This window comes from Polyodon spathula, chromosome 19 (assembly GCF_017654505.1).
Source record: "Polyodon spathula isolate WHYD16114869_AA chromosome 19, ASM1765450v1, whole genome shotgun sequence".
NCBI lineage: Eukaryota > Metazoa > Chordata > Actinopteri > Acipenseriformes > Polyodontidae > Polyodon > Polyodon spathula.
Window position 1 is genome coordinate 23,505,520 of NC_054552.1, and position 144,179 is coordinate 23,649,698.

The following is a 144,179-nucleotide window of genomic DNA, read 5'->3' on the forward strand; positions in this document are numbered from 1 at the left end:
TTAAACACTCTCAACAAAGTACATGTTTGACCACAAAGTAGACTCAGCAATAATTTTATAAATTACACAACACGATTTTTTTAAATCCGCTAATAACTAGTAACTTTGTTAGATTGCTAGGTTGCTGCATTTAAATGTCAGGGTCATGTATTAAGAAAGGAGTATCACTTATTTGCCAAGTTTAAAAGATTAGTCTGTGCCTTGCCTTTTGGCAGCCATTTCTGGGATTCTTTGTAACCAACAGAAGATCAGCTTATTCCATAGCTAGCCATTCAAAAGTGATAGGGGTGGGACATAAACACTTTTTAAAACGTTTGTGAGCTGGTGCTAGACTTCTGTAATTCAATTTTCAGAAACTTGAGTGGCTCTCTAGAAATATACCCAGAGTGTTTATCTAGCAACAGCACCAACACAGGAAAAATTAATAAATAAAACTATATCCGGCAGGCAAAGTATAACAGCAAATCTTGTTGTCCCGGGAGTCGGACGATATGCATTGCTGTTGGGAGTACCCATTGTCTTACGTTTATAGCTAAAACACTACGAATGTTGTTTTCTTAATATAAATGTAGAGTACTTCAGACATTAGCCGGCCATTGTCAACAATTCCCAGTGAATCTCGGGCAATGGTGTGTGTAACTAGGCCAATTTGTAGCACATGCCTCATAACTTGGAACAATAAGCGTTCCACCTGCTGTTTTATTTTTAGCAGCAGTAAGCCTGGCCAGGCAAAACTATTTTTTTCAGTATCAGCGACCCCTGTAGTCTGGCCGGGCACCTGCGGGCTTGCCTGTAAGCTGCCCAGAGGTGCGCTGTCCACCGACACTGTAGCTCTGAGGTGGCTGCATGGTGGGTCTGCAGTGTGAAAAGAAGCGGTCGGCTGACAGCACACGCTTCGGAGGACAGCATGTGTTAGACGTTGCCGCTCCCAAGTCAACGTGGGGTGGTAGCGGTGAGCTGAGCCTAAAAATAATTGGCTATTCTAAACTGGGAAAAAATTATTAAAAAAAAAACAAAAAACAATTGCCGACTATAAATAAAATGGTGTCTGAATTGTTGTTAATTTATCTTATCTGTATAATTGGTTCCCTTAAATACTGAATACATGTTGTTGAATAAAGCAATGCAGTATTCTAAAATATACAGGGATTGCTTTTTTTTTTTATTTTTTTTTTTTACCTCCAGTATATTTTAGTAGTTGTATTTACGATTGTTTCAACATTAACCACCTACTACTGCGCAATGTCGTCATTGCCTGGCTAATGTTGTTACAACTATATTGACCGAGAAAATCGCCCAATGCCGTCATTGGCCATTGCTGTTGGGCTCTGACAACAGTGCCCGGTCACGGTCGTCACTGGCCGACTTCAGTCTTTGGCAGTAACACACCACACACTTAATTACAGTAGATACACAGTGTGTATGAACATGTTTATGGCTGGCTGCATTACTGAACACAAACTTGAATTCAGCGAGATTTATGACAGAAAAATCTGGGACAGAAATATAGAGGCCTAATATCTGGAAAATCATAATAATTGGATATGCTTATTTACAATTTAAAACACATTCAAAACAGAAATTCAGGAAACTTCCAATCATTAACTTGAATTTTTTTAGGGAAAGCAATGACTGCTTGAAGAATTTGCTGTTGCACAATTTGTTGTAGTGTTGTACAGTTGCATGTTACCAGCTCTAAGTGTTGCTACAGGACCTAAAAAATAAAAATGTAACAACTTGTATGCATACTGCAATTAATAAATGGGAACTTGCAAATCGCAAACAAAACTTTCTTGGAAGCTCTAAAAAGACCAACAGTCAGCAACTGGAGAAATGAAACTCCCACTAAATCTACTCTGAACCGATCAGACTAATTACAGGAATTATCCAACCAGTAAGAAGTGTCACTTGTGTCTGCAGGTCTTTAAGTGATTATCTTTTGAAAAAGGCAGGCAACTATGGAACACTTTTCCTTGCAGAGCACATTTAGCAGGAGCCCGTTTGCTGGCACTTGATCTTTATCTCACGAGTTGATTTCACCACCTTTTAAACAGTGGCGTTCCAGACACTATTTAAAGGAGTTGTTCAGCTCCTACCAGGGTTGGCTGATTTAAACAAAGTCGATTTAAAGCATGATATGAATCACTTGGCTGTTTATAAAAACAAACAAACAAACAAACAAAAAAAAAACATTGATTTAAATCATTTTTTTTTCATTTCCTACCTATTTTATATAGTTTCTCATGGAAAATACACAAAAAGTATGTTTTAAAAACAAAAACATCTTAAATTGTCTCTTACTGTCTATAAACTAAAACTCTTAGGGCTGAATTCTGATCACAGCGCAAATGCACGTGCAAGCGCGAATGGTGCTTGCCTCCAATTCTGTGGCACATAAATGGAGTGAAGACATATAAAAAATACTGTACTGAAATAGTATTCTGTAGATGTCTTGCTCCATTATACAGCACCTGCCCCATCGTTAACATATTTGCCGAAGAGATTCCGATAATAGACAAATGAGCACTGTGTTAAGACCTGCTGAAACCAGGTTTACTTAGTGGTGCAATCAGGAACTTTATCAGTTGAACACACTATAAAAAGCAATGTAGTCCTAAGTAACAACTGCGTGTGTTTGGACTGACACAGAAAGAGGAAATCAAAGAAAGAAAAGCAAAAGAAAAGAATGACGTGAGGGGTATTCATCGTTGGCGTACTCCATCGCTAAATTCTTGTAGTTTACATATTGTAGTTCACATTTAGAGGAGGCCACAATGATAAATAAATTGCTTTATTTATGTATTCATTTAAGATTGAGTAATTTAATTTGGTATGTAACTATTCACAAATCATGCTGTTAAATATTAATGCATTTGTGATACTTGTGTGCGAGACAAGGGCAATTGCTAGATATAAAAAGCTTAAGGAGATACAACGAAAGAGTGTTCATGGTTGACTTCAATGGACTGAAAGTCCTAAGAAGCGAGTACCTCTCCCACTAGACAGTGCCTTGAGGAACCACCTCGAGTATCACCGTTTTCAAAATATATGTGGTCCAATATCATCATCGTTGTGGTTTCTTCCTGATTAAATGTGGGTTACAGCAGTCAGGCGACAATATGCATTTCATATTGGATAGAAACATTAACATTGATGTTACTGAATTGCTTTCTAATAGCAGGCCTATATAATGCTGCTGTGGTTCCTATTCAAAATTTAAAAATAAAATACAATATCATGGTAACTTTTCAAATCTCGGTTGCCTAAGTCTCAGTGTAAAGTACATGTTCACTAATGGGTGCAGCATATCTCTGATTTCCAACTGCAGATGCGTGTAGGATTCAATTTCAGACATGAAACATGCACCGATTTCCTGATCTTGTTAATAATGCATTAAGGAAACCATACTTTGAATCCCTACAGTCCAATTAAGTTCAGAGAAAGAGACTCTCACATGGATTTTCACAAAATACGTCAATCACAGCACAGTTCTCGTATGGTGCAGGAACATACAATTGCCCTGACAGTCCAAGTCGTACCTGGGTGGCGGGCCAGAGATGACCCAAACTTCCCAATGCCTGGAAACTAAGCCAAATTTATATCATTTTTATGTCTACAGCCCATTGCCAGCTAAGGCTGGAGTGCTAATATTAATATTATTAACAAATAATAACAAATAAATAAAAAAAAGCATTCTTCATATCCCCCATACTGTTACTGTTAAACTAACCCAAAACAGTATACAGTATTCATTGGGCCAGACTACAGCCTTTAGACAGCACCTCTAGCACTGGTGTTATCTGCGCTACATTCTTAGTACAGTACTCTCCAGCTAAGAACACCCCTCGGGAAGCAAGCAAAGTGTTCTCTTAGCTGAAGTGTTCTTTAAGACAGAGTTGATTACCAGTCACAATCTGTATTACTTGTCATGATGCACATGGATCAACATATGAAATGAACAGAATAAATGAGAGAAAAGCTATAAGCAAGTGTACGTTAATAAACTATAATAATAAAGTAACAGACTAATAAATTAACTGTCAAACTAAATTAACACAGTACCCTTACACATGTTACTAAAATGCAACAGCAGCTCTAGATTAATTATAAATACCTGTTTAAGACATGCACAACATTATTTAACAGAATGGTGAAGCTACTCACCAGAACAAAAAACACCAAATTGCTCGGTGACTGGTGTCTGATTCAGGTTTTTTTTTTTTTTTTTTTTTTTTCAGCTCAAACAATTTCCAACTTTTTGTAGCCAGAGAAAAAGCGGCGCAAGGTTCCTATACACAGAGACTACTGTAATAGTACATTTTAATGCAAAGTCTGCACTGTGCACAGAGTTCAGACCTTTTCATTTTTGTTCTACTAATCACTTGTTCAGAATGTAATACTAACATTTATCCAGACCAAGTTTTGTACATAAAAAAATATATTTGTAATATTAATATTTTATATATTTTTAACGTCCTGTATCCCTATTTCAAAAGACAGGATTAGATAACACACGTTAATGTTTGCATTTTATTTACATGCCAGTTAAATGTAGAACATTCCACCATATTATAGTGCACAGTTTCACACAAGTTTGTGTGCCTTTTAATTAAATAAAGGAACACAAATGAAACTGTGAATAATCGTAAAACATTTGATTCTAACAGACATGTTGTGAATACACAGTTTATTAATCACTATTGTACATGTCATTAACAGGGTCCCCTGGACTTTGAAAAATACACACGGAAAATATAACATTAATTGGTCCGCGGTGTTGTATTAATGTACATGAAAGATGTATTTGGTACATATCTCTTCGAACTAGTATCATAATGATGAATACAAATGTTTCCAATGCATATATATTTATATATATATATATATATCACTTCTTTCTTAATGGTGGTCATGTACATGTTGTGAACGCTTCAAAACACAATTCAACGCTATTAAAAACCTTTTTTGCTTTTATGTGCTCTTATTTCAACAAAGCAACATGCACAACATTGATAAATACACCGTGCATCAAAGATGCCATACTGGCACACCTGCTTGCTGGACAGCGCATCAGTGTAACAATTAAAACACTGCTGCTAGAGACAATAACGATTATGTAGTCATCACAGCTCATGGAACAATGTGGTATGAACTGAAGCCGTACAGAGAAGCTTAAATCACTTAGCAAACTATTAACTATTTAATGCATTTGCCAATGCCTATTTAAGTAAGCGGAGAAATAGCTCTCGTGAAGTCAAACTGGTACAATCCATGTACTGCTGGCTGTTTTTCAGTCGTGTTCATACAAAGCGTCTCATGGGAACAGCCCAAGTATTAACATTTACAGTAAGCTGCATTATACTACTAATCCTATTATATCGAGTACGTCCATTTTCTATTATATAGCGCATATGTTTAAAACTGCAGTCATTCGTTTCCAGCAGTAGTACTAAGCATCACAAATCACACAATGCAAAAATATCGAACGAAACCAGCATTATCTGGGCCCTAGCATTTACAGTACAAGTGTCATACATCACACTAATAATAATATATAACTTGTTTTTTAACTGAATACATGTAGATTGCAACAAAGTAATCTCTAAGTTATTCAGAAATATCTGAATAAGAAGCTTGATCGAACAATGACAGGCTAAAATTATGGGTGTCAATATGAATATACTGTAATCTAGTAGGTTATAGTAAATTGGTAAAATTTAGAAACACCTAGTCTTGTTCAGCAACGAGTTATCTGTACTGCATGGACGGCAAACAACAGAAAAATAATATTGCCACAGTTATTGAAAATTAACATGCAGTACTATCGGTAAGTTGTTATATTCAATATGTGGCAGTTGGCTGCATTCACCAAGACCTGCAACTCCCTTATTCCAAAAAAACACAGTTTTACACGCTACGAAAACCAGTATTGCTCTCCTATTCCGCAGCCAAATCTGGTCGACCCCCTTCAGTGGTATGTCCCTTTAATGTACGTGTACGATTAATTACGCCAGCCCGAGGATGCAAGGCCTACTCCCGGCACCGTTACGAAGCACACACCCAAAGCAGAGCCAGCTTACCGTCAACTATCAACGGCCTCTTCCCCCTCTACACACATCCATCTGTACTTAAAATTCAAAATGCAACTGCATATGACCAACAACAGCGCGCTGTGCTCACCCTTTATTTATTTATTTATTTTTATCTCCGACGGGGTATTTTCTTCTGTAGTAAAAATCCTGTCAATATCAACGAATCCCCATGCTCTCCTCTTCGCCGCTTCGTTAAGCAGCTAACTTTCACCGCAATGAAATCTACACCACAGCCACTGTCAGCCTGAAGCCTGGGGACGTCGTCCTGACGTATTCTGCTTACTGTGTGTTAGACTTGCCAAGTATTGCACCTCACGTGAACCCCCGAGAGATTCAGGGTTTGAACAATACTTAGATAAACCACGTACAGTTTGTAATCAGTCGCTTCATTATCCGCCCTTTACCACACTAGCCACTCACCCTCGATTACAGCAATTGGTTAACTCAATCTCCTGCACGATAGGCTATGCGCTGGAAAATAATACAAGTCTTTTGCATTGGTCAGAAAAATTAATAAACAAAACTACGGTCATGGTGCTGTTATTGGCAATGGTTATGGCCGTGCATAAAATGTGTACAGTAATTTTGCAGTTCCACAGGCTAATATGCAGATGTGTTGTGCTTTTGCATCCTTAAACTTTTTTTTTGTTAGATTAAAATTTATCTGTAATTTAGCATGCTGCCAGTATACTTCTTACTTACATATCATTATTCACAAGTAGTCAACACCCTGATCAGCTGATAACAACATAATCCTCTACAGCGTTTCACAGGAAAAACTCATCTACCACTAGCCTGCAGTTAAACTAAAATCAATAAATTAACCTCACATGTCCTCAAATTATACACTGTACTGCTGTCTACATAACACAATAATTTTGTCAACTTCAAGTTCTCCTTCAGAACATATGGTTAAAGTTATGGAGAACTTTATTTGGAGACTAGCAGTCTTTGTTGGCATACATTATTAACCTGCTGGAAGTCCTCAGTTTTGATGACTGATTTAGGATAACTTGAATATCTTCTCAGTTGCCACATCACGTAAAAGGTAGCTTGGCAGTCAGGCATATATCCTTTCTGAGAATGGAATAGTTCTGCTTTATAAACAGTATAAAGACTGTCAGTAGACAGTCCACCCTATAAGGCTTTTCAATGTAGTTTGGCTAACATTAGTAAATGGACTTCCGACTGTATTGGAAAAATACCCTCATTCTAAACCAGAGGCCTTATTAGGGAAACAAAGTTTCAAATTGACAAATACATTTACTGGGGTTTAAACCGTTGTCAGGAAACACAAGAACAATGATTTGCATTATGGTCACAGTTACAATCGCGAATGGAGGACTATTGATATTATTGGTGTGAATAAAAGGTAAGAACATTGATTTTAAAAGCTACTCCTTTAGTATAACTTGAATGAATCTTTGGTGTCCATTTGGTGTTTGAGCCTTTAAGTAATATAATTCCCTCCACAGCTCTACAAGTGCACCCCAATCCCGACCTGAACCCCCTTCCATTCTGTCCTGGGCCTCTCTCAATCATTGCCAATGCTACCCAACCTCAGAAATAAACAGCAAGGAAGGCTAGTGAATTTGCCTTCTGAGTCACCTAGCTCCCAAACCTACATTCTCGCTGGCCACACTGGTCCAGTGATTGCCCTCTGTAAGCAGGTTTATTCAGGTCTCTGTGAGAATGGTTAGTTATTATTATTATTATTATTATTATTATTATTATTATTATTATTATTATTATTATTATTAAGTTTAACCCTTCAGCATCACAGGTTTCATTAAAAAGTTTTATATGAAAATAAACTCTGGAAAATGAAATGTTATGCTAACGAGGCAATTATTTGTTTTTATGAAAGCCTTGGCAATTATACCTTTAAGTCAGCAAATGAGGGTCATACAAAGCATCGTCCAACATTTCTTCTGTAAAACTTGATTTCATAAAAATGGTTTTAATTTTCCAGTTTTCCAATTGCATGTGATTTTAATGTGATTCGAAAATCCATAGGCAGCTAAGAGTTTGGTGCAAATCAAGGCAGTTGTAATGTTAACCATGTAGTGTGACAGACAGACAGATGGACACAGCCCATTCTTAGAATGAGGACTCTAAAAAGCTGGTTGTGTTTATTGCAGTCCGGCTTTTAGTCATTGTGTATATGCTGCCATCTGTAGGATGATAACAGTATTGATTTATAGATAACGTATGCAGAAGCTTATTAGAAGCTTAATTGGTCCAATTAACTAACTTAATGTACAGTTAGAACAAAAACCAGGAGGGACACCGGCCCTCCAGGACCAGGGCTGGATACCCCTGCTTTAAAGCATTGTATCTTGCCTGTAGGGACAGAGGGGAGACGGCAGTTAGGTTGCCAAACTTCCTGAAATAAATTTGACACGACTACAATACATAATAAACAGTGTATACTGTCTTATAATTCTAATACCGGTGGTCTTAAAAAGTGAATAACGTTTTCACTGTGGTGCTATTCTATCAACTGCTGCCCTTGTGGAGCATTGTGATGCATTTTTTAATGCTCACAGTACAGGAACACTTTAAACTGATTTTATTAACTAACAAAATTATTATTGTGTTTTTCTTTTCTTTTAAATATCGACTCCACTATTACATGTGTTGGCTTGTTCTATTTTCAGTAGTAAAGATTCCCCTTCAGTTTCTCAACAGTGCTGACTGAATAATCTTTGAAATGAGACATTTCCAAAGTCATAGACAATGCCATGCTTAACCTTGCCAGCCTGAACTGTGAAACTACGCTAACAGTTCTGTCACAGTTCTTGAACTTCTGTTTACTTTAGTATTATTTGGTTTGCATTTACCAACTCATGAACAAACAGTATGATGTACAAACTTGACTTCTTGAAATAATTTGATCACACCCAATATCTCCACACAACCAACTTGTAAATAAAACCCTAACTCCGACCTTACCTAATTTATTAAGTGATCATGCATTTGCATTCACATCCACCAGAGGGCAGTACTGCATTAGGAGCGTCCTGCTCCATGCACAATTTGTCAAGGCACATTTCTAAATGCAAGCACACCTTTGGCAGTGTTGAGGGAAGTTAGCAGAGCGCAGAACAGGGGACCAGGGAACAATGTCCAAACGAGCAGTCAGCTAGACACACTTCTTCAACACAGAATACAGAGCTCCTGGCCACTGTAAATGATAAGACATTTTACCGGTTAAACCTAGCACTCCTGGCTTATTATTAAAGATTAAAGATGTGGCCCTTTTAATAATACAATACACATACACTAAGGCACTGGAAATAAGTTACAGTGACATAGATGTGCTTGAACTGAGGGTCTTCTGTAGTTATATGACAATGATATTTGTGGTTTTGAAGTTGTTTATATTGATTCTTCGTTATAGATTAAATGTACATGGTAAATGTTATGGAGACTTTAATTACCTGAACAAGGTGGATTTACGTGCATATTAATCCAGCTGGTGTTTCCTTCAGTGGTTTACTGACCCACTTATTAACATTACACCGTAAATAAAAATAGAAAGTCAGGTAAGGTCTGCCACTGTTTAAATCATTACAATAGATCTCTGATTCTTTTTAAAGGTTAAAATCTGTCAAGCCACGCCAGCATTGCGTCACTGACAAGGAACCTTTCCTCTCACCTTCCAACAATACTCCCCTGATAATAGTTTGTATGTAGCCCTATATACACAAACACAATCAAGCTCTTGACTTTGTAGTGTTTTTATAGCTGAAAAGCGCAGATGGAGAAGTTAAGCAGCTTTTTAATAAATCAAAATTACAAATCCCAGCAAAATGTTATAAGCATGGCATGAAAAAACAAAGTAAACTGCACAATACTGTATAATGATGTATTCTGATCTCCTGTAAAAATAATGTTTTATATGTTTTTATAAACTCTTGATAACTACCATGCTGCTGTTTAACTGGAGGTTTGAGTTTGTCACGTGTGACCTAATCCAATTCATTTCACACCATTAAAAGACATGTCCAGGCCCTAATAATATGTGGTTTCCAATGACCTAGCCCCACAGTTCTGACTTCACACATCAAAGAATAAACTGCGGCACAAGAGGCTAATATTACTTGGACAGACTGGGTATCTAATATTAACCTCTCTATATTTTAAAATGATGACAGGCTACTGGCATGAGCAAAGTGAGGCACATAGAGACATGTTCACTCACCAGTCTGGCAGCTTTACATTGTTGCTTACGGCTCATATTTTCACATTCTTCATAATGCAAAAGGAATCTTACAATGTAATTGACAGCTATAATAAGATAACTTGAGGGGGGAGGGAGGGAAGTTCATCTCCTCTTCTGTAATAAAATTAAATGCTACAGTACAAGGATAAATATAAATACATCCACTCCCCGTTGTGTTCATACTGTACATTTTCAGCTGTTTGGTGTTTGAGTAGGATGTATTGTCAGAATCATTGCTGTCACAGCATCATATCATTTATAAAAAAAAGTACCTTGTTTAGCTTACCAGCAATGTGCTATTTACTGACTAACAACAGAAATGCTTTCATCACATGTCCGTGATTGTTTTGGGGTAAAAAACCCTTTTTTTTTGTTTTGAAAAACCCTGCCATGTTTCGAGCAAAATAACCCCAGTAGAGCGCAGGACTTGAGCGGAAGATATTTATTTTCCCTTAGTTTCCCTTGAGAAGCAATATACTGTAAATGTGCACACTAATTTTGTAGTTTTCACATTCCTATGTCTATGCTATTAATTTACCAACAGTTGTGGTATGGTGGACTGTGGTTTGGATGGTTGACATCACCACTGGACATGCTCTGACAGAAAACCCTGGACTCAGCTGCTACCTGACAAGATGTTTTGTGGTGGATACAATGCCCTCCACCCCCCATATCCTGTTCTAAAAGTTAAAGATCAGTTTGGTATGGGTTTGAAACATCACAGTTATGTTAACTTATGTATTTGTTTTTAATCATTTTACTTAGTTTCCAGTGTCAGTCACCACACCCTGGTGCTTTTTTAAAACTCAGAAGACAAAAGCACACCTCTCTTTAAACATGGCTCTTTACTATTTTGTTTAGCATAAGAACAGCTAAGAGGTAGGAAGACTGTGTTTGTGCATGGTGTTCTTACACACTGCAGTGATGATCTTGCGATTGTAACTGCTGATCATTGAGCCAAGTAGCGTCTAGAACCTACGTGTGAAGCCCATCCAAGTGTTCTCCCGTCATTCTCATGTCTTGTGATTCATTGCATTCTTCCCAATCTGTATTCCTGATATGTTCATCTTTTAAAGACTGTGATTCAGCCCATTGGAGTGGAAACAAGATTAGTCTTGTACAACTGTTGTACAACCTTACAACAGAAGACGAGTGAATGGGTGAAACAGAGCCCGGTTTTTCACTCATTGAAAACCAGGCTAGATTTGCTTAGAACAACAAAGTATCCGATTTTACCATCAACTAAACCTGGGATTAGATTTTAATTATGGGACAGCTACCATATAACTAAAGAAACAGCTCAGAATCAGAAAACTGGTGTTTTTTTTGTTTGTTTTTTTTCTTTGCAGAGTTAGCATTCAATAAATGCATCATTGTTTTTGATTTTTGGAATATATAACCCTATGGTAAGTTGTTTCTTGCTAGTACTATATTGTTAAAAAATATTTTATTTTTTTAAAAATAGTGTTTTGATGTTAAAAAAAAAAAAACAGAAACAAATAAATACTAATTTCAAAATGTCAGAATAAATGCCCTGCTATACGTATTTTTTTATAAAATATTTCTGGCCCCCAGCATATACAAATATATTTACAGTATTTCTATTAAGCACTTTTGGGGTAGTGACTTTTTCTTAGCTTGCTGTTTGGAATCCTCCTCCCTCCATTATCATCAGGGAGGATGTCATCAATTATGTGGAATTTCCATAACATCCCTGGTAAATTTGGTATGCAATACCCGATCTGTGTTCTATTGACTTACATGCAATTGTAGTCTAAATCCTAAAATACAAATACATACAAATAACTAGAATTAGCAAGTGGCAAAAGGAGGTGTCCCACAAAGTAAACACCTGGTTTAGGCTTAACCCATTTTTTAAGAGAACACCAGAAGATTAAATGTGCAAAAGGGGAAGTTTAACATGAGACTGAAATGCCAGGGTTTGTGTTAGCAAGAGTCTACTAAATATATCCTTACAAAGGTTTACAATAATACAAGTACATCAAAGTGTATTAAAGCATAGTGAAAGCATGGTAAGACTAAGGTAAGCATAGTCTCTCCAAAGTATGGTAAAGCATATTAAAAAAACATGTCAAACCATGGTAAATTATAGCAAATGCAGAGTAAAACCATGGGAAAAGCGTAGACAAACTGACAATGCATTCTTCACAAGATGGGGGCAGCCCCCCAGTGCTTAGTTTGCTGTGTCACTAAAAATCCTTCACTACAAAAGGGGACACAATTAAAATTATGTAACCAGGCAACATAGAGGGGGTGTTTTTCATTTTACGGAAATAAAGAAACTGAGACTGCACACTTAAAAAGATGAGGGGGAGGGCACTTATTCCAAAATGTGAAATAAAAAGAAACTAAAACATAGATTTATTAAATGGCAGGAAAGCAGAGATTTACAGAGATTGTAATGACCTTACATGACATTTAATAACTTTGATTTACTAATATATGTTATGAACTAACATTAGCAAAAATCCCCCCACCCCCCAACAGAAGACCCAGTTATAGCACACTGCTACAAAAGTAAACCATAAATGATCCTCTTCTGTATTTCAGTCATGCTTCTTAAGCAGAGAGTGGGTTTTGCATGTTCTGCTAAGCCACTGAGCAGTACATATCAAAACCATAAATATTTTTTGAAAGTCAACCTTGCAAGGCAATTGCTTTCAGTATAAACTGTTCTTAAACCGAATGGCTTTTCTTATAGACACTAAATTTAATCTAGTCCATGATTGGTACCAGCAGTCCATTTTCACATGTCCAGGTTCTGCAGCGCAACGGTTTTGAACTGTGGGCCTCTCAGGATCACCGATCAGACTTGCATCTTCAATCCTGTGAAGACAGAATCAAGACGTGGTGCTTCTCCTCCTGGGTCTCATGGCTCTTCTTCTGAAGGCTTCCTCCTCGGGATCGCTCTCACAGTCCCTCTGGAAGGAGCAGAATTTTACAGGAAGAAGTTAGCAGTTACTTTTCCCTATACTCTTGTCTACATATTTCTACAGACCACACTCTCTGTGCACTCAGTATATAACTCCTTGTACTCACTTTGACCAAATTTACTTGCAGGGCCAAATATGTTACTGACCCTAAAACCCCCAATGGGGAATTTTCAACATATCTAAAGAGTGATGCCATTTGCCGGAAGTTTAAACAGAATTAAATCAGAATCTCACTCTGTATTAGACCTGTTAAGCTTGTCCTTTTTGAATGATGTCAGTGGTGAATCTGGACACCCACTGAATGTAACTAAATAAAACAAACAATTGCCCTTATTATTTAGGATCAGCATATGGCGCCAGATTCATGAAGACAGCTGTGGACAGTTTGTGATAGTTCAAGGTTCAGCACACATTGCAATGCACTGTGGTACTTGTAGTTCCGCTTCTCTTAAAGAGAAAGGTAAAAGCTACTGTACCTGAATGTATTATGATGTGAACCTGAAGCCATGTATCTATTCTGTGAAGTTTAAACTATGTATATTCCCATGAAAACCCACAAATATATAAATAATGCATGTAAATTGTACTTACCATATCATCTTGTTTTTTAATGTAGTCTTTTTTCATCATACGTGTCAAATGATTACAGAATGAGACGATACTGATGGACAGCTATAAAACAAAAGGATTTGTTTTAGAGGTTGATAACACTTGAGGGAATCAATGGTTTGTGATTGTGTTACCTTCCATCTCCTCCTTGCATATTGTCTCTTAAAGTTCTCCAGGTTAATGACAGATTGTCTTCTGACCATTGCTTGTTTTTGGTTTAATGGCTGAAAGAAAACAAACAGTAATCAGATGTAAGACACAGAATTGATAAAGTACCAAATGTATGAACACTCATAAAAGTACTTTGATTTCTTACCTGTTTGCAGCACCACATAAAACATTTCTATATATAACCAGTTGACAACACTGCTCTAACAATTCAGTGGGATGGAAAATGGATACAAATATCAGAGCCAATAGCAGATAACAGCTTTACCAGCAATGGCACTACCTACAGTGGTCCTGGTATGGCAGAACACTGGTACTGATATTGTATCATAGCCCCATTGACACACCATTGGTTTGTCAAAATACTGTATGACAATATTACAGCTGTGCTAGTACACTACCGATGACTCCAGCTATTGCAGCTGACCTTGTGCTACTCCTTAGTACAGAGCCCCTGCATTGCCATTTCTCCTGCCCTGTATTGACACTGCAGATTGAATTAGATGTAGTTCAGTATCTGATCAGTAAAAAGAGTAAAAAGTGATTCATGAAGATGCACCAAGATGCATCTAGAAACATTTAGAATGACCTGTACTGTATACATGTACATAAGGTGAACAACAGGTCAGAACATCTGTTCTTGCACTCTGTACTTAGCCCTTAATTCTGCTACCAGACCCTCCAGAACTCTGACCTGTTCAGATCTTAGAAACAACACAATGAAAGTAGTTACGTAATATCAATTATAAAAGTATATAAAAGCAAAAATACAGAAAATATTTCTGTAAATACACATGCAAGTCTCATATTTTATAACAATACTTTGAACAGATTGTTTTCATATGAGCATTAAAGAGCAATCTAATAATTATAAACCACTGTGCATTTTAAAGATTTAGGAACTGGTGTAAGTAAACAGTTTTATTTATTTATTTCACCGCTGTACCATGTGAAGTTTCCTATCTATGTAAAAGTATCTATTTTATAACGCATACATGTTTTTTCAAGGTTTGCCAGGGAAACTTCTTGAACTTCACAGAATTCACACAGTTTTAAAATCAAAAAAAACATGAGCAAAGGGGAAATAATTCTTCTTCTTCTTGTTTTTGTAGTGATGTCAAAGGTATATGTCACTTCAGTCAGTTATTGCTGTCATGGTAACCAATGTGTCAACGCAGACTGACCTTTGTAAAAGAAGAGTGGAGACCCACACAAACCCTCTTATTACTGCATCAGACACAACATTCACTGTGGATTCATAGCACAATGATAACCTGCTATGAATCTTTAATAGAAAATAGCAAATTGGAGCATTAGTGACCATTATAAAATTAGGGCTTCTGATTTTCGCTTTTAACCGATAAAAAACGATAAAACACCCCTGAAGCCCTTTCCCAGTGAGGAAAAAAAAAACCAGTAACCTACAAAAAAATAACAATGGCAGTCTTTCCTTCCTGACTTGTAGCTCTCATTTATTTGTTCTGAACCCATTCCTCGCATGCAAGATTTAATTACCAGAGCTGAGCATTGTTCTTTAACATGAGATTCAAAGCTATTATAGTTCCATAGGGAGTTATTTACATGCTCGTGAAACTTTTAAACACAATTGCAAATTATGGAGAAATGTAAAAAAAAGTCTAAACACACAGAAACCCCAAAAGAATGTGCCCGTGACCATACAGATTTCATTGTGGAAGACAGCAAAGGAAAGAAGGTACAATTGAAGTGTGCAAGTACTGTCGAGTTACTATACTTACTGTGACAGAAAAAAAACACTCAAGAATTTTGGAAAGTAACTGAAAACAAGAATTTCATACAGTATATAAAAAGTGAAAGCCCCCCCCCCCCCCCCCCCCCCCCAAAAAAAAAACCAAAACCAAAACAAAAACAACAACAAAAAAAATGATTTACATAAAACTGGAAAATAGCTAAAATATGCACCAAAAAATGAAATTAATAAAAACTGAAAAACAGAGAAGCCCTAATTACAACACACAACCAAATACAATTTATATATAAATAAAAAAGAAAAACTATACAATAGATGTGTTAATATTAATTACTTTTAGACACTACAAAACGTGCAAAATACACTACACTTATATTAACACAACCAAAGAAAGACTAAGGCCTCAGATTGAATCACTGACTTTACTCTGTAAGGTCTAAATTCATGCCTGAAAGCAGCTCTCCACTACAAGAGCTGTTTAACAGCTCCTTCAAAGCCTCATTCACATCTTTATTAAAAACAGAAGCAAAATCTCCGTTCGAGAAGCTTCCATTGCCATGGTCCATCTGAAAGGAGCTCATTACGTCTTGCACCCACTTCACTTCGGACAAGAGCTCCTGCCCCAAGGCTTCAAAGTGCGATTTCCGCTCCATGTATTTGCCAGTGATGTCTGTGATGCTGGAGTCCACGGTTTTAACGTCGTCTTGCAGGTGCTTCTTCATGGATTCCACTTTGCGGTACTCATACCAGAGCTGGGACAGCTCATGCCTCACACTCTCGCTTTCTTCCTTGTACCAGGTCTCCTTTTCGTTATAGATGGAAATCAAAGCGTCAATGTCCTCCTGGAGGGAGTCTTGGGCCACCGCTATGCCGCTGACGCTGGTCTCCATTACGGAGACATCTTCCACCACGAGGGCAAATCGCTCGAAGTTGATGTAGGTGTTGTTGGGCGGCATGCTTGAATGGGACTTGATGGTGTATTCCTTCAGCCGCTTCGTCTTCAGCTGCCGCCGTTCTGGCTTGTTAGTTTCGAGGACTTTGGTTTCCTCCTTGCTCTCGTGGGTCTTCGGACAGAAGAATGCAGCATTATTGAATTGAAAATACAAAACAAATGGAATGGCGTGCACATTACATGGTGCTGTTAGTCCAAACTTCAGACACCAGATGCAAAACTGCTTTCCGCATTTCTTGTTATCTTCAGTCCATGCAAATAAAACAATGTGCTATGATATCCAAGCCAAAAAATAAATAAAAGAAAAAAGAAAAGAAAAAAACATTCTAAAACAATTGTTATAAAACTGGGTGGTGCGTCATGCGGATCCATTGGGTTAGCGTACAACATTAGTGTTTAACAGTATTAAATAAAACCTTACTTTCTTCACAAAGAAAAATTATTAGACATGCCACTGTCTTGAATGTGACTATTGATCTAAATGGGTTATAAAATCTCCTTACCTGTAACAGATATCTCTTTGAAACTGTACAGCTGTGGCTTAGTGCCTTACACACTTGAAATTGTATTCCAGTATGCCAACATGTTAAAACACACACTATCGTGCATCACTTGTTGCAACAATGCTATTAAACAAACAAGATAAAAAATCATGGTGAGATGAAAAAAAAAATCCAACAACGATTTTGGCTTTACCTTAATCCATGGATGATTAAGAGCTTCTTGGATTGTCAGTCTTTTTCTGTAAATTAAAAAAGTGCATGTTTAAGCATGGCAACCAGCTGTGTATCCAAGTAGCCAACACTGCTAATGCAAATAAGGGTTAAGATAATGGATTTCAAAGCCTTGGTTATCACACACACACACACACTCACCTAGTGTCTTTCACTAGTAACTGCCGGATGAAATTCTTTGCCAGTTCACTGGTCCGGCTGAAGAATTCCTCGTCAAATTCATAATCCATTGCTGAAATGTTTCCAAGGGTCTCCTGCTTTGTCTCGCCTAGGAAGGGGGATGCCCCACTTAATCTGAAAGATAATACAACAGAAGTTAAAAAAACATGAACACATAAAACCTTTTATTAGGATACTATGAATACCTATAACATGAAATACTTACAATATATAGGTGATGACCCCAATACTCCTAAAAAAATCAAACAGAAACAGATGCATTAATCATATTTTAAATAAAACATTAATATAAACACATTTTAATGGTTAGAAAAGGCTAACCACATGTCGGCAGGCAGTCCCAGCGGTTCATAGTTGACGATTTCCGGAGCTAAAAAAAAGAAAAGAATATCGTCATCATTATACCACCTGTTTTCAATCTGTATTTGCACGCAGGGTTTAATCTATCGTCTTCCTATTATTACTTCAATTTCTCTAAAAAGCATCTTGTCTTGTGATCTTGACGGCTGTCTGAAAAAATTAGGATTACAAATAAAAAGCAGGAATGTGAAAAGCCAAAGATGCCTCCACCTGCATGTGTGCTTTCTTTCTTTTTAACATAAAAGCTAAGTTGAAAGCCCTGCCACTTGGAGTGCAGGGTGAGTTAGTTTGCCTTCAAATGAGTCTGCTAAAGTTGTGCATCGCCTGGAAGTATAGGATTGATATATATATATATATATATATATATATATATATATATATATATATATATATATATATTTTGCTCAAAGAGTCAACTTCCCAACGTTTCAGTATGTTTAACATACCTTTGTCAAGAGAAAGTGTTTGAAAACAAACATTGGAGTTATTTATAGGCTTTTGATGCCATGGAACATAATTTAGATCTTTAACATCATGTAATCAAAGAAACTACAAAATGAAATCGCAAAAGTCTACCGGAAGCCAAAATAGTAGCACAACATTTCATGTTAGCTTTCGAAATGTCACATTTTTTAAATTTGTCAGTTTTTTGTTAAGTATATGGAAAACTTGTTTTTTTTTGATGTTATCACCATACATTAGTAGTTATACTTGAAACATTTTAATTCAATGTTCTAAAGTAAGTAACAATAACATGGCTTCTGTCACCAGAAGGACACCAGTTGGCTATTTCGGTAGCACTGGATAAAGCATCGTGACTCGTGAAGTATTTCGCTTACTGTATAAAGCTGAATTTTCATAAACTAAAATGCATTTGTTGAACTACATTATCTGATAGACATAAAAATTTTTTTGACGATGTATACTATATATATATATATATATATATATATATATATATATATATATATATATATATATATATATATATGATTTTGTGAAGCAAAATTAGTTAATTCTGAAGGGTGAAGAGTTCAGTAGCTTGGTTTGTTGGGTGGAAGAGGCTATTGGCTTGATATCAGGAATTGAGCTTGTCCACTGATCTTCAGACAACATATATACATATACAGACACACACACACACACACAAATTGCTGTTAAAAAGTATTTGCCCCTTGCCTGATTTTCTGCATTTTTGCACATTTTTCATATTGAACTTGGTCAGATCTTTCTGTGGGCTAGTAGTATATAGAGGGAGTCATAAAAAAAATGACACCAAAGTTTGGTGCTTCTTTCATTTGTTTTGTGTGCAAGGTAATGAAACATGCAATCTTCAGCTGTGAAAAAGTTGTTGCACCCTAGTTAACTCAACCCATTAACTCAACCCATTTAAAGGGATATTTAGGGTCAGCTGTTTGAATACTTTGGTTAACAATCATGCCTGATTTGGGCCAGCCCTGCCCAATATAAATCTGACTAACTTTGGACCTTACCATCAGAGTGAAGTTGTCAGCAAACAGGTTCTAGAGGCACATCATGCCACGATTAAAAGAAATTCCCGAAGACCTCCGGAAAAAAAGTTGTTGATGCCTATAAGTCTAGAAAGGGTTACAAAGACATTTCTAAGGCTCTGGGGCTCCACCAAACCACAGTCAGAGCCATATTGTCCAACTGGAGAAAGTTTGGGACAGTAGTGAATCTTCCCAGGAGAGGCCATCCTGCCAAAATATCTCCAAGAGCAAGACGTAAAATCGTCCAGGAAGTCACAAAGAACCCTAGAACAACATCCAGGGAACTGCAGGCCTCTCTCGCCAGGGAGAGTGTTCATGACACGTCAGTGTTCATGACTCCACCATCAGAAAGACACTGGGCAAAAATGGGATTGATGGCAGAGTAGCAAGGCGGAAACCACTGCTCATTAAGAAGAACATGAATGCTTATCTCAAGTTTGCCAAAAAGCACCTGGATGATCCTCAAGAGTTCTGGAACAATGTTCTAAGGACAAATGAGTCAAAAGTGGAACCTCATACCAACGGTCAAGCATGGTGGTGGTAGTGTCATGATTTTGGGATGCTTTTCTGCATCAGGACCTGGACGACTTGCCATCATTGAAGGAACCATGAATACTGCTCACTGTGTATCAGAGAATGCTACAGGAGAATGTCAGGCCATCCGTCTGTGAGCTGAAGCTGAAGTGCAGCTGGGTCATGCAGCCAGACAATGATCCGAAACACACAAGCAAGTTTACATCAGAATGGTTGAAGAACAAGAAATTTAAGGTTTTGGAATGACCTAGTCAATGTCTAGACCTAAACCCTATAGAGATTGAGGTTGAATCAGCTCTGCATGAAGGAGTGGGCCAAAATTCCTCCATGGTGATGTAAGAGACTGATCAATAACTACAGGAAGCATTTGCTTGCAATTGTTGCTGCTAAAGGTGGCGTAACCAGTTATTGAGCCTAAGAGGGTGATTACATCTTCACACAGGGACAATGGGTGTTGCACAACTTTCTTTAATAAATAAATGAAATAAGTATCAACATTTTGGGTTATTTGTTCACTCAGGGTCCTTTTTATATAACCTTAGATTTTGGCTGAAGATCTGATAACATTCAGTGTCAGAAATATGCAAAAATGCAGAAAATCAGACAAGGGCAAATACTTTTTCACGGCACTGTATATATTAAAAAAAAATCAAAACAAAGAAAATACAAGATTATATTCCAAAACCATGAGAAATTGATCTGGTATCTCAACTTTTTTCAAAATTATTTAACAAATGTTTTATCTTTCTATAACTGACTAGAAGTTCTAAGTTATTTTGGGCACTTGCCGACAAATTCTGGAGTTCCAAAAATGTTTTTGAACTCAACTCCATCTTCGATTTTGTGAGCCAGGCCGAAGTCAATCAGTTTGATACGTGGCAGAGGAACGTTCTTATCCAGCAGCATTATGTTTTCTGGCTAGAAAAAGAACAAAAGAAAGGGTTGCTATTATAGTATATACAACAAGAAGATCAGTCACAGAACTGAACCCAGTGCTCTTTAATAATACCTTTCACATCAGAATCTTTATCTTTATCTAGCACAGGCTCCTGCATAGTACAGCTGCAAAGTCAAGCCTTATTTCTTTTGTTTTACTGAAAAACCCACAGAATTGGTGAACAATCATTTAAATACAAGATGAAACTGCAATTGAAAGCCAATGTTTCCCCATCTGCTTCATCAGAGCTAGCATTTTAACTCGGCTCATGTGGGGAGTTCCCTAATTACTATCACAATTCTAGGTTTGTAATACCAGAACTCTCCATGAATGGTCCTTAAAGATGAATGGTAAACTTTCTCTGGCGTTGTTTCTTCAACTTTAAAGAGAAAATGCCAAACCCTCATTGAACAACAAACCTTCAAACCAAACAAATAATTCAAATGATTGCATGATGTTACTCATTATAAAATGAGGGGTTACTATGTGTGACTATACATCCCACTATAGTTTACCACTGTATAATATACCATAATATTAAAAAACAATGATTTCTCTTTCAGTCCATTTCAAGCAGGTCCTTAATTACTTCAATGAACAAGTATGTTAACCCATTAGAGACTGCCGAATTCAATAATTAAAGACATGTTTGGAAACAGGAACGGATTGAAAGTGCCACAAGTGAGATCCACTGTACTGTAGTAAACTACAGTTTTGTTAAATTAAGAATAGTGTAGCATATTTTTGTATGGAACTTTAAATCCAGCAAAGCAGTAAAAATGCAACTACAGTTACTGGCCAAACTGACAATTATTAACTGACACAACTATCATTTCCACTGCTAAAGACTATCAAATATCCAAAAAAGCTATGAACTTCTTTGTTTTGAATGTATGTTAAATATCTATTTTGCACAAATGAATGCAAACTGATGCATCTCAGTGGCGATAAAGCTCCATATATATTTTATTCTACGTGGAAGTGTGACTCAAACAAACATGGGTGTCAAAAACCCTCTTGAAGAGTTTATTAAAATTGCTGCTTCCTGTTCCTGTTATCTTACAACTGGTGAATGTGTGTGTGTGTTTAACGGATCATTATACAAAAGCATGTTGTTGTTCTTCTTCTAAAAAGACACCACAAAATATATTTTCCATAGCATCAAACAGAAAGAAGTCACTAACCAAGTTCAGGAAATGTACTTGACGTCTTTTAGAGATGAATATCTATCTAACCTAAGTAACCTCCTAATGCCTCGTGGTCGTATACCCTGATGTTCTGGTTCACAGAGAACTGCTCACTGACAGACGATGTGAGTCCACTTAACATCCCTCCTAAAAGTATACTGTGTATAGCACTGTAGTAAAACCCAATGAAAGCGTGATTAAGCACAGGTATGTAAATGAAACATTAGTATGGTAAAGCATTGTTAAGCATAGAAAATACACAGTATACAAATGGTAAACTGAAAAAAGGCCAGTGAACATTTAATGTGGTAAACTAAGATATTTTTCATTCATATAAACAAGGAAAAAATTAAATTATAAACAATATCTTTAAAAATGGCAGCTAGTGTTAATTTATCTCAGTTAAATATTTTCACATGTATGGGGCATTTATGAAAAAAAAAAATCAACCAGTTTAAGTAAATCTGCAATGTCAGCTGGATACTGGACTGCAGGCAAACGGAACCACGTCCCAAAGCCCAGCCACGAGACCACACTGCTGTCTTCCCAGAATCCTAAATTGGTATCGTTCCAGAATCTGAAGCCTTTCCTTCTCATTAACAATCCCTCTCAACTATGCAGACCATGTTGCCAAGGACAATCACTAAGAATGGCTGGCATTGTGGGATCTGATTATTTAATGGAAGTCTTCAAGTTCTGCATCAACACGCTCTTCACTGAATCATTCCCTTTAAATATCACTCATTACTGCTACAAATGTCCTCACAAGTCAATTGAAGAAGTAATTCTGGTTTCTGGCAGAACTTAATGTCTGCTGGTACACTGCTGGATACAGAAGGCTAATCAACTTAGTTTGCTTGGCACTCACTTGGAGGCTACTGACCCAAATGGGGTTTGTTTTGCCTTAATAAGGCTGAAAGCTGCAGAAAATCATCTGACATATTCTCATGTGTGTGTGTGTCATTTTAACCCTGTATCCCCGTGGGCTCATGTCTTTTCTTAGAAAGCTGTCCCCCTTTGGTGTGATAACAATTCTTTGCCTGTTGAGACTCACTACAAATCATATATGAGAATACAGGGAGGTGCCAGTAGGTGTTCCGATATCCAAATGATTAAATAGTCACACTGCCCACTGACTTATGAAAGATAAGCACATAAAAAAACCCATAATATTAAATACTAGTAACAGGCAATTTAATTGTAGAAGCAGGTTGGTAGCTTTGCTTCCACAGAACTCTACAGAAGTCTCTGGAATCCAGTTGACAGCACAGAAACACAGACATGTTCGAAACACTAAAGCACAGCTAAAACACGAATGCACAAAAAGTTGGCAGGGTGTAAACATTAAAATGACACAAAACATGAGTAAAGCGAACTAGATTTGCAATATTTAACAGATTTAAATTGGGCGTTTAGACCTTTTTAAACCTTCCCCAGTGTGTCTGTAGGAATGTCCACTAATTTGTATTGTCTGCTGTCTGTTATTGTATTCACAAGGGAGCCTCAACCCCAGCGTTTTATTTCCTTCGGATAGGTAACTCCTTGAAAACAAAACTCCAAAAGAGCCTGGCCCTTGAACTGTGAGCCTGCCATTGCATACTGCTCCCGACTGCAGAGTGCATGTGAAAGAGACTTCTCATAAACCATTCAACACCCTCCAACTGGCTTGCTCCTGCACCAAGCAATCCAACAACAGCAACTGGCTGTGATCTTGTTGTCAGCACTGGATAGAGATAATTACAAACAGGTGTTCTACATGGACAAAATGTTTTTTTTTTTTTTTTAAATAACTGCGTGTCTATCCTTTTAGATTTATTATGATTATGTCTTACATCACTTCTCACAGTCAGAAAGGTGGCATTTCAAGAGGTGCAGAAGACACATTTCTGGCATTTTAAAACATGCAGTGGAGTGTCAGCCAAGGCTTGACCTTTGATTGTATATAGTCTGGTATTTATTCACCTTTATAGGGTCAATAACCCTATAAAAAGTGTTTCAATGATCTTACCATTTCCCATAAGTCATTTAGCTATTGATCTTTTCTGTTTTCTAGACGGAATATTTCAACTTCAACTCAGGTGAGGCCCATTTATCCTGCCACAATGCTGTAATGTTGAGTATAAACAAGAAATGGGGCCAGTAATAATTAGAATTACAAGTACAAATACAGTAGCATTGTTTGCTGAAATCACTGTTCCAGAATGTTTTTTTTTCCAATACTTGTCTTAGGGTCATATGTTCAAGCACAGATGTGTCAATCTGAGCTCTAAAACAACACCCTTTTTATGACGCCTCTGACAAGAATTAACTTCATTATTCACTTGCAGTGCTGTTAAGTACTTGCGCAAACAACATCCCGACGAACCAACCTTGAGATCAAAATGTGCGATTTTCCTGGAGTGCAGATAGTTGACCCCATCAAGGATTTGTTTCATGAACTGGGTCGCTTCTTCTTCGCTCAAAGACTCTTTCTGTGCCAGGAAATCAAACAGTTCCCCTCCAGACACTCTGAAACCAAGCAAACAAGACGTGAAGAACCACTGTCAATTGACCGTATCTAGACCCAGTCAAATCACAAATATTCTGGCTGATATTTATTCTTATAACTTAATATTTCCCACAAGTCATTTAGCTGTTGACAATTTTGTTATATATATTTCAGCTTGAACTCAGGAGAAGCCCATTTTTCCTGCCACAATGCTGTAAGTTAAGAGTATAAACACCTCCTACAAAGCTTAAAATTATGTAGGGTCAGGTGAGGTCCCAATACCTGCAGCGGACCATAGTTTTGTTTAGAAAAGACCCATAGCAACATGATAATAACTTGTGATTGTTGTTATTCTATTGAGACACAACAACGTTATACAAGGCCCCCACCATTAATGTATTAATATGATGCACGTTCTTTTTATATCTGCATCAAACAACCAGTTCTTTTCTGGCCATTTGTACATTAGGAAACAACGATGGATTAGTGATGCTGCACAGACCTGCATTAGTAAAATACACCTTTTGCTAAATGCACAGGATCAAATGACAACGGAGCCACCATGTCTTCCTCTGTACAAAGAACTACCAGAATAACAAGTCAGTGAGGCCCACTGGCAAATCAGTGACACACCTTGCATGTGTTTTTGAGTGCCGCTTCTGGACAGTAATTGGGTTACATTAAATTCCTCTTCTTGCAATACACTGCTGTTGACTGATGAAAAAAAAAATAGAAGCCACATAACAAACAACTTTATGTTTGGTGAACATACTCATACTCAAGGAGGCAGTGTGGTCCAGTGGTTAAAGTCCAGGGCTTGTAACCACAAGATCACTGGTTCAAAAAGCTCTGCCACTGACTGACTCACTATGTGACCCTGATCAAGTCATTTAACCTCCTTGCGTTCCATCCTGTGGATGAGATGTTAAATCAATGTCCTATTGTAAGTGACTCTGCATATGACAGCCTACCTCTGTAAAGCACTTTATTATATATTTAAATAACAGTTAAAATGATTGGCTGAGTGACTGAATCAAGAGCGAGTACATCAACATGCCCTGCTCTACCTCTTCTCTAGACTGGAAGGTGTCTCATTACTAAACTTCTGTTGCATTTAGTTGTGCAGCTTTCTAACACCACATAAGTAGCTCAATAAATTAAACAAGTACATTGTCTTTACTTGTTTTACAACTGGTAAAAACTAGTATTTATGAATATAACAACCTTATTACAAATGGGGTTGGGGGTTGCATTAACCTTTCTGTAATGCTGACACTAAAGTACAGACACACCTTAATGAAAACTGATGATTTTGTAATGCTTTTCAAATCACACTATTGAAAGGTTTCTACTGCTCTTGTGTTATGTGTTCAACTGGCTTTCAAAGGCTACTGTCTTTTTGGGCAGAGGAGAAAATAGATTTTTAAAATTAAAGTTCTGCTAAAGGATGTTCTAGCCAATCTATTGACAACTTAATAAGCAATTCTCTACATACAAGTGAAACTGTGACATGCTGTAAAGAGTGGCATCCCATCACTATATCCCTGTTGCCTGGGATATGCTTCCACAGGGGATAGAAATATGTATATCCTGGTTAAAACAAACAAACAGAGAAAAAAAATCTCTATACCATTCATATCACACTCACAGACCACTGGACACATCTTACAATCATGTCATTTCTAGAGCCATATATTCCAAACTGTGTTGGTACTGAAACCCAGGGTTATGAGACAGAACTTGAACCTCACAGGAAAGCAATCAGAGTTTAATATGCAATGTACAGAGGAATAATGATTGTGTGAAGCCACTGTCAGTTCAGTCCTATGGGCCAGTTGGGGCTGCTAGTCTTTTGAATTGTACACATTCTCTTCAGAATGCCACACTGCTGCACTCTGCCCTGTCAGTCTGCCCAGAACGCACACGCCACCCTTTCAGAGTCTAAACACTAGGGCATTAATCATCTCTAAACTTTATTGGTAAGGTTACATCATATCTCACAGCATTTGGCTTGTTTCCATTTCTTTGTTTCCTGCTTTTTGTGCATTTTATTCTAGGGATTTAACTATTTGAAATCAACTGTCACCGAATGTATTTATTTATTTTTTATTTTACAACGATGTTTGATTTTCTGCCAGTAAAATTTTACACAGATTTTCATTGTGGCACATTTCAAGTTCAGATTTTTGTACTAGTTGAAACTGTACAGGGGGTGTGAATGTATAGAGCTACAGTATTGTGGAAACCACATGTACTTGTAAGCATCTTATACTTGGGTGCTCAATTAAAACAACAGCTAAAGCTGCAAGTCCATGCTTTTCGTTTAGTCCACTGCCCTGCCCACAATGCACACTCTAATAATCACTTAAGCAGCCAAATACTGGATCAGTCATTTAGCAAGCACACACCTCCTTTACTTTCACACCATGAACTCAATGCATAATGTATTGCAGCTGATTACAGGTTGCTTGATTGTTTTGACAGTTGTGGAGATGTAATGCCCACTACACTGATCCCCTATGGTAACTGTAATGTAAGACTGTAGACATACTTCCCTCCCACCTACTGTACCCAGCAATAATATATACCCATACAAGCTTGCACTTTCAAACAGAAACTCAAAGAAGCATGGGATAAACCTATAAACAAGGTTGCTGTTTTAACCTTTTACATACCAGGGTTAATATATCAAACCCTGGTGTCAGATTACTGTACAACAGGCTCAAAATCACATTTTGCTTGAGAAGTCAGAAATCAATACATACATTTATACTGAGGCATACAATAACACTTTTTCTCGGTGTGACTGTTTATATGCTTACATGAACTTGTGTTTTAACCTGTAAATTCACCATGTACTTCAAAAGTAACATTGACACCACTTTTTCTGATATGAGAAAAACAACAATTAACGTTACCAACTTGAAATAAACAATTAGGGAATTTAAGTCAGAAGCTTCTTAAGTTCTTAAGTATTCCTAAGTTGTTTATTTTATTATCACTTTTGAGTAAAACGCTTTGTGAATTTTCCCCTTTGTGTTTTGGGGTGCAATATATTATTGGTATACTGGTGGTTTATTTTTGATAATTCAGGACGGGATGATCCTTTCTTTTGTGGTACAGCACATCTCAGGACCTTCCTGGAAAGGAGACCTGTAGTCTCAGGTAGTAATAACCATTGAAGTAAATAAACACTTAGCACACAGACAATCAGGGTTAAAGCAAAATTCTTTATAACTAGGGAGTTTGCACTGCTTTAGCATTACGCTGCCAGATCAGGTGCAGCCAAATGAAGACAACAGGGTGTAGCATACAGTACATCGTGTCTTTTAGATGACACATAGGAAGCTAATGTGAAAAGAGTGACCTGAATTTTAAAAAATTGCAATAATTTAGACATTTGACAAGCAAGGAGTTCCGTTTTCAAGAAGGCGGTGTTCTGTGAAACAAATGTATTCTTTCCTGTTCTCGCTTTCCTTATCCCCTGAAGAAAAGAAGGAAATCCTCTCCTGACTTACAGCTCCAGAATGAGCACCGTGTCGGTCCTGTTCTCATACACGTCATGCAGGGTGATGATGTTGGGATGCTGGATCTGCTGGAGGATGTTGACCTCGCGCTCGATTTCCTCCCGCCTCACCCCTCGCCGGCTGGCACGGCTCTGACGCTTCTTGATGAACTTGGCAGCGTACTCCAGCCCGCTGCTCTTCTCCTTGCAATGCTTCACGATAGCAAACTGCCCGCTACAGAGACACAAGAAAATCCATTAGCGTTGTGTTGACAAGCAAAGCTTCCCCGTGTTTTTTAATTTCAGAATACTGTGCCTGGCTATACAATATTTAAAAAAGTCGGTTCAATACAAAAGGATATCAAAAAATAAAACTAAGATTAAGAATTTTCTAAACGTTAGAAAGATGCAAATAACATAATTTTCCACTTCATGTTTATATTATTTTATTTTAACCTAGAATGCATTCACTCTGATGTTTGATGTTGAATGTCCCACAGCAATATAAGACAAACGGTCAATTGCTAGTTAAATGATGACCACTTGACGCATGAAGTGGCAAGTGACACTATCCTGAAGCTATGCTTCATGCTTGTTTATCCAAACAGTACTGTATCGTGGTATCCCAGCGTAACAGGATATGGAATTCCAATAAAAAGCGAGCTTCCACTTGTCAGGATAACAATAATGCAACTCAATCAGGGGGAAATCAAAAGAATAAAACTGTGTACTCTGTGAAGTTTACCTCTCAAAGTGCTTGATCTCACACCTGGAAACCAAAACAGGCCGAGGTCACAGTAAAAAGCCTATTTTCACAAGTCTATTTTGAAGTCTAAAACTGTGATGGATCTAAACACCACTGCACTTGAACCCAATATTATTCCTGCTGGGATTTTTCACTAGAAGTGATTTACTGACTCACTTACTATTAGCATCACGAAAAACAACAAAACAAAATGGAATGAGGTCTGCAAAACAGCAGGTTTGTAAGAAAGCAGCTGCATCAAAATCTGCCTCTGTTATTAATAATACATTATTATTACAGAACCCATATCGTCACTTACTTACATACCTGGAGAGGTCATTTAGTCTATGGAGTGAAACAGATATTTTCCTATCAAGAATATCTTCTGCTAAGTGGTGTAGTTTTAACTACAACCACCAGACACAGTGAGCCAGTTCTATGTACAGTAGCTTGGGATTTACAGTACCACGCAAGGTCCAGTCCTGCTATTGTCCTCCCTCAAGGGAAAAATGAGGGATGGCGATTCAAAAGGTCAGTCACAGCATGTTTTCTCCTCCACAGGAAACTAAGAGCAGTACACACAGTCACTGCAGAGTCACACCATGGGGGGCTGCTGTGTGGGGGTGAGAAGGGCCCACTCTGACCTACAAATCAGTTTTAAAGTCTTAGGGTGTATGCTCTTAAAAATGAACTAATGAACTAACACATTGGCAGGAAGACATTGTTGTACGAGCAGGAAAACAGGGATCAAACACTTACCTAACTTACAAATACATTGCTTTAAAGGTATTCACAGCCCAATAATAATAATAATAATAATAATAATAATAATAATAATAATAATAATAATAATAATAATAATAAACATAGGTTAATACACCACCCAGAATAAACCACATCATGGGTTGCATTAGCTACTTCTTATTAGGGGTAATCCTGTGATAACCACAAATAGTTGATCCAATCCAAAGTTATACTCTTTTACTGTAAAATGCTCAAAACAACTCCAGCTGATGGGTTATACTGACACAATGTACTGTAGGGTGATCAAGTCAACTCCTCAGTACAAATGTAGACATACGTTTCAAGTGTTTTTAAAAAATACTTCCACAAAAAATACTATATATTTATTGGAAGTTTTTCAAGCTTTGCTCCAGTAAAATGAAGAATAAAGTCAGTCTAAGATGACCTTTTGCCCACATGCACTAGTAAGGAGAAAAAAAAAACAAACAAACACCAGAAAGGATTTTTATCTCAAGGACATATTTAGAAAAGCATGATGTGCAGCAATTAACTCTCTCTTGTCGTTGACTAAATTGAATAGTGCTGAGTTATATTGACATGTCTGTTTGCTTCACTATTTTAGCAGAGCAGACATGGAACTATAGTACCTCACAACCAGGAGAAGTGAGATCCTCAGTCAACTATATTACTTTATGTTAAGGATGCTGACTTCTCCTTAAATGTCTTGGTTCCCTAGTTATTACGGACAGCACTAACTATTGTGGTTTCCATTCTAAGTCAAAGACACACTCATATGGTAGACCCTCATAATCCCACTTAGAAATATATGTTTGTATAAAATCAGTGGGCCGGAGTGAACTATGTATTTTAATAGTTTATTATAGTAAACAGCGTTTTTCAATTCTTGAATTCAGCGGTAGGCTATTGCTTTTGCATTGTTCTAATTATTTGGCAGATGTTTTTTGCTGTGCAGGAAGCAGCTGCCTAAATAGTTCGGCAACCTGGGACTGTCAACAGAGGTTCAGTCAGAAAACATTTCACTTTCATATTCAACGCGTCATTGAAAACAGTTATACTACGAAACAACTTTGGGTAACACTTTATCTGAAGCTGATCTTGTTTTAGAAAAAAACAACCACGTATAATGAGAATGACGTAAGTAATTGTAATGGCATTACAGGGAACGCCTTGTAATCCCTTCCATGCTTTACTCGGTCAGTAAATGGGTTGGAAACTCATGTGTCAGTCTTGGTTCTGCGTAGAAGAGATATAGTAGGTTTAAAAGACACCCACTGTATTGTGACTAAAGGCAATAGCATATCGCTGACAAGAACATTGAGATCTAAAATTCGGTAAGAATCACCATAGCTACCCTGACAAGGTCAGTCAGAAAGAGAATGAAAAAGCTTGGTGGAGAGATGCTGCTTCCCATCAGTTTTTTCTGCCACTGTATGCGAGCGAGTAAACTTAGACACCACTTCCTCATGCAGAGGAGTTCCTGATTAGATACCCATTACCCTAAAGATAGAAGCTGTCTTCAAACCGCTATGTTTGGAATGCTCACCAGTTGCTGTTGGAAAAGTGCAAAAAATACTAGGCCACAGACATGCATTGGGGCACAGCTTGGCAGCAAGTTCATTAAAGTGGCAACTGTCTCACAAGATAAATTAATGTTAAATTAACACGGGTATGCATGGGTCCCTTATCTCCAGTAGTCTGAAATGCTGGATAACAAATTATTCTCTCATGACATGTCAATGCAGAGAGTAAATCTATTTTTTGGTTTATTGTATTTGCTGAATAAAAAAGAAAGACGTGTCACTTAACACTAAATGCAATCCTGATGTCAAATGTTATTCTATACAGACTTCAGTATCTTAATTTGAAGACTGTTGAAAACCACCATCTTGTTTCTCTCATTGTAACCAAACTCACTTCCTGCACATACAATTAAGTAACTGGAAGGTACAGTGATTTCAAATAGGCAGCTTAGATTTTATTCCGCACCCTGCTGTATGCCCCAGACCCCCCAAGCCAGCTAACTGAAGCCACAAGTCTTCTTTCAGCACCCTGAGTCTGCTCTACCAATAGAAGAGTAGACAAGCCGATGCATTTCATTGCAAACGCACCAGAGAGAACCACTCAAACACTCACATTTACTACACTACGCTCTGCTTGTAACCACATGGAAAGTACCGTAGGTTCATGAAATATTTGCGCAAATGTACTGTGTAATTATTCACCACAAATGTTACTGGCTCAATACCATAAGAACTGACATGAAAGTCTCTAAACAAATTAATTTAATAGCAACATTTCAAATAATAGCAATGTTGTGCCTTTAAACATTTCCAATACTGAGGTTCAATTTTGCAGTATAACTACCTTATATCTACTTAGATCCACCACTGTTTAGACCATTATAATAGACCACAATAGCAGATATTTGCAACAAGGCAGAGGTGGAAATAAGACGCCTGTTGCATAGCAGTTTCACCCATTCCAGGTTTTACTACGGGACTGAATGGATCAAACTGCTATGCAGTGGGAGTCTTACTTCCATCCCAGAATAAGGATTTATTTTTCATGTCCTTAAAGTTTCAAATTAATTTAATACCCATGTGGCAGAATTTCAAATCCACATGTATAAAAACTGTATATTTTCTACATAAGACTATACACCTTTAAGAAATCTAACCATTCCAAATGTTCAATATGTAATGTATTTGGTTTGTCTCGATCTTGCAGCCACCCCCAGTAAACAATTATACACACTTCGCAGCTGTGTGTGTGTCGAAAGGACACGAGGAAGCCAAGACACAGTTAAGTTGCAGCGTTTAACAGAAGTGCTAACCCATGAACACACTCAAAAGAGTTTCTTCACCACCGACACAACCTCCAATGTCAAACAGAGAAGTGTCACGGCAGGTGCCATTTGCGTGCAGCTTAACAAGACAAACTATGAAAGCATTCATAACAAAAAGAACCAAAAACAAAAGGGCATTTTACATGAATACCAGATAAACAGGAGCCTTCAAGGGATTCATGAAAACTATGAGCCGGCCCTTGCAATCAGCATCTCTGTGTTAATAATAGCTACAGTCTGCCCGGCCAGGCACACCGGTTGTCTCTCTCCAACCTTTTATTGATGGCCGGTGAATTTGCTCAACATACCAACGCTAACCCACCCTCTTCCCAAGCGACTGTATTTAGTGTCCCGTATCCTTGCCATTTGTTCATACCATACTGTGTGGGTTTAGAAAACACTTTCAGTTTATCCCAGAACAGGTTTCATATTCTCATGTTGGTTTGGAACGGCTTCCTGCAAATTCCACTCATGCCTGGGTAGAGTACCTCTCACACAATTCATTGCAATCCACTTGGCTGATCTAGCAGGTGTTACATATAGTGTGTCTATGGCTATCAACTAGAACTAAAGAACTGAACCTTGAATATACTGTACGTGTGTGGAGTGGCCGACAGTCTGTGGCTGTAGTTTCTAGATAAGGATGTATCATAATCATTGGCATGTAAACCCTTTGGGAAGCTCTGTCTCCACTTAAAAGAGGCATCCTGGAATCTCTATTATTCCATACCAAGCATGTTTAACAACTGGGTAGGAATACAGCTCACAATCTCTATGGGGTTTCTAATCCCAACAGCTGCAGAATCAAAACAGCAATTGGCCCGTGGCATGCTCTCTTCTGTAACTGGCGGCACCTTCCCACCATTCAGAGACATTTAACAATAGCAATCTTCATAAGAACACTGGCAAGTCATTCCGGTAATAAAGCTGCTCAAACAACTCCTCTCATTGTCTCTGCTACTTAACCTTTGAAGAAACATCTTCAGTAGAAACACGATGTAATTCAGGCATTAATAGAAATGCTCAATAAATCGTCTAATTCCTTTCTATAGCTAGAGACATTTTTTGTAATTCCATTATACTTGTATATGCTTCACTATACTTTGCTGTGCTTCCACTGTGGTATACTACACCTTGCAGACACATCAGGTAAGTGCTGCCATTTTTATTTTTTTTTGTTGTCCAACCCCTGTACAAAACAAATAAGGGAACATGTCTGTACTTACAAAAAAACAAACAAAAAAACTGTTGTTCTTATTTGCCTCCGCACGATAGCCTTGATGCTGGTCAACATTAAATTGTATGCACGCGAATGCAAAGAAACCCAAGTTCAAAACAGATTAAAAGAACTGTTTGATCAGTGGGTAACTGTAGTGCCTGCAGCTAAATCCACTTGAGGTACAGACATGTAAACCAACTGGTAAGCCAACAATGTCTGGTTTCTATTGAAGCAGAGCACACAGAAGGCTGGACTATGACGCAATGCTGTAAATAGTCACCCAGTATACAAATTGTAGTGTAAACCTACTTTTCAGCACATGTAAAACTTGTGAACTTGAAAACACTGTGAACATTTAATTTGAAATGTGGAATGTTACAATAAATCTTATTTCTAGCTGCCTGCCACAGACATAGTCAACACAGGTTAGATCAGCCAAAGAGCCAGAGGCATCTACAAGTTTCCTTTTGTATTGTGGCAATACACAGTTGTGACCTACATAGAGCATGTGCTTACTGATATAAAAGACACTTTGCTTGATCTAGCCTATGTTACATATGTCTATGGCAGGCACATAGTACTAAAGAGCAGCACCATTCAACTCTGAGAATGTAATGTGAAGCTGCTTACTTGTTAAGTATTTTTACGAACTCATTAAAACATCTCATTCCCTGGTTTTAAAAATCGACTGCCCTACAGACCTAAAGTATCCGTGAGCCAGGATGTGAGGACTCCAGTTAGTGTTACAGTGATATACTGAGCTTCACATGTCGTCGAGCCCTGGTATACACACCGTGCTTCCTGTTAAGACCCTGTAATTGGTTGTGTTGTAACAAGCGATAGCAGGCCTGCCTCAGATTCTTAACTTGTCACAAACCATCCATTTCTTTTACACCTGCTGTGCAAACATGTCAGTTGAGATCTGTTTTCAGGAGAACAGTCTCTGGGGAAAGTGGTTAAACAACTAATACCCTATGGTCCATTTTTAATAGCTGTATCTTAATTTTGCGTATAAAACGATAAGTCAATTTACCAGTACGTAATAAAACACTCACATTTTTTATCCCTTGTTGTTTGTCTTCAGAAACAGAAGTCTTAAGGACAGAATAACAATGTGTGATTGATGTGGTATTTTCTCCTTCCAAAAAAATGTGATTTAAATGGGTTTTAGTTTTTTTTTTTTTTTTTTTTTTTAAATCTTTCAGCATTTCCAGTTATTTCCCCAAGAAAGACAAGGTGGGGGAGGCAATTTAGGTCAGTAGCTACAGCAGAGAACTACTGGACCAGCTAGATTCCAATCCTAGCATGGCCTCTGACACACTGCAGCACATCGGACAGAACACCTGGGAATAATGATCCCACTCTGGAGATCAGTTACTGCACTGCATCCCAGCTGGACACACAATGGTGACGAGCAGTGGGGTGGTTCTTGGACGTTATTCCAGGAATGGCAGAGGAGGCCTACATAATTACAAACAGTGTGTGAAGTTAAATGGGGTGATCTTTTGTCAACATATTTTTACACAAGCAAGAACAACTTTTCATTGAAATGAATATGCCAGGTGTGGGCTGTCTTTTATTGTACAACAATAAAACAATAGCGATGAGGAGAAACAGTCATGCTGGTTTTGTCTCTCGAACCCACGGGTGCACTATAGCCAATGCGATGCTCCCTCTGGAATCCCCAGTGAAGACTGTCGACTTAGCACAACCAGAACACAAGCCTGCACTCCCCTGGCTGTATGACTCACCCTGCACACCACGCAACCGTGCTTTTACCAGGTGAACCACTCGGGGACCCCAAATGTCCCTTAAACTTACAGTAACAATGTTCTGGAGTTATGAGGCCACCACGTAACAGACACCACTACAGTCAATTCCCAGCACTGAAGTCTTGCTTACATGAATCATACACGTGTATATTGTGACTCACTCAAGCTGCCTTAAGTAAATATTCCCATGGGTGAGGCATTTCTGGTCTTCTTTGTACCCGCTATGTATTCAAATACACCGAACAAATGGTGCTGTCCTGCAATAAGTCATTTTTAATTTAAATGGGGTTTAAAATTAAACTCCATGCCTTTCACGTGACTCAGGTCACTCATGCTTGAAAACAAATAACAGAAGCTCAAACAGGTGGTTGTTGGGATCCCTTTAGTAAATGCCAACAACAGTCTTACCCTAGAATTACATTGTTTTTTGTTATAATACAAGTACATTAGGCTTTAGCATATTATATCATAGGTTATACCCATTTTCATATACTGATATTGTGCTTTGTATTATACAGTATACAGTAATTTAATTACGGACCTATTACACACAGTATAGTAATATATGAAATCAGTGCCAAATAAGTTCCTGCTTTCAGTGACTCACTCTTCTGGTTGGAAATTCACTATAGGAAGTAAGTACAATAGTTACGTCTGCACAGACAAACCACCCCGTTTAATAACATGTTGTGTTCCCATTATTAAGTATTTAGATTATTTACATAATACAAACTCATACCTGTTTTAACTAATATTTTTTCAAAATAGTTTTGCAGGTAGAGTAAGTGTTAAGCAAAGCTCCACTGTGCTAACTTTCTCTGGACCAACACAACAACACACACACACACACACACACACACTATTCAAACAACTCGAACAGAGGAGTGTTAGCAATGGGTTGTGTTCATTACTTTCCATTTGGAAGAAATCTTGTCACACATCAATAAATCCCAGATGAGTGCACAGTGGGGTTCTCCTTATGCTATAGAGTGTAACCACAAAACCAGAGTCTTAAGTTTGGGTTTCATTTTTGAAAGCGAGCGAACAAAGAAAACTGCAGGTAGGCTGTACAAAGGGGGGCCGACATAAAATACAATACAACTAGATATTAATATCTATGTAAAAAGCAAGTGCAGGGAAGCTGTGCAGGGCCATTCCAGCTCATGAGGACTAGATTCTGGGGGAGGTGTTGATGATTAAGAAAAGGGTCCCGGCTAGGTATTGTGTGAATACTAAAGAAGAGCCGTGGGACTCTGAAGGCGTCTGAAGGTGGTAAAAATGACAATGTTTCTCCATGTGGGGGTCATATAGACAGGTAATGTTTGCATCACTTGTTTCAACTCAGTGACTTAAGGGGCCAAGCAACCTACCTGAGCTAGAATAACTCTACAGCTAACGTGATCTTTATTTCATTCTGAATAGCTTTCCCCTGGAAAATATATTAAAATGCCTTTACTTCAGCCGAATAAGACATCTTCTGACTGACATGGCTAAACAAAATAACAATATTAAACAAATCTTATGGATATTCTCGTACCATTGAATAAATAATAACTAAAATGTATCCACTATATAAATAACTGTACAATATTTAGGGCTTTTCTTTATTGATGAACAATTAATTCCGTCATGCAATTTCTGTTATTAATATCCGACAGAAATTCTGAAGGTACAGGATTGTGACTCACCTTGTAGTCAGGTGCGAACCATGTTGTACAGTATGGTGAAATTAGGGTGGATTCTCTTAACATTAAATCGAAATACAATATCATTACGCCTTTTATTTTCTCTGGTCATTTCATTATTATCCTGACCTTCAGTCAGGATAAAACTAAAACGCAATAGATGTATTTTCTCAGTTTTAAAAAGCAGGCTAGGTCAAGCACTTCACGTGTACAGACAGTATGAATTGTAAGTTGATGCTGCTTGTTTTACAACTTCCTTGATTTGAAATTATATATCAGTTACTACATGAATGTGGCTGGGCTTCAGCTTCTGGAAATGAGCTAATCAGCTTCAAACACATGCCTGTATGATGAAACTGTATGAGGAGTTAGGCTACATCCTACATAACTGACATATCTTGTTTTGTTGTTTTCTTTGTTGTATCCTGTTTGCTGATCACACTGTTTGGTTTTTTTAAAGAGACAAAAGTTGACAGGCTGCTTAGGGGGGAATCAGAGTGCAGCTCTGTGTGAAGTTCACTGTTTTTATTTTTGTATGCTGTTAAGGTTCATAGAACTGAATCACAATGCCGCGTTTTAACCTGTAGTACTTGCTTACCTCCCCAGCTCTTCTCTAATCTCATAAAACTCTTCCACATTCTGTTGCTTGAACACAGCCATGCCAGAAATCCTCATTGATCTTTTCCTTCTCAAACTCAAAAGATTAGCAGTGTCTCTTCCAGTTTCTTCCCATCATATACAAGTCCTCTCCTGCAGAAACAATGTTAACATCTGTTAAGATCCTCACAGGGATCAAACCTTTTTTTACAAGTTTCTACAAGTTACTGTAAAACAGAAGTGCACGATTCGGCAACGATATCCATATATAGAACTGAGCACAAGCTGGAATAGTATATACATAGCGACTGTGTGTAAGTGAAAGAATTTGATTAAAATTCCAACAACTGGTTTCAGAAACCTGACTTACACCAATCTTGGAATACCTCTGAAAAAAATAAATAAAAAAAAAGAACAGTGTTTTCATACCATGTAGATCCATTCACATTTATAATGTGTGTGTGTATGTGTTTTTTTCTTTTTTTTTTCTTTTTTTAAATGTGCAAGGCCTTCTATGATTCCCAGCCATGCCAACTTTACATAAGCACAAGCCACAGTGGACCTTGAAACATTCAATATGAAACCTTTGTAAATAAACGACTTCCAACACGCACACACATTGAACTATTCAAAACACAAATAGAAGGATATCGATAGCGTTATATTGTAAATGTACATGCTTGTGTCAATGCTCTGCTAAATACTGCATACACACATTTTCTAGTACAAAAAATCTTAACTGAATCAAATTTACAAAAGAAATACTACACTGACATATATGTGGGTGTATGGGTGTTGCTCAGTGTATTATCTGATATATACTCCCTATTGAATTCTATCCAAAGCACTGGACATATGACTTGTATCTGTGGAGCACTGGCTAACTCATCAGACAAAGGAATTCCTGATCGAAGAGCAATCCCCTTTTGAAAAGCTACGGCTGCCTCTTCACAATCTGTTACAAAGTCTGTGGATAACATGGATCATTTTAACAAATAAATCAATTTACATATTATGCTGTTAATGGAAAACAGCTGTTTGCAAATATGAACAATTTATACATTTTGTAATCCACATTTTCTGTGTTGTTGTTGGTGACAGTTTATTCAAATTGTCAACTAATTGAAGCAATAGTTTATTTTAAAAGTATGTCTCTTTATTTATGCTTCTCTCAATAACAATAGAGTGGCTAGAGCCTGCCTTTTTGGGGTTTCCTATTACCAGTACAAATGATACTGTTACTTCCACTGAGAAACCCCATAGCTGACGGCTGTAGCAGAAATATTCTAATTGCATTGGTCTTAAGTTTAGAGACAAGGTAGGTAAAAAAATAAAAAATAATAATAATAATTCTGTAAATCTTCTACAGCAGCAAATCTGCAGGTAAAAAGCCTATTGGTATTAATATCTGTTATAACAATAATCATCCCAAGCCATAAGCATAAATGGCACTTTTTCATGAGCAGGGTATTGCCTTATAATAAGCATCTTGCCAAAGATATAGCATATTTTACCTAAAGTATAAGGTTATGTTCTATAAACGTGCAAACATTATTGCACAAACATTCCCACAGCCTAAAAAAAACTGTCTAGAAAACAAAGCCCCTGGTAAACAAATGCACGCTAATTGCCTCTGTTTTGCATAGGAAACAGAACAGTAAGATAACAGCATTGTATGTTAATATTAACAGCCAGGGCTGTTAAAAACATCAGTGGACATGAACATGAATATGACCTCATTTGCAACACCCCCCCCCCAAACAACGTTCTGATAATCCAGAAAAAGTGCATGGTCACACTGAGGCTCGCTGACCAGAGAGTAACTAACTGGACCGCCCCACAAAGAAAGGAATCCTATATAATTGATATATTGCCAGGACATTTAACATAACTATGCTAAGTATTAACTGTGGTGCCCACTTCTGTATCACATGTGATACAATGCTTAGCCACCCCTCTGTGTTATTATTCTGTTTTAAATCCAGCCTCACAGCCACAAGTTTTCATATGCAGTACATTGTGTTCTGCCTGACAGAAAAAAAGTGCTTTGTACAAGAATGTAGTAGTTACATGAATAAAGTAGCTTTTCTCATTTTAATGCTTGGACATTACAAGGTATAGAAATAGTTATTTTACAATAAATTCAATCCATGCTGCAGAAACACAGTAATGGTGAATTGTGAGTGATGAAGTCTGTCTCTCATTAGGAAGAGACAACCTGGAGCAAAAAAAAAAAAAAAAAAACAACGTACAGTAGTACCATTTTTGTGCATTTTTAATTTTTTGTAAATAACAGCAATACTCAATAAAGTAATTTTTAAACAAAGGCACACAAAATAACAAAATAATTACGTTATGCCATTTCTCATATGAGACTGATATTACTTGATATGCCAAACAACGTAAGCTTTATTTATCTGAACTTCCTTTTTTACAAAGTCTAAAATGTTTTGTCATTAAAAGTAGTAATGTCATCTTCTAAAGTCAGGAGCTGAAAGTTACAGCACGCGCTGCAATGTGTAAGTAAACAGTAGAGTCCTGGATACGGCATCCAATTGTACACCAATTGCACGTGAAGAGAAAACTATTCGGGCCATAGCAGATGCATGACCTAACATGTCACTGTAAGTACATTTGTTATAGGGAAACGCTTCTTTTAGACTACAGACTCCAAACGTCATAAAAACGTACAACATTCTGTCTTCACACGTCTCTTAATGTGTTCATTCATGCAAATGTTTGGAATTGGAAGTTGAATTTGCCATAAGGTAAAGAAATCTATTTGTGCATTTTTTTACGTGTTCAAAATCATATACGCTATGCTTCTACCGTTACCAGTTTGTTAAATGCAATACTAAGCAATTGTCACTAGACGTGGAATATGCTGCAAGTATAGATTCTTGAAGGTAGAGCGAAATTATTTTCACAGCTAGAGTTCAAAACCATAACATCATCTTTAAAACTTTTTTTTTTTAATTATTATTATTACACTTATGTTATATACAGATTTGAAAGTGCAGGATATGTACGTTGTTAAATATACTATATGTTGTACTTACCAGTAGAAACTTTTGACAAGGCATGCGGGACCTCTTCTAACCCTGCCCGGTCTGTGCGAAGTGTCAGGAGGCTGCCAAATTCAACTGAGCTTGTGTCAGACTGTGCGCGCGTTCACGTGTTACAGTCGCTTGGTCTTTTGTTCACAAGCGACCTCTGTTGTTTGCAAGAGGGTTACGGACAGTTGTGAATCTTCAACTTTTCAATGTGTCATGCTCCTAAAATAGGATTCACCCTTCTCATTCAAAACTGCGGGCTAAGCTTACTTGCATTTTATTGGGGGGTACACTTCTGTAAAGCAAGCTTAATAAATAACCAGGCAAACCACCTGTCTTCATTAAAATTAAATTCTAGTGTAACTTACATCCTTTATTTAAGTCAATTGCCAACATAAGGAGTAGAGTAAATAAATAAACATTTTAAAATATTTTACATTACAGCAAGCTTTCTATTTTCATATTATTCTATTAACATTATTTTATCACCCATATTTTTCCCACTCAGACACCTTGCTCACTAAATGTCTTGGTATCCCGTTTCCTCGTTAAATATGAACACAATTTTCATGAAAATCTGTCCCACAGGCACAGTGGTACCCTAAACATTATCAATTTACTACCAATGTAGGCTGACAGTGCGGGACACGTTGTTGTTCAGTTTACCCTCAGAACATGTTTCTGCAATGGTGACTGCCCAGAAAGAGAGCACATTGAATTGTGCACACCAAATAAAGCAGACTTCATTATTAAGTATGTTTAGATCAGCCCATTAATCTTTCTTTAATGTACCTCTGGGATTTGGCATGATTGAGTTATCCTGGCCAGAGGTTCTCAAATCTTTTTTGTTTGGCAGGAGTTTAATTTTAAAAATCATTTATTTCATGAAAAATAACACGTTTACTACACATGTTTATTTTTCTTTCTGCAGCGCTGAAGTAGGGCTTTTTTCTGAAATGTCCTGAAATATTTATTACTCATTTAAACCTTTTGTTTACATGGAAAAGAAACAGCCTGTGTCTCACCACGACACTAAATATGTTTTACAACAGAGGAGTTTACAGACTATATTGAGGACCTCCTGTGGAGAATAAGCAGACCCCAGTTTGAGAACAGCTCATCTAGGCCACACGTGAAATGAGAGTGGTGGTCTCAGACTCCCATTGCATATCACTCCACAGAGGCTTGGGACTAAATGGGAGGAGGTGTTTAGGTCAGGAGACTGATGCGTGCTGCCATGAAAAGCTGGGTAGCCAGCACAGCCTGTAGCCAGTGCCATTGCACAAGAAATACAATTCAAATACAAGCATTTAAACCAACAGAAATCTGCTGTCTGTGCACTTTAATGCAAGTGAAAAAACAATAAACTGGAATCTTTTGCTTACTGAGAAAAGAAACCTACCTAAAGGGACCACCTGTTTTCATTTAAATGAAATCCTAGTGTAACTTGCATCCTTTATTTGAGAAAATTGTTGAGTCAAGTAAATAGACATTGTAAAACATTTTACATTGCATCAAGCTTTCTATTTTTAATTAATTTATAATTTATGTTTGCGACTGTGAAACGTTCTACTATTCTATTAATACCTGTCCTGCTATTCACACAGTCAGTTGTCTGTTTTTAGTAGAGGGAAATGCCTTTCGTTAGTGAGTCAGCCTGCTCTTTAAGGTTTGGGCCGGTCAACAGCAACACATTGCTGTTTGGTATCTCATAAAGCTCTTTGGTAGAGAGTGCTTGTCCCTGAATGGTCTCATCCTTCCCTGGCTCATCTCAATAGTACCATCGAATGGCAGGTCTGACATGTATGTGTCATATGATTGATTATAAAAACATTTGCAGATCTTCTAGGCTGCATCTCAAAAGAAATGAATCCACATAAAACAATGATAAAAACAAATTGCAGCAGATTGAAACTTGTGTGTACAGTGCATGTGAAATAGTGAGTTTGTCTTTTGCATTGCAAATCTATTATTTTCCTTGAAGAATAACAGATATTCGAGAGAAATAAAGAGGCTGTTCGGATCCTGTTAGAACAGCATTTGTCCCTTAGCATAATGGTTTTTTCTTTCAAACTTTCCACATGTTGTGGCTGCTCCAGCTTCACCTGGTAAACGATTAACATGAATTGTTAATCCGATCTCTCTACCTTACATTATGAACCCACTTATACTGGTCTTGTGTTTGTGCCTCTCACCCTAGCAATACTGTCATTGGCCCCCTTTCAGTGCTTTCCTTGTGTTTTATCTATGCAGATATTTCCAAATACAAAGCTATAGATGGAAAGTTGCTGCTGCTCCATGATAATCCCTTCAGCTGTTGTAGTTCAGAATCATGTCAATGCTCCAGCCACAATCTGCTTATTGTAGCCTAAGGCAACGGTGCCAGGATGCTGCAGTTTATCAACAGCGTTTTATTGGAGATATTTACAAAGCCCAAATTAACATTGAACACGTCAAAAATCAAAAGAATCAAAAAAGAGGGATGAGTAATAATGTTAACAATGCTAATAAGAGGTAAGAAAATGTATTTAAAGCATTGTTTACCTTATGAGGATTAGCTGAATAATATCCCCTTACTTTTGCCTCAGGTGGGGTTCATTGTGTGTCAAACCCTCAGGGAAGCTGTCTGAATGGAATGTATGCACAAGACTCAACGTGACTAATAAAAAAAGTAAACTTCTTTTAGCTTCTTTAAATATTTCACAGCACATGAAAGGTGAGGGACTGCCATCATTAGAGGTTCTGTTTTGAGGAGCTCATTGATGGGAGTCAACTTATAGGAGACTGTCCCACAGTCATGTTTAGTGTCACTAGAATTCATTGGTTTCTTTTCACTGTGGTATTTCTTAACTTTTATGTACCTCCATTGGTCCAATTGTTTGTCAACCAGTTCTCTCATTGTTCTTTTCTTTTTTAATTGCTATTGAAGTCTGATGATGAACATAGACCAGAGCATTCATTGTAGCTCCACGTTGTTTAAAGTCTCAGAGTGTTGTCATTTGTGCACTGGAAAGTAATGCACCTTTAAAACAAAATGTTGCTCCTGGTTGAAACAAATGTTCAAATGTTTCTTGTGTTAATAAAAGATACGGTAAGGAGTGGATTTGTAAGATTGATAGGGTGGCTCTTTCTGGGATAGGTATTTATATATATTAAGAACTGGTTGACAAACAATTGGACCAATGGAGGTACATAATATATATATATATATATATATATATATATATATATATATATATATATATATATATATATATATATATATAATTTAGCATGCCTCAAGGACAAAGGCTAGCTCTGCAGATGAGAGGGTCTTTGCATCTCTACCCTGCAGGACTGCTTGTGCCAATGTGGCACTCCCTGTGGAACCTGCATTTGTCATTTGCATTTGTTTTGTTACATATGTCACAATGCATTATGGCGCCTGCATCTCTTAAACAAAGAAGCAGGGGAAAAGTACCTAAACTTTCCAAAACTAACATGTGATACTGGAGCTATGGTCACTCTATGCCTGGGTTTCTGCACCTTTAAGTGGTGTACATATACAAAATAAATCAGTTTATTTCCAAGTTATAGGATCAGGTAACTCGACCCGAGTAAATATATCAGTGACTCATTTCTTCAGCTAACACTGCCATCTAATGGAAAAATCAATGCCAACATGCATATTTTAATTTAAAAACTTAGCTGACTGCACACTTTGCAAATCAATATATAATGTAATTAGAGAACTTAAAACACACACAACTAATGAGGAAGACATCAAATAAACAAGTTGGACATGTCAGAAGGGTTTACTGTCACACAGCTCTACGGATCAGAGATGGTCCACTCACCACAGTGAAGTTTAAATGATTAATTTGTTTAAAAAGGTCAAAGCTGCAGTGTCCCACAATCATGTCAAATTGAGCAATACAACTTAAATCCTTGTCACGAGCACATTCTTCTGGGGTTTTTGTGTGTAGATATTTTTTTATATTTCGCCACAATTTGCAATTTTCTTTTAAATCCTTAGTATCTTAACTGCAATACAGCTTGAAATCCTGTGAATAAGCCTCCCTTCATTGTCATCTCGTTTTAAATCTTGCAAGCAAAGTTTCTAATAGAAATGTAGGAATATGCTGCCACTAAGTAGTTGGGGTGGGTTTAAAGTATTCAGAGTGAATTAGTGATAGATACAAGCCAGGAAAGAGGTGGTCAACGTGAATTGATAACCGTTTCCAGTGTTTTTTCCAGCATTTATTGGTTATAAACCCATACATTTTTTTTTGTATCAGGTGTGTTTTATCAAATTGTTTTAGTTAAAACTGAAAGTCAGAAGCCCTACGTATATATAAGTTAATATCTAAGGCTTTATCAGGAGCATGTTTCCATAGCGACTACATTAAATGTGTTTTTCCGCCCCAGACGTCACAAACAAGCATTTAAATACTTCATGCTTCATTCAGACTGACTTCAGGATTAGAAAATCCCCAGGAACTGAACTAAATCACTTCAACTAAAAAAAAAGGGTTATGTTTCTTTGAAAAGAAGTAATTTTATAAGATAGATTATCTTTAAACATAAACTTGTGTGGCAAAATGAGCACTATAAGGCAAATAATGTAATAAAGGTATACAATAAGCATATGCATTTGACCCCTTTTGTTGGATCACCGCTCTGCTTAATATGGAGCAATTCTAAAGCTTGGATTCCCATGAAGTAACAGAGACGACTATTCAAAATAAAATAAAGAATCCTGTTTTTGTTTTTTTCCTATTGTTTAACCTAATCTCATATCCTAGCATGAACCAGTGCGCCCACAAGTGAGCATACAGACCACCATAGTGGCCACAGCAAGGGGCTTTCCTTATAATCGGAAAACTCAAAGAAAACGTGTGGCTGGTTAAAGGGGAAGTCTCACTGGGGCTTTGAAAGATCAATTATTAAATGCACAACTTAACCATTTGCAAATATCTTGTTTTGTCACAGCTAGCCACATGCCGTGACTCTGTGCTGCAGGTTCCTGACAAAATGATGTTCCACTACGTGGGGATCAATGCTTTACCATGGGGCATCATACCCTATGAGGCGAGCCACTACTTTTATGTCTCATAAAAACAGGGACTCTGAAATGGAAGTCAAACAGATTCTTCTGATTTAACATCCCTCTCTACATCCCTCTCTCAATTTCATCTGGTGGTCTGTTCCAGTTTGATGTACGGGATGTATTATCCACATTTAGAGGTCTCACCAGCGCACAAAGTTGCCATTTTTCCTTGGATTCCTGAAAGGAGTAGCAAGTGACTCTTAATCACAGCAACTAGTAAGCACTCATAAGGATCTGTACTTCATACACAAAGTGCCTAGTTAACTAAGAGAGCAGGATTCAGGCAAGAGAAATACAATTTATATGAGATTTCCCCTTTAAACCGCCCAAATAAAATTCATGAGAACGGGCAGAACAATTTATTTGTGAAGATATTTAAGCAAAAACCAGTAAGGTTCAAAATTTAAAAGCAAACTGTGGGTATTCTCCAGGCCACCTCCAGGAAGCTCTCTGTCCACACATCAACAGGCAGCTCTAACAGAAACAAGCTGTCCGGAGAAAAGAGCAGCCCTAGTTTATACTCAGACAGTAATCTAGCAGCTTACTCCCAGACTTGGCAATGAAAGGACAGGGAACTATCAATCCTCAGCCGTGGGACTGCCCATTAGAAGGGTGTTACCTGATCTTGTCCACCTGCAGATCCAGAGTGTCCAAGCAGAGTCTGGTGTCTTCAGATCTAAGCTGGTTGGGTCAGAAGGTTTACCATATGGGCTTCCTTACAGTTTTACAGTTCCTTCAGTCTTGAACAAAGAAGACTATGCGGCGACCTAATTCAAGCATTCAAAATTCTAAAAGGTATTGACAATGTCGACCCAAGGGACTTTTTTGACCTGAAAAAAGAAACAAGTGAAGATTAGACAAAGGGGCATTCAGAACAGAAAATAGGAGGCACTTTTTTACACAGAGAATCGTGAGGGTCTGGAATCAACTCCCCAGTAATGTTGTTGAAGCTGACACCCTGGGATCATTCAAGAAGCTGCTTGATGAGATTCTGGGATCAATAAGCTACTAACAACCAAACGAGCAAGATGGGCCGAATGGCCTCCTCTCGTTTGTAAATTTTCTTCTTACATGTTCTCACTCCCTGGGAGCCTGTACTAAACACAAAAGCCCATGCAAATCAATATGTATTTATTTCAACCCAGGTCCAAAAGCATTCCTTCATGCTTTTTTTAAACAAAGAATCTTGTAATGGGGTCTATTCAAGTGAGCTAAGCAATGCCCACTGCAATTTAACTCAATTAAAAAACTACTCCTTGATATCTACAGCTAGAAATACACAAAATCGACTCATTTGCAGTGATCATGATGGCAGCAGGTCACACTAGCATGTTATGTTGTGAGAAACTGGCTTGAGGAATACAAAAACAGATGCAGTTTTTCAGGTGGGTGTATTTATACAAGGTATACAACCGACTGCAGCCAGATGCTATCGACAAGCATGCCTAGGGGAAGCACTGGATTAAAATAGCCTTTACACAGATAAACTACAGCTGGATTTTATTTTTTTTGGAGGGTGTGGGTCACTGGGGAATGACCCAGGATTGTATCAACCACCTATCCATGGTCATAGAAAACCCCTAAAAATAGGTAGTTGATGCATTCCAGGGGGATTACAAATGAATCCTCAGGGTTGCAGAACAAAACAGTTTTATTGCATATAGAATATTATAAATGCATACCCCTAGATGTACCTGTATTACTTTAGTTTAAGGATCTGTTATAAAAGTATATAACTGTATTGCAAAAGCAAAGCCGCCCCATACAATTTCATATTCTAGAATTGTTATAACATTATTAATAACACGCTTATAGGTGCATTTATAATCAGTTATAATGGATCCGTAAACCAAAGTGCACCTCTTTAGGTTATATTTCTGTTCAGACGTGTATGAATATTAGATGCGATCTCCGAAACCTGCGTGTCATTATGTGAGCCAAAATATTTGTGCTCCTGTTACTACTTGCACCAGTGTGGATAAACATAAACAAAACAAAACAAAAAAAAACTGAACAGTTATAGCATAAACTGTATTTGTTTCCTTTTTTTCATGCTTGACGGGTACGTTTGAGGGTTACTTCCTCTTTTCATGGGAATAATATTTGGAAGAGGAACTATTTGCTACCTCCTATCCTTTATTGAGTGTGTACAGTATTGTTTGCATTATCAGAAGCCATCTCAGTTTACCCAAACCTTGTTATCTAAATAGGGTAAGCACAGAATGGAAGTTTCATGTAAGTGGTAAACCTACTTGAGCAGTAGTTATTGCATGGCACCTCGTCACAGCAGTCTGTTCTAATGATCTAAACCATGGCAGATCTGTAAACCTCTGCCGTTGTTTGTAAACCTGATTTATCACGAACCTCATTACGCTGTATTTTTATTGTATGTAGTGTGCTCATAAACCACAGCAGGAGTGATATAGTGTTAAAGAGCTGCAGTATCTCACTCCACCACTGTTTAGATCATTAAAATAGACCCCTTTAACTCTTACTACTGGACAAGTGGAATCTCTGCCATTCACTCTCACTGAGATTCTAAATGCTCTTACCCTGCAATAACACGACACGGTGCAGCTTGGATGAGCAAACCACTGACAGCATTGAGTTCAGTGACTGATTCGGTTGAAGTGAGAGACTAAGCAAAGGAACACAGCCTTTATACTAAAAATTAGGACCTTAAAAAAGCAAAGACCAAAAACACTTGTCCTGTAATACATTATTTATCTACAGCATGCATCACAGTAGTATAAAGTCCTTGGATTATATCCACTTATAAGACCTTTACCGCCTTGTTGTTTCCAAAAAGTGGGACTAAAAGTTCTTGCACTGGTTCACAGCTGAGGTCTGTGTTGGAATACAAACACAAAAGGCAAATATCCACATTCACAGAATGAAATAAATAGACACCAGTGACAGAGACAGCAAATAAGTTATGTGTGCTGTTGAATAATTTCATGCAGTATATAGAAAGTGAAAGCCCCAGAATAAAAACTGAAAAACAGAAGCCCTATATATGTCATTGTCAATGAGAAAAATAAATGTGCGGATTGCCATCTTTTGCCACAGTGACCCCTACTGGTCAGTCTGGGCAAGACAGAGACTAGCCAATCTGAATCGAGTCCTCCAGGGTTCAGGAGCTTGGCAACATCTACTGGGTGATGAAAGGCAAAAGGAATGGAGGACGCTGATCGATCTTCAGTTCTCTTGGGCCAGTGCATGGGTTACAACAGTGAGGTGACATTCAAATTGGAGAGAGACAAGTATAAATAGCGAATTGGGCAACACACTCATACAAAGAAGTGTTTATTTACAATCTTGCTGCTGATACAAAAACATAAATTGTGGATGTTTTGATACTGGTATAACAATTACAATTTGATAATTCAACAGGGTTCATGTGCAATGAAAAACACCAAAACACAAACAAAATTCTACTGCAAATATTATACAGATTCAGAAACCAAAGAAAGATGCCTGCCAGTAACACTGAATAGATATAGCATTGTGCTGTATTATATTATAATATAGTACAAGGCTTCTGGGCATGTCAGCTAGCTTATTCAACTATTTCAAAATACAACTTGAAAATGATCCAATATATGCTTTGAGTGGCACTTATTAGAATTGCCAAAATGTACTATATATAGACACACACACACCTCTGAAAAAAATTAAGAGACCACTGCAAAATTATCAGTTTCTCTGGTTTTACTATTTATAGGTATGTGTTTGGGTAAAATGAACATTTTGGTTTTATTCTATAAACTACTGACAACATTTCTCCCACATTCCAAATAAAAATATTGTCATTTAGAGCATTTATTTGCAGAAAATGACAATTGGTCAAAATAACAAAAAAGATGCAGTTTTGTCAGACCTCGAATAATACAAAGAAAATAAGTTCATATTCATTTTTAAACAAAATGAATATGAAGGAGAGGCCTACAAGCCATAGTGTCTCGCACCCACTGTGAAATGTGGTGGAGGATCGGTGATGATCTGGGGGTGCTTCAGCAAGGCGGGAATCGGGCAGCTTTGGCAAGAATCAAGCCAAGTACAAGGTTGTCCTGGAAGAAAACTTGCTTCCTTCTGCTCTGACAATGTTCCCCAACTTTGAGGATTGTTTTTTTGCTATTTTGACCAGTTGTCATTTTCTGCAAATAAATGCTCTAAATGACAATATTTTTATTTGGAATGTGGGAGAAATGTTGTCAGTAGTTTATAGAATAAAACCAAAATGTTCATTTTACCCAAACACATACCTATAAATAGTAAAACCAGAGAAACTGATAATTTTGCAGTGGTCTCTTAATTTTTTCCAGAGCTGTGTGTGTGTGTGTGTGTGTATGTATATATATATATATATATATATATATATATATATATATATATATATATATATATATATATATATATATATATATATCCCCAACTATGATAAATATAGGGGTTGATACTGAAAGTATAGGCCAACTATGACTTTCCATAATTAATAGCAATGCACTTTTTGCAGTTTTACATTTACTTTTCAAATTCTGAAACTGGATTACTAAAGGAAACTGCAGTATAAGAACTTTATAATGCAGTACAACACAAGTAGTATTGGTCAAGGGGAATGATGACATTTGATAAGTACTATATTTCATTAGTATGAATGTTAACCTGAAAAGATTAGGCATAGGGTTAACTGAAGGCACCCCAGAAGTGGGAACAGTATACACAGTGAATATTACACATGAAGCAAAATCAAGTCTTGCTGAAAGATTTGTACAGTAAAATATTAGACAAAGTGTTATACAGCTGCTAGACCCAACCATGAAGGAATGGAAAAAAAAAAAATGGATTGAAGCACTGACATTGCAAAAGTATGATCACTGGAGAGGCCAGCTCTCAATGAAGCAAAATGAAACAGCCCCATTCTCAGATGGAGCAGAGCAATCTTCACCACTCTTATATACCAAGCAAATGACGAACGCAAAGGTTAACCCTATTGGCCTTTGGGATGACCAATCAATGGTCTTTATACAAAAGGGAATTTTACAAAATTTTAAATCTTACATTTGAAATCTAACTTTTTAATGTTACAAAACTGAAATACACGCGTATCCTTAAGTAACCTTCCGGTTTTACTTCTGAATGTGCCTTTGAACTGAATATTAACCTGACAAAGCCTCCCCCATGTAATTACAAGCAATACACAAACAATATATCATTAAAATGGAAGAGGAATGTATGTAAAATATGTTTTGATTGGGGATGCAAGCTGAGTATATACTGTTTGAGCATCTCAAACTGGACACTGCAGTGAGCACCAGGATTGCTGTGTAGAAGCAGGACTTGCAAAACTCGCATGCTATGAAAACAGCTTCACTTTTATTGTGCTTGAGTAATGTTTGATAGTAAATATTATGCAGATACTGAAATTGGATAATTAAGAACCACAGTTGTCCAAGTACTGTACATTTTGATCTGGTATTACTATTATATATGTAGTTTTACCATTGTTTTTCTACCTAATTTGAAAGGCCTATTCCCATTAACAAGCCAAACCAAAGCAACAAACTGTTGCCAAGCTAATAAACCTTGGAGATGAGGCCCAGCAAAAAAAAGTATCCAGTAGGGTTCGCTAAAATGTGATAACGTGAACTAACACCAGACAGTTTCCCTGCGGGACACACTGTGGGCCCCTATCAAGGACTGTCAATTCAGCACAAACAGCCACGCTCGCACGACTCACCCAGGAGAGCTTTTACTACTATATCTTCATCTAATTCTACGCATACTGCAGTCCAAGTGTCTCACCTTGAAGATTAATTGATTAAGTGCAAGAAAATATTGGAATGAATCAGTGCCTTTTTTTTTTTAAACGCATGTTCAAAAGGGGGGGCTTAGGTCAGCCATGGTGTCCTGTAGACTGTAAGCCTGCTGGTCTGCTTGTGAGCTGCCCAGAGCTACGTTGTCTTCCGACACTATAGCTCTGGGTTGGCTGCATGGCGGGCCTGCAGAGTGAAAAGAAGCCATGGGCTGACGCACACGCTTCGGAGGACAGCACGTGTTTGTCGTCACCGTTCACAAATCAGTACAAGGGTGGTAGTAGTTGGCTGAGCCTAAATACAGTTGGGCATTTCAAATTGGGAGAAAAACAGGTGACTACTACATTTAAAAAAAATAAATAAATAAATTGCATCAAGCTCTATTCTAAACGAAAGCCTGTATACATAGGAGGCTTGTGTATTCATTATTGCACCGTTTGCATTAACACGTTTAATAACCAGCCTCAGATAGCTGGAGGATTGCAAAGTGCTATTGTTCAACAATCACTGATTGATACAAATACTGGTAGAGAGAGCGCAGTTTGGTCATGGAATTTCACAGAAGTAGAATTCATATTGCCTTTTCACACCTGATCCAAGCCAAGCCGGAACCAAGCCGACCCCACCCAGCGCGGCTCGGGTGTGTTCGCACTATTGCTCAAAGTAGAAGCTGCATTGTGGAATGTGACGTCAAATTCAGTGGACACAGGCGCACAGAAGAGTGGTGCGGATTTGGTCGTACTCTCCGAAACGATAAAGTCTACCAAAAGATTTCACAGGAATTGAGAAATATGGGACTAAACCACAGCGCCAGTGCTTGATTTGTAAATGAAGTGGTGCAGAGGCGCAAGCAATGACAATAACACCGCCCTAAGAACCTATATTCAAAATCATAACACTTTTACTTGAAAGAGTATTGTACGTATTAAAGTTATATGTTTACAATCACATATTCTACATTATATACAAAGTAGTAGTACAAGCAGAAAAAATTATTAAAAGGCAAAGGCAGGACAAATAATAAATTTAAAAATAAGCCTTTATACATATTGTTATGGTTTTGCATTTAAATGGTTTTAAAAAAAAAAAAATGAAAAGACAGTCAGGGGACGTACAGTAGGACGACATGGATTAAGAAAAAAAAATACGCACCCCAACATAAACATTGGTTTCCACAGTCTGCACTATTATCAGCAATGTGTGTGCAGCAGAAGCTGCTGGTAGATTACAAAAATGATTAATTATACCTAGGCTAGTATTTTAGTATTTTATCAGATTTTTAACTACAGGTACCAGGAATATGACTCTTCACACCCAGAGGTTCTGGGGGTGCGCCCAGGCACAAATTAAGCACTGCACAGAGCAAAACAGTATTGTGAAAAAATAAAATAAAAGCTTCTTGTTTGTATTTCACGTTTCTGAATGCAAATACAAACCAAATAATTTTGTACTATTAAAGTTATATTAACTGCTCCTACTACTAACTTTAAAACGGTAGATAGTATTTAAAAAATGTCAGTAAACACTTCAGAAAAATAGATTTAAAGTAGGCCTATTAAAAACAAAATCTAAACAGAACATACTTTGATTTAAACATGTTTTTATATATGCAATGCTTATATATGGTAATTTTTAAAAATGACCATATCTGTATTTGCAGGTCTACTGACCAAGAACTGCGTCCATTAAATCATAATAATTTTTTTTTTGCGGTCTGACCCTGTTTCATGCTGTGGTTTAGTCCCGTATTTCTCAATTCCTGTGATATCTTTTGGTAGACTCTATTGTTTCAGACAGTACGAGTTAACCCCGCCCGTAGCCTTTCTCAGCACCGAGCTAGTACCAGATATCTTGCGAGGCCAGAGTTTCACAGTTCCCTCTTTGCTCAGCTCGATAAAATGACAAGTGTGAAACTAGCCGCACTGTGAGGGCTCGGCTCGGTTCAGGTGTGCAAGTGAGAAAAGGCTAACGCATAATAAAATAGAAGGTATATCATTCCAGCACAAAGTGATGAGTAATAAAAATGAAATACGGCCAGCATATTTTTTAAAACAATACAGACACAGGAATGTTGAATTCTTGTTTTTTGTTTTCTTTCATGTAATGGCTCCGTGTGGTCTGATTTGTGGCAGTGTCTAGTCATTGTCCTCTTCGTCGTCGCTGATAAGCCCCCTCCCCTCCGTGCTGGTGTCGCGCTGCCGCAGGAAGTTCTGCCGGATGGCTTCCAGCTCTGTTAGCTCCAGACGCACCTTCTCCAGATGGAAGGTCCTGCGGTTCTGAATCTGACGCAGAGGAAATGGATTCATGCCCCCAAACGCAATGGACATCAGCTTTCTGACGAAGGAAAAGGTTTTGATTAAAGAGCCTGCAGCTTCACATTTCATTCTCTTAGTTAAGCCAAGGATAGATCTAACCTAGGCTAGATCAGGTGAAGTGTTGTGACGTAAGTGAGAGCCGTTTAGTGATCTTCCACTTTGGAAACAAATTCAGCTTTGCTGGCAATAAACTGCAATGCACTTCACGGTTCTGGCACTTAATATAAAAGACAGATTAGCTCATTTAGCCTACAGTATCCAGATCAGGACCCCTGCAACAAGGCTGTTTTTCTGTTCCCTCAATACACCACTCATTTCAATCAGAGCACCAGCACGATTACAAGAGGGAGCAAGGTCTGCATACACTACGGTTCTCATTCTCTCTTCCCGAACGCTCCAGAGAAAAAGCTGAGCTATGACACGTAAAAAGAAATAAGGATTAATGTAAAAATAAATAAATAAATAAATATAACCACCACAAGAGATACAGCAAAGGCAACATATTTCTTGTCTACAAGCTATTGTTTAGAAAGAAGCAAATGCATTTAAAATGTGACTCAGGGCACTATAATTGAGGCATTAACACTAATAGTATAATGGAAACATTTCGATATTAGTGTATGCAGGTAACAACCTTTGGATACTAAATAGAAACTTTTCAAACCCACGCTACGTTGCATCAGCATGTGGGCGTACCTTGCGTCCAGGATAGTGTGTGTGAAGTACCGCAGGTACTTGAAGATAGCCATGGAGTCTTGCAGCTTTAACATCTCCTCCTCTTTGTACTTGAACAGTGCCAATGCAAAACGAAATATGATCTGTGTGCAAAAATGCACCACAAAATATTTAGTGCATTTCAGACAAGGAAGTGGAAGACCGTCTTCTTGCTTTCGGCAAACACAGCTTAAAGCTCATTGCTAAGCAGAGCTTGATCGAAGGAAAGTAATTCTCCGAATTCAGCTCTTTAATTTAGTTTGAAACGTTCTTCTCCATACATTGTACTTGTTATCTAAACAGAATACTCCATGAATGTTCACAGAGTGCTGTGGTTATTGCACTCATGTGGCTGGCCGTAGACAACACACACATTGGGGGCTTGTGGATTTTTCAACCGTAGTACTCCATACACGTATGGTGTATCCTCTAGATCATACAGAGGAGAGAATACACAACACAAATACATCACATTTACTTTAAAAGAGCCGTGCACACATTACACATTTGACTTAAATTTACTGTAAAAAAAAAAAAATGTATTAAAACTCACGCTGTTTGAGTTTGTAAGATCTTTTTTTGTGCACAGGATGGCACGAATGGGTAATTTTCAGGTGTTTTCCAGTCATATGGCATGTCTTACCTTTGGTCCCTCGTATAGAAAGGAGTCCCATATCTTAAAGAGGATGTCACTGACCACACTGTCCACAAACACCACCAGGAACCAGTTAAAGGTGATGAGAGAGAAATCCACCTTGTACTGCTCAAAGTGGGCATGCAGACGGGGGAGCTTCTCACTCATCAGATCCTTGAACACTCGCTGGTCAACCTAAAGGAAAGGGAATGGCAGGAAAGAGTTAGGGCCCACTGAGAAGCACAGTCAAAATTCAAGATGAATGTAACCATACAAAACTAGCAAGAAAGAGCATGATTGTAGGAAAGAGCAGTTATATTGTGGTTCTGAGTGCTAGGTTTATGAAGTTAAAATAATTGTATTCCTCTCTAGCATTTTACTGGCATCCAAAAATGAAGTTTGTCCTTCAGTTTAGTCAAAGTTGGCTAGTTTGTTTTATTATTATTATTTTTTTTTATGTTTTATTGTTTTATATATTTGTCTTTGTAACTGTTAGGCGCCTGGTCTATAAAAGTAGTTTTAGTATTTATTTAATAATATTATTATTAATAACAATGTCACACAGAAAAGAAAGAAAAACACTGACACAGATCATTTCTTGTTTGTTTCAGTTTAAGGTATGTATTTGGGACAAAGGTCAGAGCTTGGGAATTATGCTGTTCCAGTCTTTAAGCCAATCTTTTACCCTGAATGTTCATTCTGCTCGGCTCACTTGCAACAGTGTTCAACCAGTTAACTGCAGCACTAGCGTTTGATGCATGTATTCAACATGTGCCAGATATGGCAGCTTTTACAAAGCACTGAATTAAAAAAAAAAAAAAAAAAAAAAAAAAAAAAAAAAGATAACTGTGCAACTATTTATTGCCAAGACTGCATAAAATGGCATTTTCTTTTTTTTTTCATTTTGCGTTTGTTTTGTTACTTAGCACTTTTTTAAAGTTAAACATTATTACAATAGAATCTTAGGTTAGTATGAACACATTTTTAAATAAATGAAGAGTGATTCAATGCAAAAGTACCAACAATAGGGTGAGAAATTACTTCAGTAGCATTCTCCGATTTGGACACAGAAAAGAAATCTAAACAATCGCACTGATGTTTAAAATAGAATCCTGCACCGATAGCACACAGAGGCAGAATGATATAAAAGTGAGAGTGAATCTTCACCTATAATTTCACATAACCATTCTTGACTTACTTCTTGCTAGTTTTAATTAATGAACGCTGTTACTCTTCTTGCAATAAAAAAATAGGGAAAACAAAACCATAGCCATTCTCCACAAGTTAACACTGTCCATCAAAATCCCACATTGTTCTTTTTAAACACGCAAACCAAAGTGCCACAAGAAGACGTTAAGTTCATTTCCTCAAGGGTTTTACTTGGGGAGCCGAAGGCCAAAGTGAAAGCCAATGGCATTTACCTGCGATCCTAGCAGTGTCTTGGTGTAATAGTCTCGTGGCATAAAAACCTCCACAATGGCAACCAGGCACCAGAACGCATCCTCCTGATCTAAATAGAGAAGTGCTACAGCTGCCAACCTGAAAAAACACAAAATGCAAAGAAACAACTGGTTCCATGTTACTCGCATTCTGTTATAGATTTTACAACTGAAGTGTTACTTTATACTACTCGAATACCTAACACATTTCCCATGTACACGCAGCCCATCAGGATCATCACATGTTTTATATCATGACCTGCACATCATAGCATTAGCGTATCGTTACACTCCTCTGTACATACAGACAGGTTCAATGTAGTGGGCACATACCGATTAAGACCTTGGCAATATCCAATATCGGGGTTTCTCCAGGAAAACGCCAGAAGGATATTGCGGAGTTTCTGGATGCCCTCCGAGGTGGGTGAAGCGTAGTGCTTATTGTTGGGTAAAGTCCGCAGGAGGTCCAGCTCGATCTGCTTGGACGCCGGGTTCTGTTTTTCAAATACTTCCTGCAGCAGTTTGTTAAAATAGTCTGGGGGGATGGTGTCCCGAAACTTCTTGACGTGGAAGCAGACGCACCACTTCCACACTTTGGAGCGGTGCTCGTGAGGAATGCCGCTGCGAATCAGGCCCTTGAGCTCAGGGGTGCGCACCATCTCCCTGTTCATGGTGCTGGCTAAGTAGTTCTCCCACTTGACCCCCACAGAGACCTCCTGGTCAGTGAAGGAGAGAGACTTGAGGTCCAGGGCTCTCACCTTGGCTACCAGCTGCTCTTCCTCGTCATCCTCCGGCATAGTCTTGAAGCCAAAGACGTCAAACTCACTGTGGGAAGCGAATAAAGAGTGACTGTTTACAGTCACTATTCCAAGGGTCGATTTTGGAACAGAGGAAAATTGGGAGTTTTATTAGGTATATTTGTTTAGATTTCTATCAAATCTACTTTATTTGAAACCAGTTAATTTTCAATTCGTTCTTGCTATTAAATCTAAACTTTTCGCTCAGCTTTTGAATGCAAGTACATCCTGGTTTCTGTGGCATAGGAAGGGAGTTGAAGCCCAAGCTGGCTCTTTTCAACCCCTATCTTTATATGTAGCCCAGCAGTGCTGGATTCCATCAAGCAGACTGTACCTGACAGCGTGTGGTTTGAGTATAGTGTGTTCTGGGTGTTCAGGAGTTTCCACCTCCAGCGCGTCCTCCAGTAACCTGGAGATGACCTCGCGGGCTGGGCCCTGCTCCCCGGAGCACACTGGGTTCTTCACTTCCTGAAGCAGGACCAGGTACTTACTCTCGATCTGACAGAGCTTAGCTTCCAGACCTGTGCACTGTGAGTGACGAGCGAAAACATTAGAAAATAATCCAGTTTAGAACAGGCCCTGAAGTATTTCGGTGCAAATCTGCTCTAGGTTTTTAATCTTTTATATCTGCTTCAAATCTTCACCAATTCCCACCCTTTCTGAGTTCAATTTAATTCTGAGGGTGTCTGTCCTTGTTTGCGTCATGTGACACTTTCCTCTATTTTTTTTTTTTTTTTACACAACTGCTCCGTGCCAGTGAACACTGAGAGCCTTTTGGAGTGGAGAGAACATCTTAAACTACAATATACTTTAATAAATGAACACACTTCCAATACCAGTGTGTTCGGCAATTAGTTTTGTTTCGTATCTCTTACAATAAAATCACATACTGAAAGAGAAGCCACCTCCATATACCCTGACTGGTACTAAAGACGGTTCTTACAAGTTTTGTGACTAGTGGATAAGCAGTTCTCTTAATATATAGAAAACTCTAAAATGTGATGTTAATGTCACTACTGTACTCTGCTGCAGTGACATGTAATTTTATTAACGCTTAACACTGTATATACATTTACTAAACTATCCTTGCAACAACGTACAGAATGCGTGAAAGGCTTGTGAATTATTTCACCACAGTGTTACCTTCGCCTCTAAGGCTTTTTCTTTTGCTACAGCATTCCTCCTCAGGATAGTTAGCTCCAAAATCTCTTTGTTCAGAAACTTGTTCTGTGTTGTGTAGCCTTGAAGACTGTCCTGCAATTATAACCATTATAACCAAAGTTATTACGCATGGTCAGGAAACAAAAAGTATTTTCCAAATGATGTTTTTGCAACACAGATTAAAGAAACAGCTGTCAATGACATGAGCTTACAAGGCAACATCCTTCTTAACTATTTAAATACAATATTATTTTACAAATGTTTGTTGTACACGAAGGGAAACAAGCCAGATTAATTGTTTTAAATTTTCTGGCTGTTCAGAACACAATAGTACGTAGTACTTCCCGTTTGTTGCATGAGGTTTACTGCAGGTATTTAAGACAGTGGTCTAGGTGGGTGTCAAGAACTTTCCAAAGAACTTGTGTACATGTTACTTCCCTAAAATAGCAACGGTTTAAAACAGCTGTCACAGTGCAACAATAAACAGCTTTCACATGGTATACATTCTCTTTTATTTTGATTACCTGTACATTTGTATCCATAAACATTTAATGAACAAACACATCTAAAGTCAATCTAGATTTACTTATAGCCCATATATGCAATTAAATTGAAACCTGCAGGAAAAGGAACAAAAAAAAAAGAAATACCAACCATATGCAGCACACACTTGTGTAAATGGGATATTTCATGTGACCGATTCATTTATTGTATATGAAAGCTGCATCTTCCTACTGCAAGACAGCAGACCTGACAGACTTCGATAGAGATTATAGTAGATGATCGATTGGCAGCTGCTTCCGTATCCAAGACGGCACAAAACACTGTTGTTTCATGAGGATCTATCGCTAAAGTGCTACTCTGGATAGCAGATTTTGTTGCATGCTCAAACCCCCAGTTTCCTCAAATGAATTCAAGAATTCAAGATGGATATATATATATATATATATATATATATATATATATATATATATATACATATATACACACACACACACACACACACACACACACACACACACACACACACAACACATAAGGGATTGGTCGATTAAAAATGGAAAATAGAATGTAAACTAACTGGAGGGTAAACAAAGTAATTACATCTTGCTTGGATGAGCCCATACATGGCGGCATTAGGACCCAGTAGAGGTTACTGTAGTCAGGAACCAATGCCAGGTTTAGTCAATGGAGTAATTAGTGGATTAACTGGTTAGGTTTAAAAGGATGCAAGTGTGTGTGTGTTTGGTGTGGGTGATGGTAAGAGTTTAGTTGGACAGTTGGAGAGAAAGAGAGCTGGTTGTTATTGTGAAACTGGAAAACAACCTATTGGAAAGGTATTTGGATTACAATTTGGTTTTGGTGATGAGGTAACAGGCTTAGCCTGCCTCTATTAGGTAGGAAAATCATTTGTTTAGCTAGGGCCCTAGATTCTTTTTATTGTAAATAATAAACACATGCTACAGCATCTCTTGGTATCCTATGTCTAAAAATGTTTATTTGAAGAAGGAAAACGTGTGACCAGAGGGCAATCCGTCACATATATATATATATATATATATATATATATATATATAGATAGATAGATAGATAGATAGATAGATAGACAGACAGACAGACAGACAGATAGCTGGGGCTATCGGAACAGAAAGGTCATTGTCTCATGATTGGGATTGAATAAGAACAGCTGTTCAGTCCCAGCACTTTCTTCTCACAAGCGCAAAGCAGCAAGAACCTCAATACTGGAACAACATAACCCAGAACTAGTGAGAATGATTGCTAACATCATAAAATGTAAAATAAAACAATTAAAATGACATTTGAAGCTACTTGCTTTTAAACTGAACCAATTACACTTCTAAGCTCTAAATCAGTTAATGTTATTATTATTAATAATAATAACAACAAATACTACACTACTACTGACTACTACTAATAATAATAAAAATAATATATTCTTTAAAACTAAACCTGAATGGCCCTCCAGGACTGAAAATGGGCACCCCTGGTACAGACACTCACAGGAAGTGTTTACCATAAGTGGCTGGGGCCTGAATTAAAGCAAAGCTTAAGACACCATCATAGCAAGCTCCTGGTGTTCCCTCCTACCTTCAGCCTGTCCAGCTCCTGCTGGTCCCTGCTGGGTACAGAAGACTCCTCTGTGTGCGATAAGCTGTTCTTGATGATCACCTCATCTTTGGCCTGGATGGTCTCCATCAGCATGCCCAGCTGCTCGTTGAGCTCCCCCACCTTGTTCTTCAGGGACACCACCTCCTGGTGCAGGCTCTCCTTCTCCAGCCCCAGCTTCTCTATGTGTGTGCTCAGAGCCTGGATTTGCTGGTCCTTCTCCCTCACCAGCTCCATGCCGTCCGGGGCGCCGCCCGGCTGAGTGCTGCTGGACTGCTTGTCATACTGGGAACCCCTCAAGGTCTGCTGAAGCAGCCGGACGAGTTCCTGTGACCCGAAACAGAAAGACAGAGAAAGGGAGAGCATTGGGTTTCATTGACCCTCATTTTGTTGTAGTTTCATACACTTTTCAGCCATCTTAATTCATGGAGCCTACATATTGCCTGCTTTTTTATGATATGCCCGAATAGATATTCATTCTAAAGCACCCCCAAGTACTTCAAATTTGTCTTAAATTTAAAAGTGATACAGGAATGTATATGTAATGGAGATCCCAACTGGACTAAGGAAAATAAATATAGAGCAATAGTTATCAAGGACTTTATGCAGACAAATAATGCAAAGGACATGCAAGGATTTGTCAACATTTCTGTACGTCTATCCCGTGTACAGAGGTCATCCCGTGCACAGGAAACAATTACGTGTCTGAAATAAATGACTGACAATAAGTTAATAGATTGTGAGTAAGATGCCTCTCAGTGGTCATTTTGAGCAGCCCAGACTGCACAAGACAACATTATACAAAAACAGACAGACATCACAGGAATACGATAGCCAGTATGGGATGAAAACTCTCTGTATATCATTTTGTCTTTTCCCATAAAAGGCCATTGTTAATTTACACCAGATCCATTCCAACTTTCAAATGAAGGACACAACTACTTTGCATTACTTATCTGTGTGTGGGCCCGTTTGCTAGTACAACGCAAGTTAGTTTATGCTCAGCACAGCTGATGCATCTGGTAACAGAACATTAATAATTGACAAGAAAGGCCAATCCAAAAGGATACAGACAAAATCTTTGCAGGAAAAAAAAAAAAAAAAAAAAAAAAAATACATTTTCTACTCTGTAACTCCTGTTGCAATCATTCTGAGTTATAAAAAATATATAAAAGGGGGCCAGTTAAAACCTAATTTTGCTGAAGGGCTTGTTTTGCTTCCATTAGTGAAAGAATGGCAGGTATTCACACTTTACGCCCCCATACATTGTTTTTGAAGTTGTTGAAATAAAGACATTTTTGAAGAAGATTCTCTCTTATAATGTGTTAATTTGTTAACATTTTTACTAGGTCTCTTTTCTCAGCCGAGTTGCAGAAAGAGTTGGTGGTTGTGAACATGTGGTTTGCAATGTTGTTTTAGCCTGTGCAATGAGGTATGAAGTGTGCTGGTTAGCAACTAGGCAGTGCGTCTGTCTGAATGAAAGCTCAGTTGAGGGTGTGCATATACAGAAATGAAAACTCAGCTTCAGTTCAAAGCAAAGTGAGCCCCACCTTACAAAAACACCACATACAACTTAAATGACGCACCACTGCCATTGACCCTGCTCATGTTGTACTAGATACTCGCTTTCTTCCCAGCATTAAATATACAGTTGTATTGGCCAAATATAATTGTACCAGTGTATTAACTGCTTTAGGTTCTGGTAAAACAAATAATCTGACATTGTGAAAATTTGTCAGAGGACATCCTGTAAACCCAGAAAACAGAGGACATTGGGGAAACACAGCCGCGTGTGTTTTTCTGATAACAAACAAGCTGAAACTCGGAGCAGCTGATTCAAATTCAGCGCCGTTTTGAGACACGGGCGAGGGGAGGAGCCGACAGCACAGCAGAACAACGCAGTTAAACGAGGCAGTCTTCCCAGCGACAGCGAGTGGAAGCGACAGCAAGTGGGAGAAGTACAGCGTGGAAAAGTACAGAGCAGTTTCGAAGCAGAAAGGAGAAATTGCATCTTGAATTGCTTTAATCAGAAAACAGAGGACATTGGGGAAACACAGCCGCGTGTGTTTTTCTGATAACAAACAAGCTGAAACTCGGAGCAGCTGATTCAAATTCAGCGCCGTTTTGAGACACGGGCGAGGGGAGGAGCCGACAGCACAGCAGAACAACGCAGTTAAACGAGGCAGTCTTCCCAGCGACAGCGAGTGGAAGCGACAGCAAGTGGGAGAAGTACAGCGTGGAAAAGTACAGAGCAGTTTCGAAGCAGAAAGGAGAAATTGCATCTTGAATTGCTTTAATCAGAAAACAGAGGACATTGGGGAAACAACACAGCCGCGTGTGTTTTTCTGATAACAAACAAGCTGAAACTCGGAGCAGCTGATTCAAATTCAGCGCCGTTTTGAGACACGGGCGAGGGGAGGAGCCGACAGCACAGCAGAACAACGCAGTTAAACGAGGCAGTCTTCCCAGCGACAGCGAGTGGAAGCGACAGCAAGTGGGAGAAGTACAGCGTGGAAAAGTACAGAGCAGTTTCGAAGCAGAAAGGAGAAATTGCATCTTGAATTGCTTTAATCAGAAAACAGAGGACATTGGGGAAACACAGCCGCGTGTGTTTTTCTGATAACAAACAAGCTGAAACTCGGAGCAGCTGATTCAAATTCAGCGCCGTTTTGAGACACGGGCGAGGGGAGGAGCCGACAGCACAGCAGAACAACGCAGTTAAACGAGGCAGTCTTCCCAGCGACAGCGAGTGGAAGCGACAGCAAGTGGGAGAAGTACAGCGTGGAAAAGTACAGAGCAGTTTCGAAGCAGAAAGGAGAAATTGCATCTTGAATTGCTTTAATCAGAAAACAGAGGACATTGGGGAAACACAGCCGCGTGTGTTTTTCTGATAACAAACAAGCTGAAACTCGGAGCAGCTGATTCAAATTCAGCGCCGTTTTGAGACACGGGCGAGGGGAGGAGCCGACAGCACAGCAGAACAACGCAGTTAAACGAGGCAGTCTTCCCAGCGACAGCGAGTGGAAGCGACAGCAAGTGGGAGAAGTACAGCGTGGAAAAGTACAGAGCAGTTTCGAAGCAGAAAGGAGAAATTGCATCTTGAATTGCTTTAATCAGAAAACAGAGGACATTGGGGAAACACAGCCGCGTGTGTTTTTCTGATAACAAACAAGCTGAAACTCGGAGCAGCTGATTCAAATTCAGCGCCGTTTTGAGACACGGGCGAGGGGAGGAGCCGACAGCACAGCAGAACAACGCAGTTAAACGAGGCAGTCTTCCCAGCGACAGCGAGTGGAAGCGACAGCGAGTGGGAGAAGTACAGGCGTGGAAAAGTACAGAGCAGTTTCGAAGCAGAAAGGAGAAATTGCATCTTGAATTGCTTTAATCAGAAAACAGAGGACATTGGGGAAACACAGCCGCGTGTGTTTTTCTGATAACAAACAAGCTGAAACTCGGAGCAGCTGATTCAAATTCAGCGCCGTTTTGAGACACGGGCGAGGGGAGGAGCCGACAGCACAGCAGAACAACGCAGTTAAACGAGGCAGTCTTCCCAGCGACAGCGAGTGGAAGCGACAGCAAGTGGGAGAAGTACAGCGTGGAAAAGTACAGAGCAGTTTCGAAGCAGAAAGGAGAAATTGCATCTTGAATTGCTTTAATCAGAAAACAGAGGACATTGGGAAACACACACAGCCGCGTGTGTTTTTCTGATAACAAACAAGCTGAAACTCGGAGCAGCTGATTCAAATTCAGCGCCGTTTTGAGACACGGGCGAGGGGAGGAGCCGACAGCACAGCAGAACAACGCAGTTAAACGAGGCAGTCTTCCCAGCGACAGCGAGTGGAAGCGACAGCAAGTGGGAGAAGTACAGGCGTGGAAAAGTACAGAGCAGTTTCGAAGCAGAAAGGAGAAATTGCATCTTGAATTGCTTTAATCAGAAAACAGAGGACATTGGGAAACAACACAGCCGCGTGTGTTTTTCTGATAACAAACAAGCTGAAACTCGGAGCAGCTGATTCAAATTCAGCGCCGTTTTGAGACACGGGCGAGGGGAGGAGCCGACAGCACAGCAGAACAACGCAGTTAAACGAGGCAGTCTTCCCAGCGACAGCGAGTGGAAGCGACAGCAAGTGGGAGAAGTACAGGCGTGGAAAAGTACAGAGCAGTTTCGAAGCAGAAAGGAGAAATTGCATCTTGAATTGCTTTAATCAGAAAACAGAGGACATTGGGGAAACACAGCCGCGTGTGTTTTTCTGATAACAAACAAGCTGAAACTCGGAGCAGCTGATTCAAATTCAGCGCCGTTTTGAGACACGGGCGAGGGGAGGAGCCGACAGCACAGCAGAACAACGCAGTTAAACGAGGCAGTCTTCCCAGCGACAGCGAGTGGAAGCGACAGCAAGTGGGAGAAGTACAGCGTGGAAAAGTACAGAGCAGTTTCGAAGCAGAAAGGAGAAATTGCATCTTGAATTGCTTTAATCAGAAAACAGAGGACATTGGGGAAACACAGCCAGCCGCGTGTGTTTTTCTGATAACAAACAAGCTGAAACTCGGAGCAGCTGATTCAAATTCAGCGCCGTTTTGAGACACGGGCGAGGGGAGGAGCCGACAGCACAGCAGAACAACGCAGTTAAACGAGGCAGTCTTCCCAGCGACAGCGAGTGGAAGCGACAGCAAGTGGGAGAAGTACAGCGTGGAAAAGTACAGAGCAGTTTCGAAGCAGAAAGGAGAAATTGCATCTTGAATTGCTTTAATCAGAAAACAGAGGACATTGGGGAAAAACACAGCCGCGTGTGTTTTTCTGATAACAAACAAGCTGAAACTCGGAGCAGCTGATTCAAATTCAGCGCCGTTTTGAGACACGGGCGAGGGGAGGAGCCAACAGCACAGCAGAACAACGCAGTTAAACGAGGCAGTCTTCCCAGCGACAGCGAGTGGAAGCGACAGCGAGTGGGAGAAGTACAGGCGTGGAAAAGTACAGAGCAGTTTCGAAGCAGAAAGGAGAAATTGCATCTTGAATTGCTTTAATCAGAAAACAGAGGACATTGGGGAAACACAGCCGCGTGTGTTTTTCTGATAACAAACAAGCTGAAACTCGGAGCAGCTGATTCAAATTCAGCGCCGTTTTGAGACACGGGCGAGGGGAGGAGCCGACAGCACAGCAGAACAACGCAGTTAAACGAGGCAGTCTTCCCAGCGACAGCGAGTGGAAGCGACAGCAAGTGGGAGAAGTACAGCGTGGAAAAGTACAGAGCAGTTTCGAAGCAGAAAGGAGAAATTGCATCTTGAATTGCTTTAATCAGAAAACAGAGGACATTGGGGAAAAACACAGCCGCGTGTGTTTTTCTGATAACAAACAAGCTGAAACTCGGAGCAGCTGATTCAAATTCAGCGCCGTTTTGAGACACGGGCGAGGGGAGGAGCCGACAGCACAGCAGAACAACGCAGTTAAACGAGGCAGTCTTCCCAGCGACAGCGAGTGGAAGCGACAGCAAGTGGGAGAAGTACAGCGTGGAAAAGTACAGAGCAGTTTCGAAGCAGAAAGGAGAAATTGCATCTTGAATTGCTTTAATCAGAAAACAGAGGACATTGGGGAAACACAGCCGCGTGTGTTTTTCTGATAACAAACAAGCTGAAACTCGGAGCAGCTGATTCAAATTCAGCGCCGTTTTGAGACACGGGCGAGGGGAGGAGCCGACAGCACAGCAGAACAACGCAGTTAAACGAGGCAGTCTTCCCAGCGACAGCGAGTGGAAGCGACAGCAAGTGGGAGAAGTACAGGCGTGGAAAAGTACAGAGCAGTTTAGAAGCAGAAAGGAGAAATTGCATCTTGAATTGCTTTAATCAGAAAACAGAGGACATTGGGGAAACACAGCCGCGTGTGTTTTTCTGATAACAAACAAGCTGAAACTCGGAGCAGCTGATTCAAATTCAGCGCCGTTTTGAGACACGGGCGAGGGGAGGAGCCGACAGCACAGCAGAACAACGCAGTTAAACGAGGCAGTCTTCCCAGCGACAGCGAGTGGAAGCGACAGCGAGTGGGAGAAGTACAGGCGTGGAAAAGTACAGAGCAGTTTCGAAGCAGAAAGGAGAAATTGCATCTTGAATTGCTTTAATCAGAAAACAGAGGACATTGGGGAAACACAGCCGCGTGTGTTTTTCTGATAACAAACAAGCTGAAACTCGGAGCAGCTGATTCAAATTCAGCGCCGTTTTGAGACACGGGCGAGGGGAGGAGCCGACAGCACAGCAGAACAACGCAGTTAAACGAGGCAGTCTTCCCAGCGACAGCGAGTGGAAGCGACAGCAAGTGGGAGAAGTACAGCGTGGAAAAGTACAGAGCAGTTTCGAAGCAGAAAGGAGAAATTGCATCTTGAATTGCTTTAATCAGAAAACAGAGGACATTGGGGAAACACAGCCGCGTGTGTTTTTCTGATAACAAACAAGCTGAAACTCGGAGCAGCTGATTCAAATTCAGCGCCGTTTTGAGACACGGGCGAGGGGAGGAGCCGACAGCACAGCAGAACAACGCAGTTAAACGAGGCAGTCTTCCCAGCGACAGCGAGTGGAAGCGACAGCGAGTGGGAGAAGTACAGGCGTGGAAAAGTACAGAGCAGTTTCGAAGCAGTTTGAAAGCAGGTTGACGGCTGCAGAAGAAACTAAACTTCAAAAAAAAAAAAAAACCCTCAACATGGTCTTCAAGCCAGTAATCTGTGACACCTGCTTGATGTGGGAAATCCGAGAAAACCCAGCGGAGCTAAACCAAGTGTGCGTAAAGTGCCGCGCGATCCAGGATTTGCATAAACTAGTAAGTATGCTAGAAATGGAGCTGGAAGAAGTGAGACAGCAACAAGATCTTGAGGAACTGGCACACCCACAATTCATGGAAGTCTGCATCACCCCTAACAGACTGAAAGCCACCAGGGAGATAGAAGGTCAGAACAGCTGGGTTCAGGTAGGCAGAAGCAGGGAAAAAAAGAAACTTCGTCAAACACAACCACCAGAAATCAAAACAACCAACAGATTTGAGTCACTTCAGAATTGTGATGAGCAGAACCAACAACAAGAGAATGAAAGGAACAACATCCAGGACCCTATTGACAGTGGTGACCAGACAGCAAAAAGAAGGGAGGTCATGATTGTTGGGGACTCCATATTGAGAAACACAGCAAGTTCAATTCGCAGTTTGGACCCCCTTACTACAACAGTGTGCTGCCTTCCGGGAGCCTCGGTCAAGCACATCACTGAAAACGTGGACAGGCTCCTAGAACGAACAGGAGACGACCCGGTAGTAGTCGTCCACATCGGTACAAACAACATTGGAAGAGACAGACCAAAATCCCTGCAAAACAAATTCAGAGAGCTAGGAAGGAAATTAAAAGAGAAAACCAAAACTGTGGTATTTTCTGGTATACTACCCGCACCTTGCAAAGGACCATATGGACAGCTGGAAATAATAAATCAAAACCAATGGTTGAAGACGTGGTGCACACGGGAAGGCTTCACCTATCTTGATCATTGGACCACTTTCTACAACGAGGACTATCTGTATAGACGGGATGGACTGCATTTAAATAACAAGGGAACTAGTCTACTTGGAGAAAAGATCCTCGAGCAGGTTCGGAAGCATTTAAACTAGAAAGGAAGGGGGGAGAAATCAACAAAAAAACAGAAGGGAGACCGCATCAAAACAAGAACAACAACTCAGGTAAGACAACCATTAAATGTGTTTATCTAAATGCTAGAAGTATCAGAAACAAAATTCTAGAACTTGAAGCTACTGCACTAACAGGTAACTATGATGTGATAGGTGTTACAGAAACGTGGTTGTCTGAGAGTGATGGGGACGAATATAATATTTGTGGGTATACACTGTATAGGAAAGACAGGCAGGACAGAAGAGGAGGAGGGGTAGCGCTATACATAAGAAACAGTCTTGAAGCCCAGGTGTTAAACCTGGACAAAGAAAATAAAACCGAATCAATATGGGTCAGAATAACAGACAAAAATTCAAAAGGCATAATAATAGGAGCATGCTATAGACCGCCAGATTCAGACGGTGAGCACAATAATCTGTTATACAATGACATTAGAAATGTGTGTAGCAAAGGAGAAGCCATACTAATGGGGGATTTCAACTTCCCCCAAATAAAATGGGAAAACCCGGTGGGTAGCGCGAAGGACGAAATAGAAATGGTGGAAATGACAAATGACTGCTTCCTAACACAATTTGTGAAGGCACCCACTAGAGGGGAGGCATGCCTTGATTTAGTCTTTTCAAATAACGAAGATAGAATAACTAAAACAGAGGTCAGAGAACCACTGGCAAACTCAGACCACAACATGGTCTCATTTGAAGTGTTTTTTAAATCCTCAAAAGTAAAGACTAAAGCTAAGGTTTACAATTTTAGAAAAGCAAACTATGAAGGTATGAAACAGAGACTAACAGAAGTAGATTGGAGTAAAATAGAGAAAACACCCACAGAAGAAGGATGGTTGTTCTTCAAAAATGTAGTACTAGAGGCGCAAAACAATTATATCCCTAAAGTAGACAAATCTAAATGTAAAACTAAATTGCCAAAATGGTTTAATAGATCAATTAAAAAAAATATTCAGCGAAAAAAGGCACTTTACAGAGCATTAAAAAAGGACCAAAAAGAAAGTACACAGAAAGAGTACACAGAACTGCAAATGCAAGTCAAAAAGGAAGTTAGAAAGGCCAAGAGAGAAATAGAAATGAACATTGCTAAGGGAGCTAAAACCAATTCCAAAATGTTTTTCCAATATTACAACAGCAAGAGAACATTCAAAGAGGAGATTAAATGTTTAAGAGATACAAATGGCAAAATCGTAGAGGAAGAAAAAAAATAGCAAATATGTTAAATGATTACTTTTCACAAGTTTTTACAAAGGAAGATACTGACAACATGCCCCACATGTCATCCAGTTCCTATCCAGTTTTAAATAACTTTAGCATAACTGAGGCAGAAGTGTTAAAGGGACTAGGAGCTCTTAAAATAAACAAATCCCCTGGGCCGGATGAGATCCTCCCAGTAGTACTCAAAGAAATGAAAGAAGTAATTTACAAACCGCTAACCAAGATCATGCAGCAGTCTCTTGACACAGGGGTGGTACCGACAGACTGGAAAATTGCAAACGTAATACCGATCCACAAAAAGGGAAACAAAACTGAACCAGGTAACTACAGACCAGTAAGCCTGACTTCTATTATATGCAAACTTATGGAAACTATAATAAGATCCAAAATGGAAAATTACCTATATGGTAACAGAGTACTGGGAGACAGTCAACATGGTTTTAGGAAAGGGAGATCGTGCCTAACTAACTTGCTTGATTTTTTTGAGGATGCAACATCGATAATGGATAATTGCAAAGCATATGACATGGTTTATTTAGATTTCCAGAAAGCTTTTGACAAAGTCCCGCACAAAAGATTAATTCTCAAACTGAACGCAGTTGGGATTCAAGGAAACACATGTACATGGATTAGGGAGTGGTTAACATGTAGAAAACAGAAAGTACTGATTAGAGGAAAAACCTCAGAATGGAGTGTGGTAACCAGCGGTGTACCACAGGGATCAGTATTAGGTCCTCTGCTATTCCTAATCTACATTAATGATTTAGATTCTGGTATAGTAAGCAAACTTGTTAAATTTGCAGACGACACAAAAGTAGGAGGAGTGGCAAACACTGTTGCAGCAGCAAAGGTCATTCAAAATGATCTAGACAAGATTCAGAACTGGGCAGATACATGGCAAATGACATTTAATAGAGAAAAGTGTAAGGTACTGCACGCAGGAAATAAAAATGTACATTATAAATATCATATGGGAGATATTGAAATTGGAGAAGGAATCTATGAAAAAGACCTAGGAGTTTTTGTTGACTCAGAAATGTCTTCATCTAGACAATGTGGGGAAGCTATAAAAAAGGCTAACAAGATACTCGGATACATTGTGAAAAGTGTTGAATTTAAATCAAGGGAAGTAATGTTAAAACTGTACAATGCACTTGTAAGACCTCATCTTGAATATTGTGTGCAGTTCTGGTCACCTCGCTATAAAAAAGATATTGCTGCTCTAGAAAGAGTGCAAAGAAGAGCGACCAGAATTATTCCGGGCTTAAAAGGCATGTCATATGCAGACAGGCTAAAAGAATTGAATCTGTTCAGTCTTGAACAAAGAAGACTACGTGGCGACCTAATTCAAGCATTCAAAATTCTAAAAGGTATTGACAGTGTCGACGCAAGGGACTTTTTCAGCCTGAAAAAAGAAACAAGGACCAGGGGTCACAAATGGAGTTTAGAAAAAGGGGCATTCAGAACAGAAAATAGGAGACACTTTTTTACACAGAGAATTGTGAGGGTCTGGAATCAACTCCCCAGTAATGTTGTTGAAGCTGACACCCTGGGATCCTTCAAGAAGCTGCTTGATGAGATTTTGGGATCAATAAGCTACTAACAACCAAACGAGCAAGATGGGCCGAATGGCCTCCTCTCGTTTGTAAACTTTCTTATGTTCTTATGTTCTTAAAAGCTGATGCTAGCACTGGCCTGTTATAGCTGCTGAACTATTACTGTTTTTTCAACTGACTATAAGAAAATAAAATAAGGAAAAATACATTATTTGAATCAGATGTAAAAAAAAAAGACATTTTTTTTTAAACTCCAGATTTGTTGATTTTGGGATATACCGAAACCATAAGACAACCTAATAATTCCATTTACATCTGGGCACGGTAACGTGGAACATTTTATTATACCACTGAGTCACAAAACAGCTTAACAAAATCACTTGTTTTTCAGGAGTTGTACATATAAACTGCAACTTCCTGTTGCAAGTCAAATTCAGTCACAATAGACTTTGATAGAGGACTAATGGCAAGCATTCAATTGGCAGGTGACTCTGTAACCCAAACTATACGGTATGTAATGATGTTTCAAAATTGACGAGTACCATACTAAACACAGTGACCCACTAAATCCTATTTACATTGTTATGTAAGTGGTTCAGAATTTTGCAATTCAAAACCCATATATAAACTACATTACTTACTTTTTTGCAATGTTTTTTTTTTTTTTTTTTTTTGTAAAAAAAACACAGAACCGGATTTTGCACAAAGAAACTGAATGAAATCACAAACAAGCTGAGAAAGCTGAAAAATGTGTGCTGGTGGATTTAAAACATCTGTTTTTGCTTTTTGAACTCAATGCTACTTGCTCAAAACCATCTTTAGCACAAACACAGCAGTTACAGTTGTAAAGCGAATAATGAACAACTAAGCCCCAAGTTGTCTTTATTTCAATGTTGGTATGTTTACTGGGTGCATTGGTAATGATGATTTGGAGTAAACAGCTTTGAGAATCTAGCCCAAAGTTCCTTTTAGCATGTCTAAAATGATTTCCAGTAGAACTAACAGGATCTCTGGAATCTGCCCGCTGTGCCCTGGCTTCTCCTACCCTGAACATTTCCACACCTCGATTAACAGATCCCACTTGCTTCTTACCCTCTGGGTTCTCAACTCCACCTATCCCCATCTTACCTTTTGGCTAGTGTGCTCTTCCTTCAGTCTGGTCAGCTCCTCTTGCAGGCTCTGGATTTTCAGCTGGCTCTCAGAGGCTTTGTTGCCGTTGCTCACGATCCACTCCACCGGGGAGGCTTCGTTGCTGCTCCGGTTTTTGCTCGGTCCGATCATGTCTCTTAGAAATGGCCGCTTCGGTCTCGAAGAATTGCGGCTAAAATCAAACGGGAAAGCAGAGCCAACGGAAACTACAAAAGAAAAGTTGGTGTACGTTTTTAATATGAAAACCATGCGATCACGTTATTATATATATATATATATATATATATATATATATATATATATATATATATATATTATATATATATATATATATATATCAGTAGAACCTGTCATTAATAAAGCAACCAACGTCAATAAAGCAATGTAGAATAACAACTCCCTCTGAGATAGGATATTTTTAAATATCCAATGGACTCCTACAACCAATTAAATTGGATATGACAGCCTCTACTGTACACAAATCCACTGTCGTCTATTTTGTTTGAATGTATTAAGTTGTTCTAACAGTGACTCTATGCTTGGCGATATGATACAGCTTTTACTAACGAAGCACCTCTGTTTGTCTCCAGTTGGGATTTCCTTGTGTATTCCTGTGTCGCCAGATCCTGAAAGTCTTTCGAAGTGGGGTCAATCATCTCCCACTCCTCACTGCTTGTGTAAAAAACACTTCTCCTGTTCTCACTGCTCCCCTTGCCTGATCTCAGATAGGACATTGAATTCCTTCAAAGGGAAAAGAAAAAGAACAACAAATGAAACATTAAAAGTACAGCCTTTTCCCCAGACCAGGCACTACAAAACAAAAAGTACCTTACAGTTTCATGCAAGATAAAAGTTTGTATCATTTTCCATTACTGATTTCACCTCAGCAATGACTTCAGGATTAATGCATGTCACTGGCTGCAAAGCATGCTGGTCATTATCCAGGAGAAAAGGTACTGTGGGGTTAAGCAAGGGTTTGCTAAAGTGAAATGACCAAGTAAGACTACATTACAGAGGAGCATACATTACAAATAGCATTTCAGTGTGTAAAAACTGAAAAGTTTAGACACTACAAATTTTGATTTTTGATAAAAAAAAAGCAATGCTCATTGTCTACGATACCAGCTACGATTTGTAACTGAAGTACATGGTTGATATAACTATTTAAAAAATGGCACATCCGAGTCATACAGTCCCATCACCAAGAGATGTGAACTTCAAGTGAGATATATAGAATTGCCTCATTAGCTGCAATCTTGAAGAAACGCTAGAAATCCGTACAGGTAACTGACAGGTAAGGGGGTGTAAGGGATGGTCAGGTACCTCACCTTAACTCGGTGCCCCATTGCTTAAAGGAGAAGTTGATGGTGGAGAGCTGGGCAGCAGGGTTTCTTGCTGCATTGACTCCCACAAGCCCTTCTGGGGCAATTTCCATGGCAAACTCATTGCGGACACTCTCTGTGGAGTCACTAGGCTTTTCATACGAGAAGGCATCTAAAAAACAAGCAGGCTCTCATTAAAATACACTTTGTTTAAGGTTATTGATCATATGTTACATTTATAAGTCAGCTGACATACATAAGTTAGCACAACTCCAAGACACTGAACAGCTATAGAAGAAAGAAGTTTGGCATTTCCAACTTCACTAAAGCAGGTGTCTATTTGTTTGATTAAACTACCCACTAAAACCCTATTTAGGGTTGAGTCCAATTTATTATTTGTCAAGAAAATTATCCAAAAATGTAATATGCATGGTTATTTTTCCTTTATGTGTTTTTTGCTGCTTCCCATAACCTTAGCCAGCTACGAAATCACTTTGACACAATGATGACGAATGGGAAATAACAGACATTCTTATTGTGTTAAGAAAGTTGGCTTACTGGGTACATTTCTCTGGAATCTCCCCAGGGTATCACAGTACTGTGGATTAATAAAAGTACAGCATCTTTTTCATCACATGAATGCTAACATTCCAGAAGGTCTCAGGAAACAAAATGCAAATATCTATTGTTTTCAGATCCCTAAACGTCTGCAACTCTTCAAAAACCGCCTTAGGCTTGCAATAAATACAGTTTAAAAAGGGCACCAAGAGTTTAATGTGAAACTGTACAATTATAGTAGACTATCTGAACTAGTTGGGACTGAACCCTGTTCAGCTCAGTGATCTGTTCTGTCAGCTGATTGGGACCTGTAAGACACAAAAACAAATCCTTGTCTAGTCTTTGTTTATTGTTTTTTTTTATACTTTTACGCAAGTCAAAGACACAGATATATGTAACCATCACAGAAATGTGTAGTACTGAACTTTGGGTTTTATTCAAGCTTAGATACTATATGACTGTAACAACCTGACTGAAAAGTTGAGTGATGGTACTGTAAAACAATTATTTATTATTATTTATTTATTTGGCGGACAACTTTATCCAAGGTGACTTACAGGTGTTACAGGGTAGTACAGGGTTACAATGCAAGATTAATATTTAAATACAGCACAGGTTGCAGTAAGCGCAAATAATACTATTAAAAGTACAATATGAACTAGGATGCAACAAGTAAGGATTACAGCAAATTATTACAAAGACATATTAGCAGTGCAACAGTGCAAGGATGGTGCAATAGCTGAGGATCCAGTAACATGGTGCTCAGGGAAGTCTAGTGCATAGTATGGGGGTAGATCAAGAGATCTACACAGTAAATACGAAATCTTTACAGTGACCTTAAAGAGAGGTCTACAGAGGTGGTGTTAGCACAAAATAAATCCATTGGACAGAAGTATATTTTGTCTTGAGTTCACCGGATGCGCAGAATGGAAAGGGTCGCAGACATGCATATTCATGGTAACCTATTACACTGCAGCAATGACTGTAAAATACTTGCTTGTTTACAAAAAAAAAAAAAACACTGTTCTGCAATGTAACAGCATTGATATAGGTGAACGCCAGTCCTGTAGGCGACAGCATTAAGCCTCATATTTGGCTTTGCCAGCAATATTAAGGATATTTACTTTTAGGCCCTGTCCACACTACATAACCAATCTCGCAAACCGTACTCAAAAACGTTTTAATGAATCCAGCTTAAACCTGTAGCATCCAAACTGAAGTACTGTTTCGTGTTTAGTCGGGCGTAATGTGTCCACACACTAACACTATTAGAATACTTTGGTTGCAGTTCCTAGCAGCGCAATGAACAATGGAAATGAATACGATAGTATCCCACCATGCATTATATTTTATTTTAAAATAATCTGTTATGCCACATATTAACAGAGGCCCATATTGCTAAGAAATAAAAACCAAGTATTTAGGAAAAAGTAACTGCAAACACACACACACACACACACACACACACACACACACACACACACACACACACGCACGCACGCACGCACGCACACGCACGCACGTGCACACGCGCACACACACGCACGCACACACGCACACGCCCACAAACACACACACACACACACACGCACGCACACGCGCGCACACACGCACACACACACGTAGGGCTTGAAGTTTTGGGGTTTTATTTTTAATCAGACGACAAATTTAGCTGATTCTGTTTTATAATTAAAACTCCAAAAAAGCTGTTAATTGCACAACAATCTTTGCTTTTACCTTCATATCTTGCCTGAGCCTAATTCTGGTCCCTTTAATTTTATTTCAAACAGAGGTGACAAATTACATGAATTGCTCATCCCCGGTGCTACTTTTAACTCTCATTTCATTTTTGCAGTCGCCTAATTTAACGTTGTGCTTTTGTTATTTTCCACACTAGTTTAACCCTCCTATTATGTTCAGACTTTAGGTACATGTGTTAAGTTTTGGGTCACACTGACCCGACGCAATTTCAAACTAGTTTAAACAGCCTTAAATTGATTAAATGTTTTTATTTGCAAAGGTTTTCCTCTTTTATGCTCTTTTAGTCCAGGAGCTGTGATAAAACTTCTTTGACTGCCAACCTGGGAGCTCCTCATTTTGGAATGTCTTTACCAGTGAGATGCTGTTGCAATACTGACAGAGAAAATTAGGCTCTGCTTAGTAGATAAAAATTGTTTGTTTACTTGTTTATAAATATCTCCAGACAGGTGATAGAAATAATAATACAAATATAATAATAATAAAGTAACAAATTAAAGAAGTTTGTTTTATTCCTGCACACAAATCTACACAGATAAATGCCACGGGTCACGGTGACCCGAAACATCTTATTTGTATACATGACCTGTTCTAAAAAAAGTAAACATCTCAAAGGTTCTGTTTTCTGTGTTTAATTTCATGACCCCAACTTAGGAAAAGTCATAAAATACTATACAGAAAATGAAAAGAAAAATAGCATTTAAGCCAATTGGAAACTAGAATCGGGTCAAACAGACCCGAAACTTACAAGGAAGGGTTAACAGGGTTGCCCTTGCAGATTTTTTTAAGCATAAAAATGAATTCCTAGTGCAGAGTGTGACAACTGACTTGCTGTCAGTGTAATCGCAAGTATTTTTGCTAAGCAGTCAGCATTAAGGGGATTCTCATGAAGAAGATCACCCATCTGCATCTCAGCCATCTACTTCTGACTATGAGTACTACAGTGACCGAAGCAGTTGCAAGCAGCAGTAATGCACAAAAACGAAACCCACGTTCTAATAATTTTGAAGTATCCGTGGCTTGTTTATCGAGACGACAAGATGTACTGTGTGTGACAGAGCTGCTGGGCAAAAAACAAACAACATATGGATGTACTGTTTTTCAAGAATCTTCTCTTTAGACATGCTGTTGCTGTTGTTGGAATGCAGAAAAATATTAAAACACACGTAATTGAAGGCAACAAACAGTGCTTAGAATTCCATCTTATTGTCATGCGAAGGGTCTACTGTTAGAACATGTAACAAAGAAAAAAGTGTGTCTTTGTTTATATGAATCTATACATAGACAGATTTTTTTAAACTCTACATGCCATAGAGTTTAAAGGTACATAAAAAATGTACCAAGATGCACATCCTTGGAGTTTCTTAGCCTTTATGTTAAAATATATAGTTGATGGATGGGACGCAAACTTTTGGGCATGAGCGTTTCAGGAACGCATGAACAGAAAAGGTAGTGCGACCTCTGGTCTAGTCATTGTACTGTCTCACCTAATGAGCAAAGTACAACTGGTCTTGTCAATAGGGACAAACAAACAGGCTGTCTTTTTTAAAATACACTACCTCCATTGTACCTGGCCAAGTTTTTAATTTGCTGGGAAGTTGAAATCTGGGGTCTTGTAGCCAATCAGATTTAACGGAGACGGGTTAAAAATGTACATGCAAATGCAATGGCGATGATCTACTTAAAGAGTAAGTAGCAGAATTCCAAAAAATATCATGTTACACGTCCCCACGTTGCTACAACTGTTTAAATACCGTACCTGTCATCTGTGTGGCAGTCAAACGGTTAAGGAAAGAACAGTTCCGGTCCAATAAAGAGGTCAGCTCTTAACAGACTGGACTAATCACAGGCATGAAGTAATACACAAGACTCAATTCAAAAGTGTGGGAAAAACACATTCATTCTCATAGGCCACAAATATTTCTCCAACCACGGGCCAAGGTAATTAGCTCTTCTGCAAATGCCACTTAAGCTTCAGTGGATCAGCAACACGTTCAGCACTATTAACTGCATCAGCGTTCTCAATAATCTTTGCACCTGGTGGTTCATAACTTCTCCAGAGAGGAAAACAAGGAACACTACCAGGAACAATCGAGTCCCTCTCCCTGGACAGTTGAGCAGCCTACCAGGATGTATTTAGGCTTTGCTCATTCCATAGTCTATAGAACCTCCATAACACACACAATTCTTCCCACAAATGATTTGGCGCTACAATAAATTGTTGTCTAATTTTTAAAAGGAGCGCTAAATAAGGCTTTAACTTAATCACTCTAATCTCCTTCTGTTCTGTGCTTTTTTTTTTTTTTTTTTTTTTACTTTACAAAGACTTGTTCTTGAAAATATAAAAGCCAAGCTGCTCTTCCTGGCTTGCTTCCTGTGTAAGACTCACTCGTGCGGTCTAAAAGTGAGGCTTTTTTAGTCAAGATGGCAACTGTCCTTTAGCCCAGGAAGAAGTAAATGTAGACTCAACCATAACTATTAAACAATCCATAACGCAATAAGAAATGTAACAGATTCAATCACAAACATGACCTCGACACAGAGAAAGGCTACTGGTTAAATCATTTGTCACTGAAGACAATAAGTTTATCAAGTTTCTTTTAGTATGTTGTTCCACTTTCATGCTCAGGCATTCACTTCTGAAGTAAACGTTCCACCTGCAATTCAAAATATATAAATAAATAATAATAATAATAAAAAATAAATAAGTCGCACACACAACTACTATTGCTGCTGTTTGTACTTGCAAGAGGTAAGCAAATTGTTTATTCATCCTCACCAAGAAATGATCTGCAATTCTCTTTAACCCCTATCTCTTTATATATATAAAAAAGTACAAAATCATCTCGATTCCATAAACACAATAACCATCCCGCTTCCTTTTCTTGTGTTCTTGGGTCAATGTGTTACTGGAACTGCCGTTTTAAAGATGCTGGCGTAATACACTGCTTACCAAATAGTCTGGCAGTCTGCTAAATTGAAAGCAAATGTGACCTAAAAATCTCTTCTTTCTTTCTCTGCTTTAGAAGCTGTGCTCCATTAGCAGCAAACAGCAGACTGGGAGACTAGCCAGAGTTTCAAGGCAGAAAGCAAGTACTGCAAACAGACCTACTTACAGTATTTACATTAGATTATTTCCTCATCGGTCTCCGGGGAAAAAAAAACAAAAAAAAACCTGCTCAACAAATCTCCCAGGTGCTACAGGAAACTACATTGGGCCTTCTTAAAAACACCATGCATAATTAAAAACCAGACATAGCACAGCCATTTTCAAGGTAATTGGTTGTATCATTCTCATTAAAATCTGAGTCACAGACTGAATTTGTTTTACAGATGCGCTGTCGAGATACAGTACATATAGGACACTTCAATACACAGTGTTTGGAGATAAATTTGTAAAAAGTTGTCAAACCACATTCAGGTTTACTGTAGGTTAGTGGATTTGGAGTAAATACTACCATTTCCAAAAGTATAAAATCAACTTTGTTTTTTATTCAACGGAAATGTATGTTTTTTTTTTTTTTTATTATTTTTTTAGGTCCAACATTTTCCAGCAGAGATTTCTTCAGAATAAGTAACCAAGCTTTGAAAATACTATCATTTTGTGAAATAAACAGGTTATTAATTAGAACTGCTATTTCATTCCCTAAAAAAGTAATTATTTATTAAATCAACAAATTATAACCCATTGGCTCAGCCTCTCCCAGGGTGGGGGATGGGAAACCCGCCGGGACTTATTCTCCTCATCGTGCAACAATGAACTCTACTGCCCAGACACCGAGCATATTCAGGAGCGGGTAAGAAGCAGGGATGATCCCACCCATTTTTGGTCTGGCTTGCTTGGAGTAAAAGTGATTCTGGCTTTAGGTTTGTGAGATCGGAGAATGCTCATAAGCCTTCAGTGCTGTGTGGGGACTCGCTGCACACTCAAAAAAAAAAAAAAACAGAGACTTTATACTGTTACTGACACCACACACACCAAGAATATCACAAACCAGCTTACCACAAGACCTACATACAGAGCATATTGAATGATCACTCAGGGTACATGGTTTTTATTCATTGCAGGAGGATGTTCCAGTAAACCACGAACCCCAACATCCTCGTAAGGCGAATAAAGAAATGTACATACCACGAACAATCGTTCAATATTCTGTTTATACCGCAAATATATGTGTAAAATAAATAACAATAAAATTTTATATATATATGAAGTCAGTTCATTCTGGGCTTATTTGACCTGCCAGATCTTTACTTTCATTGTCAACAGAACGGCTTCAAAGCAGCTGTCTATGGCCTCTTGACAACAGTATTTTTTTTTAGTTTTTTAGATAAGGCAGAAGCATACAGATAAGTAACTGCAATTTCTTGACTAAACTCGTTCAAGGAAATCGGAGTCCAAATCAAAGCAGCCACAGAAGTATTTCAGACATTTTAAAACACGTAGCGGTGGACACACACACACACACACACACACACACACACACACACACACACACACACACACACACACACACACACACACACACACACACACACACACACACACACACACACACACACACACACACACACACACACACACACACACACACACACACACACACACACACACACACACACACACACACACTTAAAACAAACTCTGAGGAAAATGAATTTCCCAATACTTTTCTACAATGTCCTGGCCAAATTTAGTACTCATTTACTGTAAATGACTTCTTATAATGCAAACTGACTGAGCATGAATTTCCTGGTTGTGCCAATTGTTTTGGAGGTCCCCAGGGAAGAAAACATTGTCGTTAAGGCAGAAGTGGAGCGCTGACTTAGACAAGGACAAAATGACAGGCATTGCAGAGGGAGTATTTTTAATATTAGGTAGCTAATTACGTTTACAATTAGGCATGCTTAAAATTCAAAAGGTACAGCACAGCACACAGTCACGCTAAAGAATCAAGAAGTGCAGTTAACGTATTTATATGACTGGTAAAATACAATTCAAAGTTGCTGCAGTGTGTCCACCATTTTGTCATTTCAAATCTTTTCACAAAACAAACAATCAACTTTAAAGCTGCAGTGTCCAGTCAGTCATGAAAACATTTGGAAGTGAAAATTGCTACAATAAAAGCCATTACTTAAATATATAAACACATTACATTTTCGGTCCTCTAAAATAAATGCTTTTACATAATCACTTTTTTATATTAGTGCTCCCTTGCTACAACACGGATCTCAGGGAACAGACAATATGAGCGTTATAACCAAAGCATGTTATAAACGGGGGACGGGGTGGAGGGGCTCCACGGGACACATAACACGCATTTGCCAAAATACAAAAAATAACTCCCCCCTCTATAGTGCACATATAGCGAAGCAAAAATGAAACTTTCCGTGAATTAACCATGCATAAAGCACCATGTAATCAACGCTTTATTTTTTACAAAAAAAAATAAATAAATAACACTCCCTCTCGTGGATCATTTTAATGAGCAGTTTTTAAACTATAAATATCCTGGCTAAACGGCGGTCGGGAGTTCAGTTCAAAGCGACAGACAAATAAACCACGTGCAAGAAGGAGAGCGGGTTGGTAAAGGGGAAGAGGGAATGGGCTTGCCAAGGTTCGGATGCCGTAGAGGGGCTGAAGCGAAGCTGGAGCGTCTTGTCTCCCAAGAAAAAGCCGCAGTTCCTTAAAAGCTACTAAAAAGTAAATACATTAGGAAAGAATACCACGTAATAGGCCTAATATTTATTTAGTTATAAAACATATGCTGAATAAGACGTCTGTGTTATAAACTGCCAGTGCAGCTTTTCTTCAGTTCAGATACTGTATCAAAAGGGAGAGACAGAAACGGAAGTTAGACTGAGAAGTTGTTTACAGTTTGAACAACACCGGTACTGTATTTACTGTAGAAATATTGCATGAATCACTAGTACAGGGAATTGGGGGGACATGCTGTAGGAGCATTATATCCAAGGCACGTTATAACCGAGAGCCTTATAGGCAGGGAGCAGTGTGTGTGTGTGTGTGTGTGTGTGACCAGACCAAGGCTGGTGGTCACACCTTAGAGCTTGTGCTTGTAAATTCTTGAAGGTTTTGGTTACAGATGATGCGATCCACCTACACGTCTCCTTGTTTCAGCAGCTACCTAACCAAGGTTGACCACAACAAGCAACAGCCATCTGATGCAAGTGTGATATACAGACAGAGTGTAAGTGGTCTTTATATAGTCTGATACTCTAACATAGCTTGTGCTAAGGTGCGCCCTTTAAAATGTCATCTTATTTGAATAAGCGCTTCTCTAGATGCATCTAAAAACGTAGTGTGACATAAACAGGGGGCTTCCATGTACCCCCCCAGATTCTGAAACTCTTAATAACAACATAAGTTTCTCAGCAAGTCCCATTAGCATTAACACAGCTATATAGAAAAATCTATGAAGTAGACAGACGGACAGAATAAGGGCAGCATATGATACGCTCAATAACCGAAGCTAAAGAAGGTTCTCATCAAGTTTCACTACAATTGGACAAGTGGTTCTCCAAATATGAAAAAATGTAAGTTGGACATGCAGATACATCTGGATGGACAGGCAGACAGCCTCTACATACCTATTATAATTCATTCAATAACTTAAAACGAGGTCCGTAGCAAGTTCTATCCCAATTGTATCAGTGGAACTATAGATATTTGTAGAAACATTAGTGGAAGTCAGATTGTCACCATCTCCTTATTCTTCAGATTCCTTACACTTCTGTATATTGTAGGCCCCAATATGTATCAATAAACTAGCTTTGCTATGAGGGTTTTTTAACTCTGTGCTACACGGCACACCCTTTGCTTATAATGGTTCTGCGTTTCTCCAACATCATAAAAGTGAGAATGTTATGTCATCTTGTTTTCTTCATACCTGTATCCTTGGCGACCAGTCCTGTTGGAAGGTCTGGCAGTGTGGGAGAGTTCCAGCTATCCCTGGCCACTCCTCGAGCGTTACAGAACTCCCATCTCTTCTGCTGCAGCTGCTGTAACCAGTATCTCATCACCTGTTTGTTGGGAGCCTGCGAAAATCAATACATCATTATTCAGTTTCTCCTATATTTATCAAGGTACGGGTCATGTTATTTCAGATTACCTTTACCCGCAAGAGTGAAAGTTTATACACAGCCTTGATGTATGTTTGTGTTTTTTGCCAAATGAATTACCTTTTTACTGTCAGTTTTATAAAGGCAATTTAAACATATAGTTTAAATATTTGGTCATTGTTTTTCACAAACAATTAAAACATGGTAAAAGCACAAGTTATACAGCTGTATTTTGGGTTGAGTAACTACAACATCTGACTTGGTTTGTAACGCGTCACATATTCACATTAAACCGAGTGCAAATGTAAAAACTCTTCACTGCACCACCTACATTTAACCAACTCAAGCTACAGGGATGTTAGGCCTCATTCCTCAATGCTTCCCAAAATGAAAACAGATTGTGGGAAATGCCCACTTGCAGACATGGCTGAGAAGCTTTTGCTTGGAACAGGGGCCACAGTGAAGAAGTTCAACTGTTCCTCACGCCTAGCTGTGTAACCCCTTTGAAATGTTTACCATAATACAGCAAAGCGTAATGAAGCCTAGTGAAAGCATGGTAAAGAATAGGTAAGCATTGTAAAGAATAACAAGACATAGTAAAGTATATTGGCAACCAGGGTAAACTATGGTAAATGCAGAGTATAACCAAAAATACAGAAGGTAACCTTTTATAAGGGACACATTAAGGGATAGATGCAATTGAAATAAAAGACAGTGTTGCTAAACACGCTACACTACGAATAACAAAGATAACTTTTTTTTTTTTTACCATTTTAACATAAAAAATAGATAACAGATTTTAAGCAGGAAGATGTCCCATAAATTCAGTGGCACACGAAATACTATCCATTTCCTACTAATGCAGAGTGTGGTTTTTTTGGAACAGTCACCATGGCAGAACAGAACTCGTGCCATACATAGTCCTGCATTAAGAAATGCCAGAAACTACATTTTTGTATTCGAAAAAAGTAATCTGTAACAGTTTATCTAAAAGGGTTGTTAAAATGAAATAGAGAAAGCAGTGAAAGGCAGAAGCTTGACAGTATTTCTTAACTTCCTATTTTGAATTAACTGAAACCTCAAGGCCTTCGCTCAAGAGGAAAAACACAGGCCTTTAAAAGCAGTCAAAAACCCTGCACACATCACTTGAGGCTCAGCAGCAGTATTTTCATTCCTTACCTGGAGTATTTGTTTGTCAGTTTGGCTTTCTCTGTTGGTCTTTCGCATCATTAACACTGTAGGACTTGAATTCAAAAGGTTTCCCAAAGAAACTAATGTTACTTGTCTCAAGACCCTTGCTGTGGGACTTCAACACTCTGCAACCTGTTCCACAGAATGAACTTGTACTCGAAGCAGACTCATTCGAGGGAGAAGTTGATGTAATAATGGAACGTACATTACAAACTGCCTAGTCAGACTTTGACCATCAACAAAGTCAGTTCAGCTATACACTGATGCTTCACGATGCTTCACGATGCTGACATCATCACATCACAACCTCATTACTTATTGTGACTTCCTTGAGTGGTTGTAATGTTGTAGATTTCAAATAAAACAGTGTTTGGTGGAGATGTATTAATCAATATACATTAGATCACCTACTTGTTCCTAATATTTCATTTGTTATCTGTTTAATAACCTCTCATGTGTGTTCTGTTGTTTATGTTTAGTTTATTTCTTGCCAAAATTGTTTCAGAAAAGGTGCTTAGGTCGGCCAGGGTGTCCTCGGCTCAACGCGTACCAGCGACCCCTGTGGACTTGCCGGTAAGCTGCCCAGAGCTGCGTTGTTCTCCGACGCTGTAGCTCTGAGGTGGCTGCATGGTGAGCCTGCAGTGTGAAAAGAAGTGGTCGGCTGACAGCACATGCTTCGGAGGACTGTGTGTGCTCATCTTTGACGTTCCCAAGTCAGCCCAAGGGTGGTAACGGTGAGCTGAGCCTAAATAATAACTGGATATCCTAAAGTGGGACAAAATAATAAAAAAAACAATTGACGACTACTAAATTTTAGAAAAAAAAATAATGCATTAATATCATACTGTTATCAGATACTAATGCAAAGCAAATTAAATATCTACTTAAATATCTATCTAAGCGGTTTTTATTTTAGCCAATGAGGTGTTCACGTGTGGCAGCAATGCACTAGCAAAAGTCACAAGGCAGTGATGTCAGCTCCCTAGCAACAAGCCTCCAATGTTGGGAATGGATTCTTTCAATACAGCAGGTCTGTTCATTTGAGAAAAGAGAGGAAGACTCATGAAATTAATTGGAGATTGAAGTTGATGAGAAGCAATTACCCTCTGCTGTACAAATTAAAACTGTGTGCTGGTTTTTATAAGAAAAATGAGGAAAAGCGGGCTGCGTAGAAGATTTATATTGGACGCTGACACCCCCGATAAAAAGGGAGTGGTTGTACAGTGTTATCCTATTTGTTTTTCTATGGGTCTCTTGCTATCTCACGGCCCTTGATACATAGCAGATTTATATTGGAACCCGACACCCACGATATATCGAGTGGGTGATGAATTTTGTAAACTATGAGGAGTTATCACAATGAAAACAATACACACAGTACCTCTACTCCGATACAATATATCATGTAAAGAAAGCATCATGATTCATTGATAAGCAATTAATGGTTGCACCACTAGAGATAATGATTCAAGCAGCAACACCCATAGAGAACCATACAGAACAGATTTAATTTTCTGTTGCTTTGCAATGTCCAGCGACTCTCTGTAATGTTTATCTGGCGTTGATCAGATTGTGGTAATCTGCGCACTTTGTGAACTCTGCCAGCGATAACCATGCAACTGTAATTGGCTTCATGACTATGCTGAGATAATGCACAGACAGGCAGTGTTATACTGCACATGTAGTCACTTAAATATAATTAATTAGATCAACATTTTCTTATGGAATGTTTTATTTACCAAGGGTGGTTATCCTTACACTTCTGAAAGCTGCTGTCAGGCAGCATTCTCCTTTGTTTCACATTTTTTTTTTATTATTTTACTTTTGGTCTACTGTTGGTCTCCAGTTCCTCAGATATCAGTATTTGGAATTTCATGTGTTAGTTCTGCCCTGCCTGGTGAGCACTTGTCAGAAGATGGTAAAAATGCCCACTTTCATAACCTTTCACCACATATTTCACCATCTGGGAGATGACCGAAAAAAAAAACATATATATATCAGTGTCATTTTTAAAGTTTATTTCAAGGGCTTCCCAACAAAAAATAAATAAACAGGACGCAAGGAATACAGCAACCTAGGTATGTTATCCATAACTAGAATACTGTACACTCAATACATCTAGAAATAAAAGAAACAATTCATGCATAAGACTCCCACTGCATAGAGGTGGCATCCATGACTGGTTTTACTAGGAGTATAGAGATGCTGTTTTAAAAGTACTCAAGACCATGGCTCATTTTCATAAGTTTGGAAATGGTACCCCATTCAAATGACCTGTCACACATAGTATCTTATAACGGAAATGCAAGCTTGTGTTTCTATTAGTTTAAAATAAGAACTACATTCAAATATGTCATAGCTGCTGGGTCCTACCACCTATCCAATGATCATTAAACTATTCATTGGCGTTTCTTATTCTATACTGTGTACATATAGTTCGAATTTTGAATTTGCAGCAGCTGTGGCAGGGTTTTGTGTTACTGTCATGCTTGGGAAAATCCCATTAACTAACTGAGATATCCGAAATCCATAATAGCAACGCAATTACAGCTTCAGACATTGCCTGGACGGGAAAGGGTAATAACAATCTTACAGTAAGCTACCAACTACATCACATAGACTTGGTACAGATTCAGCACAAAGGAAATAACCAATTTCTAACCAAGGGGAACTAAATAAACAGTTTCACTTTCTTTCAAAACTAAATGACCTGTAGATATTGGTATGGTTAAATATGAACCCCAAAGCTTCTGAAAAACACTCGCAATATACTCTCACCACCACTTTATTACTTAGACCGGTTTATTTTCTTTAACTAAATGGACGCCAAGTTCACGGAGCTGTATAACACCTCGCTGACAAGAACTTCCAGTGGGTGTGTGAGGGCGTTTGAATTCTCACTTGCAAACATGTCAACAGTGTCACTTGAGACTCTGACAACAATAAACACTCAACGCCGAGGTGAGGGTACTTGCATTTCACCCACATCCGCAACTCAAAGCAAGCCCTAAATCTCTTCACTGATTTACACTACACATTAACAACAGTGCACTGTGTCACTAGTGATAAACAGTGTCTCCAAATATCTGAGAAAAACAAATACACAATAGGACTACACGTAGCATACTGTAAAAGTATAGAATTACAGTGAATTGCTTTTTGTCTGATATTAGTCAGAGATGGTCATTTAACATTCCGTTTTGCCAGTTGTTTGATTCATTGATTTGCTTTGGCAATGCGATTTGTTTTATTTTTCCCAAATAAACGAATTCCACTGCATTTAACAGTATAATAATAATAATAATAATAATAATAATAATAATAATAATAATAATAATAATAATATGCAAATACGGTTACTCTTCTGACAACCACACAATGGTTCCTAGTAGCAATAACAGTAACCCTGTTTTGGAGTTAGAAACTCTTGTTACTGATTCCAAAATGAAACAGCTGGTTTACCTTGAGGATGAAGTCATTTTCAGCTGTATGGATCTCAAACTGCCCTTCATCGCCAGCGTCCACTTCATAACTAAAGCAGGCATCGGCTATTTCAATATGTCCCAGAGGTAGGGAGTCCTGGGGAGTCTTGAAGTAATACAAATAGCATTTTCTGGGATCGTAGACAAACCAGCGGGTTTTGAAACCCCTCAGTGGCCCCTTCCCAGCTAGCTTGTTCAAAAATCCGCATAATTTCGGGGGTTGGTCCTTGGCGCTTTCACTGTCTGTCATATCCAGGGACCTCACAGGCGTAACCCTCGGGTTTCGCGCAGGACCGACCTCACTCCCATCACCTCCATGCATTTTTCTTTAAAACTTTCTTCTTCTTGCCCAGGTTCAGCGGATACAAATGTATACTCACTTCCAGCCTCATGACTGGCCGCTCATAACTCGTGGCGTCGCAAAGCACCATAGGATTTGTAGTTCATTGACCCTAAACATAGATAGTTTGATATTTTCGTTTACAAATTGCAGTACAAGCTGCACTTATTACTTTAGTTATACTAGTTTGCATTGTATTAACTCAGGTCCATTCACAACACAATACGTTTGATAAAACTACTATATCAACATAGACCTGACGGGATACAACACTTCTAGTTTTTATTAGAGCATTTTCAGCAGCGAAGAACCCCCCTGAACTTCATCAGTAATGTATGTTTAGGTGTAATCCCGGCATAAACATGCATATAATTGAAGAGTTCAAACCGGCAATTTGGGAGTAAGCAATGCTGTAATATATATATATATATATATATATATATATATATATATATATATATATATATATATATATATATATATATATATATATATATATAATCACTAGATGGTGCTAGTGAATCATATTGCAGGTTTCAGTAAAACTGTAGCAGGATTCTTGTTCAAGCTATTCTGCATTTGTACTTTCAAAATGAGATACCCTATACTAAGTTGAATCCTGGTACCTTTGCTGAAGGGCAAATGTAAGTCTAATATTGATCTCAACAGAGGCAGATCTTAATACATCTCCCATTGAAATCAATACAAAATCCACTCCCTAAAGTTTGCTACAGAATGCAATAGTCTAGCTATTGATTGATTGAGTATGTGGACCGTTGCTTACAGGAACCACTGGGAAGTTGTTTTTGTGCCTTTGGAAGGATCATTCAGTCCTGTCTACCTAGTTTGGGGCAGAAGCAAGTTCTGCAAGATCATTACTTTGTCTTGCCCATCTGAACTGAAACGGATTTGAAGTAGGGATATGCATCGCTTTTAGGTTATAGGGATACCACTGGCACACTTAATCAAGTGGACAAAGGTATGAAATAGTGATGTCACATCACTATCATACCATTGTCCATACCAGCTTGACTAAAAATCACATTACCTACTGTAAAGGTCTTGGCTCAGCATCAAAACTAGAGCCACAGTGATGTCATTGTGTAGCAAAGGAGGCGGTCTTACCAAATAAAAGGAGCAGGCCTTATCTGAAAAAAATATGAAGTCTACATAACAGAATACACTTAGGGTATTACAGGGGTTGGGCAAAACATTAGAAACACCCGTCTTAACATTGTAAGCACTGACTCACCCTGATTAGGAGCAGGCTGTTTGAATTGTTCTGGAGAGATACATGAATATTCTATCAGGGAAGCTGGGGTGCAAATGTAGAGAAAAATCTGCTGTCTGGCATGGTTTTCTGGATATTTTATATATCATTTAAATTATTTACATGAATCTGTCATGAGAGGCACCCATTTTCATAAAAGTTTGAGTTATATATAGCAGGTGATTACAACCCCTATACATCCATTTTGGTGTAATTTTGAACAACAGAGAAAACATTGTTCTGAAGAAAGTTCAAAAGGGTCATTTACACCATCAGCACTTTTCTAGGGTCTCTTAACCAATGAAAGTTTTCAACAATAAGCGTGCTCCTTTTGAAAAGACTGAAAGGTTGTTTTAGAAAAAAAACACTTGGGTTGTGCAAGCGTAATTTCACTATATCGCTATACAAAAAGGTTTGAAGAGTTGATACTATTTATTAGATCGATAGAGAAATCACAATATACAGTAGAATTATACAAAAGCACACATAATCCCAGATGATGCAAATGTAGATGAAGTATCTGTTTAACTCTACGAACCCTAGAAGACTTGTCAAAGTTTTTACCATGATGTACAATACTGCAGTACACTTTTCTACAGGTATTTAGTTCTGGAGCCCTGGGAAAGGCATGCCTCCCAACTACCTGTGTGTATGATACATGGATGAACTTGCAGAGAATAATTATCTGTGTGTATGACACGTGTATGAACTTGCAGAGAATCGTTCGTGTGAATGTGAAGCTTCAAATCAGCCGGAGGCAGAGTCACCCTGTGTCCTCTTCAGGGCAGACACAATGCAGGGAAAGAAAGGATTGCTCATTCAGAAGGAGGTTGTGTGGGGGAGAGGAAACCATGAACTCTGATTCACTGTACATTGGAACACTTGGTTTAAAATAATGTAACTGACAGAACTTTTAAGACAGATGGACACTGTTTTGAAGCAAGGCAAATGTTCTGAGATTGTCTTTATATTTGAACAGTACAAAGCAAGCAAGAAACACTTTAGGGACTGATTTCAGAGCTTTTTACTTAAGGTAACAATCTATCTACTTTTTAAAGAGGTACAAAAAACATATTTTCAAGTTACAAAGCGAGAAATAAACAACTTACATAAACTGTCTGAAATTAAACAATACCTGCTGTGTTTATTTCTGGTTTTGTAACTGTAACAGGTGTCTTTTCCCCTTTTGAAAAAAAATGAGTCATTTACTCATTGGACAAAAAGGCTTTTCGTTACAGATAGAAGAAGATGTGATGATGTGCACAATTAATATCTGAACTGTCATCCCCATCACAAGTTGTTGTGTTTCTATGTGAGTCACATTATACGCATTCCAAAAGAACAGAACCAGTACTTTTGATTATCTACACAAGACACTTCTAATGTATAAAACTGTAAAAAGTTGCATTACAGCACAGTGAATGGTGCTTTTTGCAATCAGGAATAAGTGACAATGTGAGAAACATGAATCCGATGCTGACCTGACTAAAAGCAAAAAAAAGCTGAAAATGGTCAAACGTGGCAGACTAAATCAATTAGACTTCTGGTTCTGCGAATCCCAGCTCACAGGCACGGAGCCACTGATAGGATTTACCAGATATGAAAACTGGCAGATTAATGAGCACTGTCTGTATTAAACGCACACAATCCTCGGGAATGCATCCTCGGGAATGCATTTCTGAGGGCAGAAAAATTGATGCTGTCACTTAAACTGGAATGCTTTAGTGACATGTAAGCAGGTGCCACTGCAATAAAAAAGACAGAGGTTCTCACTGGAACTTTTGCTCAAATACAACACAACCAAACTGGTACTGTAAAAATGACTAATGCTGCCTGCCTGTCAGTGTAATGACTTATTACCTAATATGCAAGTAGCCCAGAAATTATTGTTGGCGGTAGTGTACTGTAATGAGATTCACTTGTCTCTGGGGGGTTCTGCCCCAGCACAGTGTAAAATAACCCATGACTAGGAACTAAGTGGACAGACCTGTAAACAAACAAGAAAATACATGTCATGAACATTTTGCAGGAAAAGGATTTATTCAGGTTTTAAAACATGACCAGATAATAGAAGCGGGTTGTTATAAAATAAAGTGGAAACATTTTCCCCTGTTGGATTACATTCTAAAATGATTATCGCAAAACTATATGAATTCCAGTGCAATACCTAATATTTCTATGGTATTGTTCCACTTCATTCATAATATCTGTTTACATGTAATTAGAAATGACACTCAATCAATCATTGTATTCGGTATTTCAAGTCCGTGGCCTGTTGTACTCCATACAATATATTTAGTGAGATTTAATACATTTTCAGTAAAAAGTGATGACATTTAATTACATAGCCCATGTGTACTATTAGTTTTCTGTTTAAATAATAAAGTTAATAATTAAGTTAGTACACTGTCAAGATGCACCCAAACGCATTTAACTCAAGTCTTCATATCATAGGCATACTAACAAGAAACATAACTTGCCTTCAGTGAGGAAAAATGTACAGAATATACAGGTGGAAATTATTGTTTATTTGAAGTTTTGTCGACCATTGCTGGTGATGCTTTGTGGTCTGATTACTGCCATGGTAGTCCACTGATATGACATGGTAGCATGGCAACTGAAAGGATTACATATTGATTCATTCCATTGTGACACCATTGCTATGTTAAATGTTTGAAGAGATGTTTTGGCTTTTTAACCAACGGCTTTACTATGGGAACTGTCCTTTTGCATTCCATAAAGGGTAAAGGATAAAGGGTAAACAACATCAGTGGTTTCAGTTGCTATAATAGTGTTGTTTATTTAGAGTAAAAATAACCTTCAGGAAATATAGGTTTCCTCTGCACCAGTTCTTTCTGTAAACTAAACCATGTGCAACACCCGCTGATCTCATCAGATGCACTTATTGATAAACCATGCTCGAGAACACCTGGGTAAAAACAACAAAATTGCAATGCTTATTAATTGAATTTATAATGCATTTAAAAAACAGCCCCATTCTCTGACACATCGGGTGGTATTTTTCTCCAGTGCAATGTTTGCCATACTTTTCCACTTGGTATGGAAGCACTACCCAACTCAAGCACCTGCCTTCAAGCCTTTTATCACAGTGTGTCACACAGATACTAAAACTGTTACTTGAAACAGGGACATGTAGCTTGTATGGATGTAGATCAGCAAGTCTAATAAACAGATGACTCCACTATATAATTGTGTATATCTCCTAATCACCTTCTTCTGGTGGAAAGTAAGATTGTTTCTCTCTTAATGGAGATTGAAAACAATTGCTGATGTTATAAATATAGGCAATGCATATAATTTTTAGCTAAGCCTAATATTGATAAAATGCAGTTTTATGGTTCTGCTAAATGACTTTGGTCAGTTCGACATTCACGTCACTTGCCCATAATTGGTATGACTAGTGTATTACAACTAATGGTAAGTATCATTATGCTCATTGTAGTAAATCTCTTAAAGTATATCATGACCTATTAGTGAACCCATTACTGGGAGGAGATCATGGAGTTCACTACTGTGGGGTCAACAGAGTTGAAAGGTCACAGTGTCAGATGACTGGAATGAGGAATCATGCCAGAAAATGACCATCAAGCTGCAAGATCAAAGCCAATGAGAGACGGAAATTTGAGCAACAGAACCATTGTGAATAACATAAACAATGTGCAAAAGTAACAAGAAAGACCTTTAAACCTTAATTATTGAAATGCTTATTATGCCAAAGTGCTCTTTACTTTGTTTCATTCTTATAATTATGGCTTGTTATCTGTAGCAATAAAAGATTATACATCCCCTCTGAGAATAATGTTCCTTGTGTTGCTTTTCATTTACTTTTGTCTCACACATTTTGCAGACTATTGGATTATGATTTATATATTAATTAAATGAATGACCATTTAATAATGATAGCACCGTAATTCTGTCTTAGGCACAGTTATCAAATCTCACAAACTCGAATATCCGGCAAGTGTTTATCCAAGACTGCTTACTTTAATTGTCAAAAGTGATGACGTTTGAGAATAACCAGCCTATTTCTGTTCCCCAGCATCCCTGGAGGAATCAGAGGCCCTGTTGAACAAGTTAAACCATTTCGGTTGCCATGGTCACTGCTACTCGATGGACGGCTAAAGATATCTGACAGGCATCAGAGTTCAAACCACAGGCCTCCATCTTGTTGCGCTGTTCCTACAGGCAGCCCATCAGCATTGTACCAGGTGTTTCTATTAGTTTGTCCAGAGCCTGTGTCTGCTTCAGGAGATCTGTGTTCCATACCATAGGGTCAACAGCTGGAAGAGGTGGATGCCCAGTGCCAGTCTGTGCCAGACAGTAAGCAAGCCAGCTGTGCTACTGGCAGTGAAACTGCTGTGGTGTGCCCTAGATTCTTCTACCCCTAGAAGCACCCCTTCTGCCTCACAGTGCTCTTGTTGCTGTGCCAGAGGAATACTGGATAATCAAGAGTTACAGACACAATAAAAGCAGGTATCCCTGTAAAACTGCAATACTGTAGCTGGGAAGCATGATAAAGGATTGATCGTCTTCAAGCCACTGTTTTAACCAGTCATTGCTCATTCACATTCTCTGCCCCACAACATCCTGTGAATCTCACACACATACACATGTGAAGAATTGTGCAGTAAATCTTCACTCTTAAAGTACAGACTATATCAAGCCAGCTATTCCAAATGAATCTACAACAAAATGATAATGGACTTGCAAGAAAGTTGTAGTGCTAACGAGAAATAGGAAAATGTTATTGCCCCAATAAAGGTGTTATAAGTAATTCAATAATTCCATAAATCTTACCTGTCATGCATTTCCATTTGTCATGTGCGGTTTTGAACGAAGCATATATTCACTAAATGATATCCTGCCCCATTCTGGAAAGATCTCAGTTTGTGTTTCTTGCTTTCAGTCTGCGTGTGTCCTACCTAACCCTGAGCAGTATCATACTGAGTAAGGATTGGCTGCAATGCTTGCCAATCATTAGGGAAAGCAGATGATTGGTTGATGGCAGAAAAGAAGGAGCTAAAAGTGACGGTGGTCAATTTCACTCACCAGGTGAAATGACCTAGGAGGTTTCACATTACTTAAAAGTAAGTCTATCTAGCACAGAATTCATGTTTGATACCACATGAGATATGCATAGCGAATGGAAGAGCTCTGCAGGTAAGATTTATGGAGATTTCATTAAACCTTTGATACACAATTATTTGGTAATATCTGCCAATGAGTTATATCTCTCTTAAGAATCACAAGTAATTGCATTGCTTGGTAATGCTTACTCTATTAAAAGCAATGCAATGGTGAATATCACACGATTACCCAGTTCACTCATTGCGTGACGTTAAGAAAGTCACTTAACCTCCTTGTGCTCTGTCTTTTGGGTGAGACATTATTGTAAGTGACTTTGCAGCTGATGCATAGTCAACACACCCTAGTCTCTGTAAGTCACCTTGGATAAAGGTGTCTGCTAAATAAACAAATAATAATTATTAAAAATGCATATTGAGTGGATCTAAAAAATAAGCAGCCCACATTTGTCACCCTTGCAGATGAAAAAAACTAATTCTGTGTTTTTAGTTGCTATGGCTGTCAATGGCTGTTGTTTGTTTCAGAGTAAAACAATGTTGTTATCTTCAGGAAACACAGAGGTTTCCTTTGCACCAGTTTCTTTCTGTAAATGAAACCATGTACACCACCTGCTTGATGTCATCAGATGCAAGGTTGATAGATTCAGTTAGTTTCCTAAATAACTAGGAGAACACGTGAGGGGGTATACTGAGCAACAATTTTAGATAGTCATGCCACCCAACACATTGACATCACAAAATAAGTCCAATTTCAACATTCGACCATATAACCATGGCCTACGTAAAACTAGATTTACTCTGTGTTTTTATCCAGTGCACATTTTATTATAGCAATTACTCAAATAGTATGTTTATTACCTTTTTTTGAAAGTCTGTGTGTCAGTGCTTTGACTATACAACATTTGCTCTTCAGTTCTTCTTGCTTGGCATGTGTAAGGTTACATTAGTAAGCCATAACACTGTCTAGTGTACTGCACTGTATTGCCAGCAAAACAGTGGCACTAGTGCTCCACTTTGACTAATCAAGCCTAGTGTTACATATCTCTATTGTATTTTAAAATGTAAAAACATCTACTTATTCTGCATACTCATTGTATTTGTTGAGAACGCCTCCATTGATCATTCTGAAGCACGCCACACGGCTGAAGAAATCCACACACTGAGCTGATTGAAGATTTGTTGATGGTTTGTGACAACAACAGGGTCAATTATCTTGTCACCTTTCTTCAAATATATGATAGCATTGGATATTCACAGCACTAACGTAAAGTTAATAAAATTAGATATTTGTGTCCTGCACACTGCGTAACGAAAAATGTAAACTTAAAGGAAACTATGCATCGCTGTATAGTATAAAACAGAATAATCTGCTGCCTACAGAATAGGAGAGATTGGTGCAATGGTGTAGCGTGGAACTGATGATTCATAATTTTCAGTGAGCCGCCTCGGTGGAAGCAACATCTTGATACGCCAATAATTACAGTAAAAATATCAGAGTTGAAATCCCTGTCTGCCAGCTTTACTGGCTGCAATAAAATCTGGAGTGCATCAGACCACAAGGGACTCAGTACATATTGCCAGGAAAAAGGAAAAAAAATGTGATTATGAGGGATTGTTTCATTTTCTGCACGTTTCAACTTTTTTTGCACTGACAATCTGATCTGATAATCTCTGATCTTTGAGATTCCTGTAGGTTGAAACTGCCATTTACAGGAAAAAAAAAAAAAAGTACAGTACAATATTCCTTTCCATTTTCAGAATGAATTGATGTGATTTGATGTGATGTGTTAAACCATATTCCTATCCAGTGGATTACATACCGTGGGGAACTTGACAGGACTTACCTATATCATGTCATCATGTAACCCCCAATGAAAAAAGGTAACCAATCCTTTGGCATGGTGCAAAATGTGTCAAAATATTGAAGTTCAAAGCTTTTAACTCAAAATCATTATTAGCATATTATTTTCTGAAAGTAAAAAATAGCACCAGTTATAGTTCTAAGACAAAACAGAAACAACTTAAGAGCTCACAAATCAAAGGAGTTGTTTATTTCTGTTTTTGTGAATTTCCTTTCTGAAACGAATGGCGATATTGAGAAAAAGGCTGTGCCCCATCTTTAAGAGTTTCATACAATATATTATAGTTCAACAGTATATTATAGGACCCTCTGTAGCCTTCTGCATTAAGTGGTGCCTTTTGCTGTAGTATATTATATTTTATAGACCATTATTAGTATGTATATATCTTCCTTAATAATTCATCTTCTTCCACGTTTTCAGAGTGTTTGGTAGTTTTCTGTAACAGTGGCTTCATACGTCTGGTACTCTCAACGGTGGTCTTAATACTAAACACAGTGGCCTTAACATGAAGGTAAATTCATATTGCCATCCATAGAAGTAAATCAGGATTTTAAAAAGCGGCCTTCTCTGTTAGGTGACCTTTTTACTGCATGTTCTGCTTCCTGTAGGTTACGCCAAAGGCTAAAGAATGTTGTAAACAAACAAGAAATTATATATTTTGCGTAAAACTTAACTGTATTGTGGTCCACTGTATTATGGTAAATTCACAGTATAAAAGGGAAGTATTTTTTATTTTAATATTTGACTTTTATAAAAAATACCAGAGCTGTCTTATGTCAAACACGAAAAAGTGTTCAACAAACTGTTTGAAAAAACTAAACGAGAAAACGTTGTTTTGAATGTCGTTTACACATTTCCCCTTTCAAAGTTCACCTTGACAGCACTTTTCTAAAATTTAACATTACAGGGGCAGACATTTGACCTTTAAGAAATGCCAACCTTGTTTCTGGTTGTGAAAATGTGCCTTAGTTTTATAAAGTGAGAGACACATTTTATTAAATTATATGTATATATACTGATGTGTGTGTCTATATATATATATATATATATATATATATATATATATATATATATATATATATATATATATATATATACTATATGACTTAACACATATATATATATATATATATATATATATATATATATATATAGAAATGTTCCAACAATTTCTGAGTGGTAACATTTAAAAAATACATTGGATTTCACAGAGATATTACAGACACATTTATTGTACATGAAATTAGAAAAATTGCCTTCCCCAGTTATTGTGTGTGACTAGAAAAATATAATTTCATGGTAATTGTAGTTACTGTAAAACACCATACATTGAAACTGAAATGGAAAAACTGAAGCAATACTCCTTAGCGAAAAAAAAGAATCAAGCGTCATCAAATCTGGAGAACAGATTAATAATAATTTCACAAGTCTGGTCATGGTACTACCAACAAAAGGTCTATAATTATTGTCCTTCATGTTGAATATAGAACCGGATCTAGTTTACGCAGACATTCCCCCTCAAAAGGCTACATTAGCAATGCCAACTCCTCTTTAGAAAGTATTAGACAAGACTGATGAGTCACCTTACTGTGCTTCAGCCGGGATTTTACACGTTCACATTGTATCAGGCAAAAAAAGCATTTTTTTTTTTGTTTTTTTTTTTGTTTTACTTTTCGTTCAATTATTTGACTGCAGTTCAGTTTAAGGATCCAGTAAGACTCATCCATTGAAATCAAATTGAGGTGCCAACACAGGCTTAACAATTTATTGCACATGCAGTGAAAACTCAGTTACTGTAACTCATCACCAAAGGGGCATTTGTGTCTATGTAGGAAACATACGTAGGAAAGCTCCATGCTGTATTACAGAGAAATGCTACATTGAACTAAATATATGCTTTAGTACATAAAGTTATTACTGTATAAAAGTCCTCTGTTTTTTGTATATGATTACAAGGTTACTGCAATCATTCTTGTGTTTTACACTATGTCTTGTTATTAATAATAATGATCTGTATTGTAAGACATCCCTTATAACATATTGATCTGGATGTATTTTTCAACCTCCATTTTTACAGTATTGCTTAAAAGTATGCATCTGGTTTGCTAAATATTTTTTTTATGTTGTTAAATTGGAAATGTCTACATAAAAACCCATTTTGACATTTGAAATATGTATTTTTATTTTTATTTCTGGTTGGTTCATTTGGTTGTTTTTGACAGTTTCGTGTTTTTTTTTTTTTTTTTTTTTTTTGTGGTTTTTTTTTTGGTCCTCTGATCGATGCCTGAATCTTTAAATAATCCTTAAAATTAATTTTCCATTTGAAAAAATTGATATATTGTTAATTATGTAACCATTACACATTATAGGTGAAAGTATATATCATAAACATGCTCTAAACGTAAATATACAGTGTAATGAGGATGTGTTAATAAATATGCTTAAGGAACATATACAATACATTTATGAAGCTGATCAATTTCAGAATTTTTACAATTAAATAATGAGTTTGCAGCGTTTAAAATAAATATTTATCTGAAAATGTTATCCTTTCAACTTATTTAAAAATATAATTACAGTGCTTTATTTAGCAACTTTAAAAGTAAAGAGAGATAACTACAGTATGCACACACAAACAGTGAACATAATGGTACATACAATCAGAAGAAATCATATTATATAAAAAATAACAGTGTGGTAAAAATGGTATCAATACAAACATTGGTATCACTGGCAGTCCAAATGAGGATATCACATTCAAGACAATGAAGACAATGCCAGCCCATAGTCTAACTCCATTTTTAATATCTGAACATTGAAGAGAAGTGTGAGAGCTTGGCCTGATATTAAAATTCCAGAATATTTTTGTTGGCGATTCTCTATACACATCACTATACTGTACTCGAACTTCTATTTGAAGGAATGCAGTAATTAGGCGACAAATTGGAGTTTTCTCCTTGACAGTTCTAATTGTTAAGCGCTCATGTCACTTCAAATGAAGTAGCTTTATAAAGTGTGTTGAATCCAGAATAATTGTTGAGTTAAACGTAGTTAGAACTTAAAAGTCGACTTTTGGCCTTCATCTGTGATTAGTTTCTTAGATGAATATATGATAGAGTGTGTGAGGTTTGTGATGAATGAAGAATAGGCTGAGTCAATAGAACTGGAATGGATGGCTCCTTTTCACAGAGCACTAAGTTCAGATGCACAGTGCATGAGGATTTCTCAGCACTACAGTTAGCAAGATGGATATGAGCTGATTCAGTGTCACACAGTGGTCAATACTCAGATTCAATTTGCAGGTTAGGTTATTTGCAGACAGTTGTGTAAGAATAAGCCATTTATCTTCCCGGAGTTAAGGAAGTTAACTATTTATGAATGCGGAAGCCTTGCAACATACTTCTTGGACTATCCTGATGTTGATGAAAAGCCATTTAACCGGGTGACACAAGCAATCTGCCGAACCATATTGATCTTTAAATAACTGATAGTTAAGGTGGGGCCTTTTTCCAGTCTTACATCAACCAAACCTCTGCTGAGTCAAGATTACCCCTGAAGTGAACTATAACTCATCCACATGTGGAATAAGAACTGGGCTGTGACCGAACACTGAAATAGAATGACACCCCCACACCACTGCCCAAGGTTAGGTGGAAACGGTCATCATCCGCTTTCATCATTTTGAGGAATAGCATGTAGAACACACACCAACGTGTGTCACTGCCAAGGAGCCCAGAGTTTTCCTCCAAAGAGGGGTTTTTCCTCTTAAACATAATGTAATGATTAATATAAAATATACTGCATGGAAGGGATAATATTCAAAAGCAGCAGATGAGATGGAAAAAATCATGCTGCTGATTTGGAAGCTTTGAGGTCGTAAGTGTATGCTGATTAATCCTCACCTTCATGATATTGTCAGATTGCAAAATTCCTATTTCAGACACTTATGACCCAGATTTTTAGTCACATGTTAGTGTTTCTTGTAATTGTTTTAGAGGCTATAAATCAAACAATTAAAACGTTAACTGCAATTAAAAATAAATAAACAAATAAAGATTTGTAGTTTCTCACTAGTTAAAATGATTTGATTACTCTCTGAAATTGAGCTTTTACTTTGTCAAAACTGGGGCACATAAATGTATAGTATATGCAGACAACTCAAGCGACCCGCATTTCACGGGTCAGACATGCAAACTGACATTATATGAATGTTTAATGTCATTGGACAAGGGATAATGGATCCACTTCACTTCACTTCTATCACAGCCTCACTAAAATGCAATGTATTTATCCCCCTTACAAGCAGATGTAAGCGTCTTACTCCAATGCAAGGAAAATAGTATGCTGACAGTACTATGAAAGCGGCAGTCTGCTTTCCTGTTTGACAGTCGTGTGCTGCCATTCTGTCATACAGCCGTACATAAACCACAGCAGTTATTTATCATTGACTTTCCACCCATCCTCAGGAAACTATTGCTTGGTGAAAGCCCTTGTGTTTTTCTTTCATGTGCATGTACATGTTGAGCGTGTGTTCTGTGTCATTGCACTGTGATGCATTTCATCTTTCCATGGTGACGGAAATTGTAAATGTCAGCCCTGTATATCACACTCTCTGGGCTCTACGCTCCTTCAGAAAACTACAGAACCCTTCCTCTGCTACCTCGGGGACTTAAACAGTTGTACAGTATTAATTTAATCTTTTTTGCAATGAGGGTTCTCCCCACTTCTTCAACCCAATGCTGCACAAATACAGGTATGTTCCTGAAGTAGAATGTATGCCTTGCATTAAATATTTGTTCTTCATATCAGCAGTTACCAGAATTTTGTTTTCAATATATCATGATAAAATATATTCATGGGTTTATGATTCAATTTAAATTTAACTACAATTATATTTTTTGATTGAGTATGATACATTTTCACTGAAATGAAAAAATAGAATGATATATGAAACATAATCTTACATTTATTTTAAGTTCTGATTGTTGGTATTGGTCTGTTTTTTATTTTATAGAATGGTATTATGTGTATATATCATTTTCCTATGTAACGCTTAAATCAAATTTGTATTCTGATTCAGATACACCTCTAAATATTTGGGGGTGTTGAAAGATGGTGCTTGAACAACAGTAAATATCAAAAATGAAACACAGCCAGAAAAAAACCCAAAATGTGTGTTAAATATGAAACTTGCACCACATTCTGCAAGATAAGACTTTTAGAAAACATATGAAAACACCACGGCTTCCTTTTCATTCTCATTTGGTCACATTGAAGACTTCATAATGAAAATTACGGTATGCTATAGTTTGCCTACGTTTAAAATATACTCATATTTAATAATAGTAACATCATTTTTGGGTCATTGTCTCATTCTTGCAGATAATCACATACCATGGAATGACCTAGAAACAATATAATAATAATAATAATAATAATAACAATATGTTTTATTGGTCCAAACATGTTCTAAATTTAGAATACATTTATATCAATGAACTTGTATATTGCTTAAAAACATGTTAAAAAAGAAATATATGGGCTCCCGAGTGGCGCATCCAGCAAAGGCGCTATACGCAGATATGCCCTCACACGGTCTTTTCAATCGAAATACATCCTAAAATAAAGGGCATATTATTACAACAAGCAGGCACTGAAATCAGACTTTTTTTTATAAATTAGACACCAACATCATGTCTCGTTGAAATGTTTTTCGTCAAATTTCATAACTAGTTTTCAGCAGAAAACCCCTGCTCAGCCTCCTACTTGGAACCTATTGTTTTTGACACAGAGTTTTCTTCGGGTAACCCTCAACCCCCAGGTTTTCCTGCAGTGCAGTGGCAGTGACAACCTCCATGCAACCATGCTGTTGTAAACGAAACAGATCAGAATCCCACCTTTTGAAGTACTTAATGAAATAATTACCTGGATTGTTCTCTGCTTAAAGTAATAACTATTAACATATGTTAGCTTTATGGTTAGGTAATGAAATAACATTTCTTGGTATTATCTAATAACAGGTATGTAAGTGGCAGGTAATTTAACCATTTCAGTTTAGATAAATGATTTACCACATTTTGAATCGATACGATCATTGTCATGGTACTTTTAATACAAGGCTTTGTTTATTTACAGTATGAAGACAATATGCTGTCTACTGTTAATATTGCGTGAATGTGTTTTATTGAATCATTTTCCTTTACAGAAGTTGCATGGTACAGGCGGCCTTTCTTGCGGTCAGTAAGTCATAGTTGTTCGATGAACCACACTCTACCAAAGGCACATATGTTCTGGACATACGTGATGTTTCCACATAAGGTTTGTTTTTTTTACTGTATTAATTCCACCCACAGCTGTTATATACACAGAGCTGGAATGCAATTCTTATTTAGTCTAAAAAAAATAACAAACTATGGCTTTGCATTTAGCCAAATCAATATCAGTAGGATGCTGGGTTATGGTCAATATTTTCAAAATTCTGGTCATTTAACAATGAGGATAGGACTATATAAACCACACATTTTCAGGATTTTGTGAATAATTTTAAAATCAATGTTGTGGTCAAACAGTACTGCCAATGAACAGGAGAAAAGGAGAAGTCATGTGAGCGATGGGACTAGAAGCTGATTAAAATGACTAGTGTATTGTGATCATACCTGTGTACAACAACTTATTGAAAGAATGGCTGTTTAAAACAATATACAACATCATTCCGGTTGGTTAATTACTATGAATGGACAGAGCTAGATTTTTCAATCAGCATGTATGCTCATATATAAATATATATCAAAAGAATATTTGTTCTTTTATGCAAAACTGCCATGGCCACTATCTTAGGGTTTCTGTTCCTTGTATGATTGCGAGGCTATTTTTAACCCTGATCCTTTTTCCTCAGAGAAAATGCAAGTTGTTCAAATCCATAAAAGGACATTTGAAATGCATTTCTATCTGAATTACATGTAGAAATGTTGTATAAAAGAGTATTAGAGGTTTATGCCAACTATACTGCTTCATAGGGAAACCTGAAGAATATTTCTTCAGTTTGGAAACAAGGACAGAACATTACATTGCTTTAAAAATTAAAACCGAAAGGATTATGCGTGGTGAAATAAATCACTCAAAAAGGAGCCTTAAAATTTAAGTTGTGTTCATGTGTCCAACAAATGTTTTGATAAATATATTAATAACATACTTACAAGTTGGCCTGCGGTACCAGATTTTATGATACTGTTGATATTTGTGGATGCACATGTTAAATATGTGTTTGATAATTTCAATTATTGGTTCACCATCATATGGCAAATCAAATCTTTAAAATATATAAGCCTTATACACCACATACTATATATCTATGTTTGATGTCATAATCATAACATATGAGGAAAAGGTACTGTATTAGACATTTTGGAAAGTACATACCTGTGCAGTTCAACTACTGTAAAGTTTGTGCTTGATATTATTTCTGTCAACCAATATTGTATAAAAATAGATGATGTCACCTTCATTTCTTGGAATTGGTTGTAAGGTTTTTTTAAATAGTTTTAAAATTTACATAATGCTGTATTAGAACATCATTAAAAGGAAGAAGGAAAGTTTCTAAATAATTGGAATGCGTCACATATGGTAATGCAGAGCTGGTGAGGTAGGGGTGAGAATTCAGAACAATAACACTTTTCAGCATCCAAATAAGGAAGTGATGCAGTAAGGGAAAATAGGCAAATTAGTCTTTGAAGCAACTGCAAAATGAGTACATGCGTGGTCAACACTTGCTGCATTAGCTTGCTGTTTGTTCCTGCAGGACAGAGCTCGGGCAAAGATGGACAGGAGAAAGCAACTTGTTCCTGGGATGGAGTCGCCGACAGAAACGGAAAACCAAGCAGCAGGAATGCTGAGGGAGCTGGCCCTGAAGTGGTTCACAGAGACCCAGGCACCACTCATTCTACACAACGGAAGCTTGCCTGACTGGTTCCATGGAATCATCACCAGGAAGTAAGTAAAGAAATTCATACTGAGCAATAGAACTTTTGCATTTGCAGTCTATGCAGGGTTTATAACCACACTGTTAATAACCAACAGCATTCAAATTAGTTTAGTTTAGTTTAGTTGTAGAATCTCCTTGTGTAAGGTATATCTGTACCTTATGTGTGTGTGTGTGTGTGTGTGTGTGTGTGTGTGTGTGTGTGTGTGTGTGTGTGCTTGACTGGATGAACAGCCCCTAATGTGTTTTAACTGTGTTATTTATATGTATATGTATTTTAATTATAGAAGAGTTCCTTGATCAATCAGATTTTCTACAGATTTTATTAAAGTTTCTTTTAGTTTACTGTATGTCGTGTTGTATAATTGTGTTTATAGTCTGTTTTTTTAGCTAAAACACAGCTTGATATCTATGAAACTGTGCAAGTGTTTTGCCTCAAGAGGCCTGGGTTCAAATTGAGTTTGCCCTTCATGCAGTGGAATGTGAGGGAGTGCAGGTTGCCACTGCTTGGGCTAACAGAGTCTCCAGTATAGAATTGTTGTTATAGAATTGTAAAAAGACAACAGTGTATTGCTGGAGTTATTTTCTTAGCATTTGAATGTGACATTCAAATAACGAAACCACTTCCTTTTATTCTACAGGGATGCAGAAGATCAGCTCAAAGATAAACAGCTTGGATGTTTTCTCATCAGGCTCAGCGATAGAGCTATTGGATACATTCTTTCATACAAGTGAGTTACACACAAATCCCTCTGCCAGCACTAGCAAACACCGCAGAACTCAGTCTATTAACATCACACTGACACATGGGCCTGATATTCAGACTTCATTTACTGACTTGTTTCTTAATGTTCTCAAATAATAAAGTGTTTTCAACATATACAGTATGGCTAGGGTGACCATATGGCTTTTCAATGCATTCTGGTACGTTTTACCTGTCTCAGGTATCATTCTTTCCTTTAAAAGAAGCAGGACTACGCTTACCAGAATGCACTGGGTTGTGACTTGAAAAGCCATATGGTCACCTTCAGTATAGGGCCATATTCACAAAGTATTTAAGCCAGTTTTTTTGGTGAGGTGACAATCTAGTGTTACAAAACGAGTGAATGCTGGTGCCTGTTATTTAACTACTTAATTATTTATTGAGAGCTTTGCAACATCAATGTTTTGTTCTCCATTTAGCAAGATGGTGTTAACTCAGTGGTAAATGTGAATATGGCCCATAATCTTATTTAATTAATTAAACCAGGTTTTAAAGGAAACAAGGCTCACCTTCTTTGACTATTAATGTTTATAAAAAGATCTAACGCTGAATAAAAAAAAAACATTTTTATATTTTTTCTTTACCGCATCTTGTTTTGGAATTTATTTTGCATTCATGCAAATCCAACAATAGAACAAAGGTGTGAAGCTCTGCTTGGGGTTCAAATGAAGTTGTCTTGATAAACAGAGGAAATTTATTCTCTCAATTTGGCTGTTGGATTTCAATTGGTGCGAAAAGATCTCTGTTTTGAATAAGGACCCTAAAAAATGATCTTTATGATTTAACTTGGGAAATAAGGTCTTAGTAAGTATTGAACAAACCTTATGCATATTCCAGTTTATTAGAGTGATAGGTCAAATATTTACATAAATATGTAAACCATTTAAAATACTGAACTGCTAAACAAACCAAATTATGAACACATTTCTTTTCAGGGGAAAAGATCGCTGCCGTCACTTTGTTATCACCCAGAATAAGAATCAGCATTTCATCGTTTCTGGAGACACAGAGACCCATGCAAGTCTAACAGATTTGATCCTTTATTACAAGACCAGTGCTATCGAGCCTTTTGGAGAGTACCTTTCATTGCCCTGCACCCATGTAAGCACTGTTTACCTTTTAAAAATGACTAGATGCTTTAAAGGTCTGCTAATTTATTATTTTTTTAACCTCCGCTAATTAACACTAGAAATATTGATGACTATCCTTTGGTTGCTTGTATTTGGAATTGAAATGCAGCTGTATGAAAGTTAATGATATAGAAGTAAAAGCTACTTCTGCTTTCTGGTATTAAAGCACTTCCTGAGCTCAGTTTTACTCCAATGGTTTAAATCATATTACCAGGAGGAAACCGTTGGATTACAGATGTAGAGACAATTCTGTATAGCCTGAATTAAAATACAGGGTGATCAGAAAGAAATCACCCTGTATAAAAAAACAAGCTAAACAGCAAAAGCACAGGGAAGAGGAATATGTGATAATACTAGTTATGCTAATACAGATGACGAAAAGCATTGGTTTGCACTACTTTAATTGTCTTACACGATAATCTCTTTCAACTAAACCACCAGAATAAAATTCTTATTTAAGAACAGTTTCTACTTTCAAGGTTTTTTTTGTGTTGCTTTTTTTTTTTTGCATTACCTGGCTTCAAAAAAAGAGAATCAGTATAACATATATATATATTTTTTAACCAGATAACAAATAATTAATTTGAGTTTCTGTGATAAATAAAGCTTTTTAGAACATTATTTTTGACCTTCAAGTCTTAATGTTATATTTTGTATTTTTTTTTTATTGTTGGAGAAGAGTTATTTTAGAATCTATAAAGAGTACTATATACCGTACTGCAAAGGTTGATGAGTACTGTATTCTTTTTTTTTAACAGAATCCTGAGAATTGCTTGTATGATGAAATTAATTTCAGTGTAAAAAATGACTCTGGTGTATCTGTAAAAACTGTAAGAGGTTTGTGGGACCAGAAGACTGAAACATTTCAGAGTGACAAGACGGAAGATGCAAAGGGGCCACCTTTACCGTCAAAAAATACCAAAAAAAGACTGACAGCACTCTTATCACTGGAGGGCCTTCCGTCCTTTGAACAGGTAATTGTTTAAGCTTTCTCATAGAACAGTTACCCACAAATACACCATCAAAAAATGTTATGCCTAATGAGAAAATAAATAATTATTATGTTATTTTAGAGTCTTAGCTTACCTTTAAGCTTAAACAGTGTGTAAAATGTATTACTAAACCTAAAATTGCATTGCAGTGTCCCTGTTGCAATTACTCAATATTATTACTCAATATTTCCTTAACAAAAAATATACTTGGTGAGTAGAATAGAATAATAACAGGAAATCATATAGGAAGCTTACACCAAATCTGTTAATGTATACTGTAGCAATATAATGCACTATAGGAAGTTTTATCTGTAAGGGGTTGATAGTAGTCAAAATAGGTTGTACTATTAAGCGTTAAATGTTATTCGATCCATCCTTGCCAATATATTGTTTAATAAACTGTGGATAAGAACAAGTACTTTGATAAGAGATTATCTTGCAAAAACACATTCTTCTTCTGTTTTAGGGTTCGGACAAAGCCCCACCTCTGCAAAATAGAAGTAGCTCACCTTTGAGAAACCTCTCCAGTGGATCCTCTGATGAAAAAGTCCAGCCGGCCAACAATATCCTATATGCACAGCTTGATAATAAAGTGATTCGAGAAAAAGCTAACTACAAGCAGATGGGGGACAACACAGTCCACGCTGAGAAGGGAAGGAGTAGTCCTCCTGCAGAAAATAGCCTTTATTCTCTGGCAAAGGAACCCAGCCAGGTCTGCTGCCAGATATCTGAGCCTAGATTTTGCCCTAAAACTGTGTATTCTGAACTGGATTTGGACTCCAGAAGTAAATCCCTGCCTGCACTGGAGGATCTTCAGATTACAGATCATAGTAACTTCAAACTGTGCACCCCTCCTTCAACTCCACCCAAACTGTCGCCTAAAACACCAAGCAAATCCAGCTGTTTCTCCATCCCTGAAGAAGGTACCTTCTCAGACCGGCATTTCAAACACAACCCCTCACCATACTCCACCATCACTGGGAACATCAGTGGGGATGGATTTAAAAAAAAAAGCGACAACCCACTCTATGATTCTCATGAAGGAAGTAATTACGAGGAGATCCCAACGAGGCAGCCACCGTTCCCCCGGGAGACTGGTTTCAGCCACCATTATCCGGAGGCACCCCGGCGTCAGATGCCAACACCACCGCCTGACAACACCTACGATCACGTTCCCAACGAGCCAGTTCCCAAGCAGTTATTCCTGGAGAACACCTACGAGCAGATTCCAGAAAGGGTTACCAAAAGCTTGCCTTTGGCAGACAACACTTACGAGACACTGCCTGACAGCTTTTCCAAACATTTGGATGCAAGTTCAGTACAAAAGGTAGACCCTCATTCTGCTTTTGTTATGTAATACTGTTCACTGTTAAGTTTCTGCCAGTCACTGCTACTTGATTATTCCATATACAGCTATGGCCAAACATTTCACATCACTTCGAATAGAGACTTAAAAAATAAAAATAAACTATATGAATATAATGAAGGTATTTTATTTTACATCATGTAATCAAAGAAACTATAAAATCATATTGTAAAAGTCTACTGGAAGCCATAACAGTAGTACAGTATTTTATGTTATATTTTTATCAGTTTCTTTGTTAAGTATATGGACAACTACAAAGCGATATGTAATTCAATATGTTAATATAACATTATTCAGCAGGTTTTAGTCGACTTTATGAAGCATATTTAATTAATTCTATAAGGTGATGCAAAATTTTTGGCCATGGCTGTATGTATACAGTACAGTTCAAATTTTACAACATTTCCGAAGGGGTTAATATTTTTACTGTGGGGTCATTATACCCCACAACCTGACACTAAAAAGACTTACCTGGCTAGTTAGCACTTCACCATAGACACATACATATACTTCTCTCTCCCTCCCTTTAAACATTAATTCATAATTGTAATTCATAATTGTTAAGCCTACCAGATTGTTTATATTAGCTATGCACTACTAGAAACTAACGCAGTGGAAATTAATGAGCTGATTTTGGTGATTAGAACCAGAAGGAAATGTAGGTTCAAATAGAATCAGATGAGATCAATGCACGTCGTTTGTTAACTCAATCAAGAAATGAGTGTAAAAAAATCCAACTTCCTTTGGTAATTAGAGTTTGATTAAGAAAGAGAATCGGCTCAAAATATGTTTAAAGGGATATCACGTGATCAAAAATAAAACCCTAAAACCAGAAACCCTAGATATACAGCTAATAAATATATTCTTGTATACGCTTTCTTTCAACCCTGCATTTTCAAGCTTCAATGTTTTAATAATTTTTACTGGAATATTTTAACTGTTAGAAACCAACTTTTGGAGAATGTTACATACAAATAATCAAAATAAAAGCAAAAACTGAATGTCACTTGAAAGCAATTATTTTACAATATAGGGGTTAATTTCAGTCTTATGGGAAGTGTATAGAGCAAACTCTAAAATCTTTTTTTCTTGTTTTTCAGAATGACAAACGGAGGAGATTCTTTGCAGACAGGAAGAACAAATAATACACCTTTGGGAAATATTAATGTTCTGACAACCAGAAAAATAAACATACACTATTTGTATTTGTGAAATATTATGACTGTTTGTAACTTCAACAAAGCTGGCAAAGTTAAACACTTCCATATCTAAAAAATACATGTATAACACTATTAAGAATGTCTAAACAAAACCTGCAATAGACAGTGTGTATCTTTAATATCCTTTTATTTATAGTGCCAATATTTAATTCACTCTTAAACATGGGGAAATTATTAATCATATATAATATTTACAATCTTTATTGTAACTGTATTTTAATTTATGCTATGGTTTTGTGTAATATTTCATATATTTTTGTCCAAATTTTACATTTTCTCTTTTAATATTGTACCATTTTTTTAATAATATTAATTTATTTAAAGTCTTACTCTTTAAGGGCTGTTCTTCATAAAGTAATTTTAAGTGGAATTACTCATGTTACTGTTTTTTTTTTATTTATTAAATGGTTTTAGATATTTTTTAAGCACTGATTCTTCGTAGACTGTCTATGTATAAACACATATATTGTATGTTGAATGTGTTTTGTGAGTATTTAGGCTGCTAGTTTTCTAATAATAATAAAATACTTTTATTCATTTATGTAAATAGATTTTTATATTTAACAAATGTTTATGTTAGTTGTAATTGTCAATAAATACTTCACAAAAAGACATTAAACCTAAACGCACAAACAAACACAGTGCCCCAATGAATATGAGAAGCAAAGGGTCCTATTCTAAATAACTGTAATGGTGAAAAATAGCATGAAATAAATTAGAGGCAGTTTCATGAGGATTAACAAGAGGTTTCTGTAGGTAAATGACATACTGACCAATGAGGCAGCCTGTACCCAGAAATTATGACACACTTCATACCTTGGTTCACAAATGGACAAGTGGTAAAATAGGTAAAGATGTAAAAATATAGACATGCATTTACTTTTCATTCCACCACATTCATTTTTGAAATATATGATGTGTGCTTTTCACCTTCTCTATAGTACACTATATACCCATATATTCCTTGAATGATTCCCCTGGCAATCACTTGTGTAAGATTTTTTTGTTTTTCTTACTAGCTGTCTACTGATTAAGACATGTGCTCTATCCTACTAGTTAAGATGATGTTAGCAGAGTGGCTGTTCAGATGTAATATTGTATGGTGTCAGTGTAGATTTAATGTGTTTGTGCAAATAGAGCCTTGTAGTTTGTGCTTCACTGCTTCTCCTCTTTATCAATGACTTTCTTCTCCATTAGCTCCGTGTTGCCAGCAGGGAAACCTATAATTGCATTACCGGATGATCCTATCTATCAGGATCAAGTGACATAACTTGGAGGACAGCTCAGACCTTGGGATGGGAGCTATGTTTTAAGCACACTACTGTGAAATTGTAATGCTGTTTGTTTTTTAAGTAGCTGTTTTCTTGCCAGATAAACACCTCTATCTATCTATCTACTGCATATCTATCTATATTTCTATTGAAAAAGTGGAGACCAATAGGCTTCAAAGTTCAATGCTTAACAACCAGTTTTTTATTCAGGGAGAAAATGGTGTCAAACAGCAACAGCCAGAATCAGGTGTGTAGCACCAAGCCCACTTACACATGGTTGCTGTTGGTCGTCCACTATCCCACAGTCCTTCCTAGTTCAACCCTACAAAACAGCTTGGGTTTGTTAACTGAGCAGTGAAATATAGAAAGGCATATTTTAATACCAGTACTTTATTGTAGTTCTATGTGGCAAAGTGGCTGATTGTATACAGGTGCAGGAGTGATGCAGTGCATGAAAGAAGCAGACAGAGATAATTATAATCCAGTGTGGAAATGTTGTTATTCCAGGTAGGGCAACCAAACAATAATTTCCCGGCAGTACACACCAATGTGTACAGTGCGGGGTATATAACAAGAACAGACAGTCCCACATAATAAACAATATCTGTCCCACAATAAAACAAACATGGTCACCAGTCCTGGGTGCGTGCAATAGTGCTCGTGGTGGGTGATACAGGTTTATATTTGTGACAAAGGTGCAGTGTTGTCCGGTTTAGTGCTGGCTCCTAGCGACAGCTCCGGAACTGTGTTACTGTCTGGTAACGTACGAGACAAGACAATTACAAACAAACAAAACACAACACTCACTATTTCAGAATTGTATTTACGGTACTTTTACTGTCCTTCTCAGTTCAGATTACGATTCTCCGTCCCCTGTTATGCTGTCATGCATGACCCCTTCGTAAACAAGTGTAACCACCTCTCCAATCTGCAGCTGCCACGTCGTTTACCTTCCAGGTCAATACGTTCTTGCAATGGAGTCTCGCCTTCTTCAAGTGGCTGACTTTGAGACCCGGGGAAAGAACTGTCAGACCAGCCCATCCAAAAGAACTCTGTTTTCACTGTTTAGCGCTCTCACAGGTCGGGAGGAAGATTTACAACCAAGAATCACTGTATTTCTGTCACAGTCTATACTTAAGAATATTTATATACAGTCTTTATATAATCCAGGACTGTTAAAAATAAACCTAGTTTACTGAAATTAGTTTGTGGTTTTAGCTTAGCTCCCAGTGGACATTAGTCTTGATCTATACTGCTTTGCTTTACAAGTAGAATTAAGTTAAATATATTGCATGCTATGCACACTGTAGATATGTATATGCACAGTATCCATTTAAAAGTACTTCAGCGCAAATCAATATATTTATATCTGAAGGAACAACTGAGTTCATAGCTTCAGCTCTTTTGTGCCAAGTCTGAATTACCATAAAACCATACATACCAACATTGAGTTTTCAAAATATGAGAGCTTTTGTAAACTGAAATGTCATGTCAACTTTTGTCAACTTTTGAAAATACAAAATCGAGGGGGCGGAGGGGTGAGGGGTGGGGTGGAGGTGCGTGGCTAAGTATGTGAACTCGCCTCGTGCACTCAGTGCTTGCCCCCCACAGGACTCCCCCGGGTCCTAAACCCTTGTCATAAAGATGGGGATTGCAGTAATCACACATTTGCCATGAATTTTGTAGACATTAACGGTTTGCTGACATAAGGGGGTTTGACAAATACTGGAGAAAATCTGTCCCGGGAGATGTCTGGGAGTAGGGTCCAAAATACGGGAGACTCCCAGTGAATACGGGAGAGTTGGCAGTTCTGTAAAACCAAATTTCTGCAGCAATTTTCTTATCTGGATGGTGCCAGACAAGGTGGTGACAGACACAGACACCCATCATATCCAAGTGAAAGTTCTGCCATCCTGCAGCTCAGTACCCACGTTCATTGCTGCACAGGGCAGACGGCGGCTACAGGTTTGTCTGAAGCTGTATCAGGACGAATAAAATGTAACTGTGACAAGAAACTGGAATATAAAATACAATACCAGTATTGATCTGTAGGGCTATAACCTTAATTCATTATTTTTGTAATTAGATGAAAAATAAATATGCTTGATATATTTTTTTGTTAATTTTAAGATTTGTGACCAGATAGTTAAAAAGGTGGCCATTTTAATTTTGCTGTCGAAACTTTGTCAATGAATTTTACTTGCTTTTAGTATTTCTAAATTCAGCACTATTAAGTGTTTGATAGTTACGGTTGTTAAGCTCAAGAGAATGCCTGCAAGGCTTGTCCTTCAAGGACTGGTATCTCACTGACATCCACTGTTGAGCTGCATGTATCTCCAAGTCAAAGGCAATGTTGACCACAAGATTGCAAACTTACTGTGTAACTTAAATAGGGTGTGGGAGTTCCATTTTCGGGTTCTGCAGTGCAGCTTTTGAGTCTATTGACAATACCTTGGGGGAAATCTTATTGTCATAAACCCCTCATAAAACTAGGAATAAACAACATAGTAATACATAATGCCTATCTTTTTCCTTTCATGTTTTGTAACTTCAATTTCTCCTTTAATTAATTAAATAAATAAAAGCAAATAAATATTGTTGTCACTATGCTGCACTACAACTATTATTGAAATCCACGGGACTTAAAGCTTAGTTTAAGCTGACATAAACATTTGTAGAGCATTGATTCTAATAGATCGAGGGTTTCTATAGTACTGTGTCTTTAAGGGGTAGCTCAATGATCAGTGCAGTGCTTTTAACAGTAATATATGTGAAAATATTTAGCATATTTCTTAAAGAGAGGCTATTATCTATTCAGATATACCAGGGATTTGAATGAGGAAAAATGGGCAATCATTACCCAGGTCAAACTACTGTACTACTGTAAATATATAGATAGATAGATAGATAGATAGATAGATAGATAGATAGATAGATAGATAGATAGATAGATAGATAGATAGATAGATAGATAGATGGCTTGGTTGTCCTAGCTGAACTTTTATTTTTCTGACAGGGATGCTTATAATGTCATTGGTTGAGGTGGAAGCCTAAATACTTTATTGAATATTATATTCTGTCTGCCTAGAACCACTGAATCACAGAAGCGTTACATCTTTGGTCAGCATATCCTATATGGAAACAATGCTTTGTTAACTACTGAAAGCTAAGCAGCATGGCAATACAATTTATTACACAGTGGTTAGTCACACAACACTATAAACGCTACAATAAAAGTACACATGCAAGAAATGCACAGAGCATAAATATCCACTGAAATTATATCTTCTGCTCACTGATATATTTATTGCAAGTAATAATTTACAATGTTTCTCAGGACATGTTATATAGCACTCTGCCTTTCATATTGCAGGATGTTTGGTTTTAGAGTCAGTAACTGAAGCACAAACAAGCAATTTCTTCCTTTAATAAAAAAATTGGATTCTGTTAGCTTGTTTATGTTTCTAGGGTTTAAAAATTAACTGCATCCCTTATAACTGTGCACTTGAATTTGAATCTGTTATACATTTTCTTCAATACCCATTGTTTATTGCCACCACCCCTTTAAGAATTAACAGATTCTGTTGAGTTTTTTTTTTTTTTTTTATAATTTCAATTATTGGATGTTTATCATATATTTTAATACATGTAAGAAAACTTTTAGTTATTAATTCCGCCCTGTAGCTTTACTAAACTTTGTAGGAACAATTGCCTTGAACTAATAACTATTTTTGTAATGTGCATATCTGGACTAATCTCTTGCATTGAGTTTTGATCACACAGCACAGAGGGGGTAGTGAGCTCTCTGACCAGTGGACTTTAACTGAACCCGACAGAAAGGGCCTCTACAGGATCATAAATAGATCAAACCATCCAACCGGGATTTATGGAGGAAAAGAAAGCTGAAAACGGCAGAAAGAAGGATCACGAGACAATTCAGTCATCCCAGGCAGGATGAGGAAATCCACTGTCCAACACAATGGAAGGCAGTTGTAGCGGTAATGTATGGACCTTTATATGAAAGTCCTATAAGAACTGGTAACTTACAGCCAGGATTTTGATTTGGTTCACAAATTAGTTCTGAGTCTACATGGCTCCATCAGTGAAGTTAGCATGGAGCTGTATACCTCTGGACTGCAAGAAGACTCTGTACCCTGCAATAAACGAACGTCAAAGAAAATTCAGTGAATAAACCATTCCCGGCTTGGAGACTAGCTTCTGATTTCCTGTCATAACCATAGCATATCGAAAGTGTGTCAGACTTCAGGGTGAAGCATTCAAAGAAAGAAGAAACACAAAGGCAGTGTGCTGAAACCCCAACTTGGGTTAGAAGATTTGTTGCAACAGAGTATAATTTCAGTACCTTTCCCTTGTCAAATTAGATTAATTAATTGTAATTGCAAACACATAAAAGTTGACAAAATAGTTATGTTAATTTGGGCTTTTAATGCACATATGAAAAGCCTCAGAGTTTGAACCTTGTTAAAGTAACTAAAAACTGCTTAACTCATATTTTTATATGAAGTGCTTGTTTGAAGGAATAATTGTTAATTGTTATTGAACAATTGTAGTCCAGGATTATCTGTGACCTATTACTAAAGACATCGTAATTGAACAAGGTATATTTTCTGTTATGCTAGGAAAACTATAGTATTTATCTTGATCTAGAGTATCATAAATTACGTACGAATGTTGGGGAATTATATATATATATATATATATATATATATATATATATATATATATATATATATATATATATATATCTTTCTCAAGGGAGCATATGTTTGAATCAAAACAGGTATTTAAAGGTGTTTGACGGCATCATAAGTACTTGATATTGTTTATATTCAAATCCATGATTTATTCTTACATAACATAATAGATATATATCTCCAGTGAATTAGTATTTACTCTTGCTGTATTGATGTGTATGTCGAACTGTTGAACCTCATGATGATTTTCTATGTTTTTCTTTTCTCTATCTTTACTGTTATTGTATAAGAAACTGCTTCTATATTTTAACCTGCCTTGTGGTTGTGTGTTTATCATAATTCCTCGATCTTATACACGTCATTAAATAAAAATGATTATGATGAGGTCTTAATTAATGTGAATGAATACTCAGATTATTTAATAGATAACTATATAGATTGTCTTAATTTAGTCGGTGATCTGCTATGTTAATGGTCATATAGTATACATTCAGGTTAATTAAACTATTTAATTAGTCAAATTAAGGAATTGTTTAAATTGATTATCAAACAAACTAACGGGATTAGGCCCACAACATGGTTTACCAGAGAAGCAGTGATGGGGTTTACACAGGCATTACCACAGCTTTCAAGGGGGGCTTCCTGAATTCATTTTGCTACAACTGCCCCTTCACTAACTCACACACCTTTGGTACACTATGTTATTGCAAGCTGTTTGCTGCTGAATAAAATCCAATGTAAGAATAATGAAAACCGTAAATTAAACATTACAGCAAGATAAATCAGCATTCTGCAATTTAGTCTGTTTTTAGTGGTGGACTGTATCTATTGTATTGAATACAAACTATTTCTCTATTGATAGGACTGCTGGTTTAAACACCAGGTTTCTTTAGTTGCTAGCCTAATAGTTATTTTTGTGTTTTTAATGGAGTTTTTTAAAAAAAAGAGGGATGGCTTTCAACACCTAACATTACTGATGAGTATCAGTAGCTAAAGTATTGATGCTTGATTGATCCCAAAAAGATTACATCACAAATCAATACCCTGTATACATTATAAATGCAGAACATACAGTGCAGTACATAACTGGGTTGTCTGTATACAGTACTGAATAATAATAATAATAATAATAATAATAATAATAATAATAATAATAATAATAATAATAATCTACAATACTAGTTTGTTATAGTTCTTTAACATACTGAATAAACAATTGCAATGCATCTCAGCTCATAACATCTTTTGGGGGGGGAGCTTCATTCTTTATGCTGTTAGCTTAAAAAATGACTGAAGTTTTGGTTCAAACAATGTCTAAAATGTTGTTTACTTTTAATTCTACTACCATTTTTTGTGCTTTTATTTTAAAAGAGAATGTTTAATTATATGCACGTCCCCAGTTAATATTTCAATGTCAAAACCAATTTTAGAATCTGTCCACTCTAAGATCACAGGGGTCTGGTTTATGCCAGAGCTAAGTGGACAAACTGGAGTCATGAAGTTGTCAGAAATGACTGCGTCTGTATTTGAGAACACGTAGGAGAATATTTATTGTGTGTGTTGTTCATAAACATATCCCAGATGTCTTCTCAGGCACAGTTAGCCCTTGAACTTGGATAATAATACATGGTGCCCATCATTTATTGGGCATACCCTAGAATAATAATAGAAGCCATTTTGTTGATGTCTGCAATGGTTTCCAGGGTAACAGACACAGGTTTATTATTTTTTTTTATAAATGTATGCATGTATATCTCAATGGATAGATTTATAGTTTATGCCACAGAATAAATCAGTCTATGGCACAGAATAAAAAATAAAGTCAACATGATGAGAAGCCTGGGTCATTGATCGAAGGTAAGGAGGGGAAGTGATCCAAAAAATTATTCTTGGACCTCTTTCCTTCTGTCTTCTGTTGATAAACTATTAAAATGGATTTCATATTGACTCTTTTATGTGTCCCAAGCACATAAATGCAACTCAGCACTTAACTCTTCATCGATATATGGTAACAGCTTGCTCGCTGATAATAAAATCTAATGAAGGAAATTGACCACTCTTGGGGCATTTTCAATCAAATATCAAGTCATAGTTGCAACTTATGCTAGATTTCTGTCTTAAGTACTAGCAATAGAAATATCAACAGGCATACAGCTATTAAAAACACTTGAACTTGGCTGTTTATCGACTTTCTTATTAAAGTCAATGTAGCTTACATAGGTCTCATGATTTGAATGAAACAAATGTCATGTCATAGCATATATTTTCAATATCTAGTAAGTTTAGGTTAAAGAAAGTACCCAGGTTTCTGCCCTGTGGGAGGAAATCTTACATTTGCACTTCCTAGGTCATTTCACCTAAATGACTTCTGGGTAAAGCATGTGACTGGCCGAAGGCATGTCAGTCAATAGGTGAAGCAGCTGGCTGGCTAAAAGCAGGTAAGAAGCCATTAAAGAAGGAGTATGTATGTGCATGCGTGCATGCATGTGTATGTGCAGGCAGGGCAGACTGCGACGGGACTGGACGGGACAGCAGCTCAAAGCAAGGCTTGCAAACATATATTTACTTAACGTATTGTTTTTAATGTCTGGCGTTCCAGCCCCAGAATCACATACCGGTACTTGTGTGCAGAGAGTAAATATTAGTAACTGTTAACTACAGCAAAACTACATGTACTACTTGAACTTTGAACTTTAATACAGATCAATTATTTTTTATAACTATGTACTGAATGTAACAGACAAGAAATAAAAAATTTAAAAGAGGCTCAGAAAAAAATCAGACAGTGAGATGATCTTTTGAATACAGTATCTGACTCAAGAAATGGAAGTGTCAGATGTGTTTCTGTAAATATTTATTTCTATAGTTTTATCTGGTGCCACATTATGAAGCTTGTTGTTATCACAAGTTTTTGTTTTAACAGATCCTTCTAACTCTGCAAAAGTGTAATTCAAGATGACAAATAAAACATGAAATCTGATTAGAGTAAGAATAATAATAACAAAACCCTAAGTAATGTATACTGCTGAGCTGAAAAGCTAAAACAATGTCACTGTAAAGGGAAATCGTGTTATTCAATAACCAGATCGTGTTAATGTGCATTGGAATTTGCTGTCCTTTTTTAAGTGCTCAGATGGACGTCAAAGGAAATTCAGCCTAATAGAACTCCTCACGTGGTGTCGAAAAGAATAAAGCTTCAAATGTGCTGTGACGAAGGCAATAAAACACATGCTCCTATTACTAATTCGCTCGACCCTTTCACTGTGCCCAAGTTTGGTAAACTAATTCACTTTTTTGAGGTACAACACTATTTTAATTGCATAACTCCATGTGATTGAACAGTCAGGTCACATCCCCTATAGGGTTGGATAATGACGTTTTCAATTAATGATTATCGGCTAGATAAATCATGTTCTAACTTTCTTCCCAGTTAGTAGTTATGATCATTTTTGCCTATAGATGACTGTCAGAAATGCTATTAGCGGCTACATATAATTATCAATAAGGATTTTTCAGTACAATACAATAATGAAGACTAAACCAATTATTGATAATAAAGGATTTCCAATATACAGTAATAAACTATATAAAGTCCTATAACCCCCAGTAAACTATACACCTTTTATTGATGTAGCATGCATAAATTCAAAAATCTTTAAGCTCCAAGGGGCTTATCCAGTACAGTGCTCATAGAGGGCAGGGTGAGTCATACAATCAGGAGCTCTCTGGTTCCAATCCTGGTGGAGCTGAATTACCTGATTGGGGAGGAAACCCGACTGAGCATTTTTACCTCATCGTGCTTAAGTGACCCCCTACTGGTCAGACATCTTTTGTCTCCAGGGTTCAGCAGCTTGATAACGCTGCTTAGTTTTGGTGGAGGAAAAGAGGTGGTGCTGGAGGCCACCTGTTCATCCTAATCGGGCATTTGAATTGGGCATTTCAAATTGGCTTGACAAATGGGCATAGAAATTGCTTGTGTTATTATAAAAATATATTATAAAAAGGATATTAGTCCTCACCTCCATATCGGTCCACATATACTGCATAAGTGCTCCTCGGTGCTTTCTATACTGGCCAGTGTGTGATTTCCAGATGAAGCACTGGTCATCCGTCTGATGCAGTTTCAATGAAGCAGGGTGAGGGAAGTTAATACTACATGGGGGAAAACCAATATAGAAGAGTAATATTAGCTAGCTGTGTAAGACAAAAGTGAAGGAACTATTAGAAATGAAATAGGATAAAGTGAGCGGTGGGGATGACATTGAAGCTAATTAATGACAAGGAAATGGATTTGAAAACCTTGGGGACTGCACCTTTAACATTTTAAATGGTTCCCCTTCTGCCCGTCAATAAACAGTTCTATTACCATAACCACCTGCAATCTACAGATTATCTAAGTAAATTAAATGGCTACCTTTGTTCTTAGAGGCAATGCAGAAAGGTCTCCACAAGCTCCCTTAGCAGCTCATGTAGTATAATAGGGATCAATGTTGCTTAAGTTTGGTTTACTACCACTGTGACCTAAACAGTATCAGACTCAAACAGAAACGGTTATATTGGAATTTAAATCAGCAGATGTTCACAGTGTAGGCTGTAATTCAATTAACCCGCACTGTCAGCGTAATCTCCCCCTAGACTGAATATTAACATCATAAAGGAAGCCTGCACTAATAGAATGAGAAATTAACTGCATATTAGCGTGGGCTGTCTTCTCTAATGACTATGGACTTTATCGGTTTTTGTGGGGTTCGCTTTTAGTGTGTCATCATATTTCCCATCTATGCAAATCTGCCTCCACCCTGAGGAATCAACATTTAGAAGTGCCTTTGGTGTTTGAAACTGACAAAATAAGTCCTTAAATCTAACACATTGCCTACTTTCATTCAGGATTACAAACATGTGTTTTCATTTTAAAATATGAGGTTGAAGAAAGTACTGTTTGTTTTCCTTGGCTTTCAGGAAGTCTGTTACTGTTTCACTTCCTAGGTCTCAACGGTGTCTCAGCAGAGGTCAAATCATGTTCTGGACTGCAAAGCATGCCAGTCGTTAGGGTAAACAGCTGTCTGGTTTATGACAATATAACTGTCTAGGTGAAATGATCTTATAAGTGCAAGACTAACTTAAAGCAACACCATATTGTTAATTTAATCTAAGAGAAAAAAACTCTGGTGCAAATAACATTTAGATTTGGGTCAGAGATCGATAGACACTGAGGGGATATTATGACTGCGTGTTAAAAAACATACATTTGTATAAAACAAATTACATTGTAAGGGTTTTTCTAATATGTGTTTTACACATGTATAATCCTCAGATGAACCATTGCTGCTACCCAGGGCATTTGTATTTTAAACCCAACTCCATTAAATCTGCTTAACAAGATTAAAAAAAAAAGACTCCACAGGGCCAGATTGAGGCAGTGTGTTTTTAAAGAGACCACATTTTTGCGCAATGTACAAACTTTTCTGTCACTGACACATTAGAATCGTTGGTCAAAGGCGCTGAAGAGGTTCAAAAGGAATGGTATTTTATTTTTTTTCACAGGGAAAAAAAACATTACTCTTAGTCTCCAGGTCATTCTTGAGGTCCTTCTATTGCAAGGAATACTCAAGAGAAGAGTTTTCCTTAAATGTTCTGTATTAATACATTGGTAATATTAACCTTAGTTAGCTTTACCCTATGACCTCTAAGCTAGGTCATTTGCATTACAGATATCCCACAATCCCCTGTGTTCCAGATTTATGTAATCAGACATGCCAGGGCAGACATTGTAAAACATAAAAGGTTGCCCTATAACCCCAGAAAAGGCATTTCTCTAAGTCTTTGAAGGTCTAGGTCTATTTAATCAAAAGTCATTTGAGAGACTGCGTGGTCTTGACTGGAAGGCACCTATTTGTATAGATATTGATGTTTTTATTCTTGTACCTCACCACTGTGTAATTATTCTGGAATGAACTGGGTCGCATTGTAAACTCAAAGAAATGTTTTAGTTTAAAGGTTACATTGTTGTTTAGGTTTTTGCTTTTGATTTTGAAGTGGGGCATTCAGATTAGGTTGTGCATGAATTTACCTTTATTACATTCAGTAGGTCATACCATACTTTACTAATGTTTTTACACAATAGTTGAATAAGGGAATTCTCCAGTTTAAACCTTCCATAGGAACATGGATAGGGTTTATAAAGAAGAGATAGCATGTAAGAAAGGCAGACAACTTGGGCTAAACTAACACATCCAGTATAGTTGAAATACAAACGGCTCATGAGAGAGGAAATGAGAAAGGGCAGAAGGAATGTCAAATGCAAACATTGCAGTAAAGCTAGAGGATAGATAAACCAGCAGAGAGGCTGCCGTGAAGAGTTTAGGGTGATGTTTCACTAACAGTCCACTAATAATGAGGAAAAAACAGGTCTATTACCATTTAATGAATACAGTGCCACCAAAGTGTAGTGGTTGCTGAACCTCTTAGCTGTCCTGATATAATGGTTTCGTGCTTCATATGCCAAATGTGCTCATTTGTCATTTTCTTCTATATTCAGCTCCTGTTCTTTGCCCTTTCTTAGCTTCAGGTTTTTAAAACTATTTTGCCTACATAGTCTTTAAAATGAAAGACTGTAATATAACATGCACCCTGTATATAACACATATGACTATGCTCCTTTGGGCATATTGTGCACTTCTTGTACACTATAAAAAAAAAAAAACTCAATGGTAGAATTTGTAATAGAAAATATTATAGTTGTCTCAGCGATGTTAATCCATTCAGTCATTAATATTGCATGCAGTTGGTGCAGAGCTAGGCAAAGGATCTTGATAAGTATAGTGTGTCATTCAAGTTCATCCCAAACACGCTCGATTAAATTGAGATCCAGGGATTGCGGTGGCCATGGACGATGCCTGAAGTCTCTATTATGCTTCTCAAACCATTTGTGCACAATGCTAGCACAGCAAATTATCATTGTGAAAGAAGCCTTTGTCATCTGGGTACAGGTGCAGCATTGTTGATGGTTAAGTACACCACAGTACGTCACATGATCAGTTCATTTTTATCTCTAATTCGCCACCATGCCAAATCCAGTAATGAAGTGGGCAGGCAGTGTTTATCCTGAATATGCTGAATTTGATATTATTAGGTACCACACTTAAAATAATAAAAAGGTAATAAAATGTAATTTCTTTTACCCCAACATATTTGTAATAGTAGGAAATGATTTCTCTTGTGTAGTGATTTTAACCACAAAACAATAGACTTGCATAGCTTGGAACGAAACTCAAGCATATGCGATATTGGCTTACTGGAAATGCTCAATGAAAACAGTGTGACAATCTAGCTTTAAAATGTATGAAATATCCCTCTGTGAAACCTCTAATCTACTTGCCTAATGGTTTGAATCAATGCTCACACACAATCCATTTGTGTTTTGGCGCTGTAATATTTTGCTCTGTCTAGCACACACACTGCGCATCATTACTTTGACCTGAAGCTTTGCTGAGTCAAGCAGTGACCTAGGGCTGGGGTACACTGCCTGCTATTAAATTTAACTGGCCGATAACGATGGCTATTCCTTTGCTGCTTTGTTTCGGATCAATTTCAACCCCAATTCATGCTAAAGAAGAAACAAATAAATCATTTCTCTGACTAATATGTTCAAGGACAGTTCCCTTAACTTTTCCACAACAGATTTACAATCCCTCACACGTAGCTCTTAATCAACTACATGAATGCTGAGGCAGCTTGCTTGCAATGATCTCAGTCTGCTTAAAAAGTAATTACAGGTTATGAGAAGGGATGTGGAAGGACATAATCAGTTTTTGATCTGTATTGTGAAGATTTGTGCTGCCAGGCTTCGAAGGTTTAAAGGAAAAATAGAGCTTAACTTGCATACTGTGTATATGGAATCTGATACACTGTGGTATGCTGTGTGTATAGACAAGCCCTCTTAAAGTGATTGTAGCTAATTCCGTCAATCTTTACACTTCTATTAGCTATATACAATGTATCAAATGTAGTTTTGAAAGTTATTTCAAACATGTGTTCTCATTTGTCTAGTACTATATTAGGCTAGTGAAAGCTATCAGTTTCCATGCCTTATTCTCAGAAAATCACTTGCATTTCCAGTGTTTTAAGTCAAAGCTGAAAACAAGGCTGTTTGAATATCTGATACCTGTAAGATATATGAAAATATTTTGTTAGCTGCAATCAGTTTGAGATCAATCTCATTTGTCACTACAAACTGGTCTACACCGAGATATGATCCGAAGCAATGTAATCCTATGTGTTCAGATCTTTCCTGATTTTTATTTATTGTGCTTACCAGAACTCGCAACTTAAGGGTTACAGAACAATCAGAAAAACGACTGTATAGCTGCGAGATATTTTCAACAGAATCCCAATGGTTCTGTAATTGAACGTCATAGCTCTTAAATCAGCTGGAAATACATTTCTCAGCTATTGCTCGAAAGCGTTCACCAGGTGAAAGATCATTTCTCTTATTAGCGGCATACTGTTTCCGGATCATGCTCCTTCCCGCAGCATCCCTGCAACAATAGACCCTCTGTCTCCATTTATATTGTGCCTCAAAGAACCGCTATGAGTATAAAAGTTCAGAACACCTGGAATCCCTGTTTCCCTGCATAGACAGCTCATTAACCTTTAGATAAGGGCTATCCAGTCACTGGGTTCACAGAAGTGTAAATAGGGTTCATGACATTGCTGTCTCATTCATTTACTAATGACTTTTAAAGATTTGGTTGAAGAAACTGGACATTTATTTACAATACTTTGTTTAAATCTACTTTGCCGTTGTTTTACAGGTAATTTGTAGGTATTGTATTCACACTTTGTCTAGTTATTGTGTATGTACAGTACATATGAACATAAGATAATTTACGAATGTCAGAAGGCCATTCGATCCATCAATGCTTGCCTGGTTCATAGTAACGCATTAATCCCAAAATGCTGTCATGTTTTAAAGGTTCTCAATGATTTCTCAAGATGGCTTGGTAACCTCTATAAACAAGTCTCTCTTAGTTCTGGTTTCTGTGCTGAGTTTAAAGTGTTGGCCAGGTTCAATTCAGGCTAAATACAATTACTGTATATTAAACACTACATTCAGTTCCCTCCACTTATCATAGTTTGGTTGCTTATTTTTGTATTGCTGGGACCACAGTTGAGTGCAGTATTCTAACTGCGTTCAAACCAGAGCAGTATACAGTATCATCTAGACATCACTTCCTTTTATTTGTACTCTACACTTTTGGCTATACAATGATGCATTGTGCTTGCCTTTATAATTGCTTTTCAACACTGTCTGGTAGCCTATTAGAACAGGTGGCTTGAGATTGTCGTTGATTTTCAGACCATACTTAAAAACAGTGTAGTGTCCCTGCCGTTTACCATTAGGACGATAATGTGGCTGTAGCTGGAAGACGACAACACAATATCATCACACAGGCTCCAGGCTGTAGATAATTTGCAGTGGTGAGCTATGTCTTTTTTAGTAACCAGTGACAGAACATCACCCTTTTTCATTTGTGTTCCATTTTCTGTAAGGGCTTTTAGTTTTGGAGTGTGTAACATAGATTAGCATTTTCAGGACACTGACATATAATTCAGTTCTATATTTTACACAAACTAAAGAAAATCACGAGGAGACCAGGACTGCTTTCAAAAGTAGATTCATTAAGTCAACAAGCAACAGAAAAATGTATATATTCAAAGTTTAGCCAAATGTTTTATATTACATTAAATACTGAAAAAATCGTTTAAAGGACAGTTTAACACAAAAAAGTATCAAAGCACACTGTAACGGGTGTCAGTGGTTGACTTGGGAGTGGATGCAGTGAAAATGAGAGAGCCCTTCCTTTCAACTGGAGAACAGTTATATATGATTGTCGTCATGCTCCAGTCCCTAAGCAGTACTGGAATTAAAATGACAAAGCAATTTGCAGCAGACAACAGAATACAGTTGCGATCATGCATTTTTATGACGAAGATTGCATAGCTGTTACAAAAACTGTCTTTGTGTCCTTGGAGCCAGTGCTGTGCTTTTTTTCCTTAGTTTTTTTTTGCTTGTTTTTTTTTCCTTGATGCACACCGGCTTGGAGATCTTCTCCAGTCGGTTGACCCACTTTGGGAAAAACCGAACATATTTCAAGAGTATCCAATAAATATTATTTTCAATATGCAACAGATATAAAAAAGAGAAAGCTGACAGATTCAGTCGTGTTTATCGTAACCATGGGGAGGGAATGCAACAAGTCTTAGTCTCCATTTTTTGGGGGGGGGGGATCACAAGGCATATTTTGTATATAATATAGTTACATCTCAACATAGCTGTGACATTTTATGAAAAGACATGCATTTGTTTTCTCTTGATAAAATAGCGACTTGAAATGGCCTAGATAGGCCTGTGCTTCCTTTAAAAATAACATTTCCACCTTCAGTGTCCTGCTACCCAGTGTATTACCTCCTTTTACATACATATCATTCAAGATACAAACAGGGAATTAGGCAGCCAACTTCTCAGATTTTTTGCAGACAGCTGTTGTAGTACAACGACATTGGTAGACTTATAGGATCATTGACTGGAGTAGTGGTGCGTTGCTTCTAGTCCCTCAGTACAGCATGGTTCATCATAATAACCCATGCGTGAGGTTACTGTGAGCCACCGTAGTAGAGGATGACAGCATCTCTAATTTCCTCAGGTCAGGAGAAGCAGATGACAACGTCTCTCTTTGTGCGCAAGTTCGCCTTAGGCTTTTCTCAGATCCGTATATGAAAGGTGCTGCAGAAAAAAAAAAAAAAAAAACTTTATTGTATTGGTAAACATTTACTTGCTCTGCAGGCATTAAGACATGTTTCCTGCCCACTTAAGCAAGCCGGTCGCATGTCTGGCCTGGTTTAATTGTGTCTTCATTTTGCACTGCGTTAAGGCAGTCATTAACACGGCACAGGCTTTATAACTATGTACCAGCATCCTTCTCTAAGTCCCTAAAACCCCTACCCCACATCCAGTGGATTTTTACCAGAAAACAGTGTTGCTGATATGAAATCTGTATCCCATGTGGTCTCTCCAATAGGCCTAATTGTTACCTGCAGAGGAATGACAGATAATCATTACACATTGTAAAAGCTGGTGACAAGACAGGGACCCCGACAGAAAAAGGTGCATTCATTTGCTTCAAAGTTGGTTTCATGTACCCCAGTTCTTCTGCTACAAAATAGTACAGCACTCAAACGCTCAGAATATAAGGCAATTACACATAGACTACCGTATGCTTCAAAGAAATTCATAATAAACCTGATTTGTTATATGCAGTACACTAGATTTTTCTCTTTCTTTCCTTTATTGCACTATTAAACATCTGTGCACAGAGTACTACTAGTAATTGAACAGTCTGGGGGTTTACTTCTTAATCCAAATAATTTTAATTTAATAGGCAGTCATTTGTTTAGCTCTGAAGGTATGAGAAATGGTGCACTAAACAACGTCAATCCCATAAATTTTAAACCAGTTCACGTGGTTTTTACCCTGCAGGAATTGAACAGATTCTGGGGTCTGCATTAAACTGCCATAACAATTAATGCAGCTGTGGTTTTCTCTCTGGGGTGAATTATTGAGCCACACAGTAACATACAACAAAAATACAGTGAAATGAGGTTTGTGAAAAAACAGGTTTACACATGTTAGGGTTGTAATATTAAGAACTGCCACTGTTTAGGGTTAAATAAACCCATTTAGCCTATGTGACATGAAGTGACAATTCACTGTAAGTGGGCTTTCTTTTTCAAAAATCCAGAACTACTTAAAATATGTTTGGTTCACAGAATAGTTAAGTCAACATTTTAATGACAAGTTGTAGCTAACCAGGACCAGAAACTTCTTCAAATAGACATAATTCTTAAATGCATTTTATAAGTAGATAAGGGGTTTATGATCCACTATTTTCCAGTGATGGTTCTCTGCCAAGATTGTACTTCCAGAAACACCCAGAAGACTATTGGTCATGCTGGTTCCACTGGCACCCACTCTAATACCCTTGTGAAGTCACATCCTTCTGTTTTCAGATGCTTGTTGCTGAGTAGTTGCACACAAGTCTAGTAGGTACTGATGTTGTCTCTGCAGCGACAAGAAGAAATCTACGGCGTTGGGATAAAGCTGTCATAATCTGATGAGATTGTTTCACTGAATCACCCATATTGCCATGCTCCAATGTTCAATTCCTTCCTGCTTTACGAGATCTTGGCAGATTCATCCTCGCAGGTATTTTATGTGTTTCTTGCCTTTTTCATTTAAAAGCATTTTATGCCACTCTGGCACTGAAATGAGTCTTAGTTTCTGTAATGATTTACAAAGCAATTTCCTGCAAGAAAAATGTAGCCAGTCCAGAAGAACAGATCACTTAGTCAGTGCCAGCATGGACGTGCTAATACTCACATTAAACTACAAGCAGGCTGCTAATGCGAACATTTCAGCGTGAAATAAACATGCTAGTGATCAGTAACACAGGACAGCTGCTTTGCCCAAAGCAGAAGAGATAGCTCATCACACATTAATGGCATTCTTTAGGTAAGCGACCAATCAGCACAGCTTAATATTGTTCCTGTTAAAACTGGGGCCAAGGGAATTGTCATGTCATCAAATCCTGTAACACTCAACTGTGAAATTACAGAGACATGCAGTTTGTTAATCAAACCCTAAAACTATTAGGGTTATGAGGCAAAGTGTGTGTATACAACAGATGAACTCAGGAATCTCATGTGTTGTGCACTTATTTGCTCAAATGAGCAGTTTTGAAAGAAAGTTATAGCAAACATATATTTCAAATTTTAAAACATTATACCTGGTATTACACTAGGTTAATGAAAGGTCTCAGTTTGCTTGCCTTGTTTTCAGGAAGTCAGTTAATGTTTCAATTCCCAGGTCATTTCTCCTCAGTCTTTGGGTCAATGCATGTCGGTTAATAGTGGAAGTAGCTAGTTGGTTCATGAGAAGGGGTGTAGACAGTGTACCTCTCCAGGGGAAATTATCAAGGATGTGCAAGACTACTAACAAGCAAGGCCTGCAAACAGAGACTTCTTTAAGCTAGTGCAGTACCAGATGTTTAAAAATGAAAATACGTGTTTGCTACAGCATGTGTTTCTTTTAAAACTTCACATTTGACCTACTACATGTTGGGATTATACAATATATTTATACTTTTGATATTTTGGGGGAACTGAATCTATCCATCATCCCTTACAAAATGATGTGATGCTATAATGGTTCTGCTTAGGTTTAACCAGGGAAATACCCTTGTATTATATTGGTGTCCCAACAGTGTTTTAAACTTAATGAATATCAATTTAAATGCACAGCGTGTCAATACTATCTACTCAAGTGGATTCATCTGTATTTAGGAATAATGAGCCCACTGCATTGAAGATAGTGGATTTCTATGGAGTGGTAACAGTTATCAGTGTAGCAAATAAACAACTCCTGCTGGGGGAAACATAAGATGCCTGCTTGAATGCAAATGAGAATTTATCAGTCTATCATAGACAATTATTCATAGCAGGCAGTAGCATGGACGACTGACCACGGCAACACATTCCTGTGAAAAATGATGCAACAAAAGTCTGTTATAAGCAGGCACAGATGGACAGATTTATGGGTGCTATTTCTGCTGAAACCTCTCTTGCCATTAAAGTTAAAACGTAAGTATTCTGAATAATATAGCGTTACACGTGCCCATGTGCTGCTACAAATGTTTAAATAACATACCTGTAATTTTTCTTTTCATTTTTAACATCCTGACAACTTTTTACACTAATAACTTTAAAGTATGTTGCAATGTTCTTTTCAAAATGTCCGCTCTAGTGTACTGATAGTGTCAGGATTAATGCCCACATTGTCAGACAGGTAACACAGCAATAACGACCCATGATGTGGTGCGGAACAGAAAAGCCAGAGCATTTATTATGTTTTCTTTCTTTTTTTTCTTCCTGCAGTGATTTAGAGGACAGTTCTCAAATCCCAAAGCACTAGAACAGACATTCTGTAAAGAGCTTTGAAACAGACTTTAAAAGTTGACAGGATGTTAACACTGAAAATAAATTGTCACAGGTACGTTATTTAAACAGTTGTAGCAACACATGGGATCATGGGGATATTTTACAGAATCCTGCTACTTAGTCTTTAACCCTAGTTCAGTTCCATGAATGAATTCTATCTCAGCTAATGTAAGAGCCAAGACAGTTAGGGCCCTATTTAAAAAAAAAAAAAACTTTAAGGGCCTTTAAGGAGTGTTTAGTTAAGGACTTTTTTGTAGCCCTTTTTGATTAATTAAATCAATTTTGCAGATCATAAAACATTTGATTATTAGTTTATTCTTATTTATTAAAGTACTGTTTCACCTAAGATATTGAACACTCTTAAAAAATAAAAATAAAAAATAAGTGCAGTAGAGTTATAATATAATATAAATATGTGCATAACACAATCTGTACCCCAAATTGGGAGCAAATTTTAACCATTTCAAATATGCAACATAAAGCTCTTCCATTCCACAGAGTTTTAGCAACTAAAGAAGAACTAAAGAACAACTTAATTTACACATATTCATTATTGATTGAATGTTTAGAAAGCAAAATGTTATCTCAGGTTGATTTTTTTCTTTTCTTCCAAGATCGATATATAGGGTTAGTCAAGCAACTTTAAAACCACCCTATGACATTTTAATATGCATCTATATTTGGATATGAATCATGTTTTTTTTTTTAATTACCTTAAGAAGTCTGGTGCCCTGGAAATCATATTTTCAAAGTCAGCAAATGCCAGCTTGCCATCCCCGTCCAGATCAGCTTCTTCAATCACTTTCTCACACACCAGGTTCACTTCCTCCGGGGTGAGCTCCTCTCGGGTCAGCTTGTTCAGGGTCTGCTCCAGATCTGACTTGCAGATGAAATTGTCTGTGTTGAAGTCTAAAGCAGAGGCATTCAAATTCATTGTCATTCAACATTTTCCAGCGAAATATACAGGTCAGTTCAAATGAGATAACAGTTTGGGATTGAGATCAATTCATTATTTGTTTTCAAATTTATATACATAAATATAGTTTTCAATTTAATATACAAAGATAAATATATAGTTTTGTTACAACCAGGTTAAGCAAACAGATTGATACACTGAGCTAAGTTCTCAAAGCTATAACACAATCAATGGTACAATATGTGACCCTGTTCACTTCTAGTCTCTTTTAGTTTTAAATTCAAACTCTTCAAAAGGAACTGAGAACAAAATGAAGACAATAATCAGTTAGCTTTATCAGGAGATCACCAGTAACCTGGCAAAAAAAGCATTAAAACACAGAAGAAATGTTTGCCAACTGTGCCCGTTTTGCTGTGGAACACAAATACATATGTAGTAACACTAAAAGAAACAAAGGCTTTCAATCTCTTCCTTATATTACATAACATTTCTATTATGCACAGCAACTTACATCAGCTCTAGGTAATATTATTTTATTTCCCAAGTGATATGAAGTGGGGGATGAAATGAGTTGTATGACTATTAACTGGGCTGTGGTAATAACATAGGACACTGTGGCCAGGACATGTCAATGTGGTGATAATAATGGAGGGTGGCATTAACAAAAGTGAATGGGTTTCATTTTAGTAAAGTAAGTGACTTACCATATATTTTAAATGCATATATGGCCTTTAGTTCCCTGGGGGCCATTTCACTGAGCACGGAGAACATGTCCACGAAATCATTAAAGCTGAGGTTCCCATCTCCAGCTTCAGAGAACGACTCCACGATCCTCTCTTTAAAGGGATTCTCCTGTGGGAAACAGATGGCCTTGTTTAACACACCATCTCTCCTGTAACAACCTCATTAGGGTGCTTATCACGGAACATCATTAAAACAGTCCATGACCCTTCAGGGCTCAATTTACTGTGTTATCCATCAGTATAAATAAAAACAAAAAACAAACTGCAACTGAGTGACTGCTTTACTAGAGTAATAAACAAGAGCTGCAGAAACTCTTCTAGGAGATCAACAAGTGTTGAAAAGCCCAGTCAAAGTGCATAAATTGGATTGCTGTAGTCAAAGCAAGGGCAGTAAACATATATAGCTTCAGAGAGAAACAAGGGAAGGAGAATCAGATATTTGAAAGCACTCTCCTTAAAGAGAACAACGGATATGTTAGCAGTATAAATCACAGGCAGGCTAATACAGAAAGAACAGCTGACACTCTGCATTAGTCCATGAAACTGAAGTAATGCAGTATAACAGTTTTCTTGTTACCAGGTAAAATGGTCAATACTGTTGAGTAGAACTAAAATGGATATCGTTCCCTTTAATATGCTATGTGATTATCAACTATTGGTTTACTCTTGACCAGAATTAATTAGGGGATGAACAGAATTTTGTTGTTTCCTATACTAATTTTTTTTCATAATATTATATTAAAAAGCCACAATTCAAATGAAAAAGTCAAATTAAAATAAAAAGCTTATATCTATTTGAGAACAACAAACACCGTAAATATAAAGCTGTTCTGCTTTAAATGTGACTTCCTGCAATTATGTCTAAATACCCCTGGCTGTGTGCTGTCGATATGAAGTTTCTAAATCACAGTCAGTGGTGCAAAAGCATCCTAATGGTCCAGTGAACAGGAAAAGGAAATACAAACGAACCTGTCGTCTCTGAGACACACAGACACACCGAGCGCCTTGTTGAATGTTACAGAAGGTAGAGAATGATTTTTTTGGTCTGATTTTCTCAGGGTCGTAAGTGTAACTGCATTTTTTAAAAAGCTAATGAAGACAGACATCTCTGTGAGGACAGAAGTGATTTATGCCTCTAAATGTTCTAGTGGCCTCATCATTCTCCACTAAAGTGGTCAGTTTTGTCCAGAGTCCAGGGCTGCATTACACTCATGTATCCAAAAATGTGTGAATGAGAATTACACTCATATAAAGTCAGTATTATATTCCACCAGTATTCAGAATTATGGATGAAATTCTAGAAGTGAAAACCATACTTAATGCTTTACATTATATAGTTACCATACAAAAAAATGTGCTAGTCATATTAAATAAACAGCAAGGCAAGTGCTGGTAGGGCATGGGGAGTACATCATAATATGATGCATGCAGTTTTAATTGGACCATTACATAGGATGGATTCCCAGTTATCTGGGCATGACTAGACTAACAAATACCCCATTACTATCCCCTGTAGATTTATAAGGTAATTGTTATTGCAATTTACTGTCATGAATAATGCAGCTGCTTCTGTACTCTTAAAGGTGTAATAATCAAAGCTTGAAAAAAAAACATCAAAAAAACAAAAAATTCACGTAATTCTCCCAAGTATGCATCATGCATATGTACTTTATCCTCCTCAGTCCCATATTCATTTTAATGGATGTTGGGATTTTCACGGCTGAATCCTACACTGGCTTTTTAACCCTAACTTGTATTATTTAAAATAAACCAAAAAACATTTCAATGGATATGGGCCAAGGGGGTTATTTTCTAGAACCGGTATGTTTTTTTTCTAGATTTTGTTTTGTAAGTGAAAGCATCGTACTGTATCTACATCTTATTCCCTCCTGCAACGCTGCTTGTTTTCTTTCTGTTCCCACAATACACCAGTCAATTCGATGACATAACCAGCACTTCTGCAGGAAGGAGCATTGACTGAATCCAATCTGATCTCTTTCTTTTTCACAAACACCCCAGAGTAAAAGCTATGAAATGTATTTTCTGACTCAAAACAATCAAGATTAAAAATATTCTATATTGCAGCAATATGGTTTATTTTAAGGTTTTCAGTGTAACTAAATGTTCCCTATGTATTGTGCTACTTAAAACATGCATTCTGTAAAATCAGTTCGCTGTGCCTTATATAGAAAATTGCTTAGTTCCCAGCTCTCAGTACATATCAGTGCCCCTCCCCCTTCATCAATATCTGATTTTATACATTTTCAGTGTAAAAGAACCAAACTGAATACCAGATGTTCTACCATGCTGCAATGTCTGGTCTGACCTGTCATATTAATGCAATTATTCCATAGACTGGTGAACCTTAACCATTTTGATAATGCAAAACACCCCCTATTGTTTGTGCTGTAATCCATTGCTTCTTCAGCAGCTCAATTACAGAGTGTATCTCACTGATCTCAGTTGCCTATCAAAGGCAGTGTGTTGACAAAGCTGAGACGGCTGTATAATGTAGCTGTCCAGCAATTCTTCAAGGCCGCAATTGGACCATGTGTCATCACACTTAACTGTTCAGCAACAGCTATCAAGGGGTTTGAGCAACATATTGTAAATGTACAGTAATATACACTTTGATTTTCTGTAGAGAGGGAGAACGAACCCAGATTACAGATCATACAGAACTAGTTCCTAATGAGATTTTAAAAGAATACGTTCTTCAAAGGGTTTTTTCTGTAATAAAATAAAGTTTGATACTCATGAAACTGGTCTAAATTGACATTCTTCTTTCACATCAGCCCCAAACAACTGCATAAAAACAGACTTTATTGCTTAAGCCTGTTAATAACTCATGTGTTAAAGCTTTGCTAACAGGACAGAATATGATAAGATAACATTATGCTGTGAGCAGTTCAAGTATGTTTTGGAGGACGTAGTTAGCCACTATATTTCCTTTGTAAAGGGATATCCAGTACCATATACCATAGCAGGGTATAGCATGTCTATTCTATACATTATTGGAAACACTTTAAATTAAAAAGTACATTTACTACACTGTAATTTTACTTTTTTCAATTTGTTAGATACATTAAGTTAATGCATGGAGTTCAATCCTCATAGTTGCAGTGACCAAAAGTAATCCTGACAAACCACAACAATCATTCCCAGTGTCAAACATGCCATGTGATGTACTGAGAGGGAATCTGGGGTATTCAAGGTAATAAAGTTGTGACAGTGGAAAACTCAATTAAGCCTTTAATAAAATAACAACTAATTAATGTGTGAAATCCAAACTCCTTCCAGTCTTGTGAAATCCAGCTTTGTTTTTCCGCATTAGAAAAAAACAACACCAAGTCAGTCAGGAACTGAAACTTAGTTTAGTCAACACAGGACACTGTCCACACCCAGCAAATGTAAGCCCTTTGTAACACAGTACCACACTGACTTTAGTGTGCATGCAGTCCTGCTTCTTTCTTTTGCTGTTCTACAGGATTCTTGCTGCTGTAACTGATTGAGGCTGACTCAGCAGAGTACAGGATGTGGTTTGCAGGACAGGGTTATTAAGTTCTTGCTGCCAGGATGTCATGGAAACCATTTACTTGGTTTGACGAAGATACTCGATACCTTCCTAGCGATGTACAGCATGTGCACAACGTCTATAGCTCCAAACACCCAATCATAGCATTCTGAGGTGAAACAGGCTAGTTATATCTCTTAAGCCTAGAAAGATAAGAAGCACCTGGTGTTTATCAGGTGAGGTAGTATCATATAAAACAGTGGTTCCCAACCCTGGTCCTGGGGACCCCCTGTGTCTGCTGGTCCTGGGGACCCCCTGTGTCTGCTGGTTTTCATTCCAACTGAGCTCCCAGTTACTTAACTATACCCTTAATTGAACTGATAATTTGCTTAATTTGACATTTTTACTTGTTTTCAGCTCTTAAACTGCTGCAGAGTTGAAATTAGCTATAACATTTTATAAGTAACTTGAACTATGTAACTGTTTAAGAGCTGAAAACAATTAAAATGGTCTAATTAAGCAAATTATCAGTTCAATTGAGGGTCTAGTTAATTAATTGAGAGCTCAGTTGGAATGAAAACAAGCAGACACTAAATAAGTATCTAAAATACAGTGCTTTATAACACTGGAGTCTGACGCTATTTATAAGAGGCTGTGCAATTTATGTTCTGCCTTATAACAAGAATACAATTCAATCATAAAAAAATCCTAAATTCTGCCATATGGAATAACATTTCAATGCAAAAGTCATATAGTGTACTAACACGGGATGAGCCTTGATAGGCCCAATGATCTCTTTTCATTCTTGATATGTTCTTCCACATTTAGATGAATTCTTCTACAACCTCAAAGCTTCATATGTACAGTATGTACTGCATCCATTAATTTATGGAATAAGTGTTTCTCTTGTTCATAAATAAACATTTATTGGAATTTGAAGGGACTATTCAAACATGAAAACTCATTTTACACCCAACTCCTTGGGGTATTTGATTGACACTGGAAAAACATCTCCTACAACTAAAGTTCGCAAGTAGTTTTAAGAACATTGACAATACATTTTACAGGCACTTCAATTACAGGAAAGTGGCGCAATGCCAAAATTATATATTTTTTTTACGTTTCACATAAATTCTATTCTCGTAAATGTCTCCAACTGTTTACATTTTAAATCTTCCTCTTAAAAATGCAAAAAGGTAATTAAGCTATTATTCATTTTGACATGTGGACGATTCACATATCTTCCCAGTTACATTAGTGATTCACAAAAGCAGCTGAATGAAATTAGGCTATAACTTTTCATTCATTTAAAATGTAGAAAACGTCAGCATGCATATGGTTACATGCCTTTTCTGTATGCTTTTGTTTTCGTTAACCTTGGTAATTAGAAGTGCCCATTAAAATCAGTAACAATATCAGTAACAACTACTGTATGCTTCTAAATCCATAAATACAATTCTAACCATATAATTCCACGCCATACTGGTAACTTAATGCCAACCAGGAAATATAAATAGTTAGCTTTGAGTTACAGAATTTTGTTAAGTAGCTTGATTGTTCTAGCAATAGTTTCCTGGAGGCCATATTGGTTTTTAAAAGTTTTTCCTTGCATGTTATAAAGCTAGTTCTGTACTACATGAAGATATATCATGAGACCATCTCCCACTCTACTCTTTGTTTTGATGACAGTGTAATGGTCATACAACCAAAACCAGTCTAGTGATTTATATGAAACTACTTCATTCACTGTCTTAGAAAGGTCTGTAGAAACTTGGGTATTACCGTTAGTTCCGGCATGTTTATTATGAGCTGTATGGGTACTTTACAATCAGGATCATTGGTGTAGTCCATTGGCACTAAATTAGGTGCCAGTTCGTGGTATCTGGAATGCAACCTGCAAAAGACAAGAAGAAACATTTAGCTTTCTTTTTAGCTTCCAAATAAACCAAATGAAAACCTACATTCAGAACTAACCATAAGTATATACATCACTGCCATCTGCTGGATGTTTAAAACACAACGACTTCAATGAATATATATATATAAAAAAAAAAAAAAAAAAACATTTGTGGACTGTGACACTCTGCAGCAGCTATTCTTGTCCTCCAGCTTTAGCCCATGGTTTCTTCGTTCATCCTACAAACCTTTAATTTGCTCTTCATGAACAAATCTAAACTGTTGCAAATAATATTGCCTGTCGTCTGATACAACTAGGTAACAAAGCTGAGCCAATCTGACAAATAGTGGTCTCCATTCCTTCTCCATACTGCCATGTGTTTAGTCTTTGCTTTTCTTATTTTTCAGATACCAATTCCGTTAGTAACTTTTCTATTCGAAAACCAGGAACTGCTCACTAAATGAGTCATCTAGTCATGTGCACTATTTTGCCTGAAGAAATATGTGGATACATTTATTTACTCTAACTTTAAAGTCTCCATTCAGGAGACATTTAGAAGCGTCTCAACAAAGTACAAGTACAAGTAACTACATGAACAAGTACAGTCATTCATTTCTAGTCCTATTAATATATTGCTAGGCACTTCAATACACAGCACGCTCACAAAACTGTCTTTCTTTCTCAGTGAACATAACCTTTAACTGAAATAAATACCCTTCACAAATCCCAAACAGGCTGGAGATTAAATGCAACAAACCCTCACTTCTGCACTGACTTTTATTAAGATCCCATCTATACAGATTTAGCTGGCTTCATGAAAGCTGGTTAAAAACTGATAGGGGCCTTTTTATTGGGTACACGTAATACAGTGCAATTGGACTGACCTAGGATTTAATGAACAGTGATTACTACATTTGCCCGTCCTCCTTATCTCTGTGTGCACGAAGCTGTATTTCCTGAACCCAGCCTATAATGAAAAGAGACAACAGCATCCGAAAATATGAAAGCACTGACAACAGACAGCTGATTTAAGAATTGCATCTGCAGTGCATTTCCATGGATCTTTGTAAATTAAGCAGGAGTGTTTGCAAAATTTTACACAAAAAATAATATAAAATACCCCAAATGTTATTAATATCAGTGCAACTTGGTAAAGCCCATGTAGGATCAGGTTTGCATTTATTGTAGTGATCTGAGCAACTAAAGGCGTTGACGGAAGAAAGGGCTAAACCTCATTTACATGTAAAACCATTTGGTTAAGCCATGAATTAGCCAGCATTTCAGATTTGGCACAAAACACTATCACCAGTATTAAGCCCTCCAAAACCATCTGCCCAAGTTCAACCTGAAACATTTCAGAATCACCCAGTTCACTCAGGAGATAGTAGTGGAGTAATTTTGTCTTGGAATAAGGAGTTGAGTACACCAGATCTTGGCATAACATCTCATGTGTAGGGGTATTGGTTGATTACTGACCCCGACTGAGTCACTAAACCACTGGATTTTCTTTGGTCATCCACGAGTCCTTGCAACCCCCAACTCAATGCAAACCAGACCCAACTGTTTAGCTTCTGATGAGATTACACGAGATCTAGGCTATATTGATCAAGGCCTTTACTTGAAAGTAAAAATTTCAAGATCACTTTGTGAAAATAAAATTGTAATGCTACAAAACTAGATCTTGAGTGATTTGTTTTTCATGTTTTTATTGTGAAAAACAGAGGAAACTGTTGTAGCACTGCCCATTTTGAAAGGGGTTAACGGCTTCTAAAACAATACACAACGCTATAGGAAGTTTAGCATGTTGTGAAAGAGGTGTTCTGCGTGGTTATTTATTGTCACACACCAGGCAATGACGGTAATGTGTACACTCTATGCCTGTGATGAAATGGAAATTGTGGGCTGCACACCTCTGTTCAGGGATGTTTGATGACTCACCCCTCCTCTCTACATTCAAATCCAATAACTCAGGTCAGGTGTCTGAAAAATACAGAACTTCAGACATGCGCTGTCCATAATGTCGAGCGCTGCAATTCAGTAAAGAAGTTTGAACTGAATCTCTTTCTTTGCTTGAAAAATTGCTCATTCTAAGCAGGGCCAGTTTTGATGATGTTTGGTGCCACAATGAAACTGGCGCCAATCCAAAAAAAGGACACATTTATATCCATAGCGAGAACAGCAAAACATACCAGCTTCTGAGGATGGTTCCGTGGATGGCATTCTTTCCACTATGTTTATGGATGAGTGGAGGTGGGCGTTCTCACATATAGTAAATACATGTATGTAGTATGTAGCCATCATCAAGGCAAGACTGCAGGTCTGACAGATCAGTAGTTTTGTTGGCTGATGCTTCTGTCTTATTCATTTCTATGGTGAGAACCACTGATACTTCATATTTACTGTAAGGCTTCTGAATTTCGGTTTTACTCGATAAAAAAACAATAAAACACCCCCAATACAAAAAAAAAAAAAAAAAAAAAGGTGTATAGCCAATAAACATGGAAAAACACCGGAGATGGTTAATCAATTCACGTTGACTTCACTGCCTTCCCATTAAAAAAACAAAACCAAACTATCTTTCCGTGCTCGTATCTGTTTCTCGTATCTATCATTGATTCGTTCTGAATACTTTAAACCCACCCCAACTACTAAGTGGCAGCAAATTCTACATTTCTACTGAAGACTCCACTTGTGAGAAGCCCTGTTCACATTGACAAGCCAACAATCAGTAGTAATTACAATTATTAAAAGGTCAGGTTGTACTGGTTTGCTTTATTGCACTTACCCTAGACACAATCATCCTAAATGCTTTTGGCACACAGAAGAAATTACAGGTTATTACCATCATACAAGAATCATTTCCTAATTCCTATTAGTAAAATATGACTGGCTAATGTCATTTCTAATCTAATCTAACTTTGCCAGTCAAGTACTGCACCAGATAATGATAACAGATAGACACAGTATTATGGACCATAGTTGTTTGCTTTCTTTTTCACACAGCATGTTCCAATGATCTTCAATGGCAGTGCAGTGGCAATGGAATAGTTTAGTACTAAATGGCTGTGCGTGGGCAGCATCATTGTTATAAGGCTACCAGTAATAGAATGGTACAACAGTGATTTGTATTTGATATACTAATGGTATCACAATACACAGCAGCAACCCAGTGCTTGCAGTAGCATTGTAACCTACAGTATCAGTACCACTTATCAGTACCTCTTTGAATCCATTGTGTTGCCATTGCTGATACTTCTGTGTACACCCAATGGTTTATTTGTCTTTTATATTTTATTACAATGGCATATATAGGTATTTAAATGAAGCCATCCCTAAAGCTGTACAGCTAAAACAAACCAACAAAAAAGAATATGATCATCCTTCACTTTGGGTTCAATGTACTTTCACACAGCAAAGTCTGATAAGTACAATTCCCAACCTATTATATCACTAGCGTATTTTCCTGGCAAAACCATTGTCAGACCACCATGGCATCACCAAAGGAAATTGTCATTGAAGTAATTTGTACCTGCATTAGCAGACACTGACTGAAAAGAATAAATCAGTAATTAATAAAGATTAAAATCCTCCACATCAGAGTCATTTCAAAATATAAAGCATGCCAAATGCCCTTTGTTAAGATATAGTAAACATTGACAAGTCATGTAATTAGACATGTAATTTCATAATGATTCGAGATGGACCTTAGCTAACTTTGTATAATGGTGTCGTGGCATTTGCCTGCACAGTTACAGGTGAAGCATAAGAATGTTTTATGTGGGTCATAAAACCTAAAGTCTTCATGAGCTTTTCTCTTTATTGTTTATTTCCTCCCCCGTTCACCAGAACAGCTGTTATAAAAGCCTGCCATCCCAATGCAATCACACAGCGAAGTGTAATTCTCAATCCACAAATGCTCATGAAACCAATCTGGAATGAAAACATTCTATCAGGTGATCTGAAATGCATCAATGTCAATCGGTTACTATCTTGGGATTAACTTGGCCCCCTGTTCTTTAATAAGTGCTCACATAAAAGTTGAAAATTAATTTAGGCAAAGACTAAAACATTTAAAGATGCTCATAGAGACCATGTCAAAACCTTACACTGTATTTATTACAAAGTCATGTTTCAATACATCTATATTCCCAAAATAAAGGGGTGGGGGGCAATTGTGCCATCGTTATCATACAATAATGGCAACATTCAGAACAGCAGCAACCACTGCAGTAGTATCCAGGAAACAAGAGTTTAACTAAACCACAGTAAAGCTGGACTCAGCAAAAAGTATACTCTTGAAAGTTGGTTTCAAATCTTGGTAAGCACACCCATCAATTTTTAAATATATCGGTGCAAAATGTTTACTGGTGTTGGCTGTTGTGTACAGCTTTACAGTGTAAGTTGAGACATGGTATTTCTCAGAAATGATCTGAACTCCACAGCATTATCTGTCTGATTTACAGTTTTGTAATTTTATTGTCTACCGTCTCCTTTGTCAAAAGTGCTCCATGCTCCTGGATGTAATGCATTTTGTATTGAGCATTCCTATCACAGCATTAACAAGTGCATCAAGACTGGGTATTTGATAAAAACTAGCATGGGGGAAAAAAATACCTGAGGGGGGGGAAAAAAAAAAAAAAAAGCATTTTGGTGACAATTTATAGTCCTTCCACCACGACGAATGGAGCAAAAGGGACACACACAAATCACAAAAGCATAATCATGGGCCTTGTGTGTATCTAAATAAAGAATTGCTGCTGAAAGACAAGAAATTAGTCCTGAATCTCTAAATCTATTATCTTACTCCTATGGTATATGTTACTGTCATGGCCTGTAGATTTTGAATTACCAGACATGCATTCATAACACTAAGTGTGAGTTATAGCATTGTGCTACTGTAAGATGCCCTTAGAAAATAAACAGCATTACTGCAATAACTATTAGTGGGCAACAATCTTTTATTATGCCACCATGTTATTTACGTAGAGAGAATTCTTAGCAGTTTCTCAGTACAGTACTTGGTAGCTACAGTAGGGTAGACTGGCATGCAATCTTTATTTTATTGTACTCAATAACGCTCCAATAGCTTCACTGACCGGAAGAGAGGCCCATTTGACTTCTCACAATTTTTCATTACAGAAGAGAAATTTCACCAGGCTCACTGTTGTGCAAAATTAGGATCCATTGGTGAGCAATTCTTTGTCTTGAAAAAGCTAACTTACAACGGTGTTGGTCCAGGACAGATGGACATATTTAAAAAATAATGAAAACACTACATGACATGAGCACTGAAAACGGCGGATACAAGCTGTAATGGCTCATTGATGAGGAATAAGGGGAGTTTAGTGGTCCTTATAACCCTATGCATTAAACGTCTCATTAACTTCCAAATCCCTTCTTGTTGGATGCAGTTTTCTTGCAGGATTAATAAAACTGCAGAGTCCATGCAAACACAGCTTCTTTCACTAAAGACTACATACAACAAATAGGAAAGGTAATTCCAACTAATGACCACCAGGGGTCAGGGCTAAGTGACTGTTGGGAAGGTACACTGCCTGGCCACTTTATTAGGACATGCATCTATCATGGGGTTGAAGCCTTGTTCACAACCTTGGTATAACATAGCATACACTCCATAAAGTGTATAGAGGGATGTTAATCCATTCAGTCATTAGTATTTCACACATTTGGTGCAGAGAGGTAAGCAGAGGATTGCAGTGATGAATGTGAATATGCTCAATTGGATTGAGATCCAGAGATTGTGGCCATGGAAGAAGTCTCTGTCAAGGCAGATGGGTGCATTATTGTCTTGAAAGTAGCCGTCAGGGAACAACTGGATGGACTTGATCTGCAGCTACAGCTATGTCTGTCATTCAGCCTTCCAGAGTAATCAAGGAGATAAGTATAGCTATACCAGGAAAACCAGGGCAATACCAAATCCAATCAGTACACAGGTCCTATCAAACTGGCCAGGCAGTGTTAATCAGGAACTAGTATAGTAGGTACAGAACCTGCAGTTAGTGGACTAGCATTTATATTAATGGAAATAACTGTAATATAATATTTACTACAGACCTAGGAAAGTGTACACTGAAAACCCGTCTGCACCATCTTTCAACTCGTTCCTCTCAACGTTACTCAATGTATTGATTTGTGAAGCGATCGAGCCAGCAGTCTCCACTTCTAGCTCCACTGCATTCTAGGTGGCAAACAAAAACACACACCTCTGTGGAACTGGAATACCTGAAGCATGTGGAAACTGAGAGGATGTCAAGTCAATACAAACAGATACATGCCAACGCTGGAACAAAATTAGAAATAAGTCATTTTCCAAATAATTAACAGCCACATTCAAGTCTGCATTTCATTGACAAACAAGACAGCATAGACTTCACAGAGTAAAGATTCTGCAGCAGAGTGGTTGGGATTTAATCTGCACCTTGGAAAAACATGTCCGCTTGTTTTTTATGACAAAAACAGACTGCACAAAAATGCAGCAGCAGCCATAATGTTACAATGTTCAAATAGGTTTAAAATGTAACTTGCCTACAGACTGTTAGCTCCGATGTTAAACATCTTGTCAAGTCAAGTCATTTGTCATTTACAGTGGTTTGCAGAAGTATTCACCCCCTACCAATAATGTCACATTTTGTTTAATTACAAATAATGTGTGCACAGTTTTTCAAACAAACATTTTTTATTCAAAGCTGTAGTGGTTAAACTGAACACTGTTATATGAGGAGGAGGTTAAATGTCAGCAAAACTTGCAAAGAAAATGTACAAAATGAAATTTACTGGTTGCATAAGTATTGAGCCCCTTAAGTCAGCACTTGGTAGAAGTACCTTTTGTAGCTTATTTACTGCTATGAGTCTTTTTGGATAGGTCTCTACTAGCTTTGCACAGTAGGATGGTGAAAGTTTTGCCCATTATTCACAGGAAATTTTCTCCAGTTCTGATAAGTCTGTTGGGGATCATCGATGGACTGCAATCTTCAAGTTTCGCCATAAATTTTTGATTGGATTCAAGTCAGTTCTTGTTCAACCACTCCAAGGTGGCTTTGGCTTTGTGCTTTGGGTCATTGTCCAGCTGAAATCTGAATTCTTCCCTATATCCTGACAAGCTTTGCAGT

At 37.6% G+C, this 144,179-nt stretch overlaps 4 protein-coding genes across 9 annotated transcripts in view; 1 reads left to right on the top strand and 3 right to left on the bottom strand.

Moving 5' to 3' along the window:
- Positions 1 to 12,685: 12,685 nt before the first annotated feature.
- dapk2b (death-associated protein kinase 2b) lies at positions 12,686 to 40,972 on the bottom strand. Of its 3 annotated transcripts, XM_041218909.1 has the most exons (12): positions 40,856 to 40,964; positions 37,798 to 37,949; positions 28,182 to 28,403; positions 24,545 to 24,683; positions 20,840 to 20,969; positions 17,968 to 18,016; positions 17,852 to 17,878; positions 17,608 to 17,760; positions 17,429 to 17,474; positions 14,018 to 14,107; positions 13,866 to 13,946; positions 12,686 to 13,262 (listed from the first exon to the last, which is right to left on the bottom strand). In XM_041218909.1, exons 2-12 carry the CDS (start codon positions 37,872 to 37,874, stop codon positions 13,182 to 13,184), a joined length of 1,095 nt encoding a protein of 364 aa, XP_041074843.1. In that variant the 5' UTR covers positions 37,875 to 37,949; positions 40,856 to 40,964; the 3' UTR covers positions 12,686 to 13,181. The 3 variants fall into 3 exon arrangements, with proteins under 3 accessions (XP_041074843.1, XP_041074842.1, XP_041074841.1); XM_041218908.1 differs by lacking the exons at positions 12,686 to 13,262; positions 13,866 to 13,946; positions 14,018 to 14,107 and adding an exon at positions 15,987 to 16,844 and having other exon boundaries at positions 17,971 to 18,016; positions 40,856 to 40,972; XM_041218907.1 differs by lacking the exons at positions 12,686 to 13,262; positions 13,866 to 13,946; positions 14,018 to 14,107 and adding an exon at positions 15,988 to 16,844 and having other exon boundaries at positions 40,856 to 40,971.
- A 12,350-nt stretch (positions 40,973 to 53,322) lies between these two features.
- LOC121294699 (TBC1 domain family member 2B-like) lies at positions 53,323 to 88,312 on the bottom strand. Of its 2 annotated transcripts, none has more exons than XM_041218698.1 (13): positions 87,893 to 88,312; positions 83,068 to 83,215; positions 73,850 to 74,015; positions 73,096 to 73,262; positions 72,501 to 72,727; positions 60,924 to 61,268; positions 58,797 to 58,907; positions 57,988 to 58,181; positions 57,190 to 57,681; positions 56,839 to 56,956; positions 55,427 to 55,612; positions 54,766 to 54,887; positions 53,323 to 54,088 (listed from the first exon to the last, which is right to left on the bottom strand). In XM_041218698.1, the coding sequence occupies exons 1-13, from the start codon at positions 88,232 to 88,234 to the stop codon at positions 53,890 to 53,892; spliced, it is 2,817 nt and encodes a 938-aa protein (XP_041074632.1). In that variant the 5' UTR covers positions 88,235 to 88,312; the 3' UTR covers positions 53,323 to 53,889. The 2 variants fall into 2 exon arrangements, with proteins under 2 accessions (XP_041074632.1, XP_041074633.1); XM_041218699.1 differs by lacking the exon at positions 87,893 to 88,312 and adding an exon at positions 84,419 to 84,957.
- Positions 88,313 to 101,053: 12,741 nt separating this feature from the next.
- On the top strand, positions 101,054 to 110,100 carry LOC121294851 (SH2 domain-containing protein 7-like). The gene is made up of 8 exons (XM_041218984.1): positions 101,054 to 101,242; positions 102,695 to 102,807; positions 104,288 to 104,478; positions 105,109 to 105,198; positions 106,166 to 106,331; positions 107,119 to 107,334; positions 107,819 to 108,679; positions 109,819 to 110,100. The coding sequence occupies exons 1-8, from the start codon at positions 101,077 to 101,079 to the stop codon at positions 109,861 to 109,863; spliced, it is 1,848 nt and encodes a 615-aa protein (XP_041074918.1). The 5' UTR covers positions 101,054 to 101,076; the 3' UTR covers positions 109,864 to 110,100.
- Positions 110,101 to 125,595: 15,495 nt separating this feature from the next.
- Positions 125,596 to 144,179, bottom strand: part of LOC121294341 (calcium and integrin-binding family member 2-like) — a 45,114-nt gene continuing 26,530 nt past the window's right edge. For 2 of the 3 annotated variants that reach the window (XM_041217957.1, XM_041217956.1), the window contains exons 3-6: positions 136,935 to 137,046; positions 131,600 to 131,747; positions 130,693 to 130,888; positions 125,596 to 126,710 (exon numbers count right to left, since the gene is read on the bottom strand). In XM_041217957.1, coding sequence (XP_041073891.1) covers positions 126,689 to 126,710; positions 130,693 to 130,888; positions 131,600 to 131,747; positions 136,935 to 137,003 — 435 coding nt within the window. In that variant the 5' untranslated portion in view covers positions 137,004 to 137,046 and the 3' untranslated portion in view covers positions 125,596 to 126,688. Of the gene's footprint in view, positions 126,711 to 130,692; positions 130,889 to 131,599; positions 131,748 to 136,934; positions 137,047 to 137,126; positions 137,225 to 144,179 lie in introns of those variants that run through there. The other variant, XM_041217958.1, reaches the window with a different exon arrangement.

Coding starts and splice junctions, on each gene's coding strand:
- dapk2b (XM_041218907.1), bottom strand. CDS start 37,874: ATGAGGATTTCTGGCATGGCTGTGTTCAAGCAACAGAATGTGGAAGAG. Junction 20,970..24,544: donor TCGCACATTTTGATCTCAAG/GTTGGTTCGTCG, acceptor TTCTTTTTCTAG/CCAGAAAACATAATGCTGCT. Junction 17,761..17,851: donor GGGGTCATCACCTATATATT/GTAAGTATTTCA, acceptor ATTATCTTTCAG/ATTAAGTGGGGCATCCCCCT.
- LOC121294699 (XM_041218698.1), bottom strand. CDS start 88,234: ATGCATGGAGGTGATGGGAGTGAGGTCGGTCCTGCGCGAAACCCGAGG. Junction 74,016..83,067: donor ACTGGTCGCCAAGGATACAG/GTATGAAGAAAA, acceptor CTTGTTTTTTAG/ATGCCTTCTCGTATGAAAAG. Junction 58,182..58,796: donor AAAAAGCCTTAGAGGCGAAG/GTAACACTGTGG, acceptor CGTCACTCACAG/TGCACAGGTCTGGAAGCTAA.
- LOC121294851 (XM_041218984.1), top strand. CDS start 101,077: ATGTCAGCCCTGTATATCACACTCTCTGGGCTCTACGCTCCTTCAGAA. Junction 101,243..102,694: donor CCAATGCTGCACAAATACAG/GTATGTTCCTGA, acceptor TTTCCTTTACAG/AAGTTGCATGGTACAGGCGG. Junction 102,808..104,287: donor ACGTGATGTTTCCACATAAG/GTTTGTTTTTTT, acceptor TTGTTCCTGCAG/GACAGAGCTCGGGCAAAGAT.